The sequence below is a fragment of the Orcinus orca genome, chromosome 19 (assembly GCF_937001465.1).
Source record: "Orcinus orca chromosome 19, mOrcOrc1.1, whole genome shotgun sequence".
Lineage (NCBI taxonomy): Eukaryota > Metazoa > Chordata > Mammalia > Artiodactyla > Delphinidae > Orcinus > Orcinus orca.
This window is the reverse complement of record NC_064577.1, coordinates 28,972,904-29,076,434: the sequence shown is the minus strand read 5'-3', so window position 1 is coordinate 29,076,434 and position 103,531 is coordinate 28,972,904. Positions and strand designations below refer to the sequence as shown.

The window sequence follows — 103,531 nt, the reverse complement described above, 5'->3', positions numbered from 1 at the left end:
AAATGGAGGAACCCACACCTGTCTTGAAGATCCTGGGGGCCACCCCAGGAGAAGGCAGCTACCAAGATGACCTCCCTGGCCCTCAATGTGAGGGAAAGACCAGTAAACTGGCACTGCTGTTAGACACTCCATCTGACTCCAGCAAAGCCACCAGGGGCCACTTCTCAGGAGAGAGGAGAGGCAGGTAGGAAACCCAAGTACAGTGGGTTCCCAGGAGGCTCCTGCAGACCCTGGGCTCAGCAGCCCCTGAAGGCTAGTGCTGGGGGCCCTTGGGGGGAGGGGCCAGGAGGAGTCCCGGCCCCGCTGGCGCTGTTCTGAAGCTTCCGAGGATCCCAGCAATGCGCATCTGACTGTATCTGGACCCGGAGCCGTGGACAGCTGGGATAACCAGCCCACCAGGAAAAGCGTGCTGCAGGACTGTGGGCTGGTGCTCTGGGGAGCCGGCTGGGTGGTGTCCACTTTTAAAATGTACTTCGTGCCAGTTGCCAGGGGTGAATGCCCCCTAGCTGCCCCATCATGTCGGTGGAGGACGTGGAACAGAGACCTGGACGCCCTGGTGGTGAGCAGAGAGCCCGGGGCCTCCACCCACCCTGAGCTGGCAGGGAGCAGCCCCCCCACCCACCCCCGGCAGGCTGCGAGCCATGGGCAGGGGCGTGGGCAGGTTGGAGGTGTTTATTAACCTGGAGCCCAAGCTCTGAGGTCGCCTGGGTCCCTGAGCCTGCGCGTGCATATGCACGCACGTCTGTCTGGAGCCCTGTCCCTCCTGGGCCCCGCGATTTCCGCATCTGGGTGTGATCTCTGCCGACTCCCCCTGGCTCTGGGCGTGTGAGTGTAACAAGTCCAAACCTCCTCTGAGAGTCGGGGAGGCTCGGGCGCCCCACCCTCTGGGCTGTGCCCTTTCCTCCCAAACTGGTTGTGCAGGAGCAGGCGTGAGTGGGGTGTGGGCAAGCGTGGGTGCATGCGCACAGCCCCGGCCACTGGCCTGCCTCACCTGCAGGGAGAGGCCGCACAAAAACCGCCTGCCCAGTGCCCGGCCGCCCCACCTCGCCAGAGCCCAGCTGAGCAGCCAGCGAGGACTCACGCCTGCTGCCTGCCACCCGCCTGCCATCACCGGCCAAGCCCAGCCCGAACCCGCACCTTCCTTCACGACCATGTTCAAGGGGCTGAGCAAAGGCTCCCAGGAGAAGGGATCCCCCAAGGCCTCCCTGGCCAAAGGCTCCCCCAAGGGGTCCCCCAACAAGCACAGCCGGTGAGTAGGGCCGGGGGAGGGGCTGGGGCCCGGGTGGTGCCAGACCCAGGTGCTCCAGCCACCTGGGGGAAGCAGCCCAGAGCTGGGGCCAGCCCAGTGCTGGCATTAGGTGTCCTGAGGCCGAGAGCCTGGGGCTGGACTCTCTCTCACCGGCGCAGGCCAAGCTCCAGCCCCGGCAGGAGACCAGAGATGGCCTGGGGCTCCCCACGTTCTCCAGGGGGCCTGAGGGCCACGGGTTAAGGCTGCTCTGCAGACGTGCTGGATGGGGGCCTGAGCAGCTGCCTTCCTCTGCTGGGAGGCTGGGGGACTGTCTCCCTGTCCATGGCTCTGCCCTCAAGGCTCTGCTTGGATTGTGATGACCCTTGGGACCTGGGCACAGCACAGGGTGGGCAGAAGGACTGAGGCTGGAGAAGCCGAGAGGTGGCAGATGGGGTGCCCGGAGGCAGGGCTGTGCTGCCCCCACCTCCAGGCTGCAGCTCTCCCCACCCGGCTCACGCCTCGGGCCTTGAGAGTTTTATTAGAGTTGAGATGATACCTTCACCCTGTGGGTGTGTGGAGGGGGTGCTGGAGGGAAGGCGGAGGGGCCCGTGGGCCCCGGACATCCTCAGAGCCTCTCTCAGTTCCCCCAGCTCCCGGCAGGGTCCAGCCCGGCTCTCCAGAGCTGCACAGTCTGCAGACTTGGCTGGCCTTCTCCCACTCACTGGCCATCAGGCCCCTCTGCAGGGTGGAGGTGGCGGCTCGCGGGGTCCTGGGTGTGGAGGCGGGAGCGGAGATGAAAGGCCCATCACCCCAGTAGGGATCAGGGTGACGACTCCGAGGCTGGGCTTCTCGGCAGACGGGAAGGACGGCAGTTAAGACTCACTGGAGTGAGCTGTCCTCCCTGGGGCTCCTGGGCCCTGCCCAGGGTGGAGTGTGCTTCTCCCAGGGCTCAGGACCCAGAGCTCCCGTCCCCAGGGAGGCTCCCAGGCAGCTCGGTCCCTAGGGCCCTGTCCTCTGGCTGCAGCCACCCCAAGAGGGCTCATCATTCCCCTCGTGCAATCTGCTTGTTCAACACATTTATTGAGCACCTACTGTGTGCCAAGACTGTTGTAGGCCCCGGGGATGCCATTGTAAACAGAACCGACAGGTCCCTCCCTGCCTTCAAAGCGCCTACATTCTAGGGGAATAAAAACTAACACTTACTGGGTGTTGACTCTGCACAGGACACTTCAGATGAATCAGTTCTGTTAACACAATGACACGGTGAGGTAGATATTACTAGAGCCTTACTTTACAGGTGAGGAACCTCAGGCACAGAGAGATTAAGTAACTTGCCCAAGACCACACAGCTGTAGTGGAGAAGGATAAAAACCAGGCTGTCTGTCAGAGTTCTTTCAGGCTGTGTCTTTGCGTCACCGCCCCTCTGCTTGGAGGAGGCTTATCCTTTGCCCCCTGGTTTAAGGCCCAGCTCGTGAAGGTTTACCTTCCCCAGGACTGTGACCTCACAGGGTGCTGTGCTCCTGAGGCTTAGACCACTCTGCCTTTTATTAGGTCTGCTCGAGCCTCTGGGCTCCAGAGTGAGCTCAGTTCCACAGCAGGCGCCCTACAGAGGCTGGGAAAGGACCCTGGCAGCCCGGTTCAGGCTCATACTCTGCTCCTGGCTGTGTGGCCTGGGGCAAGTCAGGTCCCAGTTTGGGCTCTGAACCCCCAAATCTGGAAAGGGTTGGGGTGCCCTGGCAGTCTCGTGGCTTCCCCCTGCCCCGGTGCTGTGTGTCTCCTCTGGAAGCTTGTTAGCCTGGGCACAGGAAGAGCCCAGGGCAGCGGTGGGGAGACAGGGTTGGCGTGAATGGAAGTTGGGCTGGGGGACACGCTGCTGCTCCCCTGTCCCCAGCCAGCCCAACTGCCCCTCCCCAAGATCCAGCCATTCCATGTCAGGTATTAGGGGCTGAGCCAGTGATTCACTCACTCCCCTGAGGGCTGCCTGCCCTCCATCCAGAAGGAGCAGCAGGGAGCTAGGCGGGGTTGGGGACACACTTCCAGGACAGGGAGGTTGGTTGGCTCTGCAGTGCCGCGCACACCCGGGACCCCCATTTTCTGAGCCTCCTGTGGAGGCAGCGCTTACCCGCCCAGAACTGGGTATCTCACAGAGCTTCCTACAGAGAGGCCAGAGCTCCCCAGGTCTTGGACTCCTCCGTCCAGGGCAGTGAGCCCGGCTATAGGGCAGGACGGGGCAGGCGGAGGAAGGGACACCACCCAGGTGGGCAGACCTCTGCCCAAGGGAAACAGAGGGACCTTCTCTAACCACGCTGCCCTCTGTCCCCACCACCCGTCAGAGCTGCCACCAAGGAGCTGGCCCTGCTCATCTCTCGCATGCAGGCCAAAGCCGACCAGGTGGAGAGGGACATCCTGGAGACCCAGAAGAGGCTGCAGCAGGTGAGGCCTGGGGGCAGATGACGGGGCGTGGGCACGTGGGAGGCCCATGGCCATGCCTGGCGGTCCCTCCTGTGCCCACTTGTCGTGGTGAAGGTGGACAGACAGTCCAGTCCTTCCCTGGCCACTCTCCAAACACAGTGGGAGAGAGGGCTTATCCCTCCTTCTCTGTCGGGCTCCTAACCTGGAGGGTCAAAGGGGCGGGGCCCAGGCCTCCCCTGTGTCCTGAGTCTGCCCCGCAGGTGCCCATGCCCTGCCCTCTGCCAGTGTGGCCAGAGTCCCTCAGGGCGGGGCTCAGGCAGCAGCGGCGGGCAGTGAGGATGCCATCTGCTGCCGCAGGACCGGCAGCACAGCGAGCAGGGCCAGGCCCTGCAGCACCAGGGGGAGGTGGGCTGTAGCCTGAAGGAGGCCGAGGAGCTGCTGAAGAGCCTCTTCCTGGACGTGGACAAGGCCCGGCGGCTCAAGCACCTGCAGGCCGAGGAGATCGAGAAGGAGTGAGTGGGGTGGGGGCGGCGGCGGGGGGCTGGGGCTCAAGGATGGAGGCGCCGGGGGTCCGGGGGGAGCCCCGGGCCCAGCTCCGACCTGTTGGCCACTTCCTTGGCAGCATGAAGCAGCTGCATGAGCGGGTGGCCCAGGAGTGTTCTGAGTACCGCGCCCTGTATGAGAGGATGGTGTTGCCGCCAGACGTGGGGCCCGGGGTCGACTGGGCACGGGTGCTGGAGCAGAAGCAGGTCAGGAGCCATCCCCAAAGTTGGAGACGCCTCAAGGAGCTGGAAGTCACACCCAGCAGCAACCACAGGGCAACCCAGAGCTGCCTTTCGTCAGGGGCTGATGCGTGCTTGGACCTGGGGGCAGCTAGCCATCTGGGAAGGGAGTGGGCAGAGGCGACGGTGCAGTCAGGGAAGGCTTCCTGCAGGTGGGAGGGCTCGGTTGGGTTGGGGTGAGGTGGTGAGGAGAGGACATTCCAGAGAAAAGGAAGAGACCTGGAGGAAGCCTGGGGTGCGATGGGAAGTGGGGTTTTCTGGGCAGGTAGGCAGAACCAGGTCACGGGCACCCTGAGCATCACGTGAGGAACTGTGCTTTGATGTCACGACAGAAGGGGTGCTGTGATAACAACGAGGGGACAGGGGAGCATGGACAGGGCAGGGTGTGCACAGGCTCCTGGAGCCAGGCTGGAGGTGTCCCAGCAGGAGGCAGGGCAGAGCGTGGAGACTTTTCAGAGGCTGAGCCCTGAGTCCTGGGGACCAGTGAGATTCAGGGTCCTCAGTCATGCAATGCTGAGGCCTCGGCCAGGGCCACTGGAGAATAGCATGTTCCCCAGGGTGAGCTGCAGCCATTCACCCAGGCGCCCACCTCTCCACCCTCTGCCCCAGTGACCAGCTCCACCTCTGCCGATGGGGATGCCAGGGGCCAGGGGGAGGGTAGGTGCAGGAGGGCTCCCGCCCCAGGCCCTGCAGCAGAGCTGAGTGGCCAGCCTTTCTGCAGAAGCAGGTCTGTGAGGGCCTGTACGGGCCGGGCATGGTGGAGCTGGAGCAGCAGGTCGCCGAGCACAACATCCTGCAGAAGGAGATCGAGGCCTATGGGCAGCAGCTGCGGAGCCCCACAGGGCCGGTGGGTGAGCTGTCGGACGCACATCCCTGCTTGGCCCCAGTCCCAGTTCCCTTTCTCCCATCCGATCCTGAGTGAGGCCTGGCTGGCCCTCTAGGGCCAGGGATGGAGGAGGGGGCACGGGAGGCCCAGGACGTGGGGACATTCTCCCCTGCACCCCATCTCTCACTACGCTTGTGTTCTCTCTCCCTTGGTCGAGGCAGGACGCGGCCAGCATCCAGAGGCAATACCAGGGTCTCCTGGTGAGCAGGGCGGAGGGACAGGCTGGCGGGCTGGTGGGCTGGCGGGCTGGGCGGGCTGGGAGTGGGGCACAGCGTGACGGTGCCTCTTGCTACCCCTTCTCTCTCCCTGCCTCTTGCCCGAGCACAGAAGGCAGCCTCGTGGCGAGGGCAGAGCCTAGACAGCCTGTACACACACCTGCAGGGCTGCACGCGCCAGCTGAGCGCCCTGGCCCAGCAGCAGCAGCGCATCCTGCAGCAGGACTGGAGTGACCTCATGGCAGACCCCGTGGGCGTGCGGAGGGAGTACGAGGTCAGTGTGCGCAAGTGGGGGCGAGGTGGGGGGACGAGGACATCCTCGTCCTCACCGCCCGCTCCCCAACTCTCTCCCAGCACTTCAGGCAGCACGAGCTGCTGAGCCAGGAGCAGTGCGTGAACCAGCTGGAGCGTGACGGGGAGCGCCTGGTGGAGCTCGGGCACCCGGCCGTGGGGCCCATCCGGGTGCGAAGGCCCACACACTCCCTGCTGCCTCGGGGACCCTAACTCCCTCACTTGGGGAGCTTCCCAGGGAGGCTGGGAAGACGGAGAGGGAGACACCAGCTGGGTGGGGGACAGTGGGCAGGGCCAGCAGAGTGGGTGGGCGGGTGGATGGACCAGGTCGGGGCACGGTCTGAGGACTCCGTGCTTCTGCCCCCAGGCCCACCAGGAGGCCCTGAAGTTGGAGTGGCAGAACTTCCTGAACCTGTGCATCTGCCAGGAGAGCCAACTGCAGCACGTGGAGGATTACTGCCGGGTGAGCCTGCGGACAGGGCCGGGCAGGGGACGGGGGTGTGTCTGGAGGACGCCGGAGGACACGCTCTCATCTCGGGTGTCAAGGCACCGAATAAAAAAGACAGAGCTGTGTTGTTGTGACTAGTTCCCAGGGGGAAAATAATGTCACACATACATTCTCAACAGGGTGATATCACTCCTGGGGGATGAAAGTTGGTTCTCGTGGGCGAAAAAAAAAAATCTTTTTTTATGCATAAATCACAGATATACATACGTAAAGGATATACAACATATCTATAATACTAAAATTTCATGGCGACAATGGGGAAAGTAAGGAAAAAAAGGTCTAAAAAACTCCTTAGAAGGGACAATAATGAAACAAGGGTTGACAAACATTGATATAATAGACTTACAGATAGAAAAAGAAAAAAAGAAAAAAATTTAAAAATGTATATATACAACAGGGACTTCTTTTTTTTAATAATTTCCAGCTAAAATGGTTTATTATACTTTGAGAAAGACAAAAGCCAAGGATTTTTTTCTTCCCTTTTCTTTTTTTTAAAAGGCATTTTTCTATATATCCACAATACCAGTATCACACCCACTGATGAGAATTCCGTAATATCACCCAACTGTAGGATGTTTCTTTAAAGCACACTCCCAGCTTCTACTCTGAGGCACCCTGGGCACCCGGGGTCCCAGCCAGGACTCCAGGTGCTAGAGTGAGGCGGGAGGGGCACTGCCCTTCATCTGTGCAGGAAGGACGAAAACCAAAGTGTTTTACGACACTAAAAGAAATTAAGTTCAGTGACCTCAAAATGCCTGATTTGCAGAGCACTTTAGTTAAAAAGACTGCACTGCCTGGGTAGAAAGACCGACAGCAAGTGGCAGTTTGGGTTTAAGCGGTTTGCATTTAGCTGCTTTGCGGGGTGCCCTAGGGCAGCGGGTGCCCCAGCTCTGCCCCTGACCACCCACCGACCTCAGTTCCAGGAAGAGGCCGACTCTGTCAGCCAGACCCTGGCAAAGCTCAACTCCAGCCTGGACGCCCAGTACAGCCCTGCCCCGGGGGGCCCACCTGGCGCCCCAACAGAGCTGCTGCAGCTGGAGGTGAGATGGCCCCACCCAGCCCCTGCACCCACTCCTGGGAACGGGGCCTGCCTGTGTGTCTGGGCCTCAGGCCTCCCGGGTACGTAGTCCTGCCCGGAGCCCCAGCCTTGGGAGCAGGAGAAGGAGGTCTGCTGCAGCAGGAGGAGCCTGGTCTGTTACCACCTCTGGACCTCAGTTTCCTCATCGGCAATGTGACAGGGGCTGCCCAGAAGAGCTCTGAGGCCCCTCCAGCTCCCACTCTGCAGGCCTGGATGATGCTGGGCAGCCCCCTACCCCACCCCACCCCAACCAGCAGGCCCTAGGATCCTGGGTGCCCTGGGAGGGGCTCCTTTTACTTTGCTGACTAAGAGACCCTGTCTTGGGCTTCCCTGGTGGTGCAGTGGTTGAGAGTCCGCCTGCCAATGCAGGGGACGCGGGTTCGTGTCCCGGTCTGGGAAGATCCCACATGCCGCAGAGCGGCTGGGCCCGTGAGGCATGGCCGCTGAGCCTGCACGTCCGGAGCCTGTGCTCCGCAACGGGAGAGGCCACAACAGTGAGAGGCACGCATACCGCAAAAAATAATAGTAATAAATTTTTAAAAAAAAAGAGACCTTGTCTTCATGAGGGCCAGACCCCTCCCCAGCCCTCCTGGGGGGCACGTATGGGGCTGGCCTGAGCCCCCATTGTCTGGGTCCCTGCAGGCAGAGGAGAAGCAGCTGGCTGTGGCCGAAAAGGCTGTTGGGGACCTGCAGCTGCGGAGCCGGGAGGTGGCCCCTCTGCCGCAGCGGAGGAAACCACCCCAGCAGTCCCTGCACGTGGACAGCATCTGTGACTGGGACACGGGAGAAGTACAGTCTCTGCCTGCCCAGCTCCTCCGGCCCCGCCCACCCCACCCCTGCCCCCTCCAGTCCCTCCCCTCCCCATCCTACCCACTCCTGCCACTGCCCCCGCCCCCCGCCCCCCCACCCCCCACCCCTGCCCGAGCACTACCCCTCTCCAAGCCCTGTCCTGCCTCTAGCTTGTCCCTGTCCCTACCCCAGCACCCCTGCCCCAGCTCCTGTTCCTCTACCTGTCCCCGTCCCCAGCCTCTACCCACCTTGGCCTTGATCCCTTCTCCATCCCGGCCCCTGAGCCTGCATAAGCCCCTCCCCACCTGCCCCCTAGGTGCAGCTGCTGCAGGGCGAGCGGTATACGCTGATGGACAACACTGATCCGCACACCTGGCTGGTCCAGGGCCCGGCAGGCGAGACCAAATGTGCCCCAGCCGCCTGCTTCTGCATCCCAGCTCCGGACCCTGAAGCCGTGGCCAGGGCCTCCAGGTGAGTCTGCCTGGGGATCCACAGGGGCAGGAGGCAGGCTGTGGGCCCAGAACGGGCCCTGTGGTTTGAGGCCATTGCCCGGCCTTCGCCTGGACCAGTGACTGCTGGGGCCGAGGGGAGAGAGTGGAGGGACATCCTTCTCTGATCTCCTCCTTGTTCCAGGCTGGCCTCGGAGCTGCAGGCCCTGAAGCAGAAACTGACCACAGTCCAGAGCCGCCTGAAGGCCAGTGCTGCGGAGCCCTTACAGCCTAGCCAGAAGGGTACCGAGGGCTGGCCAGGGAACAGGGGGAGGCACTATTGGGACAGAGGGAGTAGACTCGACTCTGGTCACTGTGAGGGCTGCCATGGGCAGGGGGTGACCCTGAATTAAGGGTTTCTGCTCTGGGGATTCCATCTCCTGGGTTGGCAAGCCCCTGGGGATGTCCCTCCCTGCCCATGGCCCTCCCACCCTACCCCACACAGGACCCTCTGCAGGCACTCAGGGAGGGGCCAACCAAGCAGACAGGCAGACGTGAGGTAGGCTCTGGACCCTCACAGGCACTCTTTTCCCCCAGCTCCAACCAGCTCAGCCCCAGCCGACCCACAGGCCCAGAAGCTCCTGACACAGATGACCCGGCTGGAGGAGGACCTGGGGCAGATAGAGAAGCAGGTGCTGACCTGGATCCGGGCCCCGTTGAGCCACACCACACCACTGGAGGACCTGGAGGGCCGCATCCAAAGCCACAAGGTGGGTGAACCAGGGCAGCTGGGATAAGAAGTGGTCCGGCCCTGGGGGCGTGCACAAAGTAAAGACGAGGCAAGTGTGGGAGCAGCCATGGGGCCCCGAGGTGGAAGAAGGGAGTGGACAGTCCATAACTCACGCAAGCTGGTTCCCATCCTGGCTCCTCCACTGACTGGCTCTGTGACTTTGGGCAATTCACTCAGCCTCTCTGGGCCTTGGTTTCCTCATCCCTGAAAAAAGGCACAATAATACCCAGCTCGTCTGGGTGTCCTGAGGATGAAGTATAGCAAGGCCCAGGAAGGTTCTAGAGGGGCAGGGCTCAGAGTAAAGGCCCTGTACCCCACGCTGGAGGGGTGTTCTGGCGAGAGTCCTGAGAGCAGCAGGAAGCCTGGAGCATCTCAGGGGTGGTTTCTCCCGGGTGGCTGGCAGGGAGCCTCCCTGGAGAGGCTGCAGGAGTATAAACATGATCACAAAAGGACTCAGAAGTGCTAACAGTGAAAGCTGCCCCTCCCCCCACCTGGGGGGCAGCAGTTTGGATTGTATCCTTCCAAACCGGTTTCTACTCAAATATATCGTTTGGATATAGTTTTTAAAAAGTTGAAGCACGTTCACGTTATTCTGCAACTTGTTATTTTCACTCTGCAGTGTTCCGTAGCATTTCAGCTGGTTCAGAGCGCTGGCTGGGGGCGGGAGGGCTCCAGAGGTGGGAAAGGTGCTGCAGATGGGGTCCTGGGGCGGCACGGGGAGGAAGCAGGAGTGGCAGAAGGAGGCACTGTGTGGTAACACGGCCTCAACGATGCCTCTGCCCACGCCAGGCCCTGGTTACCACTGCGCTGGGACCTGGCAGTCTCCAAATAGGTCCTTAGGTTTTGAAGTCACAGCGTCAGGGGTGTCGGGGGTCCAGTTTACCTGGAAAGGAGGCAGTGCACGGCATGGAGTCGGCACCAGTGGCTTATGGACTAGATGAGTGAATAACTGATAACAGAATCTACGCAATAACCCCAAGTGGATGGAGCTAGGGCTTTGCTGCCTGACCTGGAGCGAGGGGGCAGGGAACTGAAGGTTTTGTGAACAGGAGAGTGACATGAAGACCAAGGTGGGCAAGAGCTCCTGACTCACAGGGTCTCGTCTCAACCTCCCATCGAGCATTCTGTAGATGAGGAGACTGAGGGTCAGAGAGGTTAACCGCCCACAGTCATCTACCTGGGAACTGAGACTGAGCACGTCCGCACCACACTCTCGGGCCTCATGGGCAGAGTTAGGTTGACATGGCAGGAGGGCTGGGTGGAAGCCACCCGCCCAGAGCAGAGATCCTGAGCCCCGCCCCACCCCAGGGCATGGCCCAGCGGCTGCAGAGCCTGGGAGCAGAGAAGGCGGCAGCCCAGCAGGAGTGTGAGGCGTTTCTGTCAGGGCAGCCTGCGGGCCCTGCCGCCCTGCACCTACCCGTGGTCCTCAGCAACGTCAAGAACAAGTACAGTGACGTGCAGGTTCTCTGCAGACTCTACAGAGAGAAGTGAGTGCTCTGGGGATGGGGGCCGCTGGGCGAGGTCATATGGGTGTGGCCAAGGGGGTGTCTGACCCTTGGCCTCCTCTGTGGCAGAGCCAAGGCTGCCCTGGGTCTGGAGCGGCAGATCCGGGATGCGGACAGGGTCATCCGAGGCTTCGAGTCCACCCTGGTGCAGGAGGCCCCCATCCCTGCAGACCCAGGCGCGTTGCAGGAGAGGGTCAGCGAGCTGCAGGTGAGGGGCTGGGTGGCCCCCTGGCAGAAGGGGGCCACAGCCTGACCAAGCATTTGAGGGCAGGTGGAGGGTGGACGTGGCATACGACCGAACCATAAGGGTGCCTCGCGCTGTGTCCCCTCCTGCCCCAGCGCCGGCGGAGGGAGCTGCTGGAGCAGCAGGCCTGCGTGCTGGGGCTGCACCGCCAGCTGAAGGCCGCCGAGCGCACGTGCGGCACGCTGCACAGTAATTTCCATGAGTTCTGCCAAGACCTGCCGCGCCAGCAGCGCCAGGTGCGGGCCCTCACGGACCGCTACCACTCCGTGGGTGACCAGCTGGACCTGCGGTGAGTGCTGGGCCATCGCGGCTCATGGCACAGCCCCACGGGGCACGGTGGCCACGGCTGGTGAGCTGTGTAACCTTGGACTGGCGACTTCACCTCTCTGAGGTTCAGTTTCCTGACCTCTAAAATGGGATGGAGGACTTCCCTGGCAGTCCAGTGGTTAAAACTCCACGCTCCCGATGCATGGGGCCCGGGTTTGATCCCTGGTCGGGAAACTAGATCCCACGTGCCGAAACTAAAGATCCCGCATACAGCAACGAAGATCCCATGTGCCACAACTAAGACCCGTCACATCCATATAAATTAAAAAAGGAAGAAAAAAGGGATAATAACGGCACCGACCTCCCAGGTGGTACCTGGCAGAGAGTGTCCGGTCCATCTCTGAATGCCCAGCTCCAGCACAGGGCCAGAGTTAGGGGATCGGCATGGTGGGTCACTCAGCCCTCCTGACCTGTCCCAGGGAGGGAGGCACCCACCAGCCTCCTCCGTGCACCCCTCACCTGTCCCCTGAGGGCAGCTCTCACCCCTGCTCTGGGCCTCGTCCTCCTGCAGGGAGAAGATGGTGCAGGACGCTGGCCTCACCTACCAGCGGTTCAAGAACTGCAGGGACAACCTGAACTCCTGGCTGGAGCACCTGCCCCGCAACGAGATGCGGCCCAGAGACGGGCCCAGCCAGATTGCCTACAAGCTGCAGGTGCAGAAGGTGAGGATCTGGGGCTGCAGGCGACCTGGGGGCCGGTACCCAGAGCTGGGCCCTCAAGCCACATCCCTTTCCCGGGCCACCTCCCCATCAGGGAGAGCTGCCTGTGTGCACGTGGCCCTCTAGTGGCCAGTGTTTTAATGACCTCAAAGCTCAGACCTCAGAGGCCTTGTGTCACACCCGCCACCCCAAATGCTCCAATTTGCCCACAGAAACAGCCAACCCTTCTCTGTCTGGTCCGAGGTGGACAGCGGGCCTTATGCTCCTGAGGGTTCCAACTCCTACTGCATCCTCTTCCTCATACTTGCCAAGCCCCTATTACATGCTGGTAATGACCCAGGGGCGGGGGTACAGCCCAGCCCTCGGGCAGCCCCCAGTCTGAGGCGGAGGCCGGTGCATCCCAGGCCGGTGCATCCAGGCCCACTGCTAAGTACTTTGGTGGAGAAGCCAGAGCGCTGTGGGAGCCCATTGCGGGACATGCAGGGGCGTCGGGGCAAGCAGTCTGGAAGGAACTGACACCCAGGCTGAGGCCTGAGGAATAACTAGCATGGCCAGGTGTGTGTGTGGAGGGGTGAAATGTCCTGAGCAGAGGCCACGGTGGAGCACACCGGGAAAAGGCAGTTTCCCGCAGAGCCCTTCCCGCCTCTGGGCGGTGCTGGCTGCCTGAGGCCCTGGAGGCGCCGGGCTGGAGGAGAGTCCAGGTGAGTGGAGGAAAGTCCAGGTGAGCGGTGTTTCCTGAATTTCCCTTCTGCCTCGGCAGAGGCTGCTGCAGGAGATCCAGGGCCGAGAGCAGGACAAGGCCATGGCCTCCCGCCTCTCCCAGCAACTGCAGGCGGCCCTCCAGGTAAGCAGTTACTTCGGCTTGTCCCTTTTATCTCCCACCCACCCACCCTCCCTCCCTCCCTCCCTCCCTCCGACAGTCCCCTCCTCCCCCTCCCCCCACCTCCCCCACTGACGGCCAGCCTGTTGTCCTTTCCCCGCTGCTCAGGACTATGAGCTGCAGGCAGACACCTACCGCTGCTCCCTGGAGCCCACCCAGGCGGGGTCGGCCCCCAAGAGACCCCGAGTGGCTCCCCTGCAGGAGAGCATCCAGGCCCAGGTGAGCCCGGGCTCTGTATCCCTCATTCCTCAACACCGCCGGGCTCCGCAGCCTCTCAGGCGGGAGCTGACACCGCCCTCCCCCACCTCCCTGTGGCCTCTCCAGGAGAAGAATCTGATGAAGGCCTACGCTGAGGTTGCAGCCGTGCACCAGCAGCAACTGCACCAGCTGGAGTTCGCCGGAAAGATTCTGGAGAAGGTATGGGGGTGAGGCCCATCCGCTCCCGCACTAGGCAGCCTGGCCCTGTGGCTGACCTGGCAGACACCCCTTCCTCCCCCCACTGCAGCCTGCAGCCCCGGGACAGCTCAGCAGCCTGAGGGAGGTGCTGCTTCCTTCCTCCCCCAGCAGCTCTTACAGGCTGGTGACCATGTCAGAGTTAGTACCAGGAGATGTCATTCAGTGCGGTCGCAGCTTCGCCACTGGGCAGTGCTCCGGTGGGGACGGGAGAGAATCCCCACGAAGTCTTCAGCCTAGGATCCAGCCCCAGTGGGCGAGAGGCCACCTAGGTCTCCATCCCTGAGAGACCAGGAGCCAGGTGCTCTCCATGACTCTTGGTGACTGGCCAAAGGACTGGCCAGCTTCTTCCCACCCAGAGGTGTACTCCAGGGTCCCCCAGAGGAGTGCAGGCCCATTTCTGGGAGCCTGGGTGGAAGTGGAAGGGGGAAAGTTGAGGAAGGGAGGACCTTCCTATTTGCACGTTCTAGTGCAAACGCGGCCTGAACGCTGCCTTGAATCCTAACATCCTGGGCATTGATGGAGCCTCTCAAAATCCCGCCTCCAAGCATCCCAGGTCTTCAGTTCCACCTCCCAGGACCTACTAGGAAGTCTCAGGAAGCAGGGGAGGGTCCTGATCTCAGGAGGGTGTGGTGGGCTTATCCCTTTCCTCCCCTCACCCCAGGACTCCCCCCTCTTCCTCTCACCCTGCAGAAGGAGCTCAGTGAAGACATCCAGGTGACCCGTGACTCACGGCAGGGGTCCGAGAGCCCAGCCCGAGCCCAGAGGGAGTCAGAGGCCCTGAAGTCCCAGCTGGAGGAGGAGAGGAAGCGGGTGGCCCAGGTGCAGCGCGAGCTAGAGGAGCAGAGGAACCAGCTGCTGCAACTGAAGACCCAGCGGCCCTTGGAGAAACTGGAGAAGGAAGTGGTGGAGTTCTCCCGGGACCCCCAGCTGGAGAGCAACCTGTCCAGGGTGAAGTCCCAGGTGGAGGACGAGGGCAAGAAGCGGGCTGGCCTGCAGGCAGATCTGGAGGCGGCGGCCCAGAAGGTCATGCAGCTAGAGAACCAGAGGAAGGCCACGCAGCCTCACCTGCTGACCAAGGAGGTCACCCAGATCGAGAGGGACCCTGGCCTGGACAGCCAGGCGGCCCAGCTCAGCAGCGAGATCCAGCTCCTGCGGGGGGAGAACTCCGCCATCTTGGCCCAACTGGAGGCGCTGAAGACGGAGCTGCTGGCCCTTGAGCAGAAGAAGGTGAGCGTGAAGGAGAAGGTCGTGCTGAAGGAAGTGGTCAAGGTGGAGAAGGACCTGGAAATGGTCAAGGCAGCCCAGGCCCTGAGGCTGCAGGTGCAGGAGGACGCGGCGCAGAGGAAGGGGGCGGAGGCAGCCGTGGCCGGGCTGCAGGCTCGCATCGCGGAGCTGGAGCAGGCAATCCGCGCCGTGCAGCCGAAGGTGATCGTGAAGGAGGTGAAGAGGGTGGAGCAGGACCCAGGCCTCCTCCAAGAGGCGTCCAGGCTGAGGAGCTGCCTGGAGGCGGAGAGGCGGGAGAACGAGGCGCTGGCCGGGGAGCTGCAGGAGCTGCGCGGCAAGCACAGCGCGGAGGAGAAGCAGAAGCCCAGGGTGGATCTGCAGGAGCGTGTCCACGAGATCTTCCAGGTGGATCCGGAGACGGAGCAGGAGATGGCGCGGCTCAGGGCCCAGCTGCAGGAGACTGCCCGCAGGAGGGGCAGCATGGAGGAGGCGGCGGGGCGGCTGCTGTCCGAGCTGGCGGTCCTGCGGGCGCAGAAGCCCGTGGTGGAGTACAAGCAGGTGACGCAGGAGGTGGTGAGGCATGAGAGGAGCCCGGAGGTGCTGCGGGAGATGGACCACCTGAAGGCCCAGCTCAACGAGCTGGTCAACGGCAGCGGGCGGGCCCAGGAGCAGCTCATCCGGCTGCAGGGGGAGCGCGACGAGTGGAGACGGGAGCGCTCCAAGGTGGAGACCAAGACGGTGAACAAGGAGGTGGTGCGCCATGAGAAGGACCCGGTCCTGGAGCAGGAGGCCCAGCGGCTGCGCCAGGAGCTGCGGGAGGCGGCCCAGAAGCGACGGACGACCGAGGACACGGTCTCCGAGCTGCAGAACAAGTACCTGCTGCTGGAGCGGAGGCGGCCCGAGGAGAAGGTGGTGGTGCAGGAGGTGGTGGTCACCCGGAGGGACCCGAAGCGCCGCGAGGAGCACAGCCGGCTGAGCCGGAGCCTCGATGAGGAGGCGGGCCGGCGGCGGCAGCTGGAGCGGGAGGTGCAGCAGCTGCGGGCCGTTGTGCAGGAGGACGAGGGCCTGCTCAGCTCCCGGGAGGACTGCGGCAAGAAGCTGGCCGTGGAGACGGAGCTGCGGCAGCTGACCCTGAGGGTCCAGGAGCTGCAGAAGCGGCCTCCCGCGGTGCAGGAGAAGGTCATCATAGAGGAGGTGGTCCAGCTGGAGAAGGACCCAGACCTGGAGAAGTCTGTGGAAGGCCAGCGGCAGGACCTGGACCAGGAGAAGACCCAGGTGACCGAGTTGCGTCGGGAGTGCGAGAAGCTGCAGGTGCAGATCGACGTGCTCCAGAAAACCAAACCGCAGGAGAAGACCATCTACAAGGAAGTGATCAGAGTGGAGAAGGACCCGGTCCTGGAGGGAGAGCGTTCCTGGGTATGGGAGATGCTCAACAGGGAGCGCGCAACCCGGCAGAGCCGGGAGGAGGCGGCGAGGCGCCTGCGGGAGCAGATAGAGCGGGCGGAGGTGCTGAGGAGGACCTGGTCGCAGGAGGAAGCCGAGCTACAGGAGGCCCGGGACCAGAAGAGCCAGGAGTGCAGGCAGCTGCAGGAGAAGCTGCGGGAGCTGGAGACGCAGAAGCAGCAGCAGGTGCTGAGCCTGCAGGAGGAGTCGAAGCTGTTCGGCCGGAAGGCAGAGAGCGAGCGGCAGAGGGCAGCCCAGCGGGGCCACGAGCTCTCGCGGCTCGAGACGGCCATCCTCCGCGAGAAGGACCAGATCTACGAGAAGGAGAGGACCCTCCGGGACCTCCACACCAAGGTGAGCCGGGAGGAGCTCAGCCAGGAGACCCAGATGCGAGAGACCAACCTCTCCACCAAGATCTCCATCTTGGAGCCCGAGACGGGGAAGGACATGTCCCCGTACGAGGCCTACAAGAGGGGCATCATCGACCGAGGCCAGTACCTCCAGCTGCAGGAGCTCGAGTGTGACTGGGAGGAGGTCACCACCTTGGGTCCCCGTGGGGAGGAGTCTGTGCTCCTGGACCGCAAGAGCGGGAAGCAGTACTCCATCGAGGCCGCCCTGCGCTGCCGGCGCATCTCCAAGGAGGAGTACCATCTCTACACGGACGGCCACCTGCCCATCAGCGAGTTCGCCCTGCTCGTGGCCGGGGAGACCAAGCCCTGCTCCCCGCTCTCCATCGGCACCATCATCTCCAAGTCCCCACTGGCCTCCCCGGCCCCCCAGAGCACCAGATTCTTCTCTCCCAGCTTCTCTCTCAGGCTCAGCGAGGACAACTTCCCCATCGCCGGCGTCTACGACACAACCACGGACAACAAGGTCACCATCAAGATAGCCGTGGCCAAGAACATGCTGGACCCCATTACCGGGCAGAAGCTGCTGGAGGCACAGGCAGCCACGGGGGGCATCGTGGACCTCCTCAGCCGGGAGCGCTACTCCGTGCACAAGGCTGTGGAGAGGGGACTGATCGAGAACAGCTCCTTGCAGAGGCTGCTCAATGCCCAGAAGGGCTTCACCGGCATCGAGGACCCCGTCACCAAGAAGAGGCTGTCGGTGAGCGAGGCCATCCAGAAGGGCTGGATGCCCCAGGAGAGCATGCTCCCGCACCTGCGGGTGCAGCACCTGACCGGAGGGCTCATCGACCCCAAGAGGACGGGCCGCATCCCCATCGCGCAGGCCATGCTCTCCGGCATGATCAGTGAAGAGCTGGCCCAGCTCCTGCAGGACGAGGCCAGCTACGAGAAGGATTTGACAGACCCCATCTCCAAGGAACGGCTGAGCTACAAGGAGGCCATGGGGCGCTGCCGGAAGGACCCCCTGAGCGGCCTGCTGCTCCTCCCAGCCTCGCTGGAGGGGTACCACTGCTACCGCTCGGCCTCCCGCACTGGCCCGCGCTCCCTGCGCTGACGGGGCCAAAGCAGTCACAGGAGCGTGTGTGAGGGGGGAGGGTAGGATGCATGCACCCCTGCCCCCAGAGCAGCCCGATCCGAGGGGCTGGGTCTTCCCTCTGTCTGACTCTCGGTGTTGGGCTCCCGCCCCTGACTTTGGTGCCCAGTCCATCCCCTGACCTGGATGGAGATCAGCAGTTCTGTTTTCCTCTCTCCTCCCTCCTCCCTCCACCCAGTGCTTCCAATAAACGAATTTTTCTGGCGTCTTGTTCACATCTGGGAACATAAGAGTCGATTCGTCTGCGGCATGAGCACGAGGGACAGCACTGCTTGGGTCCTGGGGAGTGGACACGCCCAGCTGGCCCTGCTGGGGACGGGGTGCTTTCGGAGGCCTGTGGCTCCTCTGACTCTAGGAAGGACCCGACGGGGGCAGGCCACGGAGGATGATGCCCTCCCCCTCCCCCAACCCCCCACTCCCCACTGGCTCAGGGCTTCTCAGTTCAGGCCAAGAACTGTCTTCAGCCCGCTGTCAACCTCCCCCTCGTCAGCAAGTCCCTGGTGTCCCCCCTGAGCAGAGAAACACTGGAAAACTCAGGAATGCATGTTTTATTTTCTGTTCTTAAAGCCAGAAGCAAACAAACATTAAGCATATCCCAGGTGACGAGACAACTAGTTAGAACACCCAGCCTACCCCAGGATCAGGAAAATGTCCTCTCTCCCTCACCCCGCTTTCTGTTTAACTTGGGACCCTTAACTGGAACTCAACTCTTCCCCAAAACATTTTAAATCCAGAAGACCAGCCGGGAGAAACTCTTTCCCCCGGGGTCTGGCTCTGCAACTGAGGGCCGGGCAGCGGAAGGGCACTAGGAGGGCTTGCTGGAGGCCCGGGCAGGTTTCCTACTCTCCTTAGCACCTGCCATTCTGGTGCCAGGGGACCCAGCCTCTGACGGACCCCCTCGGGCATGGCGCTTCTGTGCCCCCATCTTGAAACGGCACCGGCAAACCCAACAAACAACCCAGGAACTCGCTAACCTGCTGGCAGGACAAACCCAAACTCAGCCCTCTGACGGCTGACGCCAAATTGCTCTCTCCCCAGATGTGTCCTCCTTCTTGGGAAGTGAGTAGGGAGGCAGGGGGGCAGCAGCTGGAGAGAGGCTTTGAGGCCTCACACCTTCTCAGCGGCAGAAACCCTCCAGCACACACTAGCGCGGGGCCAGGGAGGCCTCGGTGGACGAGAAGTACGGATGCACAAGGGCGGCCTTGGCTGACATGCGCCGGCTGGGGTCATACTGCAGGAGTTGCTGCGGAGGAAGAGACAGACTGGGCCCGGGGGTGGCCAGGGCCCCAAGCCCCAAAGCAGAGCTGCCGCCACACCCAGATGGCACAAAGCCAGTACCTCCCAGCTTGAGAACCAGTTCTGGACGCTCCCGGAATCTGGGGACAAAGACTTCATTCTAGTCCAGCCCTAAGTCACCCCCTGTCTCCTTCACGTTACTGAGGCCGAGTCAGGCTCCCCCCTTCCTTAGGGAGCCTTCCAGGCTCCAGCCTAGTTCTAGTTGAGACAGACTTTTCTCTAGGTATCAGGATGAGGGAACCAAACCTGTCCAGGGAGCATGTTGAGGGTGGGGCAGAAACACAAAAATCCCTAAACCTGGCCAGGCTGTGGAAGGACCCCCCTGCCCTAGAGTAGACAGGATGGAGGGCTAGGAGGCTCCATGGGGAGTCCACTCCATCCTCCTGGCCCTGGGTTGGGAGACGCACACAGCCCTCTGGAAAGCTGGACACAGAGCCTGAAGATGAACTTCCTGCCCTGCCTTCCTCTGACCCAACACCAGACTAAAGAGAGAAACGTGCTCTGAGTCTTTGTGGGCAAGAATGGCTAGCTCTGCCTGAGGCCCTCTGGGCAGCCTGGCCTGGGCCAGCCCAAGGGGTCAAGAGGGTACAAGCAGAGGGGTGAGTGAGGACTGGGGCAGGGGCCGCGGCGAGCAGCGAGCAGCCTGCTCTGAACAGCCTCGTGTGAAGAGTAACCACTGTGGAACGTACTGCGGGAGCACCGAGGCAGTGGGCGGTGTGGTCCCTTCTGGGAAAGCTTACAGCTTAGATGGGGTAATAATGTCCACGAGAAAAAATTACCAAAACACAAGGCAACTAAGAAAAAGGGCACATAGCACAGCATAAAAATAAAGCTAACTAGAGGAGAGAAGTTTTAAAAGGGATGATGAACATTGGACCTATCATGGGAGAGGCTTCCAGGTGGAACAATGAATACACATGGGGACAAGCGAACTCTGTATAGGAGTCAGCAAAGAGACGAGCTGGGACTCAGAAGGAACCAGGGCTGCATAAGAGGCTGGATGACAAAGGGGACACTTCTAGCAAGAGCAGCAGCTGGCGTGAGGAGGTCTTTCTCAGCCTCCCTGCCGCCCACCTGTACCTACCATGAGCAGGTCCTTGCCCTCTGGCTCCAGGTGGGGCACGATCTCCTCCAGCCCCTTCCTGGTCCACTTGGGGAAACTGCCCTTATAGTCAGGCAGCTGGGTGACTCCTGGCCACATGGCTTCATTGGGTGTCCCCAGGGTCCGAAAGATACGAAAGAGTTGGTCAATCTCAGAGTCGCCAGGAAACAGGGCTTTGCGGGTCACCTGGAACGGGGAAGGGGAGAAGGTGTGGGGTCTACTCCCTTGTCATGCAGAATCCAATACCAGAAAAGAGGCCAGACCAGGGAGGCACCTCCAAGATATTTTTCCCAGGGCTGTGCTAAAAATCCTGGCCTTTTCCGGAAAAAGACCTTAGCCAGTCCCAAACACCCCTTAATCCACTTCTAATAGGAGAATCAGAGCCCCTTCTACCCCCCACCCCAGAGGACCCTGCCTGTGGCCTCCCTGGGGCCATGTCTGGCCCTCTCTCTACCATCTCTGCAAAGATGCAACCAATGCTCCAGACGTCCACAGCTGTCGAGTAGAACCTGCTTCCCAAGAGGATCTCGGGGGCACGATACCAGAGTGTCACCACCTGTGGGGACAAGAAAACAGCGTCATTCAGGGTAGCTAGGTGCACGGGTGACATCCCTTCTCTCCCCTCTGTCCTGCGGTACCTCATGGGTGTAGGAGCGCAGGGGCACCCCGAAGGCCCGAGCCAGTCCAAAGTCAGCCAGCTTGATGGCTCCCAACTCATTGATGAGCAGATTCTGGGGCTTCAGGTCTCGGTGGATGACCCGATGCGAGTGGCAGAAGTTCACCCCCTGCAGCAGCTGGAAGAGGTAGCTCTGGAACAGCGAGCATGAGAAGGAGCTGGCTGAGCGGAGGCGGGGCCGGCTGAGCAGGCCGCCGGTTGCCCCCGTCCCGCCCCCGGTACCTTGACTACATGCAGGGGGAGCTTGGAGGCTGGGGTGGAGTCCATGTACTTCTTCAGGTCCTGGCTGAGGAACTCAAACACCAGGTAAAGCTTCTTCTCGCTGTGCACCACATCCAGCAGCCTGGCCGGGTGACACCAGTCAGCATGCGGCTCCCAGCCGGGCTGGGAGAGGCCCACTTCCCCGCTCCTTCAGGACTCACCTGACGATGTTGGGATGCTTAAGCTCTTTGAGCAGGGAGATCTCCCTGATGGCAGTGCTTGGGACCCCCTCGGTCTCCCTGGAGAAGAGAGTGGTACAGCAGTGGAGGTAGCAGCTGAGCAGGCCCTTCTGCTGGGGGGCGGGCGGGGGGTGTCACCTGTGTTCCTTATTCCCTAAGGATGCCCACCCCCCTCCCCAGCGATGGGGCTCTGTGCTCCTCGGCACACACCCATCACCCCCACCGGCCAGGGGCAAAGCCTGGTCGGGGTGAGGACGCATGAGGGCTGCACCTCTGTGGCCCCCGTGTAACTGGGGAGCACTCGGAAAAGGAGTGGAACACAAAACCCTATGATGAGGGACGGATGGGTGGGCTGTGGGTCACCCCTGGACCAGGGGGTCTCAGAGGCCGTCCCAGAACTCACAAATCCAGCCTGATCTTCTTGAGGGCCACGAGCTGCCCGGTCTCCTTGTTCTTGGCCTTGTACACCACCCCATAGGTGCCCTCTCCGATCTTCTCCACCTTCTGGAACACATCCATGCCCGCAGAGCCGCCCTGGAAACAGAAGGCGCCTGGGGCGTTCGTCCCCATGCCCAGCACCCCCGCTGCCCCTCCAACCTCCACGGCACAGCCTGCCCAGGGCCCCCAGCCCCGCCCCCCGCCCCGGCTCCTGAGGCCTGGGGCCCCCAGGGCTCACCCTGCTCTGCCTGCCAGGCCGCCCAGGCCCAGGCCCGGCTCCCACCACCCACCAAAGCCCCAGCCCCAGCCCCAGCCCATGGCCGAGAACCTGGTGTGGCGCACGGATGCCCCTCGCCCAGCCCAGGCCAGGCAGAAAGCCCCAGGCCCCAGGAAGCAGCTGCCCTGAGCCGGGCTACGGAGCACAGGAGGGCCCAAACTTCTTCTGCCCCAGCCCCCGCCCCTGCCCAGCCAGGCCTGGACCCCGGGGGCAGAAGGCTGCCCGGAGGGGCCGCCCAGGGGGGGCCGGGGTCAACTCAGGACAGAGGTCAGAACCTTGGCAGGAGCAGCACCCACTGTGTCCCGGGCCCCCCACCAGGTCCTGAGCGTCCCCAGCGCCCTCCCCTCAGGCCCCCAGCCCAGAATTCACCACAAACCCTACGCTCCCGCAGCCTCACTGCCGGGCCGGCTGCCTGCTCCGAGGCTCCCCCTGCTGGCCCCTGCCGGCGCTGCACCACGTGCACGCACTGCTACGTCACACCACATGGCTTTATTCACGAGGACCTTCTGCAACCCTCCAGGATTCACACGGGGCCCATCCCCCAGGGCCCCAGAGCCCGGCCTCTGATCTCTAGGCTTCCATTTCTGGGGCAATCCCAATGAACAACCCCTCCCCTCTTCTCTCCAGGAAGCTCCTGCATCTTCTCGGCGGCAGCTCCAGCGCGGGGGCGGCGGCGGGGAGGGGGTGGGGCGGTTTGCCAGGAGCTGCTGTTTCGCTTTCTACTGGCTGCTGTCCCTCTCTCGTTGGTACAGCCTCTGCTCCCGGATTGCTTGTTCTAACAAGGGGAGATTCATTCCTTCCACACAAGTCAGCACCCGGGCCTTCACCACGCAGTCTCCATCTGAAAGACACAGACACCAAGGCACAGGCAGTGTCAGCAACACACCCTGCAGATGCATTCCAGCCGCTTCCCCTCGACTTGTTGTCGGGCCTGGGTTTTGACAGAAGAGTCTGACAGGGCACAGGTGAGAAGGATGGTTTACAGGATGATGACCATTTGTCTACTCGGGCCTCAGAACTGCGGGCCCACCATGCACTACAGGCACGTGGCTGAAACTCAGGGGGTAGCCTGAAAATTCCACTCCGGCCCAGAGAGACGTAGCCTCTACTTCCCTCTTTTGTCATCTTAACTCCTGCCAGCTTCTCTGTAGCTCCCAAGTGCCCAGAGTTGAGGAGCAGTCTCAATCGCCACCCTAGTTCTCCATTTGTACCAGGGGAAGGGCCCCTTGGCTTCGTGGGGCTCACTGGCATTGGAAATTGGAGCAAAGAGAACCCCATATTTAATCAATCCAAGGGGAGAGTCTGGGCAAGTCATCCCACCCTGGCCAAGGGGCTGCGGGCGCTTCTAGCAGATGCTGTGGTGAGCTGATGGAAAGGTTTGTCAATGTTCAGGTGACACCAAATCGGAAGGACATCTGGGGTTCGCCCTTATAGGTTGTTGTGGGGTTTTTTTGCACTATGTTCTCTCTGCTCTCTGGGCACGTCAATGAATACATTCAGTGTTCTAGAACATTATGCCGTCCTCTTTTGATGCCGTTTTGAGATAGAGGCTCTCCCTGGTTAAAGTCTATGCCTAACTTTTCCTCTAGTCTAGGCCACTTTACTGATTTAACAGAGCCCGGGGGCAGAATTCAGAGAGCTGGACTGTGTAGATTCCAGGTTTCAACACAGAGAGATGAACTCATTTGAAACATGAGGTTGCCTGTGTGTCGTCAGCTTCTGTCGGCCCCAGCGCTGGACTGCAGGGGCTGCATGGCCTAGAGTGGGGTGGGGGGGAGGGCATGGGACAGTATGTGGATCTGTGGATGGATGTAGACTGTTGATTCTCATCACTCAGGCCTCTTCAGGAATAACTGGCTCATCTATACTAATCAGTCAAACAGGATATTTGCCTAAACTTCATTTGGCACTGAAAGGCCTAGACCTTTTCTTGTGACACATGTGGCCCTAAATGGTTTTCACAGAGCAGCTGCATGTGTTCAGGATGACACAGGGAAAGCAAGGACAAAATCAGAGTGCTCTAATTCGCAGTTAAAAATCTCAAAATAGAAGCATAGGTCAAATGTTTCCAAACTTCCTGTATGAAGATTTTCGTAGTATTGGACTTAATTTCACAGAACTTTCCTTACAATAATAATGCCTGTCAGCTCTTTCCTCCCCTCAGCCTGGGGAAACGTCCTCTTCGAGATACAGATAGTGGAACATGTTCCTTCCCGTGAATGAAGAAAAGTTATTAAAAATGGAAGTGAACTTTAGAAGTATGATTATCACAGGGACAAATTTGGCAATTCTGTTAGTCCATCTGCAAAAGGTCTGTGTAAATGGAATAAAAGAACGGCATTTGAAGAGTGCTGCAGGGGAGGAGAAAGGAGTTTATGAAGCCAGAGAAATAGTCATTTACGGGAATCTCTTCTTGCAAAGAAAAAGAACCTGCGGCAAAGGAGAAGGGCTGAGGGAATTCCCTGGTGGTCCAGTGGTTAGGACTCTGCGCTTTCACTGCCGAGGGTGTGGGTTCAATCCAGAATGCAGTGGGTTGAGGTGTGAGTCTGAGATAAGGAGGGGTGATGTGGAGAACAGATCTTCTTTTAGGAAGTTTGACTGTGGAGGGAGGAGGGTCACAGCTAGGTAGGGATAGAGCTGAACTTGACATTATTGTTGCTATTATTTTAATACAGAAGAGGCTTGAGCGCTTTATATGCTGGGAGGGAAGAACCAGTGGTAACAGGTTAAGGATTCAGCTGAGAAAGCAAAGCCCCTGCAGGAAGGCAGGCATGCATCACAGCACAGGGGCTGCACCGCAGGCAGGAGGGACCCTCCTCTCTCCCAGACTGGAGGAAAGGGGCTACTGATGGGTGTGGATGCATATAATTTTAGGAGAGGCTGCAGCTGTGGCCTCAATTTTACCTGGGATGTAGGAGGTGAGGTAATTTGCTGGAAGGGACGGGGAGGTGATGACGAAGGGGGTCCTGCGTGAATGCCTGAAACAGCTGTTGCGGGTCGGGGGAGGGGGGACCAGCCAGGACATGTGGAAGGAATTCTAGGCAGCGTGAAGGGCCCGGAAGAGATAAGAGACCTTGAAACCGTTGTGCTAGGAATCCCTGGAGCTTTGTGAACTTTCTCCATCAACAGTTGGGTGGGACCTGAGAGGGTGGGGATTGGGGTTTAATCAGGGAGGAATGATGGAAGACGAGTTGGAACTTCTGCCAGGAAAGTGGTTGAAATGATAGTGAGGTCAAGCTGGAGAGGAGAGAAGGTGGTCCCGATGGGTGACGAGGCAGGATACTGAGGGTGGAACCTAGTTTCAGGCAGCAGAGGGTCCGGGTAAGTCAGGCAGCAGTGGGGCGGAGGTGGCAGAACTGGTGCTGCAGGAGGAGCTGGCAGGATTTCCGCCCCACCTCTGGGTTCTGTAATGGGGCCTGGGAGGCTCCACATGGGAGGGCAGGAGGGGAACCGCTGCCTGGGGGGGAAAGCCAGGTTTCAGGCAAGTCCCAGAGAAGGGGGCTTGAAGGTTTGAGAGGACACAAGGAAGGCCTGTGAGGGCAGGAAGCAGTCAGGTGAACGGAAACCAGAACAGGTGGGATTTATGGTGAGAGCTCTGGGGCAGCTTCTTGCTGTAGGCGAGTAACCTTCAGCCTGGTATTCCACGCGGGCCCCTGGAGCAGAGCGGGGCCGAGGCTGTGTCCTCACATCTTAATCTCTGGACTGGAAGCCCTCGGCCCCGTGGGGTGTCCTGGCCAGCTGGTGTTGGCACATGGCTGGCATTTCTTCTCTTTCGTGTGCAAACATTTCAGAAAGGTGCCTTGAGGGGGCCTCTAGTCCATCCTCAGAACTGCCAACCTTGGCACGGGGCAGGATCCGTGTGTGGTTGACCTTTGTGTCCCCACAGGACTTCAGACCTGGCCAGGGGCCAGACAGGCCACTGCAGGTTGGAGGTCAGCGACGGCTGCCAAGCTCAGCCCACACTCTGCCCTCCCTCCTCACCGTCGTCTTTCTTTCCTTGTGCCAGTCTCGAATGACGAGCATGTAGTCTCAGAAATTAGAAACTGAGGGGAAACATTTTTTTTAAGGAAAAAAAACCCCTACACATTGTGATGAAAATAATGGTGAGTGGTAAACTTGCCAGAGCCTAGGAAGAATCCTGCTGGGTCTGAGGCTTGACTACTGAGGTTCCATGTTTTTTGTTTTTTGGCAAGAACACGTCAGAGCAGTACTGTCTGTGCTCTCCTGGTGCAGCACACCAGAGGTACACGATCGATCGGTCCGATTTTTGTAATGTTTGATCACCTGAGCTACAGTGTTCCCGGCAAGCTTCCACCTAATGATTTGAGCGGCCAGTGATAACGATCGTTGCCTGGATTTATTATTTCCTCGGGGCTTTTAACATGGTGACTTTAGAATTTAGTTGTTTCTCCTGCGTTTATTCACTGTGATTCTTCTCTAAAGAACGTTCCCTCCTCCAACCATTTGGTTTCCCTGAAATACAATCCGTTCAGAAAAAGGTAGGATAAACTCAAGGGAAGGAAGAGCAGGTTTAATGCAACCAGGAGGAAGCAATTAGCTAATTCCAGACCCAAGTTCTCCAATAAATGGCATTACAAAAAAGAAAAAAGGAAGACCAGAACCATTATAGAGACTTGGGATATGTAACCCAAAGGCAATGCACGGTCTTTGCCTCCTGCTTTTAAACTAACTTTTTGTAAAAAGCCATTTTGGGGCCGAGGAGGGGAATGAACACAGACAAGGTATGTACTAGAGTATATTAAGGAACAGCTATTCATTTTGTTGGGCGTGATTGTGATGTTAGAGATAGACATTGAGGTATTTATGGGTAAATGAAGTGATGTCAGATTTGCTCTAAAATACACCAGCAAAATAAGTAAGTAAATGCGGGCGATGATGACACAACAGTGGAATGTGGATCACTGCTGAATTTGGGCGACGGGGACATGGAGGCTCATTCTACTTTTGTGCTTGTTTGATTTGAAACCATTAAATTGAAAAAGTGATATGGGTTGAATTTGTAACGTTTTTTCCATTTTTCTTCCCACAAATAATTCTAAATGTCTTCTCCAGGTCCCACCCTGGTCCTGGCCTGATGTCCCACCTTAGTATCAACCCCTCTCTGTATCTGCAATCAGACCTTTGAGTTACAGATACTGGGCAGTTGGCTCCTGAGAGCTCCCAGGACTCCCTGTAGGGGCCAGGAGTGCAGGAGGGAGTCTCAGGTGAAGTGGGCTGCAGTCAAAGTGGAAATGATTTATTCAAGGCCCTTTGTACCCATTTCCACCCCTCCTCCTGATACTTCTCTCAAATCAATGATGAAGCCGGGGACTCTGAGCTCAAAGGCTTAAGCCTGAATAAAGATTAACTTTTATTAAATCAAACGTAATTAAAGTAAGCCCCGTTTACTTTTTTTCTAGTGCATTTCATCCAGAGTTAAAAACCACTGCAACTTTTAGAAGGTAAGTTGGGAGTGTAAATCAAGAAACATAGATGTTCATATCCTTCAATGTAGCAATTCCACTCTCAGGAAACTACCCGAAAGAAATCATCAGCAAGTGGACAAAGTTTGGGAATAGTTAAAGGCTATTAGCCACAGCATTTTTAATATATATCTAGATAGATTGTTTAAACTGTTTTTTCCCTCTGGCTATAAAGCAATACATTTTCATTGTCAAATAATAAAAGTATAAGGAATCCCACAGCCCCACCACCCAGAAATAATTACTATTAACGTTTTGGTAAATAATATTTCAAACTTTTATGTGTATAAAAAATGTCTAGGGCTTCCCTGCTGGCGCAGTGGTTGGGAGTCTGCCTGCCGATGCAGGGGACGCGGGTTCGTGCCCCGGTCCGGGAAGATCCCACATGCAGCGGAGCGGCTGGGCCCGTGAGCCATGGCCGCTGAGCCTGCGCGTCCGGAGCCTGTGCTCCGCAACGGGAGAGGCCACAACAGTGAGAGGCCCGCGTACCGCAAAAAAAAAAAGTCTGTTTAACAAAAATGAGATCATATGATACATTACTGTTTTGTAAACTGCTTTTTCTCAGTAAAATACTACGAACATCTTTTCATGTCAACTGATATAAATTTACAACACCGTTTTTGGTGGCTGTATAATATTCTCCTGGCTGAATATCTCATAGTTTCTTTAACCAATTAATGTACAGTGTACTTATAAGAGCAAAAAATGGAAACAATACAAATGTCTAACGCTTGTGTGAATTAGTGCACACATCTAATCTGTAAAATATTATATAGCCATTAAATACTATATCTAGAAAAAATTTTCAAGACATGGGGGAATGCTTATGATATAATGTTAGATTAAAATAACCAGATACAACATGTTATAGTTACATAAAGCACGTGAAGGAAAATGGCACAGGGACAGCCAGAGAGGGAAGCAAAGAATACAAGTACCTAGGTTTTAAAGGGCAAGCTTCAACCCTTGATGCCATAGAGATCCTCCCAGGTTGCTTCTGTTCCTTCCCTTGTGTTTTATTTCTCTTACCCTGACTTCCTGGCCTGTTACTCCAGCCCCATCCTCTCTGAGCCGTAGTTTTCTCATCTATGGAATAGCCATAAGATGACTCATTAAGGGCTGGTGAGCAGATTCGAAAAGATTTAAGCAAACCTCCTAGTACCAGGCCTGGCATGTTGTAGGCCTTCAGAAATTAATGATTTCTCTCCCCGCTTTCTCGCTTCCCTACGGCAGGTCCACCTCAAGCCCAATCACGTCTCTTTCCTATGAGTCCCTATAACTTGTGGGCTGATTTGGAAGGAATGTTAACCCCAATGAGGGACCCCTGCTGGGTCAGAAACCAAGCCCAGGCACCCAAAAGACTGCCCCACTCAGGACCCAGAGTGAAAAAGGGTGTGTGAAGCCAAGGCTTACCCTTCTGGTGCTCCAGCTCCCCAAGGACCATGTAGAGGGAGCCCACCTGGGCTTGGAACGGTTCCACCAACTTGGTACAGACGAGGATTGGGTGCTGGTCAGATCTGTGCTGAGCCATCAGGGTCACTCGGGACTTTGTCATGTCGTAGCTGTACAACCTGGAGGTCAGGTAAGTGTGATCATTTCCATCCATAGACAGAACCAACCCAAAGTTCTAAACATTCTGGGAGGCCAATACATCCATGGGAAAATGTTCAGCCTCACTCGGATCAGAGAAATTAAAGTGGCAGCAACAGAAAAGGTTAATTAGGTCTACATAACTGAGGTATAAATTACATGCATTAAAAGGGACCTGTTCATTGACTGTTGACAGAAGTATACACTGTGTAACCAGCACCCCCATCAAGCTTTGGTACATTTCCATCACCCCCAAAAGTCCCCTTGTGCCCCTCTGAACTCAGTCTCCCCACCTCCCACCCAAGGCAACCACTGATCTGCTCTTGGTCTCCACAGGTGAGTTTTCCTACCCAAGCACCTCATGTAAATGGAATCCTGACAGCATGAATTCTTCTGTGTCTAGCCTCTTTCACTCAGCATAATGCTGTTGGGTAAATCAGTAGTTTGTTCCTTTTTATTGCTTGGTAGCACTCAGTTGAATGGATCAATAAATTATTATTATCCCCACCAGCTGATCTGGTTTGCTTACGGACTTGTGCTGACATATGTTTTCATTTCTCGTGGGGAAATACCCAAGTGGGATTTCTGGGTCATGTGGTCAATCTGTCTGTTTAAAGGAAACTGGCAAATTGTTTTCCAAAGTGGTTGTGCCACTTTCCTTTCCCCCCAGCAACATATGAGGGTTCTAGTCATTCCAAATCCTTGTCAGCACAGGATACGGTCAGTCTTTTTAATTTTAACCACTCTAGTGGGCATGAAATACCGTACCATTGTGGTTTTAACTTGCATTTCCCTAATGACACATGATGTTGAACAAATTTTCATGTGTTTATCTGCCCTCTGTATATCTTCCTTGGCAGTGTCTTGTTTAAATCTTTTACCCATTTAAAAATTAAGTTCTTTGTCTTCTTATTGGGTTATATGGGTTCTTTGTTTATTCTAGGTACAAATCATTTGTTGAATATAGATAATATACACACACATGTTCACTTATTTTTTACCAGTTAGTGGCTTACCTTTTAATCTTCTTAATGGTAGCTTTTGATGAGAAGCTTTTAATTTTGTTGAAGTCCAATTTATTCATTATTTTTCTTTTATGGTTTTTGTTTTGGTTTGTTTTGAATATTTATTTATTTATTTGGCTGCGCCAGGTCTTAGTTGCGGCCTGCAGGATCTAGTTCCCTGACCAGGGGTCGGACCTGGGCCCCCTGCATTGGGAGCTCTGAGTCTTACCCACTGAACCACCAGGGAAGTCCCTATGGTTTTTGTTTTCTGAGTCTAAGAAATCTTTGCCTATCTCAAGGTGTATGTGAAGGTTTTCTCCTGTTTTCTTCTAAAGATTTTATAGTTTTAGCTTGTTCATTTATGATCCAGTCAGAATGATTTTTTTTTTTTGGTATGCTGTGGGGTAGGGATCAGGTGTTTTTTTACCCCCATAAAAATATCCAGTAGTTCCAGCACCATTTGTTGAAATGACTATACTTTCCCCACTCAATTAAATTGATGTCTTTGTTGAAAATCAATTGCTTCTGGTTAAATAAATAGATGTGGTTAAATAAATTATGGTATGTCTATGCAATGAAATAAAATGGATCTATTTAAAGTGATGATATAGATTTACATATTTGGCATGGAACTAGGTCTACCATACACAGTTAAGTATGGTACAATATAGTAATATAATAGGATCTCATCTAGCTTAAAATATTTATACATGTATGTATATATATATATGTCTCCAAGATGGTCCCCAATGATTCTTATCTCCTGGCATCCGTATCCCTGTGTAGTCCCTACCACCCTGACTAGCGCTGACCTGTGTAACCAATAAAACATTGCAGAGATGACCTAGAGTGATTTCTGAGGTTAGGTCATTGACATTGTAGCTTTCTCTTTGCCCTCTCTGTTGAGTCACTCCTGGGGAAAGCCAGCTGCCATGTTATCAAGACTCTCAAGCAGCCATATAGAAAAATCCGTATTGAGGAAGTGAGCCTTCTTGACAACAGGCAGCACAAAATTGCCAAACATGTGAATGAGTCATCGTAGAATCAGACCCTCCAGGTCCACGCCAGCCTTCAGATGCTGGCAGCCCTGGCTAACATCTCGACTGCAACCTTCAAAGTCAATCTGAGACAGAACCACCCAGCGAAGCCACTCCCACATTCCTGACACTCAGTAAGTATGAAAAAATAAGCATTTATTGTTATTTTAAGCCACTTAATTTTGGGGTGATTTGTTACATAGCAATATGTGACTAACACAGTATATATGTACATACACGTATCGTGTATATACACACCCACCCACATATACACACAACCACACATGAAAAAGCAAGTAGTCACCAAAAGGTTAGTGGTGGGTGGTTGTCCACACAGTGGAATTACAGGTGATTTTTACTTGCTTTCTTTTTTTTTTTTTTTTTGCTGTACGCGGGCTTCCCACTGCTGTGGCCTCTCCCGTCGTGGAGCACAGGCTCCGGACGCGCAGGCTCAGCGGCCGTGGCTCACGGGCCCAGCCGCTCCGTGGCATGTGGGATCTTCCTGGACCGGGGCACGAACCCGTGTCCCTTGCATCGGCAGGCGGACTCTCAACCACTGCGCCACCAGGGAATCCCTTTACTTGCTTTCTTTACACCCTTACGGATTGTCTACATTTTTTACAATGAATATGTATTAATTTTTTAGCATTTAAAAATTATTAGGGACTTCCCTGGTGGCGCAATGGTTAAGAATCCGCATGCCAATGCAAGGGACATGGGTTCGATCCCCAGTCCGGGAAGATCTCATATCCCGCGGAGCAACTAAGCCCCTGCGCCACCAATTACTGAGCCTGTACTCTAGAGCCCGCGAGCCACAACTACTGAAGCCTGCGCGCCTAGAGCCCATGCTCCGCAACAAGAGAAGTCACCGCAATGAGAAGCCCGCACACTGCAACTAAGAGTAGCCCCCGCTCGCCGCAACTAGAGTAAGCCCGCACGCAGTAACGAAGACGCAATAAATAAAAATAAATAAATAAATTTATTTTAAAAAACAAAAATAATTAGATAAAAGTGTGACTATTTTAATTTTTAAAATAATTTTTAAAATATATAATAATAAATAATTTAAAATGTAAAAATAAGTGATTTGTTAGTAATTAAAAATATGTACTTTAGGGGACTTCCCTGGTGGTGCAGTGGTTGGGAGTCTGCCTGCCGGTGCAGGGGACACGGGTTCCAACCCTGGTCCGGGAGGATCCCACATGCTGCAGAGTGGCTGGGCCCGTGCACCACGGTGGCTGATCCTGGGCAGCCGCGGGCCACAGCTGCTGAGCCTGCGCGCCACAACTGCTGGGGCCCGTGTGCCTGGAGCCCGTGCTCCGAACGGGAGAGGCCACCGCAGTGAGGGGCCAGTGCACCGCAGCAAGGAGTGGCCCTGGCTCGACGCGGCTTGGGGGAGCCCGCGTGCAGCGGCGAGGACCCAACGCAGCCAAAAATAAATAAATAAAATAAATTTATAAAAAAATATATATATACTTTAAAAATAATTTTTAAAATATTATAATTTTTTAAAAAGACTTTTAATTTTTTTTAAACATCCCCCCCACCATGTGAAAAAAACATTCTCACCTGCCAAACGTTCTCAGTGTGTCCCCATCAGGAACTTGGCCGGCACTGACCTCCCAGGGGAAGTAATAGATCCCAGGTTTGGGCAGCATCATTGCTCCTGTAACCAAATAGTTGAGATGGATTTTTGAAGATTCCTGACAAACCAAGCCAACCACAAGATGGAGATTAACAGACACGAGACCAGCAACAACTGAAAAGGTAGTTCCAGGGGATGATGTTTTAAAATTTAAAAAGATTTTTTGATAGGTTTATGCGTTCACATATTTAAAAAAAAAAACCAATACACAAAAGATCTCTGTGGAAAGTGTATGATTCCCACTCTAACTCCCATGCGGCCCGTTCCCTCCCCAAGCCCCTAAACCTGGGATCGGTAAAAAGGCAGACAGTGACATATGACCTCTGTCACAACTACCAAACTCTGCCATTACAGTATGAAAACTCGCAAAGACGATAAATAACGAATGCGTGTACCTTATTTCCTTCCAACTTTATTGACAGAAACATGTCGTGAGTTGTCTTGGCCTTTGCTGCTGTTTGCCAAGCCCTGCCCTGAGGGGACCATTTCCATCAATTTGTATTTAGCTTTTCATTATGCAAATAAGGACAGATATGCATATATATTTATTTCCCTTCTGTACTATAGTATACATACTGTTCTTGATTTTCTTTCACTTAATATATTTTGACACTTTCATAGTTGTATATAAAGGGAGTCTTCACGTTTTTTAAATAAACTTTTTATTGGAGAATGGTTTTCATTTATTTTTTTAAATAAACCTGTAAAGATGGTACAGAGAATTCCTATAAACATCACACCCAGTTTTCCCTATAATTAACATCTTACATTAGTATGACACATTTGTCACAATTAATCAGCCCGTATCAATATGGTACTATTAACTCAACTCCATACTTTATTTGGATTTCACTGGTTTTTCCCTAATGTCCCTTTCCTGTTCCAGAGTCCCCTCCAGAATCCCACATAACATTTTCTTTTTTTAAAAATAAATTTTATTTGTTTATCTTATTTTTGGCTGCGTTGGGTCTTCGTTGCTGCACGCGGGCTTTCTCTAGTTGCGGCGAGCGGGGTCTACTCTTCGTTGCGGTGCGCGGGCTTCTCATTGCAGTGGCTTCTCTTGTTACAGAGCACGGGCTCTAGGCGCACAGGCTTCAGTATTTGTGGCACGCAGGCTCAGTAGTTGTGGCTCTCGGGCTCTTAAAGCGCAGGCTTAGTTGTTGTGGCCCACGGGCTTAGTTGCTCCGCGACATGTGGGATCTTCCTGGACCAGGGCTCGAACCCATGTCCCCTGCATTGGCAGGCAGATTCTTAACCACTGCGCCAGCAGGGAAGTCCTAGAATCGTTTTTAAAGTAATTTTTCTACTCTCACCACGTATAAGCTAAGCTATAAGTAACTATATCATTAAATTTATTTTTTTTAAATTACCATGCAGTAGCATTTGACTCTTTGTGGGGTTAGGGTTGGGGGAGATACTCTTTTGTAAATTTTAACCTCAATTTTTTCTTCAGACAAAAGCTGCTATGTGTTTGTTAAGACACTTCTGTTAAATAAGCACAGCTGGCTCCATAAATCATTATCCATACATTATCACACACTCAAGAAAGTTTCTGAGAAGACATATCAGGACAGGCTTCTCTTGTGGGTCAACTGGATTTCAAATACTCTCTCTAGGAGTCTGAGTAATGGTACAACCTGTACTTCAAGCCTTGCCCTTTTCATTCCCCAAGGCAAAATATTCTAGGAGAAAAAAATCCCTGGTATGAAGAAGAGAAATAGGCTTCTTTTTAACAACTGGGAAGTTTGAAAATACTGTACAGGAAGGATGGTGAACCAATCTGACTGCTGCTTTCATCTTTTCTGAAGAAACTGTCAAGATTGCTGTAGTGGGATTGAAGGTCAGAGAAGTAACACTTATAACTAAGTTCATCATAGCTTTTATCGGCTTTGGGTTTGTTTCTTGGGGACAAGAAACTTGATGGTATATGTTTACCACCCCAGAATTAGAATAGGTTACTGGTTTATCATAAAAGGATATAATTCAGGAACAGCCAGAGAGAAGAGGTGCATAGAACACGGTAGGTGGGGAGGGGTGTGGAGCTTCCATGCCCTCTCTGAGCTTTGCCACTTTCCCAGCCCCTCCCTGTGTTCACCAACCCAGAAGCCATTCATCATTGTGTTTAAAGTTACAAGTCTTTGTTAGTCTATATTATACAATGAATCTCCAACATTAAAACTCGAGTGATGCCACATGATTTGACCTATGGCCTCAAAAGATTCTATCACCTGGGCATTATTTCCAATTTTAAGTGTAATCTCAACTAAATGAATTTTACAGTAACCAAATAAAATGATTATTTTACTATGCCTTTAAAAGTTTTGCAATCACCAGAGTAAAAATGAATTCAGGGAAGAATCACCACTGGATGCAAAAAGTACTGGGTAAAAGTTTGATGAAGAACCGGCATATTTACATGGTCTCAACAGTATCTCCCCCACCGATTACTTATTAATTACAAAGGAAAAAATGGTCCACTTCACAGTGAAGAAAAGTAGCAAATACAGCCTTCATGTGCCTTCTGCATGTGATGCACTAAGAAGGACACATTGTTTCTGTGATATTCCTGTAAAAAAAAAAAGTACAATCTGAATCTAATCACCAAGAAATATCACACAAATCTGAATTGAGAGACATTCTACACAGCAACTGGTTTATATGCTCTAAAAGTGTCAAAATCACAGAAGATAAAGAAATTACTCCAGTTAAAGGAGGCGAAAGTGATAGGACAACTGTTATGGGTGGAACTGTGTCCCCGCAAAAAGAGATGTTGAAGTCCTAACCCCCAAGGACCTCAGAATGTGACCTTATTTAGAAAGAGGGTCTTACAGAGGTAACCAAGTTAAAATGAGGTCATTACGGAGGGCCTAATCCAATATAACTAGTGCCCTTATAAAAAGGGGAAAGTTTGGACAGAGACAGACATGCACAAAGGGAGGAGGCCAGGTGAAGGTGAAGGCAGAGATTGGGGTGATATGTATACAAGCCAAGGAAGGCCAAAGATTGCCAGCAAACTATCAGAAGCTAAGAGAGAGGCACAGAGCACATCTCACTCACAGCCTCAGAAGGAAGCAACTCTGCCGATGCCTTGATTGTGGACTTCTGGCCTCCAGAACTGTGAGACAACAAATTTCTGTTGTTTAAGCCACCTGGTCTGTGGTACTTTGTTATGGTAGTTCCAGAAAATTTATACAACTAAATATAATTCATGATCCTGGATTGGACCTTGGCTGGGAGAAAAACTTGTGATAAAGGACTTCATTGGACAATTGTAAATCCACAGAAAGGTCTGTAGATTAGGTAATAGTATTGTATCAACGTTAAGTTTCCTTAATTTGATAACTGCTGTTCTCCTGTTCTCTTTGTCCATTTAGGTGGGTCCTTGGGAGGGAGAGGAAGTAGACACAGGAGGACGATGTTTTAACCAGAACCAAGTCCCATGGCTTTAATACCACCTCCAAGCCACCCTTCTCCATCCCTGATCTGCTCAAGCCCAGGAGTCATTCTTTGTTTTTGTTTTGTTTTTTCCAGGAGTCATTCTTGATGTGTCCCTTTCTCTCATGGTTGCATCCAATCCATCACAAATTTCTGTCAGTTCTACCTCAAAATACATATTGAATCTATCCACTTTCCTCCATCTCCATGGTCACCACTCCATCCAGGCCTTCACCACCTTTATAACTGGTCTGTTTCCACTCTTTTCCTTCTACAGTCCATTCTCTTCATAACAACCAGGGTGATATTTTATTGTATTTTTTAAATAAATTTATTTTTTATTTATTTAGTTTTGGCTGCGTTGGGTCTTTGTTGCTGCACACAGGCTGTCTCTAGTTGTGGCGAGCGGGGGCTACTCTTTGTTGCAGTGTGTGGTCTTCTCATTACGGTGGCTTCTCTTGTGTGGAGCATGGGCTCTAGGCACTTGGGCTCAGTAGTTGTGGCTCACAGGCTCTAGAGCACAGGCTCAGTAGTTGTGGCGCACGGGCTTTGTTGCTCCGAAGCATGTGGGATCTTCCTGGACCAGGGATCAAACCGTGTCCCCTGCATTAGCAGGTGGATTCTTAACCACTGTGCCACCAGGGAAGTCCCCAGAGTGATATTTTAAAATAGAAAACATGCCACAGGAGTATTTTTTCCTAAAGCCTCAAGCCTGAATCTTATAAAGCCTCTAGATCTAACCAACAGCTTATAGAAAATACAGAAATAGAGGAACGTGTTAAAGATATCACAGAGAGGGAAATTGTGGGCAAGTCACACGAAAAACAACCTAGTTTTTTCAATAAATAAATCGGAGAAAAAAATCAATGTCTAGTGGAAACCTATACATTAAAAGAAGCATAAGATTCTTATCAACCAACTGCAATGTGTAGACCTTGTTTGGACCCTGATTTGAACGAACCAACTGCAGACAATTTTTTACAAAGCAATCAGAGAAATCTGAATACTGATTGGATCTGTTGAGGAAGGAGATAGATGGGCCCCTGCGCCGGACAGCTGGGGTTTGTCAAGTGGAGTAAAACTGAATCTTTGTTCTCACCCAGACACTCCAAGAAGAAAGCTAGTGGCAGAAGCTGAGCTCTGCTGAAGTAAAGAAATAAGATGACCACTCCTGAGGTCAAGGAAAACTTCCCTGTCTGCACATGTGCAGGAAGGCTCCTTGGGATTCAAAAAGGGAAGGGGTGGCGCAGTGGTTGAGAGTCCGCCTGCCGATGCGGGGGAAGCGGGTTCGTGCCCCGGTCCGGAAAGATCCCACATGCCGCGGAGCGGCTGGGCCCGTGAGCCATGGCCGCTGAGCCTGCGCGTCCGGAGCCTGTTCTCCGCAACGGGAGAGGCCACAAACAGTGAGAGGCTCACGCAAAAAAAAAAATTGATGCGTCAGTTTTACAAACAAGTTTTTTTAAAACTATTAACACTATTAAAAGTGTATAGTTTTAAAACGGGATTAGTATGTTGTTTAAAGTTACAAAGGTAAATGAGAGATAAAGGAGATGGGTAGCGTGCCACACCTTCGTTACCATGGCATGAGGTCAAAAGGTAACAAAAATGAGCAAATCAAGAAATAGCTTGGAAGAATTTTACTTCGATGTTCTTTAGGAAACAAAACTAGAAACAATTTATTATGGTTAAAGTGGCTGCCTCTGAGGATGGGGAACTTCTGCTTTTCATTACAAATCCTCTTATACTAGCTTTTTTCAACGTGTGCTTTTTACTACTTTGATGACGATAATTGAGAAAACAAAAAAGTCTCCTTTCAAAGATCTCTAAGCACTCTTAAGTCCAAACTCACCCCATAAACAGGGGGGAGCGCCCCCAATTCCACACTCAGCTCCCCGCGGCCCACGCCTCTGGCAGCAAAGATGCCGTTATCTTAACAAACGATAGTTGGAGCCTCTCCCCGGTGCGACCCTTGTTCCCGTCCATTTTTTCTCCAATCTTGGAAGGTTTTGGGAAACGCTACGACCTCCCCGATAACTCCGACAAGCACGAGGGTTCCCCGCCCCAAGCCTTGAGTTTCCTCCCCCATCTCATTCCCGGGGATGCCTTGGCGCGCGGACCCGGAAGCGGCGGGGCGGCCGCGTCCCGAGGCTCAGGCGCAGTCCTCCTCGGCCTCGTAGACCCGCCCCTTCCCAACCACTCGCGAACCTTTCTGGGCCTCCTGGCGTTGGGTTCCCTCTTTCCGCCCAGCGTGGCCACGTGACGAGGGAGGGGCGGGTTGCGGAGAACGCTTCGCTTTCCCCCCGGGGCAATTTCTTGACCTTCTTCCAGGGTCTCCTAGCTGGGCGCCGCTCAAGGGCTCCCCTGGCCGAAAGCAGGGCACCCGCCCGCCCCGGCGCCGCCTCCGCCTCGGCCGCGCTCTGTCACGCGCGGAGGGGCCGCGGTGAAGGAGAAAGGGAGGGCCGGGGCGGGCCGAGGCGAACGGGGCGGGGACTCGCGGTGTCCTGGGGAGGCTCTTAGGGCTGGGCCCGCTCTGGAGGTGCGGACACTCGCTGTCGCTGCTGCCGCCGCCTCGGCCTCAGCTGCCTCTGCTGGCCGTCACCATGAACCAGGACCTGCAGAAGGAGCGGGCCGCCGCCAGCTTCAACCCGGAGCTGCTCACGCACGTCCTGGACGGCAGCCCCGAGAACACCCGGCGCCGTCGAGAGATCGGTGAGGGCGGCGGGCCAGGCCTCCTTCCTTCCCCGAGCAAAGCTTGAGACTCCCTCCGGGAGGAATCGGGGGACGCTGTAGGGCGTAGGCCGCAGCCTCTGGCCCAGCTTTAGGGGAGCCTGGACCCCCATTTCCAGGGGCGGCTCTGGCGGGGGGAATCCCCTATAACGAGAGGGGACCTGTGCCCGTGAGTCTGAAACCTGCTGTGACCCAGGGAGCTTTAACGGAGCCCTGAATTTCTGTCTTCCTCTTGATATCCTTTAACTCCCTACCAGAGAACCTGATTCTGAAAGACCCAGACTTCCAGCATGAGGACTTGAATTTCCTCAGTCGTAGCCAGCGTTACGAGGTGGCTGTTAGGAAGAGTGCTACCATGGTGGAGAAGATGAGGAAGTTTAACATCGCAGACCCTGCTGAAATCATGTGGTTTAAAAAGTAGGTATGCCTTAGCTTAGATCGAGTCCCTAAGCGAAAACTTCAGATCCGCAATCTGCGGTGTCCTTTTTCAGCGTGCTTGACGTTTGAAGGCTCGAATTGGCATATTTTCACGCCATTTTAAAGTTATTTGTGTCGAAAATAATGTTTACTTTTGTATTTAAGCCTCTGAAAGGGATGGCATTTGTAAAAAGTTGATCATGGAAATGCTATAATTTTCTATCTCAAGAATCATACAAATTCGGTCCAGATGTCTCAATTTTGAGTGATTTAAATACAGAATGACTTTGCTTTTTGTAAGAAGGAGGCCTGCTAAATTTAGAAGCTGCATTTGGAAGGATGTTTTCAGTTGCAAGGACCAAACATTAAATATTTTGGAGCAGTAACAGGTCGTATTTTCATATGCGTGTAGATCTTGAGTTTAAAATAATGGAAGATGTGGGTGGAGGAAGAAGAACTTTAGTCATACCTTAGAATGAGTATAAAGTATTCTAAGAACCCAGCATTGTTGAATCTGGTGATGGTATTTAAATGGCTCCCCTGTCATACAAGATCTCATAAAAACATGCCTTGGTCCTACTGCTGAAAGAGGATGTTCTTTTTTCAGACCATCTGCTTTTTGTTGTGTTTTTAGAAATAAAACACACTTTTTTTTTTACCTTTATGTAAATAAACAGTATAATTATATGATCTTAGTACAAGATTTCTTTGACTTTCAGCATCTCTTACACTTCTCGCTTATTCCTGGGCATTTCCTGTTTTAGGCCTCTACATTTTAGAAGAACTCCAATATTTTCATCAATAAAGAATAAATGGTGTGAATGGTACATATTTAAGAGCCAAGAAAAATGAAATATGTTACAAGTTCTGCCTTTATGTAGCAGTAGGCATTCCTCCCCATACTACTGCTGCAAATACATATGGTATATAATTATTTTCTATTTGACCTGGTTATTATTGTCAAGAGGAAATGATTTACTCCAGCCCTTAGGACCACACTCAGAACTCCTTTCCATTTTAGTTACAAAAATAGTTAATTTGGTAGTCCGTCAGAGTACTTATTAACTTCCAAATGCTTTTTTTTTATTTTTAAAGTTTGTAACTCATGGCTGTGAGGATATTGAGGTGGAGTAACTCCTAGAAGATTATGTTTCTAATTTTCCTGAGTTCGGTCTGTGAACTTTAAAAAATTAGTAAGATTTTATTCTTCCTTAAAACAACACAAAAGAGGAGGTTTGTTTTGTTTTACTTTAAAATGGCTGATGCCGTGTGTTTCAGAGTTGGTTAGAAGATTTCATGATCTGTGGTGGTGCACAACGTGTAACCAGACTCCGGTGAAGTCACAATGAAATAAAGTCCTTTATGTGAGTTAAAGATCAGTGGACACCAGCCAACTGTTTTGCGTATCATTTTGTATGACACAGACCTCACTATTGGCGAAATACAAAGTACAAACTTTGGCATACCCTTTGACATCTTTCCAGTATTTCTGGGATGTGACAGGGAGATCCATGTATGTTAGAGAAGGGGATTGAAAATTAGTCTTGGCAATTACTGAACGCCATCGATTGTCACTCACACCCATGTCTTATGTATCACTAACAAAGTTAACTATGATGTACCATTAATTGTGAGATGCATCAGATTTCTTAAATGCTAAAATTGGCTGTGAGGAGAAGGATGCTATAATTAATGAAATATAGTAATATTTCTCTGGGGATTTGGGGCGTTTACTGGTCTCTTTTACATCCAATTTCTCTATCACAAAATAAAACTCATGAGAGTATGTTGAAATTGACTAAAGTATTAGTAAAGTACTTTGAGATTTCTCAACTTGAGCAGTGAAAGAATTCATCTCTCCATTCCTTGAGAAAATAAGACTTTGCTGTTTGGGGAATAGGAGTTACTTTCCTAATCCCCTTTCCTGTAAGTTTGTCTTTTAACTATACTATTTGCTATGCAAAAACTGTAAAATATTCTTAAAAGTACTTTAAAATTCTGATGAGAATCATTCATGGTTTCTGTTATCCTTATTAGGTTTTTAAAGCTAGTTGCTTGAAAAGCATCTTCAGGAAGGATTAAACATAACTTAAAAACAAGCACTCAGGGCTTCCCCGGTGGCGCAGTGGTTGAGAGTCCGCCTGCCGATGCAGGGGACATGGGTTCATGCCCCGGTCCGGGAAGATCCCACATGCCGTGGAGCGGCTGGGCCCGTGAGCCATGGCCGCTGAGCCTGTGCTCCACAACGGGAGAGGCCCATGTACGAAAAAAAAAAAAACAAGCACTCAGATTTTGTTCTTGAGTTAACTTTCTTTTTTTTTTTTTTTTTTGCGGTACACGGGCCTCTCACTGTTGTGGCCTCTCCCGCTGTGGAGCGCAGGGTCAGCGGCCATGGCTCACGGGCCCAGCCGCTCCACGGCATGTGGGATCTTCCCGGACCAGGGCACGAACCCGTGTCCCCTGCATCGGCAGGTGGACTCCCAACCATTGCGCCACCAGGGAAGCCCGAGTTAACTTTCAAGTGGCTTCAAAAAAAAAAATCTCAGTATGTTTATGAAAACATAAGTATTTGACAGTCTTTATTTTGTGTCATATATTTTTCCCTCTCAGTTTCCTAGAGTTAATTATTTCGTGTCAGTGTCATCATTTTACCAACCCAGAGCCTCCTCAATGCCGTCAAGGGATTGGGAGTGTCTTATATTGCCACCATTTTTAGCACCTAAATTACTGGTTTTATTTCTCAGAAATTCTCGCAGGTTCATTTCCTCCTTTAGTAAAGCATGGTTGTGAGGGAGTGCTGTGGTGCCCTTGCCGTTGAGAGGCCAGTTTCTACATTTATCTCCTCGTTACTTGTCTCCACTTTAGTGATGAATATGTTTTGCAAAGAGCCTTACTTCTCTTTGTAGTACAGCAGCAGGAAGTTGCTGCGGATTGGTATTCCTATACCTCCTTTCCCCTCTTTCTCTCCTTTCAGTTTAAGGTTGTTGTTTTTTTTTAAGGTATTTTTTTTTAATTTATTTAATTAATTTATTTTTGGCTGCGTTGGGTCTTTGCTGCTGTGCGTAGGATTTCTCTAGTTGCGGCGAGCGGGGGGCTACTCTTTGTTGCGGTGCACGGGCTTCTCATTGCGGTAGCTTCTCTTGTTGCAGAGCACGGGCTCTAGGGCGTGCAGGCTTCAGTAGTTGTGGCACGTGGGCTCAGTAGTTGTGGCTCACGGGCTCTAGAGCAAAGGCTCAGTAGTTGTGGCACATAGGCTTAGTTGCTCCACGGCATGTGGGATCTTCCCGAATCAGGGCTCCAACCCGTGTCCCCTGCATTGGGAGGTGTATTCTTAACTACTGTGCCACCAGGGAAACCCTCAGTTTAAATTAATATTTGATATTTGTGTGAAAATCATAGAACCTTAGGGTTAAAAAGCATTTCTGATGTTGACTAGTCCAGGCATTCCTTGGATGTTTGAATCTGTCCCCAGCACCCCTGAAAGGTGGTGGGATGGTTTCAGGGCCTCCCCAGATGTGAATTGGCAGCCTACCCGCCCCTTTCCCTTAATTCATGCTCTGCTTGTTGTACAAGCCAGGATAGGCTGGCGGTGACACTGCTTCCAATCCATCCCTTGAAAAGTCATGAGGGTCAGTTAGGTGGTACTTACTTTGTACCCTAAGCTCTTTTTTTTTCTTTTTTTAAATAAATTTATTTATTTTTATTTTTGGCCGTGTTGGGTCTTTGTTGCTGCGTGCGGGCTTTCTGTTGCGGCGAGCGAGGGCTACTCTTCCTTGCGGTGCGCGGGCTTCTCACTGCGGTGGCTCCTCTTGTTGTGGAGCACGGGCTCTAGGCGCGTGGGCTTCAGTAGTTGTAGCACACAGGCTCAGTAGTTGTGGCGCACGGGCTTAGTGGCTTCGCTGCATGTGGGATCTTCCCGGACCAGGGCTTGAACCCATGTCCCCTGCATTGGCAGGTGGATTCTTAACCACTGCGCCACCTGGGAAGCCCCTGAAGCTCTCTATATAGATAGATCTGACAGAATAGACCCCTAAAAAAGCTACAGCACAATGTAGCCGAGGCTGACTAGTGTACGTAACTCATATTTTGATCATCTCACAGATTCTCTTTTGTGAGAAAATCGTTGAAGACTGAATTTCATTATGATTAGAGTTCCCTTAATCTGGAATAATTTTCAAAGACCGGTCGTGATAAATTTTTAACACTCACATAACCTACTTAGCCGTTTCTAAGCTCTGAAGACCTGTAGAGATGTGTGCTTTGGCCCCAGAACGTATATGTACCATCCTGGACATTTGCTTCAGTTACTAGGGAAAGATAGTATAAATTATTCTTCTTTGGGACATTTTGTTAACAGGTCAACAAATAAGTGTTCTGTGGAGTGTCTTTTGATTTTCAAAACAAGTAAAACCTGAAAATAATCCAAAAACAAATAGGCAGACCCTCCAAAAACTCAAACCAACAAATAACACCAACAGTATGATAAACAAAAGGGGGTTGAGGCTAAAACATGGTAGAATTTGCTTCCTGGATTAAGTATGAAATTCAGAATTCTGGCCCTGAAATGACTAGGGGGAGAAGAGATTCCACTAGATTCTGCTGTTGGCTTTTTAGGTAGTAAATGATAAATATTAGTCTTAATTTCCTAAGAAAGAGGTTTAAATTTTTCTAACCTTCATCCTCAGGGCCACAGCCATCTGGCAGGATTGGTAGTAGAATGCAGTTTCCAGAGTAAGGCTGAGATCCTTTTCTTTTCTCTCCCGTAGACTACATTTGGTCAATTTTGTGGAACCTGTGGGCCTCAATTACTCCATGTTTATTCCTACCTTGCTGAATCAGGGCACCACTGCTCAGCAAGAGAAATGGCTGCTTTCATCCAAAGGACTCGAGATAATTGGCACCTACGCCCAGACGGAAATGGGCCACGGTTAGTCCACGTTTGAGGCTCAGCGGGTAACCCACCTCAGGACTTCAGTTAACAAATGACTCCTGGCAAAACGAACAAACAAAAATGACTCCTGGCATTTGACTTTTTTCTGCTGCTACACATTTGGGATTTTATTTTAAATTGTTAAATCTTAAATAAAATTCAGCCTCTTATTTTCTGATAGTTTCTTTCCCCTTAAACTGGTCCAAGACTCTGGCCTGAAGCATCTGTCATTGTTATTTTTTAAGGCTCGTTACCATTGCTGCATACATCCGTTAAAATGGGTGTTGAGCAGTTTGGAAAGATGGGGTTGAAAATACGGCAAAGCGCCCCATTGTATTGGTGTCTGATTAAAGACTTAGTTGCAAATTCTTAAGAGGGTTCATGCCTCAGCAACATCTGGAAGATGCTCTGCTTTAATGAAGTTAAAGATGTGGATTTTAAAGGGGCAGAGGGTTAGAGTGGTGAAGGTTGTGAGATGGTTTGGGAAAAAGTCCACGATGCTCTTCATTGCTTTTTATTCATTTTTCTGTTCATGTCCATGGACTTTATATTACCAGTAATTCTTGGTTAAATTGTTCCTAAAAACCTGGCTACTTTCAAAAAGTTTTGTGTTTAGTCTTGTGAAACAGGTTTGTTTTCATAGATGAGGCCACTGACAGGTTTGAGTGTCTTGGAATTTGAGCTGCCCGGTTCATAATGCTTCCCTTATGTAAATAAAGGAAAGTAAAGAAAAAGAATGAGAAAAGGATGCAGATATCAGGAAGACTTCATTTTTGTGTTTGATTTGGTGCTTTTTGGTTTGCAAATTGGTTTAAGGAAATGTTCTTTCCCATAATGCCTGTGGGAACTGCAGATTCTGGTCATGGTACAGTTTTATGAACACCCTGCCAAACACCCATGGCCATCTTCAGGATGGTCAACACTGAGATGACAGACCTGAAGGAAGGTGTCCTAACGGAAGGAATATCACATTCCTACAATGTTCCTCTCTTGGAGTGTGCCCTCGTGTTTTGTTATCTTGAGATAGCTTTGAAATAGGGGGCATAAGAAGTAAACTGTTGTGAGGCTAAGTGAGTCTGATCTGTGTATCTCTTGTTGGTCTAATCCTTCTGCCTCTATCTATAAGGTACATTTCAAATGTATATTTGAAGGAAGAGAGGAGGAAATGAAGACTTGAACTTCACTGGTTTGAGGAGCCCAGAACGTTGGACTGAGGTCCTTTGTTGCTCTGGGCGAGTTTGTATTTGTTAGAGTTTTCTTTCCCTTATTCCTTCTAGTTTTCGAATGCTTTTTTGTATTCGAACCAACTCTGTCTCAATCTTTATGGTTTATTTAGAGAACAGAGTTTTAAGATTAGGTCTTGTTTCTTGCTGGAACTTTGTCAGTTCATATTAGTTGTGCTTCACTGACTGCTGTTCTTTTCCAGAGAAGCCAGTCAGTTTGTTGGCTAATTTGCATCCTGTGACAGTACGGTCTTATGTAGAATATATAAAAAGTACTTCAACACCAACGGGATTGGAAATAGAGCAACTTGTACAGGATGAAGATTTGGCCATTTAAATTCTGAGACTTCGGAACATTGGCCAACGGTGGTTATCTAAGTGCTCTCACAGAGTTGGCTATAACTTCGCGTTGGGGATTCTTTCACCTCTGGGTAGCCGCTGAGAAGTGAGAGACTCAAAATTTCTCAGGCTTATTCCAGAATCCTCAAGAATCTTAAAATTCAACCACTTGCAGAAAGTCTGGGTCACCAGTTTTCTCTCTTCCCTCAAGAATTGGGTCTTCCCTCTAAATACACACCTGTCTGTATAGGCACACAAGCCCCAACACACATTTGGTCTGTGAGTGCGCGAGCCTTAATCAAAGGCAGAGGCCTGGGCCAAGGAGGGCACCCTCTTCCTGGGGTTCTGGTGTTAAAGGGACAGTCTGGGACGTGGTCCAGGGGTATTATCCTGACCATACGTTTCTCCAGGTCACAAAACAAGTAGTGTGTTTGGTCTTCACAGGTATTTGATCATTTCATGTTCTGGCCACTTAATAGGAATTCTTCTTGCCTTTTCTATTATTGTTATTGTTATTTTAATTATTAAGGAAAATAGAGCTTATGTAGTACATACTTACCATCCTTGAAGATGGTGGTGCAGATTCTTTGCAAATTCCGATCACTAATACTCAAATGTGAAAATACTCTTCCTTTGAAACTTGAAAAATAAATAGTAAACTCGATTTTGTAAGTCACTAATCTTTCTCTCCCTGTATCTCACTGCTCTGTCTCTCCGAGAGTCTCCTGTCTTCTTTTTCCAGGAGGGATTCTCTTACCTTTTGGACTTCCCATGAGACTTGCTCCTTGGGTATTCTAACTTCTCCACTGTCAGTAATAACAATATCAGTCTCTTTACAGAAACTGTGTTCTTTGGGTTATGCCTTTGGAATATCTTTCTCAGAAATGAATTACTACATCTGAAGGGAATGAACACTTCATAGCTTCTGTTGCTCAAGACATGGAACAAGTTTTGCTGTACTTAGTGTGCTCGTGTCTCCATAGTCCTATCAACATGATTACTTTTTTTGCTACTTTTATATATATCTAAGAGTTAAAGTTTTAATTCTTCCAGTGCTAGTGAGCCTGGATGTTACATGTTTAGCTTACTGTAAACTGGGTTTTTCTCCTTTGAGTATTGAATACATAGAATCTGCATATTGATCTTACAAGATTTTATTGTATCCTTCCAATATTTCTTTCTGTTGCCTCTGTTTGATTAAGCATTTTGGCCTTATGTATTCAGTGCATCCTTCTCTGAATAGGTATAAGTTTTCTTTTTCCCGTATCTTGGATAATTATCTTCTATTTTATTCCCTTTTTTGTTTGTTTGATTTGTGTTTAATGCTTTGACTTGTGTATGATACAGAGATGAGTGAACCCCATACTATTTTTATGTTTATTAACTAGTAGCTCTTTCCCCTTGTTATGTTCTTTCTGGTTCATCTTAGAGTTTTGTAATAGTTTCAGTTTATTTATGGAACCTTAAATATATTACATTAATTTTTTTCTTTATTTTTCTCTTAGCATCATAAGCTTGGCTCATTGTTGCTTTTTAAGATATTTAAAAATCTGATAGAATAAGCCTACTATTGCTATATTTCAATTTATATGTATTTGATGTCCTTGCATACTTATTCTCCTAGATGAATTCTGATCTCAATTTGCCAAGTTCGACAACATATCCTGTAGGAATTTAAAACCCATTACCTTAAATCCCTGTATTTTCTTGGGAAGTATTAATTTTATTTAGTCCTCTCAGCCAAGAATTAGCGATTTCTTTCCTATTGTCCATTTTCATATCTTTTATTCATCCTATTAGGCATTTATATTTTCTCTTAATTAAATCTGTAATATTCTGAGCTAAATTACTTAACAGATTTTTAAAATATTTTGTTGCTGTTATAAATCACCTTTCTCTTTACCAGGGTTTTCTATTTGAATGGTTCTAATGGATAAGAATGAGTGATTTTTTTTTTTTAATCCTGATTTTTCTAAATTCATTTATTATTGATGGTGTTTTGTTTTTGTTGATTTCCTAGGATTATAATCATACTGTCCGTGGAGATGCTATTTTGATTTCTTCCTTTCTCATATATTATTAATCTAATAATTTTGTCCTCAGTATTGACTGCTAGCCTTCCCAGCCCTGTATCACGTAGGAGAGCCTGGGAAGGCCTTCTGGTGTTACGGTTTTGAAAGAATCGACTCCAGCTCTTTACCAAGCAAAATGTTGGTGCTTTGCAATTTTAAAATAAATTAATTAAAAATAATATATGATCTTTATCATGCATAAATGGTATAGCAAATACTTGATTTAAATCAAAAACTATCCAGGTCACTTTCTCCTTGTAACATTTCTGCATTTCATCCACTTCTGAATAATCCTTATCCTAGTCACAAGAGACATTTTTCTCCTGAAAACATTTTTTTGCTTCAAGACAGTTTCTGATTATAAGTAGTTTTACCCCTGCCCTCCTGAGTGTACTCTGTGGTAACCCTTGGTGCCCCTCATTATTCCCGAATACACGCCCACCCATGACGAGTCTGGGCGCCTCTGAATGGCCTCTCCTTCACCAGGAATTGCTCTGGTTTCTAGTCATGGAAAGTAGCCTCTCAGCACCGTGAGTGGCTGGCCCCAGGCCACAGCTTTCAGTCCTACTTCAGAGTTTTCTTCTTTTAGCTCCTAGGCGCACATTGATTTTTCTTCCTACACATCATTCTTTTAAAAACAGCACAGTTGACATTCCTGTCTGTGCATGAAAAGTACTCTCTCATCCCTGGAATGTGTTTTTCCAGGGATTTCCACTTTTTTTCTTTTTTTTAACTTTTTATTTTGAAATGATTACAGATTCATAGGAAGTTGCAAAAATAGCACGGAGACGTCCCGTGAACCTTTCACCCAGTTTGCACCAGTGGTGACATCTTACAGGATTTCCACTTTGATGCTTCCGAGTCTAGCTCTGATTTTGGCAAGTCTTTCTAGTGTCCCCACTGTTGTCCTCAGCCCAGGTTGCACTAGAAGACGTGATTAGGAGATGAGATTCTTGTCCTTGTTTTGCCATTATGTTTTTGACCTGAAGACACATAATTCACCTCAGCTTTAATTTCTCTGTAAAATGAGGAAGTTATTCATGCATTCTTCAATCTTTATGTAATTGGTTAGCTGAAAGCTCAGCCCACCCCCCGCCCTCTTTGGAAAACATCACATGTCAGCCCCTGCCTAGAGCACCCTGTCCTGATTATTCTCCTCCTCAAGTGGAACAATTGGAGAAATTTTGAAACTGAAATGTTTAGGCTCATTTCTAAGATAATGAGCACAGTAAGAGTAACATAGAATTGATTAATTTTGAGCTGGAAGTTAAATAAAATGCCAGTAGCATGCAACAATACAAAGCCATATAGAACTATTTCCTATTAGAAATAAATTCACATAAAAGTCTAAGGCACCTGCAAATTTTAAATGGAAAAGAATGACTTTAGAAAGTGGATTTAAAATGACAACTAACATGTTTATTATCATTTGTGATAATTCCCATATAATTGTAATGGAGAGCTTGTTATGCATGAATCTGTTATTTGTAAATGTTACGGTCTTCACTAAAAATCACATGTCTTTTTATTTCTGAAATTAATTATTGGGATGAAGAGCACTGTCAATTTTTGTATTACATTGTTTCAGTAGCACGTGGCTGGATATTTGTGATGGATCCAAATGAAATGACCAGAATTATGTGAGGAATGTGGATTAATGCTGGATGCTTTATGGACAAACAGAAAAGATTCTAGCCTAGAAGCATTATTGGAATTAGATCCTGGAGAAACTTTTGTCCAAAAGAACCACTATGTTCTCCTGTCTCAACTTTTCATTAGAATAAATAAGTCACTGTACAACTTAAATTCTCCATTCCATCCAGCATTTTCAGGTTTTTTATTTACTTTAATTGCAAGGCTCGAATCCTCTGCCTTGCGCACATGGTCTTGTGCTGCACAGGCTTTGGCATCGGTAGCCAATCCCTACCAAGATTAATTAATTTTAGAGATGAGTAGCCTTAGAAAATAATTCTCGCCAACATAAGAAAAATGGAAATTGCTAAGAGTTATAAAGTAATACAGACAGGGCAGTGCTCCCATCTATGATAAAGTCCACCCATTAATTCATACTTAACAGAAGGGTTTTTTTTCTCCTTCCCTTGCTCTGTTTGTTCAAATTGCTGATTCTCTCACACCTGATGACTCTTCTCTCAAATGCCCATCCTTGGTATTTCTTTGAAGCCTTGTGCACCGAGGGCAGTCTGGGCCTCTGGATCTTCACTTGGGCATGTTCCTGCCCACCTTGCTTCACCAGGCAACCGAGGAACAGCAGGAACGCTTCTTCGTGCCCACCTGGAACTTGGAGATCATTGGCACTTATGCCCAGACAGAGATGGGTCATGGTACGGTGCATTCAGTCTACCTTCTGGGTTGGGCGGGGCTCTTCGAGCTTAGCATGCATGGAGTGTCCACCACGTGTCAGCAGTGGCATATCCACGTGCTGTGTAAGATCTGTTTAAATGCAGTCTTTCTGCAGCGGCCAGGGTTTTCACACATATAAGTCTCGGCATAGACAATGCTTTGGTCGGTGGAAATAAAAGCTTATATTATCACAGATATGCTGATTGATTATTCATGGTTCCCCTTCAGAAGGTCAAGAATTACAAGTCAGGCCTTCCTTAATAAGTGATTTTTCAAGTTTACTGAAGTTGTACGGAATTTGTGTGTATATAGAGCCTGAACCCATCTCTTTTTCTTCATTACTCTCTGGTTATCTTTGCTACTGATACCTTAATGAACTTGCACAGATTGCAGAAGAAATACAGATTAATAGAATGTGTGCTCTTTGACTTGCTGAAGGGAAATGAGTGGCTTATATAACCAAAACATGCAGCATTTTGTACCTTGACTTTATTTGTGCCTTGATTCAGTAAATTCAGTAAAGTTCTGAAAGTGGCTTTGGCCACAGTTTAGAAAAAATAAGATAAGTTGTACTTCCGGGCAGTTGATTTCATACTCTGTATGTACTGCCTTTCTGCTTTTTAAAATAAATATATATATATTTATTTATTTATTTTTGGCTGCGTTGGGTCTTCGTTGCTGTGCATGGGCTTTCTCTAGCTGCGGAGAGTTGGGCTACCCTTCATTGTGGTGCATGGGCTTCTCATTGCGTGGCTTCTCGTATTGTGGAGCACGGGCTCTAGGTGTGCGGGCTTCAATAGTTGTGGCACGTGGGCTCAATAGTTGTGGCACGTGGGCTCAGTATTTGTGGCTCGCAGGCTCTAGAGCGCAGGCTCAGTAGTTGTGGTGCACGGACTTAGTTGCTCCGCGGCATGTGAGATCTTCCCGGACCAGGGATGGAATCTGTGTCCCCTGCATTGGCAGGCGGATTCTTAACCAGTGCACCACCAGGGAAGTCCCTGTACCACCTTTTTTTTTCTTTCCATCCCTCACCTGTCTTTTCCTGGATGAACTGGATGGGGCTGGAGGTGGTGGCTGTGCCTGGTAGCATCCGTTCCACATTGGTATCTGTGTTTACCATTTGTTTACTTCTGGCTTCTCTTTTCCTACTCAGACATTTCAGAACAGCTGGTCTAGTGTATATTTTCCACTTGCTCCTTATTCCTGTACAACTTCATCTTCATTTGATTGCTAATTTGGCTTTCAGCTTCCGTGGTAAATAGTATTTTAGAGGATTTTCCTAAAACTCGAAGTGGAATACTGTTTGATTCAGTTGTGCATTTGAAAACGTTTTGTCATTACCTGTTCTGTTTAATATGCTACCTCGTTTTCTATAAAAGTTTCTTCTTTGGTGAAAGGAGTCTTAGTGTCTGATTCCTTGATTCCCACACAGGGAAAGGTTGTGGATCACACATAAACTGTCCATTTCTGTTATTTAACTCGGGAGTTTCTAAGTGTTTCACAGTTTAAGTGTTTAATGAGATCTGGCATTATCAAAGCAGTTTGGTAAAAGTTTCTCAGCATTGGCTACAGGATAGTATTACTAAGGAGGGTGTCACTTAGAACATTTTTCTGTAACTTTTTTCAAATAATTTTGGCACGTTTGTATTAGGATTTAAAACACGAATCCCTGTCTGTCTCCATTATACATAAAATGGAAACTCTTCCTAGTCACACTAGTGAACCAGCCAGGAATAAGTTAAGGCTTAGTGTTGAGTCTGCAGGGTGAACTTGGACCTTATTATTGGACTTTTAGAAATTAAAAAAAGTGACTGTTCCAGGTCTTTTCCGCATAATGATTATAACTTTTTTTTTTTTTTTTTTTTGCCGCACTGCAAGGCATGTGGGATCTCAGTTCCCCAACCAGGGATCGAACCCGCGCCCCCTGCATTGGAAGCGCGGAGTCTTAACCACTGGACCGCCAGGGAAGTCCTGGTTATAACTTTTTAAGTTCTTGTTTTCCTTTCTAGCATTCATTCTGAAATAAATTCTCAGTCTACAAGAACTTTAGCCGAGTCTCTTCCTGTCACGTGTTCTCATTCTTTGTTATAATACAGAATTCCAGAACATTGCATTGGTGTGGTAGACACAATACCAATGAGTTGAAATTGGCACACTAACAGCTTAGATATGCCTTTAAAAGGTCAGTTAACTTCCCTGTTAAATTCGTATCCTGTGACCTTACGAAACTATGATTCTAATCTGCCTTTATTTTACCTTTTCTTTTGGTTGATCTAAATAAATGTTCCATGTCCACTGCCACAGAAGTGCACTAAATCAAGCACAGAAATGGAATGTGCTCGACGTTCGTATTTTCAGCTTCATAGGAACAGATCAGGAAATTACATATTAATTCATTAAGCTTAGGAAATTACGTATCTTGGTTATTAACCATTTGTAGTTCATCTACAGATGTTCTATTGTTGTTAGATTTTGTTACTCTCTGAGATGCTAGAGCTTTAAAGGACTGGGCAGGAGATTTTACCCTGTACCTGTTTTTTCCTGTATTCTATCTGAAGCAGGTGTAATTCATTTTCTTAGGAACTCATCTTCGAGGCTTGGAAACCACAGCCACTTACGACCCCGAAACCCAGGAGTTCATTCTTAACAGTCCTACTGTGACCTCCATCAAGTGGTGGCCTGGTGGGCGTAAGTGAATTTTTTAACAGTTATTGGATGTTTTAAGATTTATTATAACGTGTTTAGAATGTAGAGCTTATATGAGAATATAATTTTGAAATATAGAAAAAGCTTCTTAGAGCTTAAACCATTCTAAGATATTTCACATTCTCTTGTGTTGCATGTTACAGATATTTATATGTTTTACAAAGCGCAGAAAGGGCAGCTATCTTACTCTGCTTTTCATGGTTTTTCATTTAAATATTCTCGTGTGTTAGCATAGTTTCCATAGTCATCATTTAAAGTAATTTAGTTTTCCCTGTTTGGTTAGTCATTTCCATACTGGAAAGCATTTGAGTTGTTTTCAAATTTTTATTATAAATAGCTTTGACATGAAATTTATTTAATATCGTCTTCCATTCTGAGTTATTGTTTTAGGATATATATTTCAGATGAGATTAGTGGTTGAAGGATTTTGTTATTCACGTTATATATTTTAATATGGGATGTTACGTTTTGCTAGGAAGAAAACTAGCATGCAAAAAAAGAAATATTTCTGGATGCACTAACCAAAAATCTCTTAAAGCAGCTGTATCCCATAGTACTTTCTGCAATGATGGAATATTCTCTGTCTTTGCTGTTCAGTGTGGTAGCTACTAGCCACTTTCAGCTTTTGAGCACTTGAAATGTAGCTAGCTGACCTGAGGGACTGAATCTTTTATTTAATTATAATTAATTTAAATGTAAACAGCCACGTGTGGCTAGTGGCTACTGTTTTCGAAAGCCCTGCCTTAAGGGAGAAAAAGGATGTAATTTAAAGTAATGTTCTAGAATTATCCTAAAAATTTATTTATGTAAATGAATGAAAAATAAGTAGAAAGGCCTACTTTTTAAAAATGCTATCAAATTAACATACTGTACACTTTAAACTTAGACGTCATATGTCAATTACATCTCAATTAAAAATGTGTTTATATATATTTAAAAAATGAAGGATCGCTTTGCCAAAATTCAATGAATTTTAATAACTATCAGCTTAACTGGATTTCCTTCTGAAAACTAGGCATGACACTGTCATAAGAAAAGCTCTCTGGGCACACTTTATTGATGGAATCTAGTGTTATATTTAACATATGCTTTTTTCCCCCTCTTTTGTTTCTATGAAAATGTAAAAATGTTTGCTCACTTCCCTCTCTTGTTCTCTTTGATGTTGCAGTTGGAAAGACTTCAAATCATGCAATAGTACTCGCCCAACTCATCACTCAGGGGAAATGCTATGGATTACACGCCTTCATTGTACCTATTCGTGAACTTGGGACGCATAAGCCTTTACCAGGTTAGAACTGTTCATCTGATGTTGAGGTGAAAATTAAACCAATCACTTTCTTCTGCAAAAAGTATAATACATAACTAAAGAAGAGGAGGGAAGCCAGGAATTCCAGAGCATAAACACCTTGTGACTTTCATCTGCGGTAGGTATTACTGTTGGAGACATTGGCCCCAAGTTTGGCTATGATGAGATGGATAACGGCTACCTGAAGATGGACAATTATCGCATTCCCAGGGAAAACATGCTGATGAAGCACGCTCAGGTATATTTAGACAGAAAATAGGAGGAGAGGTATCAGACGGGGATTTCAGTGGCTGTTGATAATCACGGGGTTAGAAGGATCTGTTCTTTTAGAAGGTACTAACAGATTTTTACTTCTGAAGCTGCTTTTATTATGACCATGAAATCAAAAGCAGTTGGCAGGTATGAAGAGCATGTTTTGTTTTGCAAAACCAGTGGGGCTCAAACTTTAGCATGCATTAGAATCACCTGGAGGGCTGGCTAAAACCTAGAGTGCTTGGCCCCCAGAGTTTCTGATTTAGGAGGTCAGGGTGGGGACTGAGCATCAGGTGATGCTGATGCTGCCTTTCTGGGGACCACACTTTGAGAACAACTTGCCTAAACTGCCACTTGGTTTTAACAGAGGGAAGCATCCATCTCATGTTCTTTTTCCAGGTGAAGCCTGATGGCACATACGTGAAACCCCTGAGTAACAAGCTGACCTACGGGACCATGGTGTTTATCAGGTCCTTCCTTGTGGGAGAATCCGCTCGGTGTCTGTCTAAGGCATGCACCATTGCCATCCGCTACAGTGCCGTGAGGCATCAGTCTGAAATCAAGCCAGGGTAAGGGTGGAGTCGGAGATGAGCTTGGTACTGAAGACCTGGCTTGGACCCCATCCAAATATCAAAATTCCCAAATGTGTTGTGGAGAAAGTGCATTTGCTGTAAAATTAGCTAGGATGGCAGTGTACTGAGTCTGAGAACCTAGACTTCCCTTAAGTGGAAAGTTGAGAATAACCACCTAATTATTACTTTTAACCTTCTAAGAAAAACAGTAATATTATTTGAGCTTTATAAATGAAATGTTGAAAACACTGAAGGTGGTGTGAAGATTCTAGTTGCTACTAACAGTTACAAATCGGGTATAGTGAAAGTGACATTAAACTTGATTCTCTGTTGTGTTCGTGGACATGGTTTATTCTTACAACTGCCTATTACTTGGGCATGACTCTTTGATAAATTTTTTACTCTTAAAGAAGGAATAAAGAAATTGATAAGAGCAGACCTGCTTAGACTTCAAATATTTAACTCAGTGCATTGGGTCTCCTCAAATTGTGGTCAGAATATAGTTTATTCAGCCATCTAGACCCCTTTAATGTCTTCCTCCTGTGAAGTTAATGAACTTTGGTTCCGGAAGTTGCCATGAGATACAATTTTCTTAGATTGGAAAGACTAAGAAAAATATGAAAGTCAGCTAGAAAATCCTGTCCAACTAAGGCAGCTCATCAAGGTGGTTAAGCACGTGGTCTTCTATAGCCAGATACCCTAGATTTAAATCAAGGATCTGCCACTTATTAGCTCTCTAGGTTCTTAACCTCTCATTTTTTCCATCTGTAAAATGGGGGTAATAAAAGTTAACCTCACAGGATCTTTATAAGGATTCGATAAATTAGTCTTTCAAAGTGCTTAGACCAGAACCTGGCACATAGTAAGCTCTGTGTAGGCATTTAATTTTTTCTCCCCTTTTTTTATATGCTTTAGTGAACCAGAACCACAGATTTTGGATTATCAAACCCAGCAGTATAAACTCTTTCCCCTCCTGGCCACTGCCTATGCCTTCCAGTTTGTAGGCGCATACATGAAAGAGACCTATCATCGGATTAATGAAGACATCAGCCAAGGGGACCTGAGTGAGCTGCCTGAGGTCTGCGTCGTGTCTTGCTCCCTTGTGGGCACCCTTCTAGTTCATATTTGCCCATTGGATCATGTCCAGAGAAAATTAAACATTGGGATATCTTGAAAAGAATCCATATATTCTCAAAATACAGAGAGAGTTTGCTAATTGAGAGTGGATCAAAGGTGAAGATGCGTGGGTTTGTTTTTAAGTTTCAGAATTACTGTACCATGTTGGTCATTTATTAATCAAAGGAACTTAAGTGGTGCCACTTTTGCCAAGTAGAACAGTTCAGAAGGGAGTGTGGGAATGTTGCTGGCTCAGGCCAATCAGATGAGCTTGCTTTTCAGTTTACATGGCATAGCAAGTGATTTTGTTTGCTGTTTGTTTGGTTGTTTTTTTTTTTGGCTACGCCACGTGGCTTGTGGGATCTTAGTTCCCTGACCAGGAACCCAGGCCCCTGGCAGTGAAAGCGTGGAGTCCTAACCACTGGACCGCCAGGGACATCCCTGCCAAGTGATTTTGAAAGTGACAAGTGCTGTTAAGTGAGGCTAAGTGTGTCTCATTGGAATGCGGGCTGTCAGCACCACAGATGTTCTGATGGCCTGTGCTTCCCCCTTCAGCTTCACGCCCTCACTGCCGGGCTGAAGGCTTTCACGTCCTGGACGACTAACACTGGTATTGAAGCATGTCGGATGGCTTGTGGCGGGCATGGCTATTCTCACTGCAGTGGACTTCCAAATATTTATGTCAATTTTACCCCAACCTGCACCTTCGAGGGAGAAAACACTGTCATGATGCTACAGACGGCCCGGTGAGAATCTAATTCATGATTTCTCATATGTGTTCTCAAGAATGTTTGAGTCCTTTCCGTTGGTTCTTATTCCCATGTTTTCTCTTCTCATTATATTTGTTCCAGAAAGATGTCATTTTTGCCTTCCATCCTGACCCACGGTTTTTTCTTGGGGTCAGGCTAGTATGAAACAGTTGTCCCACAGCTTAAAGTCATTTCAGGAGTTCGTTTTATTTCTGTTTCACGAGAAGCATAGTTGCTGAAAGCATGTGTCCTGGTGACTTTCAGGTTCCTGATGAAAAGTTATGACCAGGTGCACTCAGGCAAGTTGGTGTGTGGCATGGTGTCCTACTTGAATGACCTGCCCAGCCAGCACATCCAGCCACAGCAGGTGGCCGTCTGGCCAACCGTGGTGGATATCAACAGCCCTGACAGCCTGACAGAAGCGTACAAGCTTCGTGCGGCCAGGTGAGTACACCCTCAAGAGCTGGGACAGGGCCACGGGGGCCTCTGTGGCCAGGGGCTTGATGGGAGAGGCAGGAGGCACAAGTCCTAGCAATCACTTCCTTGAGCTCCAGTTTTCTAGTTCTTTTCTTTTTTTAACAGATTAGTAGAAATTGCTGCGAAAAACCTTCAAACTGAAGTGATTCACAGAAAAAGCAAGGAGGTAGCATGGAACCTAACTTCCGTTGACCTCGTTCAAGCAAGTGAGGTCAGCGATGGTCCTCTCTCCCCCTCCCCTTCTCCGTCCTTCACCACCCGCCTCATTTTCTTAGTGAAGAAACTGTATCACTGTTGAGTCTTTTTCAAAGGTTCTTGCACTCCGGTGTTTTCTTTTTTCCTAGGCACATTGCCACTATGTGGCAGTTAAGCTCTTTTCAGAAAAACTCCTCCAAATTCAAGAGAAATCCATCCAAGCCGTCTTAAGGAATTTGTGTCTCTTGTATTGTCTGTATGGAATCAGTCGGAACGCAGGGGATTTTCTTCAGGTATTTTCTAAGTTTAAGTTCTTTTATTAATGTATTTCTTAATTTTTTATAGAAAAATAATTGTGGTTTACTTCGTGGTTGTATGTGTATATATACACGTGTGAATAGATTTATACGTACCTATGTAATATCTCTGCTTGCTTGCTTGTTTCTTTTAGGGGAGCATCATGACAGAGTCTCAAATCACCCAAGTGAACGAGCGCGTAAAGGAGTTACTGACTGTGATTCGCCCTGACGCTGTTGCTCTGGTTGATGCATTTGATTTTCAGGATGTGACACTGGGCTCTGTGCTTGGCCGCTATGATGGCAATGTGTACGAAAACTTGTTTGAATGGGCCAAGAAATCCCCACTGAACAACACAGAGGTAAAAAAAAAAAAAAAAAAAGTCTTTTCACGTTTTGAAATTGTTCATTTAAATATTAAGGCAGGAAAGGCCTCTGAGTGATCATCTGTGAAAGCTTTGAAAGCTCTCATGGCCACTTCGGACAGTCTCTTTATTTGAGCAGCAGGTTCTGAAGGGAACAAGGTCTTCCTGCAGTGTGCAGGTTTTTAGTTTTCCCCAACTATTTAGCAACAATTGAAAAATTTCAAATGTATACACAAATAGCATACTCCAGTGCATCTCCCCCGTACCCTTTGTCATGTTTCAGCAACTGTCTGCTCATGGCCAGTTGCATTTCATCTGAACCTCCCAGCTAGGAATTATTTTGAAGCAAACCTGAGATATCAGATAATTTTATTCATAGATATTTCAGTATGTATCTCTAAAAGATAAGGACTCTTCTTAAAAAACATAAACACAATGCCATTCTCACACCTAAACAAATTAACAGTAATTCTTTTTTTTTTTTAAATCTTACTTTTTTTTTTAAATTTTATTTTTATTTATTTATTTATTTATTTTTGGCTGTGTTGGGTCTTCGTTTCTGTGCGTGGGCTTTCTCTAGTTGCGGAGAGCAGGGGCCACTCTTCATCGCGGTGCGCGGGCCTCTAACTGTCACGGCCTCTCTTGTTGCAGAGCAGAAGCTCCAGACGTGCAGGCTCAGTAGTTGTGGCTCACGGGCGTAGTTGCTCTGCGGCATGTGGGATCTTCCCAGACCAGGGCTCGAACCCGTGTCTCCTGCATTGGCAGGCAGATTCTCAACCACTGCGCCACCAGGGAAGCCCCAACAGTAATTCTTTAATATCATGAACTGCTACCCAGTCAGTGTCCAGATTTCCCCAGTTAGCTCAATTCTTCTTTTCTCCCCACTTCAGATTTTTTGAATCAGGATCCAAATAAGGTTCAGATAATTTCTTGATTAAAAGTATGCTATTTTATTTTATTTTACTAATATATTTATTTATTTTTGGTTGTGTTGGGTCTTTGCTGCTGCGCGCAGGCTTTCTCTATTTGCGGCAAGCAGGGTCTCCTCTTCATTGCAGTACGCGGGCTTCTCGCTGCGGTGGCTTCTCTTTCTGCGGAGCACGGGCTCTAGGCACACGGGCTTCAGTAGTTGTGGCTCGCGGGCTCTAGAGCGCAGGCTCAGTAGTTGTGGTGCATGGGCTTGGTTGCTCTGCGGCATGTGGGATCTTCCCAGACCAGGGCTTGAACCCGTGTCCCCTGCATTGGCAGGCGGATTCTTAACCAGTGCGCCACCAGGGAAGTCCAGGTATGCTATTTTAAATTGCAAACTCTGTATCAGTAATTTTTTCTCTCCCTTCCCTGCAGGTCCATGAATCTTACTACAAGCACCTAAAGTCACTGCAGTCCAAGCTCTGAAGTGTCTTGAGGACAAGTTCAATCTCCCGAAAGTAACTGTACTCTACTCCCCTTATACCTGTCACACAAATTCGTGTGGAATCTGTATCAAATTTAGAAAAGCTAGAGCAAATGATAAATTGACCCTTTTCTCTTTTTATAAATGAAAAAAAAAAAGAACAGATTTGAGATTAAAGGAAAAAAACAGTTGTGTTTTACAAGTGCAATTAACACTGAAAGAGACCTGTTAAGCATTCAGAAAAAGCTTTAAGAAATGCCGTGTGACTTCCATCTGCAATGCTGCTGATCCCGGGAGGCCAGGCCTTTTGATAGTTCGTAGAATTTAACTACTAAGTAGTTAATTATTTTCACATCTTAATTGCTAATCACTGGATATGCAAGTGTTTTTAAGCAAAGGTATTTTTTAAGTGCGGATAGAACCCTTCCAAGCTTTCCTGCTAATTGTCCTACCACTCCTGCCGTGGGCGCTGGCTAGAAAGCAGGACTGAAGAAGAGGGATTGGGGAAAGAAACTAATCAGGAAACTTGGTGTGTGTGTGTGTGTGTGTGTGCGCGTGTGCGCGTGTGTGCGCGTGTGCATGCGTGCATGCTTGATACATTGACATATTTCCTGCCTGCTTGCCCTCCTTTGCTGGTGTATAGTTCCTGTCTACCTGCTCACAGTAGCATTTTTCTAACACAAGGATTTCTTCAGCACAGGCTGCTGCAGGGTCACTGCCCCATGTGATTAGGAGCTAATCTTCCATTGGAGGGTTTCCCTAAATTGTTGCTCTCGTAGCAGTACAACTCCCTTCGCCCCGACTTCTTGGGCAAAGTTATCTCTACATATAACTTTCGGCAACTGATGGGACCTCCAAATCAGTGGTTTTGATCTCCCTCTCTCTCTCTCCCTCTCCTGAGAGAGATGCAAAAAAAAGGAGAAAAGGAGAGTCACATTTCCTTCTTAGTAGAATAAGGGCAGGAAGAGCTATCAGTTATGGTTATTGTAACTTTGGTGACCATATTAACTAACTTTCCTGGAACAATCCAGATTCCCTCTATTCTGTCACTTTGGTGCAAGCTGTTAAAATGCTCGGTGGTTACAGTGTCTGGCCTCACAAAAATAAAAGCACCACTCGCCGCCTCTTACACCCAGGAGTCGCACAGAGAGATCCTTTGACAAACCACGTGTTCTGATTTTTGGATCAGAAAATATAATCATTGAAACTGTGGCTAAAGGATAAATGGAAGTTCCATAGAAAATCCGTTTCTTATTGTATATCTGGCATTATTTTCAGTATGTTTCTGGGAGCTTTTTCTGACTTGCTAAATTGTCCTTTCAGCTGAAATCTAATTTATGCAATCATTCTATCTTTAAAGGCTAAACATGTATCTCTTAATGAATTTTTTCTTAAAATCAGTGTAAAACAAGTCACTTGATTTTTTGTTTTTGTTAACTCTTTGTGACATCTGCCTCATGAGACCAGTTGTTCTAACATCAGTCTTGAGAATATAGTATGTAATTCAGTGGAAATGTAGTTCCTATCTTGGGACCCGCCATAAAATCTATCCCAATGGAACGGTAATAGGAGATAAGGTCCAGCAGAAGAAATACTGTCAGTTGACACAAGCCGTAATCTTTCCACCAGGAGCACTGATTGGTCATTGTGTTAAGACTGAAGTGGAAAAAGCCCTGTGTTAATCTCATTTGGGTGTATCTTTGACTAGATCAGATTCTGGGAAATAACAGAGTAAATTCAAATTCCTTAATATTGACCTGTTAAATGTAGAATAGTTTCCAATTAGGGGTTAAAAATCTTATTCACAGAGGGATATCCGTAGTCAGGATCTAAGGGTGTTTGAAATGACACCCACCCAATCCAGCTGCATAGATCTGGGATCTAAGCAGGTTGGAACAGGTGGTGACTCTGCAGAGCCACCTTCAGTCCAGCACCTTGAGTTTCATTTAAAAACAATCTAATATTGACAGTATTTTTATTCACATTGGAATGTTTTGTCTTGAACTTTGTCCTCTGTAATTAAAGAATAAAGATATCGTAAAACCTCACTAATTTGTTACTATCAAGATGGAAAGAACGTGCCACGTAACTAAACATAAGTTTAAATTATGAAGAATTTTAAGATGCAGGTGTAGGTAACACTAAACAAAAAAAGGAAGGAGTGAGAACTGCCTAAGCAGATAAGGCTGAATGGGCCGTGATGCTGTCATTGCAGCGTATCTGAGTGCTCTGTCCATGCAGGAATACAGGTTTCTTGGCTGCTCGTAAGGAAGCAGCAGACCCAGCCTGCTGTCCCTTAGAAGCCAGACTTTGCCACAGATAAGTTTGGTTCTGTTGGGTTCTTTTATGAGCCGTTTTCACAAAGAGTACAGATAAATTTCAACCTAATCTCCAAAATGATGATAAATCTCAGTAGAATTAATGAGATTTTTCTGTTAGATGATACTTATATAAGCCTTTGAAGTTTCATAGAGGTTTTTTCTATTTGTAATGGATGAAGGTTGATACTTCCTCACGTATTTGGAGTTCTACTTCATGCTCTACTCAGTAGATACCGAGGTGTACTTAAGTGTTTGGATATTGGTGACCTCAAAGCACAGTTGGCCCCAAAGCCTTTGGGGGCCTTCACGTTCTTGTCTTCAGAACATAGTACTGCTCAGTAGCAGCTTATCTTCAGAACATTCACTTAATTGCAACATTAACCACATTCAGGTACTTTCTGAGAACTCACTGCTTGTAATTTCAGATGCCATATACCTAGAGGTGTTTAACAGTTCCTAAAGTTACCAATGTTAGATCTTAATTCTTGGATTCTCGTCAGTGCAGGGCATGGTCGGGGAAATATATTCAGGTTCATCATCCTCGAGTCCCCTGGGGAACAAAAATTCCTTAGACGATTGACTGTTGGTCAAAGTTCCTCCTACCCCTTTCTGAGTTTTTTCCATCCATCCTAGTAGAAAGGGAGAGGATTAGATGCAGATGGCCTGTAACACCCACTAATCTTTTTATACATGTGGAAGGAATTGTAGCTTTTCTTTGAGCAGTAGCTCTGCTGCAGCTGGAGAGAGGACCAGTGCCAGGAGAATGATGATTCTGCTTGAGAGAAGAGTTTTTTTGAGTCTCCTCAGATAAAGGTTTTGATCATTTTCATGGAATAACAAAGAGATCATCTCAGCTAATTGAATATTTACTGATCCATTCCTGGAGGATTAGAGCAAGTCATTGTAAATGACGAAAATGTATTTTCATTTTAAAATATTGGTGGAGTTTTGCTTATAGTTGTCCAAACTAAAACTTTCAGTACCTATTTTTGTGGTCCACGATAGTAAACTTAGAAACATAAGGAAATTTTAGAGTTACTGGATGTTAGCTGTTGCAGACCTGCAAATTCCTAGATTTGAAGGGATTTTTGTTTGATTTTGATTTTGCCTTAAATTTAAGTGAGCCACTGATTATCTCTGGAAGATCACGGAAAATTGGGAGGGATTTTAAGAATTCCAAACCAGGGACTTCCCTGGTGGCACAGGGGTTAAGAATTCGCCTGCCAGTGCAGGGGACATGGGTTCAAGCCCTGGTCCTGGAAGACACCACATGCCGCGGAGCAACTAAGCCCATGCACCACAACTACTGAGCCTGCGCTCTAGAGCCCGCGAGCCACAACTGCTGAAGCCCTCACACCTAGAACCCATGCTCCGCAACAACAGAAGCCACCACAATGAGAAGCCCACGCACCGCAACAAAGAGTAGCCCCCGCTTGCCGCAACTAGTGAACAACGGCGCGCAGCAACAAAGACCCAAAACAGCCAAAAATAACTAAAAAATAATAAATTTTTTAATTTATAAAAAGAATTCTGAACCAAAATAAATTGTTTTGCCACATTACTGTCAACTGTTTCACAGATTAGGTAACAAATATGTGATCTTACGCATAATATTCCAACTGATGATTGCTACTTTGTAAATTTCCAATTGCTGTGGATTCGAGGAAATGACTTGTATCTTTTGGAATGTGTAAATTACTTGCTACCTTTTTCCCCTTTAACTGTTGTGGTTTGAGTTTGGTTCCTAGCTGACGAGATGCATTTAGCATGTATTGTTACCCATCCCTGGCAGGACGTGTCAGTGAGGGTGGGGGTACCAAGGAGGCGCGGGGGGTCCAAAGCGTGAGAATCATGGTTGGACAGCAGTGACCCACCAGCTTTGCTGGGCCTGCGAATAAGCCAAACCACTAACCTCTCCTTCTTTTGTAAAACTGAAAAACCCTTAATAAAATCTGTAATCAACACAAGAAGTGTCTTTATTAGGTGATGGTGTTGGGTTTCATTCTGGCTTCCCAGCTTTGATTTTCATAATTGAACAGGAAAGTCACAGCTACTTCCCTAAGCTTTGGGGTGTGGAATAAATGCATATTTATAGTTTCACCACGTCCGTCTTCCACTCTTGACACATTTCTCACGCCCTGCACCTCTCCGCAAGTCAGCGCTCAGAAGAGAGCTGGAAAAAATTGATTTCCGTGCGCAAGGGGGATGCTAGTTCCCCGACCAGGGATCGAACCCATGCCCCCTGCAGTGGAAGCGCAGAGTCCTAACCACTGGACCCCCAGGGAAGTCCCTGGAAGTGTTCGGTCGTGGAGCCCAGGCCCCCGGCAGTTCCCCAGGGAAACCGGGAGGAAGAAGCTCACCGGCCTTGCATCCGGGTAGCGACCGCTTCGCAAAGAAGCGTTCAGGCAGCTCCTAGCAACGTGTCAAGCCGCAAACAAGAGGCCGGGCGCCAACTAACGGCCGCGGCGAGCCACCCTGGGAAATGTAGTTCATCTCGGTGCCCCAGGTTCCCTTGTCTCCGGCAGGTGAGCGGGCCTAGGACTACAACCCCCAGAATGCTTCGCGCCTTGCCTTGCTTCCGGAGGCCGGGCGACTGAGAGATTGGCGATGTAGAGGCTCCGAAGCGGGAGGCCTGATTGAGCTGGGCTCGAGTGGAGCCTGGAGCAGCGGATATGTCTGGGACACGTCCAAGCGGCTGCGCCTCCAAGGGGAATGGCGTGTAACGGGGGGGATTCAGGGGCTGGAAGGATCGTAGGTTGCGCTCGGGATCGAGACGGGCTGGGCGCGCGGAGCGGGTGGCGCATGGAGGGGCGGGGAGTCTCGAGACCGAGGGGGTGATTCCGGGAGGGCGCTAACTAAGGGGCGGCCTCGGGATCTTAAAACGCCTGGCACGAAGTTGGCTGAGCAGATGCAATGACGCGATGGTCTTTGTGGCCCTGAGGCCTTTGCAATGCTCCCTTAGAAATTCCCACGGTCTGGGAGGCTGGGAGAGGATCGCTAGGAGATGGCAGACGCCCCTGGATGTGATAAGAGACAAAACGTGTTGAGACTTGTAGGCCGTGAACATTGCATTACAGAGAAAGAGAAACACAACCATTCAGAGTGGCCCCTGTACAGTAACCTCACATAAACTTTGCATTCTAATAACAGGACAGGCCGACACCAGAGAACTAGAGAGGCCCACCTCCCACTCCTTTCTTCCAAGCTGTGCCAAAGGTCAGTTTTGGCAACGTTGAGGAGGAGGTGGGAGAGAATGATAATTCTGGGGAAAACAGTTCTCTATTAATGGAGTGAGTCGGATTTACAGTTAGTGTGAAGGGAAATTTTTCCACCGACAGTGAAAATACTATCAAGGAGTAACCAGCATTTGCAGCCGCTCTTTGCTCTGAACGCTGCCAGGAAAGTAGTCAGGGTGTTGCCTGGGAAGGTGTATTGGCCTTAGTGCTAGGCACCCACCTCCTTCCTGAGATGGGTACCTGCCATTTTCCGCATTCTCTTTCAGAGTAAGGGATGAGGACCACTGCACTTTTTTCGAATAATGTCCAGGCCTCGAAAAGTTACCAAGGGGACTTCCCTGGTGGTCCAGAGGCTAAGGCTCTGCGCTTCCGATGGAGGGGGCCTGGGTTCGATCCCTGGTCAGGGAACTAGATCCCACATACCGCAACTAAGAGTTCCCATGTGCTGCAACTAAGACCCGGTGCAGCCAGATAAATAAATAAATATTGAAAAGAAGAGAAGAAAAGAGAAGAGTTACCCAGAACACTTCGCTTCTCATCTGAATTGCTCACCCTACAAGGAATTTTTTAATTTATTTTTGTCTGCGTTGGGTCTTTGTTGCTGCATGCGGGCTTTCTCTAGTTGCGGCGAGCGGGGGCTACTCTTCTTTGCGGTGCGCGGGCTTCTCATTGCGGTGGCTTTTCTTGTGGAGCACGGCCTCTAGGTGCATGGGCTTAAGTAGTTGTGGCACGCGGGCTCAGTAGTTGTGGCTCGGAGGTTCTAGAGCACAGGCTCAGTAGTTGTGGCTCACAGGCTTAGTTGCCCCACGGCATGTGGGATTTTCCCGGACCAGGGCTCAAACCCGTGTCCCCTGCATTGGCAGGTGGATTCTTAACCACTGCGCCACCAGGGAAGCCCTACAAGGAATTTTTAATTGATGGAAATGTTTTGATCTCTTGAATGGGTAAAGTGAGAGAAGGCTTGATCAACCTTGGACTCAACCACTGTTAAATCCAAATAATTTTTAAGCAGCCACTTTAATTTTCATTAGGGAGGATGAGCCTGATGGGCAGAATTCGAATGAGCTGGACAGCGCTGTGAAGGAGCTGCAGGCAGCCCCCAGAGCCTTGAGATGGTAGGCAGAATGCAGAGTAGGTGTGTGGAAATGGGAGCCTGCCCTCACCCCTACTCCCACCTCCAAGATCTTAACTGCATGAAGTACTTTGGGGGCTGGGTGGCCCCAAAGAAGAGTGATGGTTAGGAGCATTGATAGCAAACTTATTAATGGGACTTCCCTGGCGGTCCAGTGGTTAAGACTCCACGCTTCCAATGCAGGGGGCGTGGGTTTGACCCCTGGTCCAGGGAACTAAGATCCTGCGTGTCATGTGACACGGCCAGAGGGGAAAAAAAAACTTCTTATTAAACAGTAAGCAAGCATCTTTTTTGAGCCTCTGAATGTTCATCTGAAAGCATCCTTACATGTCTGTCACTGATCCTGAAGAGTCAGGGACATGGAATAGAGGAAAACTTTACATCCTGGCTGGCTGGGAGGGTTTGCGTGTGGCGTCTGGAAATCTGAGGGAAAAGGAGAGACTTCTGCCCACCGGATGGCACCCATAGTGGTGTCCACTGCTGGTTAGTGGGGGCCCTTTTCATGCTCTGAATGAGTCTATTCTCAAAACTCAGAAAACCATAAAGGGCCTCTGTCTATAAATGCCATTGGTGCGCCTTTTCCTCTGGTGACTTGGCGAAAGGCAAAACAGTTCATTCTGCATTGTTGGTTTCAGTACACGTTCACTGTCTCATCTTGTTAATGTGATTTGTTTTTCCCATTTTAGGCACCAAAAACCAAGAAGGGATTGAAAGGTGAGTGGAGATGGAACACCACCCTTACACCAAAAATAATTCCCCCACTTTGGGTCCACACATAACTTAGACGTGTCTGTCTGAATGTTCTCAGTGTGAGTCTTGCTGATTTCCCCATAATCCCATAGGCAGCTTTGGTTTTCCTAGGGAATTCCTTATGCTGCCTCATTGGCCCTTGGAGTAATTCAGAAATAAACAACAGATGGGACTTGGGGGAAAAAAATCCTTCTTGTTGAAGTATTTGTATCTAGAAGTATACCGTTGGGGTTAAGGGTGGTAAAGGCACTGAAGCTTGAGCTGAGAACTAATTCGGTACTCACACCTGGGTTTCCCCTACATGCTGCATCGGAAAGTGGCCAAGGTGGTGTGTCTTCAAACCAGCTTGGCAGGGGCGGGCGCTCAGCTGGAAGGGGACAAAGAGACTGTTGGTATGAAAGAAGCTTGTATATGTGCCTAGAAATCCTGAACACTTTCCCCAGAGAAGCATCTGGGCTTTGTTCAGAGTCTGGAAGACTGGCTTGTTGGCCAGTGTGTCACGTAGCATGTAGGTTCTACTGAAAAATCTTCACCATCATCCTTTGAGAAAGTTATTTTCAAATTCCACCCTGGGGTCTTTCAACAAAGCATTGTGACTTGTTGCCAGGAGTTAGAAAACATCTCATGGCCAGTGAAGAGAGAGCCAAGCCTAAGTCCCAACCTCTGAGGGCTCTGAGGTCCCGGATGAGGTCTCAAGACATGAGGCCCTAAGGACCATTCTTTCCTCCTGAAGTCACAGTGGCCCCTTTTCTGTTCCAGGTTCCATCGATGATGTCCTTGGTGACCTCCTGGGAGATGAGAGTAAGTGCCCCTTTGCTGGAATCCCCTGATTTAGGCTTGCTCTTTTTTTTTTGAATTGAGATAAAATCCAGTCCTTGGTGACCTCCTGGGAGATGAGAGTAAGTGCCCCTTTGCTGGAATCCCCTGATTTAGGCTTGCTCTTTTTTTTTTTGAATTGAGATAAAATCCACATAAAGTTCACTTTTTTTTTTTTAATTTATTTATTTTTGGCTGCGTTTGGTCTTCGTTGCTGTGCGCGGGCTTTCTCTAGTTGAGGCGAGTGGGGACTACTCTTCGTTGCAGCGCACGTGCTTCTCATTGCCGTGGCTTGTCTTTGCTAATGGAGCACGGGCTCCATTAGGTGTGCGGGCTTCAGTAGTTGTGGCACATGGGCTCAGTAGTTGTGGCTCGCAGGCTCTAGAGCACAGGCTCAGTAGTTGTAGCGCACAGGCTTTGTTGCTCTGTGGCATGTGGGGTCTTCCTGGAGCAGGGCTCGAACCCGTGTCCCCTGCATTGGCAGGCGGATTCTTAACCACTGCCCCACCAGGGAAGTCCAAAGTTCACTCTTTTAAAGTGTACAATTCAGTGGCATTTAGTATATTCACAGAGTTGTGCAACCATCACCACAGTCAAATTCCAGAACTTTTTCATCACCCCATGAAGAAACTCCATACCATTAGTGTCACTCCTCATTCTCCCCTCCCCGACCCCTAGGCAACCACTTATTGAACTTTCTTTCTCTATGAATTTGCCTAGTCTGGGCACTTTACGTGAAATGGAATCATACAGTGTGAGGCTTTTGCATTTGGCTTCTTTCACTTTCCATAATGTTTTCGAGGTCTGTCCACATTGTAGCATTCCTCTCTTCATTCCTTTCCACGGCTGGACGATAATATTCCATTGTATGATGTATCTCGTTGTGTTTGGTCATTCGTCAGTTGATAGACATTTGGGTGGCTTCCACATTTTGGCTAGGCTATTATGAATAATGCTGTTATGAACCTCCAGGTACAAGTTTTTGTGTGGGCATATGTGTTCAGTTCTTTTGGGTGTGAATTTAGGAGTTGAATTACTGGGGTATGTGGTAACTCTATGTTTAACTTTTTGAGGACCCGCCAAACTATTTTCCACAGCACCTGTATCATTTTACATTCCCACCAGCAGTGTAAGAGGTTTCCAGTTTCTCCACATCCTTGCCAATACTTGTTATTTTCATTTTGATTATAGCCATCTTAGTGGGTGAAAAGTTGCATCTCGTGATTTCCATGGGCATTTCCCTAATGACTAATTGTTGCTGAACATGTTTTCATGTGTTTCCTGGCCGTTTATATCTTTGGAGAAAGGTCTATTCAGATCTTTGCCCAGTTTTCTTTTTTTAAAATTTTTATAAATTTATTTTATTTATTTTTGGCTGCGTTGGGTCTTCGTTGCTGGGCGCAGGCTTTTCTCTGATTGCGGTGAGCGGGGGCTACTCTTCATTGCGGTGCGCGGGCTTCTCATTGCAGTGGCTTCTCTTTGTTGTGGAGCACGGGCTCTAGGCGCAGGGGCTTCAGTAGTTGCGGCACGCGGGCTTAGTTGCTCCACAGCATGTGGGATCTTCCTGGACCAGGGCTCGAACCCGTGTCCCCTGCATTGGCAGGCAGATTCTTAACCACTGCGCTACCAGGGAAGCCCTGCCCAGTTTTTAAATTGGGTTGTTTATCTTGTTATTGTTGAGTTGTACGAGTTCCTTCTATATTCTGGACATTAGTCCCTTACCCTGTGTGTCCGTGTCTGCTGCACTGAGAAGCAGGGCTTCGGGGTCATGCACAGCTCACCAGGGACAACAAGGCCGAGGTTTCCCGCACCTGGCCCATAAGAACCCACAAAGCACAGGCCCATGGACGATGGCAGTGCCTTGCTGTTCCTGCATTTCCATGGGGCTGCGGTGGCATGGGAGTAGCCTCTTCATTTGAAACCAGTTGGGTTGACTTCCTGCTTGGAAACATACCGCTCCCTCCCCCATTCTGGTTTTTAAGGGACCTGCCTACAGGGCCAGTTTACTTCCTCCAAAAAGGCCTCTCTTTCAGTAGGAAGGTGTGGGAGACAGCTTGGTGGGGAACTTGCAATCCTTTTCCCCTTGACTCCAGTTCTCTGTGACCGAATCACATCTTTTGTTTTCTTTTTTTCCAGCGACACCTCCTGAGAAGCCTGTTAAACTAGCTTCACGTGCCAGAGACGCCACAGGTGCAGCTCAGGCGCTCCCTCCCTCAAGGGCTAGAGCAAAGTGAGCACACGGGACTGGCCTGGGCATCCAAGCCCCGTTTCAGGCCCAATGCTCCTCCCCCTCCCCCACCCACCGACCACTTTCCACTCACTGTGGGCCCCGCTTGTAGTGTCACCACCTCCCGGTCCTCCCGTCAGCTCCTGGGCAGTGAAGGAGCCTGGAGGAGTGTGAAGAGAACTGAACTGGAGGTCGGAGGTTCTGGCTTCTAGTCCTACATCGGTTATTTACTGTGTCAACTTGGGCAATTCCTGAACCTCTCTGAGCCTCAATTTTCTTACCCTCAGAATAAGAGGATAGGCCTAGATAGGTGCCTCCCAGATTGTGTCTGTCCTCCTGAGAGTTGCGAGATAGGGAGACACTTTGTGAGCTCTCTGCCCTCCACCTTCATTTTAGCCCAAGCAGTTCTGTTTTTCTCTCTTACCTGTTGTTTTTAAAGGGCTCTACTGCTTTAAAAAAGTTTTAAAATCACTGCATTAGGTGACCTGTGAAATTCCTTTCAGCAACTCTGTTCTTCCAGAGAAGAGTCTATTCAGGTTCACTTGGACTCTTTAAGCCACTTCTCCCTCCTTAGAATCATCTAGTGCCCTGGGGACCATTCGTGGGTGGGTGCTGACTCTGCCCCTTTGCAGGTTCCTCTTGGAAGATGATGCCTTCAGCACCAGGGCAGGCCTGGCAGGAGCTGATGCTGAGGTGAGCCTGGCGCATTCCCTGCTCCTCACTGACCCTACTTATCCCCAGAGACAGTGAGATGAGTGTTGTGCCGGGGGGCTGCCCACGGAGGTTTAGAAGTCCCTGCGAAGCCAGTTCATTCTTCAAAGGGCTGCTGGGGCTTCCCTGGTGGCGCAGTGGTTAAGAATCCACCTGCCAATGTAGGGGACACGGGTTCGAGCCCTGGTCCGGGAAGATCCCACATGCCGTGGAGCAACTAAGCCCGCGAGCCACAGCTACTGAGCCTGCGCTCTAGAGCCTGCGAGCCACAACTACTGAGCCCTTGTGCCACAACTACTGAGCCCATGGGCCACAACTACTGAAGCCTGCGTGCCTAGAGCCCGTGCTCTGCAGCAAGAGAAGCCACCACAATGAGAAGACTGCGTACTGCAACGAAGAGTAGCCCCCACTTGCTGCAACTAGAGAAAGCCTGTGCACAGCAACGAAGACCCAACACAGCCATAAATGAATGAATGAATGAATGAATGGCTGCTGAGTGGACCCAAGGCAGCATCCTTTTCCTTTCTACCAGTGAGATGAGCTAGAAAGTAGAGCTCCGAGCAACTGCTTTAGGCTCGATGTTGCCACTTCTAACTGTGCTTCCCATAATAAACTCCACGCTGTCCAATCACGTGGATGGAAAGTAGCCTAATTTGAGTCCTATGATGGCTGTGCACTTACTGCTGGGAGGACCGGAAAGTGGCAGTGCTTCCTGGGTGTCCACAACTGGGCAGGCTTGACTTCCTACAATACCTGAGCCCCAAGTGAGGGCAGGACCCTCCAGTTTATGCCCCCTGACCCAGCTCTGCTCCTGCCCTAACAGAAGCAAGGCAACAAGGGCCCTGAGCTTTGTTGGACCTTGACTAACACACCTCGTTACCTCCCATCTTGTAGGTTTCAGACATCTCCGATGCAGACCCGCAGGCTCTGCTCCAGGCCATGAAGGTAAGGAAACAGCTTGCACGATGCGGGGAGCCGGGGACACGGGGTGGGATACTATTTTGTGCCAAGCCTTCATTCTCCCTCTCATTTCTTCTTTTACAATTTGTATTTCTGAGCCCCACCTCATGCAAGAATGGCATTCATGAGCTCTTGCCCTCTCTGCCCCTCTGGGTATACATCAGTTTTCCTGGTTTATGGAAATTCACCCACCCAGAGACACAGTCACGTCACAGGCCTCTGGTGAAATGGGGCTGCCTCCCCCCGTGAGGAAAGGGGGAGACCGTTTCCCCTAAATCTTGTTCTTTTTTTTTTTTTTTTTTTTTGGCCACACTGCCCTCACCAGGGATTGAACCCGGGCCATGGCAGTGAAAGCCCAGAATCTTAACCACTGAGCCACCAGGGAATTCCCTCCTAAATCTTGCTCTTAATCTTTCTCCAGATTTCTCCTCACATCCCCTGCCAAGTCCCCTTTAGTACAGCTGTCCTGTTGTCAGATCGAGCCCCAAGCTGATCTTTGCAATGGAATTTTAAGACATAAATTCATAAGCACCATCTCATGGGGCTCGGGTGGCCTGGCTGGGGTCTAAAATGTTGAGTGGTCCTGTTTTCTCCCTCCCCTTCTGTCCAGCAGCATCCTCCCACCTGACCTCCGCTTCATGTCCCTTCTGGTTAACCCATGCTGCCACAGGCCAGGGCTGAGCGCTTGCTTTCAGCCCTGTGGGACCCTGAAGGGTTGGAGTCTGTTTCCTTCTTGGCTCCGGAATCAGCTTCTTTAACCTCAGTTTGAAATTGCTCCTCCCCAAGACCAGGCAGCTGGGCCCCCTGGGCGTGACCCTCGAGTCCTCTGACTAGTCGATAGTGGTGGCTCTGAGTCTCTCATTCCAGAACCACGAGCTGAACCCTCCACCCACTCTGCTTACCTTTGGTTCCATTATCTTTCCCAACTCACCTTTCTTCTGAATAGTTTTCTCATTCTTTTGTTTCCTCACATTTCTGCCAACCGCCCTTGGAGCGCCAACCGCACTTATCAAAATCGCCATGCTCCCAGTCTGTACCAAGGGCTTGTGGCAACCAGGGAGTCCCCGACCATCTTCCTCTCCCAGCATGCTTATGGTGGTTTTTAATGCCCTTACCGTAGACCATTCATTGACCCAGAATAGCATCCTTCTCATACCTCTGCCTCTGTTGTCAGTTTGCTTCTCCCGACCCAGGCAGGCTAAGGAATCCAGATGAAAAAGACATTTTTTTAAAGGCTTTGTATTTTGCAGGCTTCTTCATGCCTCTTTTTTTTTTTTTTTTCCAGGCCGAGCTGCTCGGCTTGCTGTATCTTGGTTCTCTGACCAGGGAGCGATTGAACCCGGGCCCCCTGCAGTGGAGGCGCGGAGTCCTAACCACCAGACCACCAGGGAATTCCTGAGATCAAATTTTTCTTGACTTTGGACAGAGGGTTATCTTCTTGCCTCAGGTCCCTTGTCACTGCCCAGTGGTAGTCCCTTGGGGAGTCTTAAACCCCAGGATCCTGCTGTTTCGTTTCTACTGCAAATAGCTTTGACATTCGCTAAGCCTTTGTGAGAAGCTGCTGAAAGCAGGTTTTAGGCACCCTCTCATTCTAGCATCAAGGCAGGAGCTGCCGGTGGGGCTGATAGGAGTACCAACCTGAGACCTTTCAGCTTATCTGAGATCGACTATGTTGAGTCTTTGGGCTTTGGCCCTGCCTCTGTCCGTGTTCAGTCCCCCACCCCAAGTCCCCATTTGTTCCATATGGAAGTTGGAGGCAACACCCTCACCAGGCTACTCAGAGCATGAGGGTGTTTAGCACCTGCTGGCTGAGCACCTGTGGGGATTCCTCCCCCCTCCCTGCTTTTCCAGGATCTGGATGAAATGGATGCTGACCTCCTGGGTCTGAAGAAGTCTAATCTAGCCTCAAGCAAAAGGTCTGCAAAGGGTTCTGGGAAAGAAGAGCAGCCTAGTCCTCTTAAACCTGCTGGTGTGTTAACAGCCAATGAGAAACGTGAGTGAGACATAGGTCCGCGAATCAAGGGACATTTTGGGGATGTGGGAGGTGCTTAGAGGGTAGCTCTCAGCCCTGTGGGTTTTCTCTGCCTGGGATGGAGAGGCCAGGAGCTCATTGTGTGCGTGTGTGTTAGAGTATTTATAGTGGGGGAGGGAGACAGGTTGAGCTTTCCTCCTTCCTACGGCTCTTCCAGTCCCTCTAAGTCCAACATGGCAGCTCCTGGAGAAGCCATTTGAGTTAAGTTGGAGAATTTTATGGTAGCCTGTGCATCTCCCAAACCTATGTCCCTGTTGGAGCAACTTGTGAATAGGGGGCCAGAGGTAGCTTCCAGACCACATTTCCCGGCCAGAAGCCTGTTTGAGAACCGGAGAGGTGTAGACCCATCCCATGGCTGTGTCCACGGCCACAAGCCCTCAGCCTCCAGGTAGAAGTGTGCGCCAGCCCAGTGGTCCCAGTCTTGGTCTGGCAGAACGTAGGCCAGGAGAGATCCAGGCCTGTGACCTTGCCTTCTCTTTGCTCCCTGCAGGAGATGCCATTCCCACCAAGAAGCTATCTCCCTCTCCCACCAGCCTTGGGCATCAGTACAGGAAGTTCTCCTTCGAAGGTACCACAGGCCCTGCAGTCACACCTCTGGGGTGCTTCAGTTTTGAGAGTGCAGTAGGCTGGGCGATGCTTACTTGCTTGCCCGAGGCCGGGCCACTGTGTATGTCAGAAGAGGAGCAGAGAGCTCCTGCCGCTGGTTTTGTTCCTCATGAATTCAGGGAGGGACTAATTACGTTCTACTGGCTGGCATGTCTGGGGCACTTATTTGCAAGGACTTTGAAGCCAGGTGTCAAACTGAAGACTTCATAAAGTGTGGGGAAAAGTTCCTTTTCCTTCATGAATGCGTGGAAGTTTTACTTCTCTTCTCATGCCTCAGTGCAGGCCCTGAAGCCCGGGCCACTCTCCCAGCTTCCTCTCCCCTGGCCCAGCCTGGTCTGTGTCCGAGCCCCGCTAACCCAGGCCCCCAGATGCCGAGCGGCTTGTATAGATATCAGAGCGGCTAGAAATCTCCAGTAGAGCAATAACTCCCCTAGCACAGCACAGCGCTTGTTTTCCTGAACGAAGTGTGCAGTCTTCCCTTTGCTTCCCCTTCTGGCCATGAGACTTGGAAGACCCGTTGGCAGGACTTCTCTCTGATGATGAGGAAGGAATCGCCAAGAAGCTGCCGGGGACGGAGAGTAAAACAGCTTCCGTAAAGAGCCCAGCCCCGGCCAGAGATCAAGGTGGGGTGGGCGTGTTACCCATTCCCAGGGCAGGTGCAGTTGGCTAACTGAACTTTCCCGTGCAGAGCCAGACACCCCACCAGGCAGGGACCACAGGTCTCAGATCCTGGACCAAGAGGTTATCAGTCTCTGGGAACGGGGAGGGGGGATGCAGGAGCCCGGGGGTGGGGCTGTGGGAGTGGGGCTGGGGAAGCTGGGTGCTGTGGGCAGACCAGACACTGCCGTGCCCGCTCTTCCACCCAAAGGCCAGGGTTGCAGGGAAACGCCCCCCTCGACCCATTCAAACATCACCGTTGCAGCCAGAAGGCTGTGGGCATTGTGCCCTGTGTTCTGTCCCTTAGCGCCCTCTATCACTCTAACTCCTGGGAACACTCCAGTCCGAAAGAAAGAAGAGTTGCTCTTTGACGATGGGGACGACATCATGGCCACCCTGGGGTTTGGAGACAGCCCCAAAGCGGAGAGGAGGCACACGGGAGACCAGTAAGGGTCCCTGTGAGCGGAGAGTCCCTCCCTGGCCAGGGAAAAGTGAGAGGGAGGGTACAGTATGGGTCCCCCAGGAGCCCCTTGTGTTCACATGTACCAGCCCTATGTCCCATCCTGCAGGGAAGGGCCCCTCCCTGCCCGCTCCAAGCTGGATGAGCTGCTGGGTCGGGGCACTGCCACCAAACTCCTGGCCCGTCCGGGCACCAGGGAGCACAGGGAATTCAAGCTGGACAAGAAGTATCAGCGGCCACAGGGTGAGGAGCTTGTGGGGCAGGGGCGGTGGGGAGTGGACCCCCAGAACAGGATTTTACCACAAGCCATGATAAGAAATAAGCTTTACATCATGACACACATTTAATTATTCACGTTTATTACTGAGACAAAAAATGTCAGGAAATAATAGTCACCACATTCAATTTATGTGTTCTTTGACTAATAAATACATTGGTTGCGACTCATTGAATTAGTATTTCCACCTGCTAATAGGCAGCAGCTCACAGTTTGAAAAACACTGCCCTGGACCAGTGTTCCTCCGTTCAGAGCATCGGCCCACGGGCCATCTGTTGAGAATCACGCTCGTGACACGCACCGCTCACCACGCCTCACCTGCAGGGGGTCTGCGGCAGGGCCCGCTGGTACACTCTTAACAGCTCCTGGGTGATGTTTTGTAGGCTGGAGCCTGAGTGTTGACAGACGCCCAGCCCCTCACCCTGCTTTCTCCACAGCAGCTTCCCTATCACTCGTCTTACCCATCAGGCTGCCAGTTCAGCTTTTCTTAAACAAAGAATTCTGCAGCTGCAGAGAAGAGTTTGAGTCCCCCTGCTCTAGATCACAGGTTCCTTCATTCACAGACAAAGAAGACCCCGGGGGTGACGAGGACTTCACCTTTGGGGCCTATCAGCCCACCGTGGGCTCCTCCGAGGGCCGGCAGTCCCGCCGGCAGTCCGTCAGGTAAGCGGGGCCTGCAAGGAGCTTGGCCTTGGAGGAGGTTGCCCGCTGGGAAAATGGGCGGAATCCAAGATGTCTTTCATGGGTGTTCATGGTGTTCTACGGACATCACTCAGCTTGCCGCGGCTCTGGCTGTGCAGGGCCCTGGGCATCACAACTTCTTAGCATGGGCCCCATAGTCACCCCCAGCAGTGGAGGGGAAGGCCCGTCAGTGGCCTCTTGGGACAGGCTGCTTGCCCTGCCTTAGACCCCCCACTTCTCTGTCTTGAAGTAGGTTCTTTGAAGGCGGCACAGACCCCAAGGGAGAACCAGGCTCCAGACAGAGCACCCCAGCAGCATCCAGCCCTACCCAGCCCAGGAGGGGAGGTGCTGACTGGCTGGGCCTCAAGGACGAAGGCCTGGACCTGCTCCCTACCTCCCCGACCAGGGAGGCTCGGAGGGGCCCCCCTCCCGCCAGCCAGCATTCTGCTCCCAGCCACCACTCTGCCCCGGCCGGGCTGCCCTCCTTGGGGGCACAGCCACCAACCAAGGGTACCGGTTCTCCTGCCGAAGGCAGCCAGCCTTCCCAGCCAGGAGCGTCTGGGAAGAAGGAGGAGGACTGGCTGAGCCATGCCCTGTCTCGGAAGAAGTCCCAAGGTCTGTCCGGAGAGGAGCACGACGCAGCCTGTAAGGGCCAGCACTCGGTAGGGGCGCTGCCTTCCGACAGGTAGGGGCTTGGGCCGCTGTCCCTTTAATTTTCTTTTTTTTAATATTTATTTATTTGGCTGTGCTGGGTATTAGCTGCAGCACGAGGTATCTTTGTTGCCACGTGCGGGATCTTCGTTGAGGCGTGCGGGATCTTTTTTAGTTGCAGCACGCGAACTCTTAGTTGCGGCAAGTCGGATCTAGTTCTCTGACCAGGAATCAAACCCACTCCCCCCTGCAATGGGAGCGCGGAGTCTTAGCCACTGTGCCACCAACGAAGTCCTAGGGCTGCTGTCTCCAGTGGAAGGAGGACCCTGCTGTCTTGGTGCCTCAGTCGGGAGTGCCCACAGCGTGCCTCAGAGCAGAGCACCGCCTCTCGGCCGTGCTTCTCCCCTTCTTTAGGTGCTGGGGAGAGTGTCCAGCTCCCTGCCTTTGCTCAGATGAAAGCACGAGGGAGCTGGGGGGCTGCCGACGCTCACTCCCTGACTGCTGTGGGGACAGGTGCTGAGCTGATCGGGCAGGAGACCAAGGGCGCCCTTATGGCAAACACACAGCCATCCCGGTGCCTCTGAGCAGGGGCTCTGTCCACAGCGCCCTCGGGCTGGTGGGACACCCAGTGTCCAACTGCCCTGCTGACCGAGCTAAGGCAGGCAATGCGTGCGCGGGTCGGAGCCGCTCGTGCTCCTGGGGACCCGCGCGTGCTCTTGGGGACCCGCTCGTGCTCCTGGGGAGTGTTCGAGAAGGGGAGGCCGCAGGATGTGAGCGGCCCTGAGGGGGCTGGCGAGGCCGGGACTGTCCAGAGGAAGCAGCAGGATGCTCTGTGGCTGGAGCGAAGGGGAGGCGAGGCGGGGCGCTCATGTGACAGGCCAGGGATGTCACCCAGCCCTGGGGTTGGGGTGAATGAGGAGGGCGGTTTGGACCTGGACCTGAAACCGAGGTGATCCCGAGAGCCGAGAAGGAAGGGGGAGCACCAGACAGGAGAAGCGAGGAGCCCAAAGGGTGCTGGAGCCGGCGGGAGGGTGAGTGAGCAGGCCCTCCGCCGAAGCTGAGCGAGCCGCGTGGACCGGCGCACGGCCTTGCTGCCCGTAACAGGCCTGTGGTCGCTCCTGGGACATCATCAGGGGCTCCCAGTGAGCACTGAGGCCAGGACGGGCTACGGAAGGCCAGGCGCTCAGACTTGGGAGGAGAATTACCAAGACGGGATGGTTAGGAACAGGAGGAAGGCTGAGGGGAGGCGGGAGGAGGGGCGGCCACACAGCTTCACTCGTGGGCTTTGTCCCAGCCCGTCTTGGTCCAGCCTAACCCGGACCTTCTGCCTCCTTCACTTTAACATTTACTTCCTCAGCCAGCCTGCTGCCGGCACCCAAGGGCTCGAGCCAGCAGCCGCCGGGGGGACCCCAGGCACGCCAGCACAGAGGCCGCCTGCCCGGCCTGCCGCCTCAGGGTACATTCATGGCGGGGCTGCGGCTAGGGGAGGTGCGGCGGGGTGGCCCGGGCCCCCTTCCCTAGAGCGGCGGACGGCTGTGCTGGGCTCCTCGTGGTCAGCGTGGCGTGTGGTATCCCAGACCACGTAGCAGGCCCACGGAGTAAGGGGCCCACGGAGTAAGGGGGTCCCCGTCCCCTTTTCCCAGCTGAGACCTCACTCTTAGTAAACTACCAGCCTCCAGGCCTTTGCAGTCAGTGACTTGAACCTGACATTTTCCTTTCCTGCTGGGCCAACCCTCCCCTGCTCCCGGCGTCCTACGCAGAAGGCTCTTCAGCTTGCCACCCCCATTCCTGTGTCCTCAGGCCCCCCGTGACTTGGAGCCCCGCTGCCTCGGCCCTCCACGCGGGTGACCCAAAGAGGGGAGCAGCCCCTGGAGATTGCTCCGGCACTGGTTTGTCTTCTGCTTTGTTCGAGGGGTGTAACTCTGGGCAGAGGAGAGACACTGAGCGCTTCCTTCGGGGGCCCTGGCAGACGAGGGAAGCTGGGCTGTCCCGAGCACACGCCCAGCCCGCGGCCCTCCCTGCGCCCCCTGCTCATTGCTCTGCTGTTGATTTTTCAGAGCCTGCAATTGGCTCCCCAAGCTCCCGGGAAGCCCCAGGGCCCTCTGTGCCTGTCCAGGTAGGGAGGGTGAACCAACAGGTGTAGGTTTCGGGCCCATGGAACAATTCTCACGTGCTCAGAGGCAACACCTGCCAAACCTGCCAAGCTGCTGGGAGGCACGCGTCGTGCTATCAGCTAGCTCCCCCGGCGCTCCCCGCCAGCACTTTCTGTGCCACTCCCGGGCAGGTTTGGGCGCGGATTCGCCAGCGTCAGTAGGGAAGTGAGGTGGCACCCGGGTGGGGGCAGCTGGGAAGGCTCTAATCAGAAAGCAGGGCCGCGGGTGTCCTGCTGCTCTGTCTAGAAAGCCTCCTCCATCCTTGCCCTCCTCCCACTGCACCGCCTCTGTTTCCCAGGTGCAGCGGCGCCGGTGACCCCCGGGCCTGAGGAGGCCTAGCCCCACGGGGGCACTTCCCGGGTAACCCGGAAGTGCCTTTGAGATGGTGGGTGGTGGGCAGCCTTCGGGAACCAGAACGGCTGTCTGCGTTGGGGCTTCAGGCCTGACAGAAAGGGCCAGGGTCACAACCTTTTGTTGTAGCCAAGGCTCTGCTGGGACTCGGCTGTTTATCCAGGGATCTGGAACCCTTTCTGGGAGGATGCTGTTCTGAGGGCGGAAGGGAGACTCATCTTCCCCAGTGAGACCTGCGAGGGGAGGGGCAGTGACCATTTGACGCTCCCGGGCCTCATCCTTGGCCTCTCGGTGTCACGACCTTGTCCCCGTCTACAGCCCCAGATCAGACACAGGGCCTGGGAGGTCCAGTGAGTGAGGGCCAGAGGTGGGTGAGCTCAGCTGAGTCCCTGTCCCCTACCTGACAGGGAACATCCCTCCCCTTCTCCTCCAGTCCCTGCTCCCAGAGTCCCTGGCCTGGAGCCTGCTGCCCGGCTCCGAGTACCAGCAGCAGCTCCTGGCGGCACAGGCTCAGCTTCAGAGGGGCACTGCCGAGCTCCAGGCCGACCTCCTGCAGAGCCAGGCCCGGCTGGCGGAGCTCGAGGCCCAGGTGCGGGGCAGAGGGGCAGCCGGCTCCGGGGGCAGGGCTGAAGTGGGAGCGGGCCACGTGATGGCCGGACGGCTTCCCCAGGCGGTCTGAGGGACCCTGCCCCCCACAACACACACACCCCGTCCCTCCCGCCGTCTCCCAGGTGCGGAAGCTTGAGCTGGAGCGGACGCAGCACATGCTGCTGCTGGAAAGTTTGCAGCAGAGGCACCAGGCAGACCTGGAGCTCATCGACAGCGCCCACAGGTACCCCCCGCTCCTCCGGCCCGGACTTCCGGTGGCTCATGGCCGGCCCCAGCTCCCGTGCTCTGAGAGGCCCTTCGGGTGGCCGCCGGCACCTCCTGAGCCCCGCAATTGGGTGTGCTGTTGGCAGGAGCCGAGTCAAGGTGCTAGAAACATCGTACCAGCAACGGGAAGAGCGGCTGCGGAGAGAGAACGAGGAGCTGTGTGCCCAGTATCTGTCGCGCTGCCAGGAGGCTGAGCAGGCCCGCGCCGAGCTCACAGCCCAGCACCAGCGGCGCTTGGCGGCCACCGTGCAGGAGAAGGACCAGGAGATGGAGCGGCTCCGGGAGCTGCAGCGGTGAGGGGGAGGCCCGGGGCAGGGGGGCTGCCTGCAAGGGTGGCCAGGGAAAGCCAATTGCTGTGAGACCCCAAGCCATGGGCTCAGCAGCCTCTGGACCGAGGCTCAACCCCTTCCATTCTGGGAAAGGACCTAGGCCGAGCTCACTGCCGCATCGCCCCACCAGTGGGACCCATCACTCCTACAGAGCAGGGAGGGCATACCGGCAGGGCCCAAGGTCACTAGCTGTTCGGGCAGGGCCTGGCAGCAGTAAGCAACCCGAGGGCTAACTCAGCACCGGTGAACCCACTCACCGGCCCCATTTCTCGAGCCTAGTAACTAGTTGGCCCTGGAAAAGGTCGTGCCTGGCGCGTTGATCTGGTTACCTTTCTAGATGAGAGCAAAACTAAGAAAAAGCACGTGAGGGAGTTGGCCGACGGGGGCACAGCCGGCCTTTTCACACGGCTCAGACTGGCCAGGCACGAAAGGGTTGTCGGCACACCTGTCGAGTGTCCTTTGCTGCATAACAAGGAATCTGCCCCCAGAGAGTGGATGTGGCACTGAGGCAGCAAGACAGATAAGGCGGAGGAGCCGGGGAAAGTGAGGCAGTGCCCGGAGATGGGGAGGAGAGGCCCACGGAGCATGGAGCACCCGGAGGCAGGCCCCTCCCACGCAGAGCCGCCCTCCCCGCTGTCCCCCAGGGCCTCCATCCTGGAGATGCGCAAGGACCACGAGGAGCAGCTGCAGCGGCTGAAGCTGCTGAAGGACCGGGAGATCGACGCCGTCACCAGCGCCACCTCCCATACGCGGTAGGCGCGCCATCCAGGCCCTGCCCGCCTGGTGCGGCCCTGCTGGGCTCCACAGGCCGCCGTGACCTGAGCCCCCCGCAGGTCCCTGAATGGCATCATCGAGCAGATGGAGAAGTTCTCCAGCAGCCTGCACGAGCTGTCCTCCCGCGTGGAGGCCTCGCACCTCAGCACTGCCCAGGAGCGGGAGCTGGGGATCCGGCAGCGAGACGAGCAGCTCCGAGGTACCGCAGGCCACACGTGCCTCTCTCCTGTCCCCCGTGGTGGGAAGGTGGGCGGGCAGTGAGTGCCCTGTGGCCGCCCCCAGCACTGCAGGAGAGGCTGAGCCGGCAGCAGCGGGACATGGAGGAGGAGCGGAGCCGGCTGCAGGAGGTCATCGGGAAGATGGAGGCGCGCTTGGGCGAGCAGAGCCGGCTGCTGGAGCAGGTGGGGCGCGTCCTCCTGCCGCAGGGCCTGTCTCCCCCGGGCACCCAGGGGATGGCAGCTGTACTCTGACCTCGCCTCCTGGGCCTCGGGACTCTCCTCTGGAATGTCTCTCCTGCCCTTTCCTGCCTCTGCAGGGGCTCCCACCTCCCCACCTCCAGAAGCGGCCCAGGCCTACCCCATCCAGCTCCTACCTGCTCATCAGGGATGCCTGGGACTTTCGGAGAAGTGCTCTTGCCTTCTGAGCTGTAACAGATAACGTATTTAAACTCCCTACGTATCTTCCAGGTATGAGAGCGAGCTTCGTTCTTTAGAAAATCATGGCTTTTCGTGCTCACTTCAGCAGCACATGTACTAAAACTGGCACAACACAGAGAAGATTAGCATGGCCCTGCGCAAGGATGACGCAAATTCGTGAGGTGTTCCATATTTTAATAAGCGTGCTTAAACAGTTGGCTGTACTTATGGGGACTTCCCTGGCGGTCCAGGGGTTAGGACTCCATGCTTTCACTGCAAGGGGCCCGGGTTCAATCCCTGGTCAGAAAACTAAGATCCCACAAGCTGGGCAGCACAGCAAAAAAAAAAAATTAAAATAAAACAATTGGCTGTACTTATGAAAAAACTCAAATTGACCCCTACCTTATGCCAAACAAAAAAGCAATCCCTGATGGAATTGATCCAATAAATATTTGATGAATTCAGAAATAATAATAATACCTTTTCCTTTTCTGTACAAGGTTATAAGGTGATACATCTCATTGAAAAAATTAAAAGAACAGGCAACAATAAAGAAAATAAAAATTACCCACTAGCCAGAGATAGCCATTGATGACATCACATATATCCTGTAGACATGAGTACATAGACACAGATGTTTTTACATCGTGAACCATATTTATTCAGCCCTTCATTCGGTGCTGTATTCAGCGCCTGTCTCGGGCCAGGCTTGTGTGTGCCCTGAGTCCCCTGGCATACGGTGTCATGCCCACCCTGGTGCTCTTTCCCTGTTGGATGACAAGAGACAGGCGGGCAGTGCTGTAGTTGGCGATTCAGGGAGCAGGGATGTTGCTGTTCTTTGGCCCTTTGGAGCCGCAAGGTGCCTCTCTCAGCAGCGGTTCCCGAGCCATCAGCCTCAGCACAGTTAATCCCAGCAGCTGGGCCCCGGCAGGCCTCAGGCTCCTTCCCATTTTCACCGTTCAGGAAAGGATGTGTTTGTGGGAGAAGCCAGAGGAGGGCGGTTTGCACGGCTCCCCAGGGCACGTTCCGGCCTGAATGGGGGCAGGCGGAGCATCCAGGGGGGCGCGAGCCCTCAGCCCTGACCCTGCCCGGCCCGCAGGAACGCTGGCGGGTGAACGCCGAGCAGTCCAAGGCCGAGTCCGCGCAGCGCGCTCTGGAGGAGCAGAGGAAGGTGGTGGCCCAGCAGATGGCCGTAGAGCGGGAGGAGATGGAGAGGGCCAGGGTGAGCCCGGCCACAGCGCGTTCAGCTCCGTCCCTGCCACTGCACCCCGGGATGCTCACCTGTGCCCTCACGCCCTCGCCCCAGAGTGCCTGCGCCCAGGGATGCTCACCTGTGCCCTCACGCCCTCGCCCCAGAGTGCCTGCGCCCAGGGATGCTCACCTGTGCCCTCACGCCCTCGCCCCAGAGTGCCCTGCTGGAGGAGCAGAAGTCCGTCATGCACAAATGTGGGGAGGAGCGGCGGCGCCTGGCGGCCGAGTGGGCCGAATTCTGTGCACAGCAGAAGCTGAGTAAGGAGCGGGCCGAGCGTGCGGTGGAGCGGGCGCTGCAGGTGGACACCCAGCGGGAGGGCACCCTCGTCAGCCTGGCCAAGGTAAGACCCAGAGCCTCCCCGGACAGCGGGAAGCCCAGGCAGCCCTGCCCCTTTCCCCACCCCGGGGCCTCACAGCCCCTCCGTCAGGACGTGTCAGCTTAGGAAAGAGTGCAGCGGTAACAGGAGTATAGGAATTAAAACAACAGTCATCGTAATAACTACTTCCTTTTATCGTATCATCGCAGGTACTTTCTACACATTTGCTCATTAACTCCTCATCACGTTCCCGTGACTTAGATATTCTAGAAATCGGATTCCGAGAAGTTGAGCGCGGGGGCGAGGGGCCGCAGCGGGGCTTGGCCCCAGGTCTCCCACCACCTCCTCCCAGAGTCAGGGCGGAGCCGAGCCACAGCCATGAGGCAGGGCGGCCAGCGGGTCCTCGGAACCCTGAGCAGAGCCCAGTTCAGCTCCGGGGAGGAGGCTGCAGAGAGGCTTTGCTGTCTCCAGGAACAGGCAGAGCTGAAGCTCAGGGCAAGTGAGCTCCGGGCCAAAGAGGACCAGCTGGCGGCCGAGAGGGAGGCTCTGGAACAGGAGCGCCGGGAGCTGCGGCTGGAGAAGGAGAGGGTCGGCGCCGCCGCCCAGCGCATCAGGCTGCGCGCTGAGGAGGTGGAGAGCATGAGCCAGGTGCCCAGCGGCTCAGCCCCTGGGCGTGGGCAGTGCACCCACCCCACCAGCCCAGCTGACCCAGGCGGCCTCCCCGCAGGTGGCCTCGCAGAAGTATGAGGAGGGGGAGCGGGCCCTGCGCGAGGCCCGGCAGGTGCAGGCAGAGCAGCAGGCCCGGCTGCAGCTGGTGCAGCGGCAGCAGGAGCAGCTGCGGCAGCAGGAGCGGCACGTGCACCAGGCAAGGCTCTTCCTGCCTCCCGCTCCCCCCGCTCCCAGGGCATCCCTACCCCCACCCCTGCCCCCAGCCTTCTGCCCTCACAGCTGTGTCCTCTCTGGGGGGACGGGGACAGGAGAATCTGAGTCTGGCCCAGCAGCGGCTGCAGCTGGATCGTATCCGACAGGACCTGCCCTCTGGGCCCGTGGGGCTGCTCTCCAGGGCCCAGGGCTCGGCAGCCTCTGGCCTGAGTGGTAAGTGGCTACAGGCGGGTGGGACATTGGCTCGGCCGGCCCACTGGGCAGGGCAGGGCCAGCAACACCCTGCCCACGCCTCCTGTGTGCTCAGGTTAGGGGGCAGCTGGGTTTTAAAGTCATCTTGGGTTTTTTGTTTGTTTGTTTATTTATTTCTGGCTGCGTTGGGTCTTTGTTGCTGGGTGCAGGCTTTCTCTAGTTGCGGCAAGCAGGGGCTACTCTTCGTCGTGGTGCGCGGGCTTCTCATTGCGGTGGCTTCTCTTGTTGCGGAGCACGGGCTCTAGGCACGCGGGCTTCGGTAGTTGTGGCTCAGGGGCTCTAGAGCGCTGCAGTCCCTGACTCCGTCCTCCTTGGCCTTTACAGCCATCATGGCTCCTGTCCCCCCGGCTCCTCAGTGCAGCCAGCTGCCAGCCAGCCTGGGCCCCTCGCACCTCTACGCCAAGCTGGTGCTGCTGAAACACACAGCTGAGCAGGTGAGCTTCCCAGAGCAGATGCCGCCCCGGCCCAGGCCCACCTACTCCCCCTGGACTTAGGGCTCCTCGTGTTCACATTGGGGACAAGCAGCTCAGGCAGAGGCAGGAGGGAGCACAGCCTGGCCCCGGGGAGGGCTGAGCCCACCCCCTGGAGGAGAGCAGCAGCGCAGACTGCTTAGAGGACACGTCTCAGAGATGCTCACCGCGTCACTGATGGAGCATTTCCTACATGCCAGGCTCTGTGCCGTGCCTGATAAGCTTGTACCCTCCCACAGCCCTACCAGGCAGGTCATGTTATTGTCTCCAGTTTACAGACAGGCTTAGAGGGATGAAGTCACGTGCGAACACGTGGCCCCACTGGGCGTGAGCACTGGTGTCTCACTCCAGTGCGTGTGCTCGTTCCCTGCCCCACCCCCACTGACTCCCAGAGCCAGGCTGAGCTAGGATGCGAGTGAGAGGGGCCCCGAGGGAGGGCTGCTCGGCTGGCACCCAGGGTCCAGCTCACTCTCAGTCCAGCAACCCCGCGTCCCTGTGCACAGAAACGGGGCAGGAGGGAACCAGAGGGTGGCTGCTCACTCAGCCCTGCCTTTCAGGACCGTGACTTCCTGGAGAACGAACAGTTCTTCCTGGAGACCCTGAAGAAAGCCTCCTACAACGTGACGTCGCATTCAGCCTGAAGGCCCCACTGCCTCCTCAGCAGAGGCCTGACTCTAGAACCGTCCCACTGCCCACCGGCCTCCAGCGCCGAGCAGGGGGGCCAGGGAGAGCCCTGCAACGCCCAGGGCCTGATTACAGCTCTTCCTGTGGACAGGGTGCCAGCGCGTTCTTTCCGACACTCCGGCCCGTGCGGAGGCAGGCAGGCGCCCCCGTGCCTCTCAGACTCCCCAGGAGGCAGCAGCCTCTGGGGACACGCGAGGCTGAGGACATCTCAGCCCCACGACACCATCAGCGACGGCGTCGGTGCTCCAGCCCCGCAGACGTCCGGCTCAGGGCCCAGCGTCTGACTGGGCTCTGTGGGCCCCTCGGCCCCTCAGCCCATCGATGGTCTGGGGATCTTTTCGCCTGGGCCTCTTCTGAGGCGGGGGGTCTTCTCGACTCCCTTGCCACAAGGAGTCTGCTGCCCTCCCTGCCTGAGAGGCCAGCAGAGGGAGCGCCGGGTCTCCTCCCTGATGGGGACGTAGAGTCAGGCCGCAAATTTTCAAGAGCCTTCTAGCCTCCTGGCCGAGGGGGTGGGAGGTGCTGCAGGGGCAGGAAGGGCGCTGTGCCCGGAGGCTTTTACCTCACAGACTGACCTGCCCTTGGGACTCAGCCAGCCCTTCCTGCTCCCAAGCCGGCGCACAAAGCCCCCGCCTCGTTCCCAGCTGCCGGGGCAGCGGACTCACCAGCACAGACTCTGGCCTCATCGGCGTCTTCTAATGCGCTCCGCAGAGGCAAAGAGGGGGCTGCGGGTGACAGTGGGGTGTGGGGAGGGACAGAAGGCTTTTCTCCATGCTGTTCACTTGCCACAAAACCCCGGCCAGTGGGAACAAAGATGACAGAGCAAGAGCCCCTGCCTTGGAGGATACAGAGTGCCGAGGACCATGAGGGGCCGCACCCCGGCTGCTGTCCCGGGTGGGGGGCTCCGCCCTTCTCCACGTGTGGGCAGAGGGCCAAGGCCGGCCAGAGAGGTGCCAGGAGAGGGGTGGGAGGATTGGTAGTTGTCTCCTGCAGACCCAAGGACTCAACTAATAAAATCACAATTAACCTCTAGAGCGGCTTCTCTCACCTCCCATCAGAGGGGACCGTCTGGGGAGCAGGAAGGTGGTGGAGGAGAGGGTAGTGCCGAGTGGGGTGTGAGCGGGCACAGGTGCATCTCTGCTCTTTTAGAGCAGCTTGCAGAGGGAGCTCATTTATATACAGCCTCTTGGACCCACTAAATTGCTATGTTCTTCTTTTTTTTTTTTTTGGCCATGAGGCTTGTGGGATCTTAGTTCCCCAACCAGGGATTGAACCCGGGCCCTCAGCAGTGAAAGCTCAGAGTCTTAACCACTGGACCGCCAGGGAATTCCCTAAATTGCAGTATTCTTAATGATTGGATTCTTAGAATCTGCCATGGCTCATCAGAGTTTGAACCTGTTTCTTGGAAATGTTTGCTCTGTAGGGCTGTTATTTGCTGTAATAACTCTCCAGCCCCATACTCCCCTGGCTGGACCACAAGCAGGAGAAGGGTGCGATTATCACCCCTACTTCGCAGATGAAGGGACTGAGACTCAGAGGTTCAATAATCTGCCGAAGGTGACGCAGCAAACAGCAGAACCTGGATTTGAGTTCTGCTTGGACAGATTCCAAAGCCCCAGGCGCTCAGCCACATCACTGCTGGCTCCTTCTAGAAAAGCTGCTGCACACGGTGCTTCTGTGACATAGAAGATCCCCAAGCCGCTGCGTGGGGTGGTGCCCACACAGAGGAGGGAAGCATTCGCGTCCCATTAGAAGCCGTGCTGAAGCTTGGAATTCAATCCTCTCAACACACACTTAACGAATTCCCACCTGTGTGAAGGGCCGGAGGTGGGTCTAAGGTTGGGCACAGCCTGGGAGCAGCTGGCATTTAAGCAGTCACCTGACAGATATGTGGGCGATCACAGGCACATATTGGGGGAGGGTGCAGGGAGACCCAACAGGAATGAGTTTAGAATTAGGGGGCAGGTCGACGAGGCTCTGTTTACCTTGTTAAAGTTTGAATTTTTATCTTCAGGGCAATGGGTATTCATTGAAGGGTTTGTTGGTTTTTTTGTTTGTTTGTTTGTTTGTTTTTGCGGTACGCGGGCCTCTCACTGTTGTGGCCTCTCCCGTTGCGGAGCACAGGCTCTGGATGCACGGGCTCAGCGGCCATAGCTCACGGGCCCAGCCGCTCCGCGGCACGTGCGATCTTCCCGGACCGGGGCAGGAACCCGTGTCGCCTGCATAGGCAGGCGGACTCTCAACCACTGCGCCACCAGGAAAGCCCCATTGAAGGGTTTTAAACAGGGTGGAACCATCTTTGTGTTTTAGAAAAAGTACTGTGGCTTTGGGTGGAGAACAGACCAACCAGAGTGGGGCGAGAGTGGGGGCAGGGAAGCGGGCAGAAGGCTGTCTGCCGTGGTATAGGGGAGCCGGGACAGCACAGCACCGGGCGTGGCACTGAGGGACCTGGTGCCTGATGTGCAGGCAGGGTCAGGAAGAAAGACGTGTCGAGGACGACCCCCAGGTTGCTGTCTTGGGCAACTGGGTGCCCATGGAACAGCCAAGTAGACACTTTGCACGGGCACTTAGTTACGGTGACACGTTACCCAGTGCCTGTAACTGCTCTGGATCCCTGTCACTGGCGTTGAGGTGTGGCAGGTGGCTTACACACCCCCTTTTCATTAACGTTCTCCCACGCCACAGGTGGGAGACGGCTGCACACAGGAGTGAGTGTTAACGTATCTGCTGATCTTTCTTTTTCCCTTCAAAATTATAAACAACTCCTCAAGGTCATAAACCCAGATGTTCCCTGTAGAAAGAGAAATATTGGTGGAAAGTAATGATGATCAAAGACACTGGCTGGGCTAATACTTCCAGTTTCAAGAGTTATTCATGTTTATTATTTGCCTCAAGTTGATACCAGTGGGAATCCCTGCTAGGCCTTTCAAACAGTTAAAATCCCAGCAAGCCCCATTCTTAGAGGGTTCTAGGACAGCGAGAGAACAGGAGTGTTTTTCAAAAGTAAGGAATAATGGACAAATAACAGTCATCTGATTGACTAGCAAGCCCTGTGCCTCTGCCCCGGAGGTCCCATGAGTCTTCATCTCTAGAGGGGCAGGCTGGGGTGGGGGTGGGTTTAGAGGCATGTAGAAGAGGATTCAGAAACAAAAGGAGAAGATAAAATAGCAAAGGAGGCCAGATTCAAACACGCGCAGGACATTAAGCATACAGGAGCCCTGTGCTCCTCCCGGCCTGAGGCGCAGTCCCGGTCTGCTCACAACCTTCAGCTCTGCTCTTCCATCAGCAGAATTTCACAAATTAATAAGCAGTGCCTCCAGGAACTTCCCTGGGGGGTCCAGTGGTTAAGACTCTGCGCTTCCACTGCAGGGGGTACGAGTTAGATCCCCGGTCGGCAGTCGGTCGGGGAACTAAGATCCCACATGCCACACGGCGCGCCCAAAATAATAAAATAAGTAACATCTGAATAAAAATGAAAATATTAAAAATAAGCAATGACTGGGTCTTACGGGCATTAACATACAGTAGCTGTGCACTGATGGGTGAGTTGGCAGTGACAGTGAGTTTAGCTGTTTGGTTGCTGTTTATGAAAACCAAATTCAAGGTGTGGCCACTTCCTGCTGAATTAAGAGACCCCGCCCCCCCATGCCATTTCAGTGTGAATGTGAGGGTCAAGCTTCTGCTAGTACCAGAGCAACTGAATGGGTCAGCAGCCCTGGTTGAGACATCAGGGAAGGCTTCCTGGAGGGACCACTTCACGGGGTCTAGGAGGTAGCCAAGCAACAGGGGGAAAGGTAAGGAGTGCAAGGCAGAAGTAACAGCATGTGCAAAGGTCCGGTGCCAGGGGGAGAAAAGTGCTAAGTAAGTGAAAAATGTGAAACCGAGTCCCCGTAAAACCATGTTCCCTTACCGAGTTTATGATTAATCTCTCTATCCAAAACTTTATTCCCTTTCTTATCCCCTCTGATCTCAATCCTGTGCTAACTGAACAGTAATCAACCAGAGTCAGATGACTAAAACTGCTGCTGTTGATAACATCGTTAATGTACTAAAATTGCTATTATTATAGATATCTCCATTCATGTGCAAACTCAGGCCGTTTCTCCAGGGCAAGATGAGCTCACAGACCCCCCAAGCCATGGACTACCTGGCCAGAGAGTCGTAAACCAGAAACATCCTGATTCCCAAAACTTTGATTAAGAAATGTAGGGACTAAAAAATTAAAAAATAAAAAATAAATAAAAATTAAAAAAAAAGAAATGTAGGGACTTCCCTGGTGGTCCAGTGGTTAAGACTTCGCCTTCCAATGCAGGGGGTGCAGGTTCCATCCCTGGTCAGGGAGCTAAGATCCCAAATGCCTTGCAGTCAAAAACCAAAACATAAAACAGAAGCAATATTGTAACAAATTCAATAAAGACTTTAAAAGTGGTCCATATTAAAAAAAAATGTCAAAAAATGATGATTAACCCCAGCTTCCTTTTTCCTCCCCTAAAAAAACCCCCACAAAACAAAACTCAAAGACCAAGTTGGGGTGGATCTGAGGTTTGTCTCCCACTCCCTTGCTTGGTGTCCTGCAATAAATCTACTCTGCTGCAAATCCAGTGTCAAGAGTCTGGCTTTCTGCATCACAGGCACAAGAGCCCTTTGCTGGGTTACAAAAGGTTGGTGTCACAGAAGCTTGAATTCCAGGACAGAGGGACCAGAGCAGAAGCGGGTCCAGATCACCAGGGGTACCAAGTTTCATCTTGTTAGAACTGAATCCCAAGAACAACACAACCCTGAAAAGGTTTAGGCAAAGGCAAAAACTTGGAGGTGATCAAAAGCTAACACATATCCCACAGTTAAGTGCTTTATATATGTTAATTAACATTTAATCCTTCTAACAATCCTATGAGGTAAGCACTATTACTACGTGCTTTTTTTTTTCCAAATGAGGAAACTGCAAGGGCGACAGCAAGGTCACAATCTGGAATCTGAACCCAAGTAGGAGGACTCCTGAATCCCTGCTCGCAACCCCTTCCCCTGCCCGTGCTGCCGGGGGTGCTCAGGATGCCGCCTTCAGGGACTGGGTGACCCTTGAGAGAGAGCAGCACCCAGAGCCCCTCAAAGCGCCTACCTCGTTGAGCCGAGGTGGCTGCGGGCCCGGCCGACCGTCCCCAGTCTGTGCCGCCCCCTGGTGGCTGGACGCGGGAAGGAGTCCGGACCGCTCGCAGCTCCGCCTCGCCATTTACCGGTCACTTCCGGAGCCGGGGCGCCCGAGGTCCGCAGCCACCTCCCGGAGGGAGGAGCTCGCGGATCCCAGGAAGTAAGACTCCTGGGCCTAGGAGGGGGCGTGGCTCCTATGATGCTGGGGCGGGGCCTGAGGGCGGGGCTTCCGCCGTGCGCTCAGGCGCTGCTGCGGCCGCCTCTTTCGGGTCTTAGGAGCCGCGGCGGCGACGGGGGCTTGGGGGAAGATGGCGGCGACCTGGTGGCGAGTCGCGCTGTACGGGAGTCGGAGGTGGCGGGGCTTCAGCACCTCAGGTGAGGGCTCTTGGAGGTCTCCGTATAGCCGAACCCTGGGGATCGAGCCAGCTCCCGCCCCCGACCTCCGTGGGGCCGGGCCGGGGCCGGCCTGACGTCCCGCTCTCTGCCCGCAGCCGCCCTGAGCCGCCGGACCGCTCCTCTGGGACCGATGCCCAACGAGGTCATCGACGTGAGCAACCTGGAGCGGCTGAAGAAGTACCGCAGCTTCGACCGCTACCGGCGCCGGGCGGAGCAGGAGGCGCGGGACCCGCACTGGTGGCGGACCTACCGGGAGCATTTCGGAGAGGAGTCGGGTGCGGGGCGACCGGAGCTGGGCGGTGACCCCGCTGCTTTGGGACTCGGGGGGGCCCCGCCGGCGTCCTCCCCGAGCTTGGGGGAGGGGGCCTGCCAGCGGTCCCGTGCGCACCGGTGGCGATTTAGTCCCACCAGGATTTTTCACACCTTTCGGTCCCCCTACTTTGGAACATTCCCTTCTCTCATTATTAGAGTTCCACCTTGGATATTTCTACACCTAAAGCCCTTTCCTGATCAGCTCCCCACGGCCCAGTTCCGGGTTAGAACGCCCCTCTCTGCTCCTACGATACTGTTCATGTAGCCTTGGCCACACCGTATCCTGACTCTTTTCGCTGCCTCCCTCCCAGTTTATGAGCTCCCTAAGGGTGGGGATCCTGCCTGTCTTGACCACCATTGGATCCTTGCGCCCGCACAGTGCTTGGCACGTAGGTGTGCAATACTTTGCTGAATTAAATTGAAAGCCCTGGGCAAGGTGACTCAGGGACCCTGCTCCTGAGAGACTGACTACACTTAAGGAGTTTGTTCTTTGGAAAGCGTTTATAAAGGCATTTTAATGATGGTTAAGGGCACACATGTGGAATCTTACTTAAACCCAAGTCAATCTCTTGGGAGTGACTTCCCTGAGGTTCAGTTCCCTCAACTATAAAATAAAAAGATTGTGTCTGTGTCACAAGATCGTTGTGAGGATTAAAGGATACAGTTAATCGGAATTCTTAGACTAATGTCACTCTTGATGTGGGCTCAGTGTCTGTTTCTTATTGTCATAGTCTAACGTAAATGGGAAAGGGTGCTGGATTGAAAGTTTTCTAGGGTCTTGCTCCTCAGAGTGTGTTCTGGGAACAGCAGCATGGGCATTACCTAGGAGCTTGTTAGGAATGCAGAGTCTCAGGCCCCACGCTAACTTGCTGATTCAGAATCTGAATTTAAACAAGTTTCCCAGGTGACTTGTGTGGTTTTGTGCATTAAGTGTGAGAAGTGCTTCTTTCCTTCTAGCTTCAGCTCTGAATTCTGCCAGGTACACAGGTGCGAGTCCATGGCCAGCTGTGAACAGGCTTGAAGGTGATCCCAACTATAACTGGGATGGCCATCCGCCTCGATTTCCCATGACCGAGACAGATGATGTAACCTGGTTTAGGGATCAGTCTCAAGTTGTATCCAATTTGCTTAGCAACTGGACCCTGTTCATGTCTGTGAAGCTGACTACACAGTATAGTTTAGTTTTGTGAATTAAAGGGTAAGCTTTAGCAGCAGAGCTTGCCCAGTGAAAGGAAAGGTATGGACAGGCAGCTTAACCAAGACCTGATCCTACTTTCTCTAACACACCTTCCCTCCCCAGATCCCAAAGACAAGATTGACATTGGGTTGCCTGCACCTAAGGTCTGCCGGACCCAACAGCTGTTGGAGCGGAAGCGGGTCCTCCAGGCACTGCGGGCCAATGTGGAGGAGGAACGGGCCGCTCGCCTCCGCACAGGTAAGCCTTCCCAGGGGAGAGGGTCCTGGGTGTGTCCCTGCCCTGACCCTGCATCCCAGCTGGCATCATTCCTTCCCAGCACGCATCCCACTGGAGGCAGTGAGGGCTGAGTGGGAGAGGACCTGTGGCCCCTACCACAAGCAGCGTCTGGCTGAACACTACGGCCTCTATCGAGACCTGTTCCACGGGGCCACCTTCGTGCCCCGAGTCCCCCTGCATGTGGCCTACGCTATAGGCGAGGACGACTTGGTGCCTGTGTACTACGGCAATGAGGTCACTCCAACTGAGGTAACTGCTGGCCTGTGCCCCTCCCCGCCCTGTGTACACAGACATATCCCACCATGGGGCCACAGACAACAACTCCTTTTTGAAGGCATTTATAGAGGCAGTTTTTATGGTGGTTAAGGACACAAGCATGGCATCTGTGTAGACTGACCTGGGGTCTTCTTGTTCTCTGTCTCCTCTTTTTGATTTCCTGATAAACAACACCGTGATACAGTAATTACAAAAAAGAGGATGTAAAGTGAAAGGAAAAGAAGCCCCATCTTGGCATACTGCTGTGACTGACCCTCTGTCTTCAGAGTGCCCTCCTAGCCCCTGGTCCTTGGCCTTCTTGTGGTTCAGATCTCGGGATAGTCAACTCTGTAGAGTTCTATAAGTCTATAAATCTCTGTTTGCCCACCTGCCTCTCAAGGGGCTGTCATGGGCATTTGTTTCAGAATGGACTCTTCTTTCTCCAAGGTTTCTCAGGCTCCTGACCTCCAGAACGAAGGTCTGTTTAGAACAGCTTGTCCATCCCTGATGGGGGTGACAGCTCCATCGTTCTTTCCCCACCAGGCTGCCCAGGCCCCGGAGGTGACCTATAAGGCAGACGAGGGCTCCATGTGGACACTGCTGCTCACCAACTTGGGTAGGTGCCTGGGGCTCACTGGGACTCCTGCCTCCTTCACCTCCCGGGAGCCAGGGCCCTGGGGAGCTGGGGGAGGGGCCAGATGGAAAGCTCCAGCCCCAGCTCCTTCCCAGGGAGGAGGTGGGAAGGGGCGGCAGTTCCCGCAGTCAGTGGGGTGTGTTTATGTGCAGATGGACACCTGCTGGAACCGGATGCCGAGTATTTGCACTGGCTGGTGTGAGTACCTGGGGTCGGGGAATGGGTCAGAAGCGTTCCAGGAGGCCCTGGCACCCTGGAAAGATCTGCACCTGCATTTCAGTCGTGGCTCCACCATGGATTAACCACCATCTCCCATCCCTGGAGGTGGCTCGTCACGTCTGCTTCCTGAGGGTGTCAGGGGCCCTGTGATCCAGTGGCTGAAGACAGGTGCAGAAGGAAAGCCGGCAGCAGTGGGCCTTGGCCTCTCCCACAGGCCTCCTGGTCTCCCTGAACTCCTTTCCTTACCTGTAAAACGAGGATGATGCCACCACGTGCCTTAGCCACCCTGAGGGGCTCTGTGACAATCAAATGGGAAAGGAGTCCATGAGAGGCCTCCGGTACCTGTGGGCTGCCTCTTGTTTTCTCGGTGGCCTTTGGTTCTGAGCACCAGGCCAAGGGGAGGAGGTCAGGCATTTTTATTCAACTGCAGTTACCAGCCTGTGTAACAGGACCCTCTGGGGAGTTGTACCTGGGGCAGGTACAGCGGCCATCCCAGTGCCAGGCTGGGCAAACACTCCCTGACAAACCTAGAGGCTTTGGGAAACCGGGAGAGAAACAGCCCAAGGTCGCATGGCTCTCCCGCGTGCACGGCTGTGGCATCCCCACAGCTCCCCAGGGCCAGTAAACGGGCTGCTTGACGTAGCTCTCATCTTGACAGTTCCTGGGGCCCTTGTCGGCCTCTGAGCCCCTACTGTTCCCTCCACAAGTTTGCAGTCCATCCGAGGGTTTACAGAGCTCTACTTCCTACTTGATTGTACAATAGAGATCATTTTAGGGTCTCTCTTCCCGGGGAGGTATATCAGTCTCTAGGGAGCACACGGGTGGGGATGTTCCTGCTGCCACCTCCCGCGAGTGGTAATTAACAGATGCTTTTTCTCCCACCAGAACCAACATCCCAGGCAACAGGGTGGCTGAAGGACAGGAGACGTGTCCCTACCTGCCCCCCTTCCCTGCCCGAGGCTCCGGCTTCCACCGCTTTGCCTTTCTGCTCTTCAAGCAGGACAAGCCAATCGACTTCTCTGGGGACACCCGGCCCTCACCCTGGTAATCTGTGCCCCTCCCCCACACACAGCTACCCCCAGCCTCAGGCCAGCTTCCCAGCAGTGGTCAGTCTTTCTCAGTTCTCTCTCGTAACTTGCGCTGTGCTAGGCAGACCCTAAGGGGCTTCTCAGCATTGCCTGTGGGGCTCTGGTGCCCCCTTCCCCACTCTCTCATGCTCCGCTCTTCCTCCAGCTACCAGCTTGCCCAGCGGACCTTCCACACTTTTGATTTCTACAAGAAACACCAAGATGCCATGACTCCAGCTGGCCTGGCCTTCTTCCAGTGCCGCTGGGATGACTCGGTCACCCACATCTTCCACCAGCTCCTGGGTAAGGGCAGAGTGGGCTGGAGGAGGGGGCGGCTGGCCTGAGCTCACAGACCTCTCCTGACTTGCCAGGAGGAGCGCCTGTCAGGAGAGGGCCACCAGCAGGCGTGCCACTCCTGGGGTGGGCTGGCTGGGTGGTGCCAGCCTGGGCAGTCCCACCTGGCAGACGCGAGAGGGGCTCAGGCCAGCAGCAGTCCACACACACGCCCCTTCACTCTTCTTGCAGACATGCGAGAGCCTGTGTTTGAGTTTATGCGGCCGCCCCCTTATCACCCTAAGCAGAAGCGCTTCCCCCACCGGCAGCCCCTGCGCTACCTGGACCGGTACAGAGACAGCCACGAACCCACCTGTGGCATCTACTGAGTGGCTGGAGTGCCACCCCCCTCAGAGAGTGGACTGGGCCTCTCAGGCCACCCTGTCAGGCTCCGCAGGCGGGAGCAATAGAGACACAGTGCCAAGGGGGGCAAGCATTGGGGTTCTCCGGCCTGCCTGAGGCAGCCCCTCTGCTGCCCTCCCAGCAGGCCCAGGGCTTGGAAGTGAAGAAGGCTGGGGAGTTGGGGGTATGAATATATTGATTTTTGCTGTAGCTGGTCTGGGTCTGTGTTCTGGGAGCAGCCAGAATGCCCCCTGGTGGGACTCTTGCTTTATGGGTGGGAAGAAGGCTGTCTCCCACCCCAGGGGGTGACCCCTCACCTCTGCTTCCTGAGGGTGTCAGAGGCCCTGCGATCCACTGGCTGAAGACGGGTGCAGAAGAAAAGCAGGCAGTGGACCCTGGCTGCTCCCACAGGCCTCTTGAAAGAAATTTGCCAGCCCTGGGCATTGGCCCCTTGCCGGCTGTTCACAGGCTCCTGGCCTCCAGATGCTTTGAATAAGAAGCCTTGTCAGGTGGGGCAAAGGCAGGTCTCAGAGATCTCTGGGCACGCCCCCTGCTCAGGACCCAGAAAGCTCCCGAGTGCTTGCTGGATGGTTAGGGTATTTCTCCTCTCTAAAGGCAGAGACTGCCTAGTAGCCAGTCAGGAGATCAATGCACCTTTTCCAGCAAGAGAAACTTCACATACTGTCACCCAGAAGACAATACGCTTGCTGCATCAAAGGGAGAGGACGCCCCGCCTCAAAATTAGGCCAGCTCCTTTGGAAAGAAAGAGTTAACCCTCCTCCAACTCACGCTGGCCCAGCACACACTGCCCCCAGGGCAGGTGGGTTAGCAGTCAGGATCCTTCCGTGCTCAGCTGCAGGGGAACCACCTCTCTAAAAAGTGAGGTTCCAGAACAGTTGGGACCTGCAGACAAGGAACTCTCCCCAGCAGAGGGCTGACACCAAGAGGGGCTTCCAAGTGCAGGTTAAGCTTGCTTTAGTTTCCATTAAAGGGGGTAGGAAGGAACCACTGTTTTTTGGTCTCTGTCTCTTGGTAACCAGAAATTTCCACCTCACTGCTTTAAAAGAACCGAAATTAGGCATAACCTAGAGAAGGGAGACACCCTAATCCGGCAAGTGCCTGAAATTCAGCTCAAGGAAAAAGTGCAGCAGGGCCCCTCGGGTCAGGAGAGAGCATTTAATGAGCACTAGCTGTGTGCCCCATGCTCATTGCCAGGCATTCCCATGTGCGGTCCTGTTCCATTTAATCGCCAAAACCCCTGGGAGGTAGATAACAACAGCCCTTGTTGTTGTTAGTAGTATTTGCATGAGATTTTCAGATTAGGGGCTCAGAAGAGGTACTGGTGGTGGCCCTCAGCCAGGAGGAGGCCAGGAGGCCCGACGGGTTTCCCAAGCCTCTTGTGTCCAGATTCCCTGCACGGGAGCTGCTGGACTGAGGATCTAGGGAAGCAGGATGGAGGTCCCAGAGAGAGCTGGACCCCAACTCCCAGTTTCGGGTGGTAAAAGGCAGGCAGGGGTGGCTCGGAGTTGATAGGGGCCGAGCACCGGAATGGGAAGCCAATCCCGCAGCCGTCGGCGCAGGGTGGAGCGAGCGCACTGGGAGTGGCGGCTGGTCGGGGCGGAAGAAGGGCTGTCAAGTTCGTCTTCCCAGGCGGGTCCTGGCTCCGCCCGCCGCACCCACACCCGGGCGCCGGCGGTCCCTTTAAGAGGCCCCGGCCTTCCGCCCGTGCGTCGGGGGCCGCCCGCCGCCGCCGCCGCCATGGCCGCGCCGTGGCTGGAGGACAGGCTGACCTGTGCCATCTGCCTGGGGCTCTACCGGGACCCGGTGACGCTGTTCTGCGGCCACAACTTCTGCAGGGCCTGTATCCAGGACTGGTTGGGCCGCAGCGAGAAGGTGTGCCCCGAGTGCCGGGAGCCCTTCCCCGACAGCGCCGAGCTGCGCCGCAACGTGGCTCTGAGCGGCGTGCTGGAGGATCTGCGCGTCCGGCCGGCGCCCGACCCCGGCCCCGGCGCGTGCTGCCCCCGGCACGGGAGGCCGCTCGAGCTTTTCTGCCGCACCGAGGGCCTCTGCGTGTGCAGCGTGTGCACCGTGCGCGAGTGTCGCCTCCACGAGCGGACGCTGCTGGACGCCGAGCGCCGAGAGCGCGAGGTGACCTTCGGGGGACCCCGCCCTGCTCTCTGCGCCCGGGCGGGGCTGGCAGCTTCAGCAGCTTCGCTTGGTCCTGTTTTTATTCTGGTTTGAAAGGAGGTGGTGGTCAGAAAACAGATGCTTGGAATAGAGATGTTAGAGCTGGTGACGGGTCCAGGGTGAAGTTACAGGGGTGAGTGGCAGAGATGGAATGAGGAGGTCAAGGAGCCCAGAGCCAGAATGTGGAGGATAATCCCTGTGGCTGCTGAAGGCACAGAGTAAGGACAGGGTGTTACTGCTTGTGGGACCAAAGACCTTGCACTAAGCATCGAAGTTTGCAGTGGAGGGCAGCAACAGGGAGAGAGGGAGGAACAGGTGGTACAGCCCGCGGCAGATGCACTGCAGGAGCTAGAATTTGGCTAGGGAAAGGGGAAGTGACGCTGGGGTGTGAGGGGCTGGATGTGTGCCCTTGGGGGAGAGTCAGGGTGAACCAGAAAAGTCTGCCCTGCCCCCTCCTACGTTCAGCATGTTTTACCGTGCCGGAGGCGGTGAGGCCTGAACAGAGGCACAAGTGTTGCACTGAGGAAGACCTGATGACTTTGACCAAGTTGTCAACTTCTCTGACCTGTGAATCGGGGATAATATCAGTCCTTCCACCAAAGTGTTGCTGGGACAAGAAGAGTCAAGACAGGCTCTTGACCCGGTACAGGGAGCTAAATCCTAGCAGATGCGGTCCTGAACTACGAGGGTATAGCATTTTGATCCTCGAGGAGACCAAACAGGTCACGTCCAAATACGGGTGCCCCCTTCCCCCTCATGTCCAAAGCTGGGCCTGAGGACTGGCCAGGCATTTGGAAGAACCCAACTCATACCTGCGGTGCACTGCCCACCTGTCAAAAAACGTCGGTGCTTTGGGTCGTCGCCCCTTCCCCTCAAGGCCGCGTAAGCTCCCATTTATTGACTGGGGGTAGTGGGGGGCTGCTCCGCCCCAGGTTGCTCGTCTTCAGCCCAAGGCCCCTGCACCACCCTGCTCCGGGTGGGGAAGGGGCCTTGTCCAGGCCTCCCTGGGACTCTGACCCAATTCTCCCGGGGCACACACCAAGGCTGATGCTCTGCGTGCTGGCCTCACCTGGGGTGGCATGAGGAGGGGATGCCCGGCATCTGCAGGTGTTTTGACTGGCTGAGGGGGGAACTTCACAGCCAATCCTGGACCCCTCTTGTTACTTGTCCCCCGGTGGGCACCACAGGCCCAGCTGAGAGCCACACTGGAGGTCACCCAGCAGCAGGCCACCCAGGCTGAGAGCCAGCTACAGGAGCTGCAGCAGCGAAGCAGCCAGATCCAGGTATGAGGCCTGTCTGCTCCACGCCCCCCACGTCCTCATGCCGTGTCCTTCGAGCAGCCACTGGCCGGTTCCTGGGACACCGGGCAGTAGGTGTAAGCTGCCTTGAAAATGCCTCCTGGCAGCAGGAAAGGAAGGGCTGAACAGGGGGAGAGATTCCAGGGACCATGGCTCCCCACATTCCCACCCCTCAGGCCAGCGGGCAGCCCAGGGACTTGGCTGCCCTTGACTTCTCCTGTGCCCACCCAGAGCTCAGCCTGCACCCTGACCTCCGTGATCTCTGGCAAGTTCAACCGCCTGATGCAGGCCCTGGAGATGCAGCGGGACTCTGCCCTGAGGAACATCGAGGTGGCCAAGACACAGGCGCTGGAACAGGCCCGGGACGAGAAACAGCGACTGCAGGGCCACCTGGAGGCCTTGTCTTGCTGTGACCACAGGATTCGCAACCTCCTGGAGCAGTTGGACGACCGGACCTTCCTCCAGGTACCAGGCCTTGGGGCGGCAGGGTGGGGACCGGGGTGCCTGCCCCTCGTGCTCCGGCTTACTGCAGCTGTCCCCGGGGCTCAGGAATCACAGCTCCTGGCGCCCCCAGGCCCGCTCGGGCCACTGACTCTCCCTCACTGGGACGAAGATCAGCAGCTGGGTGGCCTGAAGGAGTCCCTGAGCCAGCTGTGTGCCCTCCTCCTGGAAGAGGGGGGCCGCCCCGGAGCACCAGCCGAGGCTGCTGACTTTGGCTCCATGGGTAAGGCTGACCCCAGATCTCTCTCCACCCCTCTGGGCCCAGCTGTCCTTCCCACTGGGGTGGTAATGGAGTCAGGGCCCAGCCCCCCATGAGCTCCCCTCCGGATCACTCCCCTAAGACACTGCTTTGCCCCCTAGAGGCCCCAGGTCCCCCGGCACCAGTCGCGAGCCTCGTTTGTCCCCTGAGGAGGAAACTCTGGCAGAGTAAGAAGGCCCATCGCATGTGTGTGTGCACCTGTGTGAGCGTGTGCGTGTGAGTGCGCTGTGTGTACACGTGGGTCTGTGCGTGTGCACGGCACGTGCTATGACTGTTCTGTACAGGAAGTCTGTTTCCCTCCCCTCCCTGGGGCTAGCCTCGCCCCTCTGCACACCTGTTGCAGGATGCACACCTCTTACACGTGCAGCCAGTGTAGTGTTTAAGGAGATTCTGGGCACACAAATCTGGGATTGATCACAGTTCTTCCACTTACTACGAAGTTAGGTGACCTTTCTGAACCTCCGTTTTCTCATCTGTGAAACGAGGCTGATGGAAGGTTCCACTTCAGGGGTTGCATGGAGGGTCAGATGCTGAGATGATATCCACGTTAGCTCAGCTTGCAGTCGCCCCGGCAGATGTCTGGCGATCCGCCCGTGGACCTTCAGTTGCTGTCTCTCCCCTCTGGGGACAGGATGGTGGCCAGGCACAGGCACCCTTGCCCGCTCACCTTCCGTCCATCTCTGCCCAACAGATTATCGCAACCTGACCTTCGACCCCATCAGCGCCAACCGTCACTTCTACCTGTCTCAGCAGGACCGGCAGGTAAAGCACTGTCGCAAGCCCCGGGGCCCAGATGGGCCAGGCAGCTTCGAGCTCTGGCAAGTGCAGTGTGCCCAGAGCTTCCAGGCCGGGCAGCACTACTGGGAGATACGTGTGTCCAACCACTCGGTGACGCTGGGCGTTGCCTACTCAGAACTAACGAGGCGCAAGCTGGGGCCTCACACGGACAACATCGGCCGTGGGCCCAGCTCCTGGGGGCTCTGCATTCAGGAGGACAGCACCCAGGCCTGGCACAACGGGGAGGCCCGGCGCCTCCCGGGGGTATCAGGGCGGCTCCTGGGCGTGGATTTGGACCTGACCTCTGGCTGCCTCACCTTCTACAGCCTGGAGCCCGAGACCCAACACTTGTATACTTTTCATGCCATCTTCTCCCGGCCCCTGCACCCCGTTTTCTGGCTCCTCGAGGGTAGGACCCTGACCCTGTGCCATCGGCCCGAGGCCAAGCTCCCTCCAGGGCTCCAGGAAGAGGCCTCAGGGCTCAGCTGAGGAAGGCACGGGCTGGAGCTCAGGGTCAGGACCAGGTGCCACCAGGCCTGTGGGCCCAAGAACTGCCCCAGCCTCTGGCCTGGGGGCCTGAGGCCACAGCTCTAACGGGACCAGTTGGTGGCCAGAAGACCGAGTCAGGACCAGGCTGGGCCACTTGGAGAGAGAGGTGGGTGGAGCCTCCAAACTGGAGTTTACTTTTCCAGCCTCTCTGAACGGGACAGGGGCTAAAGGAAATAAAATGGGAGCCCAGTTCTAGGCACTGCCTGGACCTCAGAGGCTAGTGCAGTGCCCAGGGCTCCTGGTCCTTCAGGAGAGCGAGTGTGGTGCGGGACACACCACAGGGTGGGACAGACAAAATCATACATGCAACAGCCCCAGAGAAAAAAACGATTCCTAGAGGAAATCTTGGGAAAATTGATATTTTACCTTTTCTCTCCTCATCTTTATCTCTTTTCTTTTTGTTATTTTCCTTAACATTTCGTATAGTTTGGTCTTTTTTTCTTTTACTCTGTACATCCTTGTGATCGTATTCTATAAACAATTGTGTTTTCTGCGTGTTTTACTTAACAAGCATTTTTCACATTGTTATAAACTTTTCTCTGAATGACTACAGTATAGACAGTCATTCTAATGACAAAGACAAATTCTAATCAGAATTTGTTTACCCATTATTGGACATTCAAAACGTTTTATTTGAGGGCTCTAAAAATATGGCCGTGATGACTGTTTTTGAACAGGAAGCTTTGGCCGTATTTATTGTTACGTACGTAGGCTACATTTCCTAAAGAGGAATTGCTCAACAGAGAAACAATGAACACTTGAAGATTTTTTATTTTTATACAAAGGACCAAAATAAAGAAACCTTGAGTCAGACCAGCTAGTGCCCCTGCCCCCCCCATCCCACCAGGCAAGTTGTTGTGGCAGAGCCTCAGCTGCCGTCTTCCCCACCTTATCCCCAGCGGGGGTGTGGGGATTAAGCGCAGTCATTCGTGTAGGTGCCAGCACACTGCCAACTCCTTTTATTTTGGTTTTTGCTCTTTGGAACATGTTTCCGCGAAGATCCTTGTACATGTTTTTGCTTGTGTTTCTGGAAGTGAGGGTGCTGGGCCATAGGGGAGCAGTCGTTTTGTACTTGAAATGTTCCACTTCTTGAACTGGGTGGTGGTTCCAAGGGTGTTTGCTTTATAACTTTTCCCACTGCACACACATGTTTTATGTACTCATGTGTAAGTATCTGACAATAAAAGTTTTATTAAAGGATAACACATACTCCAAAAGTTACATAATATTTTTATATAAAGTGTACCTCCCTCCCCACATGGTAACCTGGCCTCGGCCGCTGCCACAGTCGCAGACTCCATCTTGTGGCCTCACTCCTCAGCCGTTTGGCTCTCTGTTCAAGGGCAGGGCCAGGCCTCTGATTGGTGCAGCCTGGGCAAGGAGCTTCCGGTAAGATTCCTAAGGTGGGGAGGTCCCCAAACATGGGAAGGAGGTTGTGACACTGGGCAGCCCAACAGTGTGACAGCTGGGTTAACAGCAGGAGCTGAAAGGCCGGGCAGGGCAGGATGCAGGACTGAGCTGGCCAGGTAGCCATCATCACTGGCTGTCCCGGCGCACAGATTCTAACTGTCCCTCTTGATCCCAGAGCCCCAGCACCTGACACAAGTGTCCAGCCAGCCGAGCCCATGTTCTGAAAGGGGCAGAGAAAGGAAGAACAGCCCCCTTTCTGCTTCCATGGTGGGGAGTGCCTTGGGTCATTTATTCTGTGGATTTACTTTTTTATTGGGTTGTTAG

The 103,531-nt window shown here is 52.3% G+C and overlaps 7 protein-coding genes and 1 non-coding gene across 14 annotated transcripts; 6 read left to right on the top strand and 2 right to left on the bottom strand.

The window, feature by feature from the left end:
* Positions 1-998: 998 nt before the first annotated feature.
* On the top strand, positions 999-17,860 carry EVPL (envoplakin). Of its 2 annotated transcripts, XM_004275495.3 has the most exons (22): positions 999-1,249; positions 3,562-3,661; positions 3,998-4,152; positions 4,263-4,389; positions 5,144-5,269; positions 5,470-5,508; positions 5,636-5,797; positions 5,878-5,985; positions 6,182-6,277; positions 7,240-7,362; positions 8,043-8,189; positions 8,506-8,660; positions 8,823-8,920; positions 9,215-9,387; positions 10,716-10,894; positions 10,982-11,120; positions 11,252-11,445; positions 11,995-12,145; positions 12,903-12,986; positions 13,131-13,241; positions 13,347-13,439; positions 14,169-17,860. In XM_004275495.3, exons 1-22 carry the CDS (start codon positions 1,152-1,154, stop codon positions 17,604-17,606), a joined length of 6,096 nt encoding a protein of 2,031 aa, XP_004275543.1. In that variant the 5' UTR covers positions 999-1,151; the 3' UTR covers positions 17,607-17,860. The 2 variants fall into 2 exon arrangements, with proteins under 2 accessions (XP_004275543.1, XP_033294421.1); XM_033438530.2 differs by lacking the exons at positions 999-1,249; positions 3,562-3,661; positions 3,998-4,152; positions 4,263-4,389 and having other exon boundaries at positions 4,608-5,273.
* Positions 17,861-18,229: 369 nt separating this feature from the next.
* Positions 18,230-21,847, bottom strand: CDK3 (cyclin dependent kinase 3). 2 transcript variants are annotated; one of them, XM_033438546.2, is made up of 7 exons: positions 21,563-21,847; positions 21,142-21,219; positions 20,942-21,062; positions 20,682-20,852; positions 20,498-20,599; positions 20,026-20,229; positions 18,230-19,021 (listed from the first exon to the last, which is right to left on the bottom strand). In XM_033438546.2, the coding sequence occupies exons 1-7, from the start codon at positions 21,727-21,729 to the stop codon at positions 18,872-18,874; spliced, it is 993 nt and encodes a 330-aa protein (XP_033294437.1). In that variant the 5' UTR covers positions 21,730-21,847; the 3' UTR covers positions 18,230-18,871. The 2 variants fall into 2 exon arrangements, with proteins under 2 accessions (XP_033294437.1, XP_004275542.1); XM_004275494.4 differs by having other exon boundaries at positions 18,230-18,888; positions 21,563-21,837.
* Positions 21,848-22,344: 497 nt separating this feature from the next.
* On the bottom strand, positions 22,345-38,407 carry TEN1 (TEN1 subunit of CST complex). The gene is made up of 4 exons (XM_004275493.4): positions 38,274-38,407; positions 32,558-32,654; positions 28,771-28,928; positions 22,345-22,715 (listed from the first exon to the last, which is right to left on the bottom strand). Exons 2-4 carry the CDS (start codon positions 32,647-32,649, stop codon positions 22,594-22,596), a joined length of 372 nt encoding a protein of 123 aa, XP_004275541.1. The 5' UTR covers positions 32,650-32,654; positions 38,274-38,407; the 3' UTR covers positions 22,345-22,593.
* Positions 38,408-38,635: 228 nt separating this feature from the next.
* ACOX1 (acyl-CoA oxidase 1) lies at positions 38,636-61,612 on the top strand. Of its 4 annotated transcripts, XM_049702024.1 has the most exons (15): positions 39,075-39,212; positions 40,491-40,576; positions 43,979-44,139; positions 49,958-50,118; positions 52,718-52,825; positions 54,012-54,131; positions 54,272-54,387; positions 54,801-54,970; positions 55,889-56,051; positions 56,645-56,835; positions 57,103-57,282; positions 57,421-57,526; positions 57,660-57,803; positions 57,962-58,168; positions 59,516-61,612. In XM_049702024.1, exons 3-15 carry the CDS (start codon positions 44,075-44,077, stop codon positions 59,564-59,566), a joined length of 1,782 nt encoding a protein of 593 aa, XP_049557981.1. In that variant the 5' UTR covers positions 39,075-39,212; positions 40,491-40,576; positions 43,979-44,074; the 3' UTR covers positions 59,567-61,612. The 4 variants fall into 4 exon arrangements, with proteins under 4 accessions (XP_004275538.1, XP_004275539.1, XP_033294435.1 ...); XM_004275490.4 differs by lacking the exons at positions 40,491-40,576; positions 43,979-44,139 and adding an exon at positions 38,636-38,777 and having other exon boundaries at positions 39,053-39,212; XM_004275491.4 differs by lacking the exons at positions 40,491-40,576; positions 49,958-50,118 and adding an exon at positions 38,636-38,777 and having other exon boundaries at positions 39,053-39,212.
* Positions 61,613-64,498: 2,886 nt separating this feature from the next.
* FBF1 (Fas binding factor 1) lies at positions 64,499-88,096 on the top strand. Its single transcript, XM_049702033.1, has 29 exons — positions 64,499-64,636; positions 66,940-66,967; positions 67,763-67,804; positions 69,956-70,049; positions 70,679-70,739; positions 71,652-71,702; positions 73,569-73,710; positions 74,240-74,317; positions 74,859-74,978; positions 75,320-75,458; positions 75,582-75,715; positions 76,313-76,412; positions 76,681-77,115; positions 78,439-78,537; positions 78,882-78,970; positions 79,139-79,197; positions 80,019-80,174; positions 80,317-80,417; positions 80,545-80,751; positions 81,432-81,539; positions 81,621-81,760; positions 81,844-81,962; positions 83,296-83,418; positions 83,603-83,788; positions 84,236-84,412; positions 84,492-84,629; positions 84,742-84,859; positions 85,223-85,332; positions 85,926-88,096. The coding sequence occupies exons 1-29, from the start codon at positions 64,598-64,600 to the stop codon at positions 86,007-86,009; spliced, it is 3,477 nt and encodes a 1,158-aa protein (XP_049557990.1). The 5' UTR covers positions 64,499-64,597; the 3' UTR covers positions 86,010-88,096.
* LOC117203610 (U6 spliceosomal RNA) lies at positions 82,290-82,393 on the top strand. Its single transcript, XR_004486475.1, has one exon. It is a non-coding gene; the product is annotated as a U6 spliceosomal RNA (small nuclear RNA).
* A 3,314-nt stretch (positions 88,097-91,410) lies between the features above and the next one.
* On the top strand, positions 91,411-96,436 carry MRPL38 (mitochondrial ribosomal protein L38). Its single transcript, XM_004275489.3, has 9 exons — positions 91,411-91,569; positions 91,686-91,865; positions 93,203-93,337; positions 93,417-93,625; positions 94,175-94,247; positions 94,418-94,463; positions 95,370-95,528; positions 95,718-95,854; positions 96,077-96,436. The coding sequence occupies exons 1-9, from the start codon at positions 91,503-91,505 to the stop codon at positions 96,211-96,213; spliced, it is 1,143 nt and encodes a 380-aa protein (XP_004275537.1). The 5' UTR covers positions 91,411-91,502; the 3' UTR covers positions 96,214-96,436.
* A 152-nt stretch (positions 96,437-96,588) lies between these two features.
* TRIM65 (tripartite motif containing 65) lies at positions 96,589-103,006 on the top strand. Of its 2 annotated transcripts, XM_004275709.4 has the most exons (6): positions 96,589-98,374; positions 99,601-99,696; positions 99,943-100,176; positions 100,261-100,435; positions 100,573-100,638; positions 101,163-103,006. In XM_004275709.4, the coding sequence occupies exons 1-6, from the start codon at positions 97,775-97,777 to the stop codon at positions 101,735-101,737; spliced, it is 1,746 nt and encodes a 581-aa protein (XP_004275757.3). In that variant the 5' UTR covers positions 96,589-97,774; the 3' UTR covers positions 101,738-103,006. The 2 variants fall into 2 exon arrangements, with proteins under 2 accessions (XP_004275757.3, XP_012390552.3); XM_012535098.3 differs by lacking the exon at positions 100,573-100,638.
* Positions 103,007-103,531: the final 525 nt, after the last annotated feature.

Coding starts and splice junctions, on each gene's coding strand:
- TRIM65 (XM_004275709.4), top strand. CDS start 97,775: ATGGGAAGCCAATCCCGCAGCCGTCGGCGCAGGGTGGAGCGAGCGCAC. Junction 98,375..99,600: donor CCGAGCGCCGAGAGCGCGAG/GTGACCTTCGGG, acceptor TGGGCACCACAG/GCCCAGCTGAGAGCCACACT. Junction 100,177..100,260: donor ACGACCGGACCTTCCTCCAG/GTACCAGGCCTT, acceptor CCCGGGGCTCAG/GAATCACAGCTCCTGGCGCC.
- TEN1 (XM_004275493.4), bottom strand. CDS start 32,649: ATGATGCTGCCCAAACCTGGGATCTATTACTTCCCCTGGGAGGTCAGT. Junction 28,929..32,557: donor ACACTGAGAACGTTTGGCAG/GTGAGAATGTTT, acceptor CCTGACCTCCAG/GTTGTACAGCTACGACATGA. Junction 22,716..28,770: donor GGAGCTGGAGCACCAGAAGG/GTAAGCCTTGGC, acceptor TGTGTCTTTCAG/ATGGAGACTGCGTGGTGAAG.
- EVPL (XM_004275495.3), top strand. CDS start 1,152: ATGTTCAAGGGGCTGAGCAAAGGCTCCCAGGAGAAGGGATCCCCCAAG. Junction 5,270..5,469: donor TGCGGAGCCCCACAGGGCCG/GTGGGTGAGCTG, acceptor TGGTCGAGGCAG/GACGCGGCCAGCATCCAGAG. Junction 8,190..8,505: donor GTGACTGGGACACGGGAGAA/GTACAGTCTCTG, acceptor CCTGCCCCCTAG/GTGCAGCTGCTGCAGGGCGA.
- FBF1 (XM_049702033.1), top strand. CDS start 64,598: ATGGCGTGTAACGGGGGGGATTCAGGGGCTGGAAGGATC. Junction 66,968..67,762: donor AACCAAGAAGGGATTGAAAG/GTGAGTGGAGAT, acceptor TTTCTGTTCCAG/GTTCCATCGATGATGTCCTT. Junction 75,459..75,581: donor AGGAGGCACACGGGAGACCA/GTAAGGGTCCCT, acceptor CCCATCCTGCAG/GGAAGGGCCCCTCCCTGCCC.
- ACOX1 (XM_004275490.4), top strand. CDS start 38,669: ATGAACCAGGACCTGCAGAAGGAGCGGGCCGCCGCCAGCTTCAACCCG. Junction 54,388..54,800: donor TGCTGATGAAGCACGCTCAG/GTATATTTAGAC, acceptor TTCTTTTTCCAG/GTGAAGCCTGATGGCACATA. Junction 57,283..57,420: donor TACAAGCTTCGTGCGGCCAG/GTGAGTACACCC, acceptor TTTTTTTAACAG/ATTAGTAGAAATTGCTGCGA.
- MRPL38 (XM_004275489.3), top strand. CDS start 91,503: ATGGCGGCGACCTGGTGGCGAGTCGCGCTGTACGGGAGTCGGAGGTGG. Junction 93,626..94,174: donor ATGAGGTCACTCCAACTGAG/GTAACTGCTGGC, acceptor TTTCCCCACCAG/GCTGCCCAGGCCCCGGAGGT. Junction 95,855..96,076: donor CATCTTCCACCAGCTCCTGG/GTAAGGGCAGAG, acceptor CTCTTCTTGCAG/ACATGCGAGAGCCTGTGTTT.
- CDK3 (XM_033438546.2), bottom strand. CDS start 21,729: ATGGGGACGAACGCCCCAGGCGCCTTCTGTTTCCAGGGCGGCTCTGCG. Junction 20,600..20,681: donor TGCGCTCCTACACCCATGAG/GTACCGCAGGAC, acceptor TTGTCCCCACAG/GTGGTGACACTCTGGTATCG. Junction 20,230..20,497: donor GTTGCATCTTTGCAGAGATG/GTAGAGAGAGGG, acceptor TCCCCGTTCCAG/GTGACCCGCAAAGCCCTGTT.